A 144,179-nucleotide genomic window follows, 5' to 3' on the forward strand; every position below is an offset into this window, starting at 1 on the left:
ACTGATTTGATACTGAAGCCGAATAATGGAAGTAAACTGATTTGATACTGAAGCCGAATTATAAATTTCAGTAAAGAAAGGTATTAGTGAGTGACTTCGAATGAATAATTGAGTGAAATAAACAAATTTTAAGTATGACTTAAATTAGAATATGGTTATAGTTGACCGGATTTATGACTGCCGAATTTGTACAGCGAAAGGTTATCCAAATTATTTTTATTTGTTTAGTTTGAATCGTTTTGTTAGATTAGAGAATCTGAAAAGGGAGATGGGTAGATTAAGGTTAGATGTAGTTGGTATAAGTGAAGTACGTCGGCAGGAAAAACAAGATTTTTGGTCAGGCGACTACCGAGTTATCAACACGGAATCAAAGAGAGGCAATGCAGAAGTTGGTTTAATAATGAATAAGAAAATAGGGCAGCGGGTAAGCTACTACGACCAGCATAGTGAAAGAATTATTGTCGTCAAGATAGACATCAAACCAATGCCCACCACAATAGTGCAGGACTATATGCCTATTAGCTCAGCGAAGGATGAGGAAATCGAAAGAACATATGAAGATATAGAAGATTTAATACAATATATAAAACGTGACGAGAATTTAATTGTGATGGGAGACTGGAATGCAGTGGTAGGCCAAGGAAGAGAAGGTAATACAGTAGGAGAATTTGGATTGGGACAAAGGAACGAAAGAGGAAGTCGGCTGGTTGAATTCTGCACTGATCATTATTTAGTCCTTGCCAATACTTGGTTTAAACACCACAAACGACGGCTTTATACGTGGACGAGACCTGGAGATACTGGAAGGTATCAAATAGACTGCATTATGATTAGGCGGAGAATCAGAAACCAGGTGTTGGATTGCAAAACTTTTCCAGGAGCAGACGTGGACTCTGACCACAACTTGTTGGTCATGAAATACCATCTGAAGTTGAAGAAATTGAAGAAAGGAAAGAATGCAAAAAGATGGGATCTAGACAAGTTGAAAAAAAAAAAGAGTGTGAGTGATTGTTTCAAGGAACATGTTGCGAAAGTAATAAATGAAAAGGCTGAAGGAAACACAATAGGGGAAGAGTGAATTGTCATGAAAAATGAAGTTAGCAGGGCTGCTGAAGAAATATTCGGAAGGAAGAAAAGATCAACTAAGAATCAGTGGATAACTCAGGAGATATTAGATCCGATTGATGAACGACGAAAATACAAGAATGCTAGAAATGAAGTGGGCAGAAAAGAATACAGGCGATTAAAGAATGAAGTGAATAGAAAGTGCAAGGTAGCTAAGGAAGACTGACTGAAAGAGAAGTGCAAGGATGTCGAAGGTTGTATGGTCCTAGGAAGGATAGATGATTCATACAGGAAAATCAAGGAAACCTTTGGAGAAAGGAAATCTAGGTGTATGAATATTAAGAGCAAAGATGGAAAGCCACTTCTAGGGAAAGAAGACAAAGCAGAAAGATGGCAGAACATATCCAACAGTTGTATCAAGATGAAGATATAGATGATTTGGTTCTGGAACAGGAAGAGTGTGTTGGTGCTGGTGAAACTGGAGACCCAATTTTGAGGTCAGAGTTTACCGAGCTGTGAGCGACCTAAATAGGAAGACGGTACCAGTAACTGATGACATTCCCTCTGAATTACAGACTGCCTTAGGAGAAACCGGCATGGCATGGTTATTCCATTTAGTGTGTAAGATGTATGAGACAGGAGAAGTCCTATCCTATCTTCGGCAGAATGTTGTTATACCTATTCCCAAGAAAGCCGGTGCTGAAAGGTGTGAAAGCTATAGCACCATTAGTTTAGTATCTCATGCCTGCAAAATTTTAACACGTTATGTTTAGAGAAGAATGGAAAAATAAGTTGAAGCTGAGTTGGGAGAAGATCAGTTTGGCTTCAGAAGAAATGTATGAACACGTGAAGCAATCCTGTCTTTATGTCTGATCTTATAGGATCGAATCAAGAAGGACAAGCCCACGTACATGGCATTCGTAGATCTAGAAAAGGCATTCGATAGTGTTGATTGGACCAAGCTATTTAAGACCCTGAAGGTGATTTAGATCAGATACCGAGAAAGAAGAATGATCTACAATCTGTATAAAAATCATTCTGCAGTGTTAAGAAGCAGCAATCCAGAAAGGAGTGAGGCAAGGATGCAGTTTGTCCCCCTCGTTTTCAGTGTTTACATAGAGCAGGCAGTAAAGGGAATCAAAGAGGAATTTGGAAAGGGAATCACAATCCAAGGAGAGGAAATTAAAACCTTGAGATTTGCCGATGATATTGTTATTTTATCTGAGACTGCAGAAGATCTCGAGAAGCTGCTGAATGGTATGGACGAAGTCTTGGGTAAGGAGTACAAGATGTAAATAAATAAGTCCAAAACAAAAGTAATGGAGTTCCATCGAACGAAGGCTGGTAATGCAGGAAATATTAAATTAGATAATGTCGTTTTAAAGAAGTATATGAATATTTTTACTTGGGTAGTAAAATAACTAACGATGGCAGAAGTAAGGAGGACATATAATGCAGATTAGCACAAGCAAGGAAGAGCTTTCTTAAGAAAAGAAATTTGCTCTTTTCAAACATTGATATAGGAATTAGAAAGATGTTTTTGAAGACTTTCGTGTGGAGCGTGGCATTGTTTGGAAGTGAAACGTGGACGATAACTAGCTCAGAAAGAAAGAGAATAGAAGCTTTTGAAATGTGGTGTTACAGAAGAATGCTGAAGGTGAGATGGATAGATCGAATCACAAATGAAGAGATACTGAATCGAATTGGTGAGAGGAGATTGATTTGGCTAAATTTGACGAGAAGAAGAGATAGAATGATAGGACACATCTTAAGACACCCAGGACTTGTTCAGTTGGTTTTTGAAGGAAGTGTAGGTGGTAAGAACGGTAGGGGTAGACCAATGTATGAATATTACAAGCAGATTAGAGCAGATGTAGGATGCAGTAGTTACGTAGAAATGAAAATGTTAGCACAGCATAGGGTGGCATGGAGAGCTGCATCACACCAGTCCATTGAGTGATGACTCAAAGAACAACATTTTTTTACTTTGCAAAAGTTTTTTTTTCTTTATTTCAATAAATGTGTGATTTTACCAAAAGTTCTCATTCATATACTTTTATCTTCTCTCTTATCCTTCCTGCTCAATAAGTTAAGATTAGTTATATTATTCGAAGATATCTCTGGGTATTACCCGTTTAGCGACCCTGGGATTTATTTAGCCGGTGCCAAATTTCAAATATTGGAAGGGCAGAGGGTTGAATATCCTGTCGACGTGAAATTTCTAGCAAAAGTAAACAAAATATAAAACGAATGATACAGAAGATCTTGGGGAGGAGGAAGAGAAGACGGAGAAAATACATAACATCATCATGACATACATTAGCTACCTGAAGATGGAGAGGTTATTTAATTATTCCAGAAACAAATGCACTTGGACGAGGGGGCGCAACTTTTCATCACAGTGGGTAGAGGACAGCAGGGTGAGCAGAAAGCAGAAGGCACGTTAGTAAATCGACTAAATCATCATATGAGACTCTCATTAGCGGCAAGAGAAGATTAGTTTTAGAGAAGAATTTGCGAGTGCTACAAATACAAAAGCAAACCTTGAGGTCTAGGCGTAGCTTGCCTAACTCACACTCAGAGGCCTCGGGTTCGATTCCAGGCGAGGTAAGGGAATTTTACCCGAACCTAGTGGTTCGTTTGTGGTCTATTCATGCAGCATGATTACAATTGAGGACCTAACTGACGGTGATGTAGCTACTGCGGTCCAGAAAACTATGAAAGGATGAAGGCCGACTGGTCTCGTCGTACTGCCCATGAGTCAACTCGTAACCTGCAGGCCTTTGAGGTAAGCAGCGTTGCTTCGTCCGTCAGAACTGCAGTGCCATGGGGTCTGTGTTTTATAAATTGAGACAAAATTTGGGGAATTCAGAATTCAATTTGAACTGATTGTTCAGAGATAAGCGCTTTAGATCGAAAGGAACCACTGTGTCGTGTGCAGGAGTATTTTACAAAATTATTTCTAGGAGAGAGAAGAACGTGAAATACCTTAGGACAGACCACAATTTTAACATCGCGCATTATCGAGAATAATCAGCGCAGCTCCATGGATGATCAGTTTTAATTACTGTGTTGACTGGGTGAAAGTCCCGTTTGGGGTCATTATCAGTACCTCGGTGCTAATATAAGGAGAGATCTTCATTGTAATAACATAAATGGGATTGAAATAAAGGGTACAGATCTCTGCACATGGTTATGAAGGTATTTAGGAGTTGTAGTAAGGATGTAAAGGAGAGGGCATATGAGTTCTGGTAAGACCCCAACTCGAGTATGGTTCTAGCGTATGGGATCCTCGCCAATATTAGTGGATTCAATTGGAAAAATTCCAGCGAAAAGCAGCTCGATTTGTTCCAGGTGATTTTCGACAAAAGAGTAGCGTTACAAAAATATTGCAAAGATTGGGCTGGGAAGACTTCTCAGTAAGAAAGAAGACGAGCTGCTCGACTAAGTGGTATGTTCTGAGGTGACAGTGGATAGATGGCGTGGAATGACATAAGTAGACGAATAATTTTGAGTGGTGTCTTTAAGAGTAGGAGAGACCACAGTATGTACATAAGGTTGGAATTCAAGAGGAAAGATTGGGGCAAATATTAGTTTATAAGAAGAGCAGTTAGGGAGTGGAATAACCAAACGACATGTTCAATATATTTCCAATGCCTTTGCAATCATTTAAGGAAAGGCTACGAAAACAACAGATAGGTAATCAGCCACCTGGGCGACAGCCCTAATTTCAGATCAGTCGTGATTGATTGATTGATTGATTGATTGATTGATTGATTGATTGATTGATTGATTGATTGATTGATTGATTGATTGATTGATTGATTGATTAATTGATTGATTGATTGATTGATTGATTGATTGATTGATTGATTGATTGATTGATTGATTGATTGATTGATTGATTGATTGATTGATTCTTCTGGCTCAGTAGCATGGAGTGTTTGTGCCGTTTTCAGCTATAGATTTCATTCTAAGTAGACAACCATTCTCATAGACGTGCAGGTCACTGATGGGTGAAAAACAAAAACACGCCTGTCCGGAAGCGATACGCCTTCGTTATCAGTTATCATACATTATCCCAGCCCACCTTTTAATGGTGAATTTCGGAGATGGAACTAACGATATGTTTTACGTAATGACATTTAGCTCACTAATGTGAATTGTCTTTGCTATCTTATCAAAAATGACGGCTGCCATCAAAGTTATATTCAGCTGTGACATATTACCATCCTCGTAGTATAATTCAGAAAAGCTGGCTAGTACACTTTTCAGAAGCTAAGAGATGGCTTCAAACCTGTATTATTCTTTGGAGCCATTATTCGCCGCTTCGAAAATACTAGGAATGGCCCCATTCTCCTACAACCCCGCCAGGGGATTTCACTCAGATAGATACAGTACTGCTTACTCGGCTACATTATTGATATTGCTTCTGATTTTTTGTGGAGTTTCAATTTCCAATCCAGATTTCCTCACTGGTTACAATTTTACAGTGAATCAACGAGTGACAATGTTTGTTGTGATGTGCTTAACTTCAGTTTTGGCTTGTCTGTCGATACTTATGGGATTCACACTTAATCTCAAAAAGAACCTTAAGATTCTCAACGGTATACAAGAGATTGATAATATTCTACTGCGGAATCCCAGCGAAGTGAACAAGAAAACGCGAATTTCGTCATGCTGGCAAGTTAGCCTGTGTTTCATACTTGTAGCAGTACCACGCGCTCTTGATCTGTATATTTCTGTGATGTCTTCAGAAATCAATAGCTCCTTCCTAAGAATGATATGTTTTATGATGAATTACGTGAACATAATACAATATATCGACATTGTGAGAGTGCTGAAGCGTAGATTTTCTCTTGTTAATTCTGAATTATTGTGCATTATCAATACTTTAAGTTCTCCTCTGTTAGCAACAAATAACAACTTATCAACAATGTCAGACTGTTGCGTAGATTTCAATAACATCGATGGGAAAGTAAAATCTACTGAAAATGTTTTGAGGAGTGGAAGATTCTTCATGACACCCAATCTCAGCATTTCTGATATAAGATCCCTACATTACAAATTATGTGAAGTGTCAAGTCTGCTTTGTGAAACACATGGATTTAAAATACTGATGTTGTTTATGTACGTGTTTGTGGTTGTGGTTTTCGTTGTTTACGCCATACAGAGTTATGTTTTGCAAACTGAAGGTGCTATAAATCTGGTGGTCGTCTTCATGGCAGTAGACACATTTAGTAGATTAATTTTCCTGCTCATGCTTTGCACTTCCTGCCATCTTACCGCCGAGGAGGCTGCTCGGACTGCTAAGCTGATCTGCCGACCAGGGATGTCATCAGCGAACAGAGAGCTGGAAGAATTTTCCCGACAGATTCATCACACGAAGTTGCGGTTTTCCGTTGTTGGATTCTTTGAACTGAATCTAAAATTTTTCTTTGGTTTCCTCAGTGCTATTGCTACCTACACCATTATAATGGTTCAAAGTGTTTAAATTAACCAACGAAACCAATCTTTATTGCAATAAACTCGCTTTCATGTAGGCTGATGAAGGTGAAAATGCACAGGACGTTTAATTCCCTGAATATATATTGTAAATCATGGCTTTGCTTGCACTCACTATATTCGACGTGGATACACTTTCCGTCTAATTTTCCGTGGAACTGTTCTGGAGGTGTGACGTCCAAATCTTCATATTGTACCCTTGCAGCATTTTTTTCAAGGTCTGCCACTTATTTCACTGTTCGGTAAAAGTATTTTATTTTCTTTCATTGCTGACACTTTCTACCGATTTTGTAAAACTTGCTGTCAAATTAGGAACCAAAACTCACTTTTATTTCATGTATTGTCCGTACCTCTGCATTTTTGTTAAATCGCTAAACCATTTTCTTGAGTTTTCTTGCATGGTAAGATGAATTGGAAATCTATACAGACTGACCAACCATAGAAAACTGGGCTTGATTTCAATTTTCAGTGAACCGATAGACTGGTAACAATGGATTCACTATTGAATTGAAAGCATTTATATCTACAAAATAAGAGTTTTGTCTGTACATTGCTCAGGATTTAAAAAGGGTGGTATTTCTGTATCGGTTGTGTCCACAGTAACAAGGAAATGCACTTTATAATCACTAGAAAACGGATGAACAGAATTCAATGAAAATCGGTACGCAAAGTCGGGGAATAAGTCGCTACAATCTACGCCATAAATAATTTTATTCACGCTGAGGGAAATGGTAGTTTAGTGGAAGGCCTAAATTTATATTTCAAATACTTGTGTTATTAGCGGTCGTATCTTAATGAAAATCGATATAAAAGGCGGGAAATAAGTCGCTACAATCTAGGCTATAAACAATTTTATTCACTCTGATTGAAATGAAGGCCTAAAATTTGATTCTTAAATATTTATGTATTAGTGGTCCTGTCGATAAATACTACGTCACTAAAGTTATATAGTATTAAATTTCCGAACATTTATGTCTTATACATTTTACCGTAACAGCTATGATAACAGAGATATTCATGAATTTGGATTTTTGTTGCTAAAGTCCATATAAGCGCCGAGTCAAGAGAAAGTGGATGAACAGAATTTAATAAAAATCGACATGTATAGTCGGGGAATAAGGAACTACAGTCTACGCATTAAATAATTTTATAAGACACCATAATAGCACAGAGTCGAAAGAAAACTAAATATAATACAATATAGAAAACTCATAAAATTGATCAACAATTACATTACATTGACCATTGTTTGGGTTGATGTGCTTTGTGTATTCTGTTGCCAGTCATCTCCAATAGATGGGATTACTGTTGCGTACCGAGTATTTGTTTAATTTCCTTTACGTCGCACCGACACAGACAGGTCTTATAGGGACGATGGGATAAGAAAGGGCTGGGAGTGGGAAGGAAGCAGCAGTGGCCTTAATTAAGGTACAGCCCCTGCATTAGTCTGATGTTATTATGGGAATCCACGGAAATCAGTCTTCAGGACTACCGACAGTGGGGTTCGAACCCACCATTTCCCGGATGCAAGCTCACAGTTGCACGCCCTTAACCACACGGGCAACTCGCCCGGTCGTACCGAGTATAACAGCCTGCCTGAATATTGGCGAGAAGTAGCTGGGGAGTTGGATAACCTTCTTCTTTTGCATGCCATTCCTCTGGTTCACACATTTTCTGATACTACTGGTACGAAACACACTAGTTCATCATAGCATCCGAGCAATTCAATCCCTACTCTGAGGCACTGATTGGAATGAGCAGTGTGCACACTTACATAAAGTAATGGCAGAGGAGTGTTTAAGGCTATCTGCGGCCTGGTCATTCCAGCACTGGGACTTTGGGCTGTTAGATCGGCACCGTAGTACTGTCCGTTAAGGTGAGAAAGTGTGCGGTTTTTCATGTAATCGAGTATTTTATATGATTACATTGCTTTGATAGCTACATTCCTATTGACGTATTTGTAATGACCTATGTTGACTTCAGTTAGAAAACCACAAAGATGTTATTTCTGAGAATCCCGTAGAAAAGCACGGGTACATCAGCTAGTATTGTAATGAATTCCCGGTTATAGGGGCTAATGCAGGAGAAATAATGCACCCTTAAATTTCACTGAAAATATATGGTAAAACGTCGCTTCGTCTGCACATAAGTAGTAGAAACACATGCGTTCTGGTACCGCCACCTCCACACGCACTTGGACGAGGCCTGATCCGATAGGTGGTGTCACGGCGCGCTGCGGGCTGCTAGATAAGAGCGCTCTCTCAACTTCACATGACGTAAAGCTGGCAACGTGTCTACGCTTGACCTCACAGAGCTTGGATTCGATCTCAGGCCTAAGGGTGTTAACCATACTTACCTAATTTCGATGAGCAGGCTAACCACATAAGAGAGCACGCTTAAACTTACCTTACTTTACAGGCTGTAGATTTGAATAAGTAGAGTGTGTTGGAAAAGAAGGCACTTGTTTAAGGTACGTAGTATAGTAGGGGGTGTCCGTGTAATTTGGACCTGCGTGTAATTTGGACCGATAATATTTTGGGCATTTGCAAGTTTGGTCACCCCGTGTCTGAGACATGGTCCGCAAGACAACCGAGGGTAGCTTTCTACCTGGAAGTTGTTTTGCTGATGGACTTAAGGTTAAAACGGGAAGAAGGAAACAACCTTAATACTGAAATGCCAAGTAAGCTTACACGGTGACAGGTAAGTGTACTATGCAGTAGTTATTTCAGCCAAGAGGGTATTGAGGTATTACATATACCGATGAAATATCTAGGTAAGTTTCAACATAGATTCATTCTTCAATTATTTTAAAAACTTTGTGTATTATTTAGTTATTAAATCTTGGCATGTTGCGTAATTTGGACTGCTCGTGAGTGGGCAATTTGGACCGTTGAAACAATTGTAATAACTATGTTCCTTCGTAGTTTTACTGGTGTTTAGAAGAACTTGCTTTATAATTTGAGGCCGGCCCCGAGGTGTAGAGATAGCTTTTCTGCCTCTTAACGGGAAGACCCTGGTTCGATTCCTGACTAGGTCAGGGATCTTTACCTGGATCTGAGGGCTGGTTCAAGGTCCACTTAGCCTCCGAGCTTACAATTGAGGAGCTATCTGACGGCATTGTATGTGATAAGTATTATGATGACGATTGGATTCAGTGCAAGAGTTGCAAAAAGTGGGTTTTTGAAAACTGCGCCAAAATTCGGGATGAATTGTTTTACCATTATCCCACATGCCACATATGATAACCACAGTTCACAGTGTCGTATTTTATTGTTACACGATCAGCTGGTCAAAGTTACACGTTATCGGTCCAAATTACACGATAACCTTCTCCAGGTTACACGCTATAGGTCCATATTACACGATAAATATTTTAGAATAAATATTAATTTTAAATAAATACTAAAAATAATACTCATATTTATTCACACCAAATCATTTCATGCATTGCAGTAATTATTGCGTATAAAATTTGAGAAATGTTCATTAAGATAAACTGAGATATGGACGTTTCAATTTAAGTGGTCGAAATTGCACGGACTTTAACTACCACGTCTAACTAGGTCTGCAATGCATCAAGTCGGCCGTGGTAGTACTAACATTCAGACCATGGCCTCCCTCTTACCGTACACACTGTAGAAATGGCACGTAAATCCTCAGCTTCCTGTTTAGGTTATGTCTTATGGCTGACGATCATCTGAAATTATCACCCGTTGATGTTTTACTTAGTAACAGCGGCACGGTTTGTAAGTTTATGTAAATAGAAAGCACTAATACATTTCAATAGTAAATATATCAACAGAGTGTTATCAACATTTTTAAACACCTAATCCTGATCTATTAATTTTCACAAAGGGGACATTTCTCTACCCCGTTTTCATTAGGGTTTCATGTTAATAATTTGCTTTTAATAACTTCGCTAAACCGGAGCTGTTTGATCAACACTACACTGTCTTCCTGGATGATGAATCAATTGATGATTACGGACAGGTTCAAGAATCTAGGCTCTGCTATTATCACCGATGCCACAATCGACGACAATTTCAAGAACCGCATCCATTCGCTGGATAGAATGGCGATAACTGGCAAGTTTCTTGTGCGACAGACGAATGGTCGTCTGACCTAACTTCGAGTACGGCTCCAAATGCTGAGCAAGGCAGGAGAGACAATTAGCAAAGGCACGCAACAGAAGAGTTAATGCCGCTGTGGTCTGTCAGCGTTGTTCTGGCCAAGGAAGTGCTCAATGAGTATCTAAAATGGTATCATATATACCGGCGAGAAGCGCAAGGAGAAACAATTCTGTAGGTACAACAGCGTAACGGGGATCATTCACTGCATAAAGCTCTTCCCAAGGAGCGGTATGGGTCGACCATGAGGACGTCGAACAGGTGAATACATCTCGAGAATTAAAACTGTTCCTGTGACCAGGATACAGAAGCAGAAAATCAGAACAGCCAATGCGGAGACGTCCTCAAGCTGTGGGCACATATACAGCGAGTGAGGAGAAGCAAGTAAAATATGAATCTTTATATCATGCCATCTGAGAAGTAACACATTTTTTGCATTTAAAATAAATTACTCACTAAAGAAGCCACTGCTAACTCTTATAGATTATAAGTGGCTAAGGAATTCATTGAGTGATTTTGCGAGTACAAGACATATTAAATGGAGGTAAATACTGGGTCGTCGCTCTCTGCCACGATGTAACAGAATACTTCTTGTCATCTCGCTGAGAACAAACGATCTGTGGCCCAGAAGCTCTCCGCCGCACACACGGTTAACATATAACACTCTTAATCAATATTTTCCATCACGGTGATTTTGCATTTACTGAATGTTATTTTAATCGTGACTTTGATATCTCAATTCTTTGCTATTGTTGTTAATAGTCTGATTTGTTAGATAATGATTATTTTTCTCTGCATCTGATTGATATAACATAGTTTGCAGATGTTGGTTCAATTCGGTCAGAGCATAATAGACACAGGTATAGGTATAATCGATAGGTATAAATAGATAAATAAATATAGATACGTTTTCACATTTACTCTACAAGGAGGTGTTTCACACACATAAGGCTATATTCGTCACGCAATCGACCACCTATTTCATGATGTTCCCTTCTAGCCTTATTATCAAGAGTACAATAGCTAGCGCGACAAGAATAAATGATAAATTTGTACTAGTGTAACTAATTTCATGAAGCCCCATTAAATTGAGATTTGAACGTAGCACAACTAGAACAACTAAACAATTTTCTACTACACTTTAGTATAGTAATTTCAAAACACCGAGAAAAGTGTTTTGAGGCAACACAACTACACAATTCCTATGGACTTATGGTACCCCCATTCATTAGATTTTAAGACTGTGCTTTTTTAACTACTCAAAGAAATTGGCTTTTAATGACTGTGATTGTACTCTTTCCATCGACAGTGTAACAGATTAAACTAATTCGTCACTAGATTTTATGACAGTGAATTTATAAAAGTTCAAGACGAGTGTTTTAAATCAACAAAAACATAAACGGTTATTAGATTTTTATACGTAATTTTTGACAAACTCAAAGAAGTGGTTTTTAATTATTGTGTGCACTATTTTAATTGTTAATATAAACAACTGAAGATGATCCATGGATCGAAACTAGTATTGTAATTTAGATGTTAATAAATTAATTTTACAACATAAATAGTATTGATTAGATGGGAAAGTCAGAAAAACTCTGTAATTGTGAGTCAAAAACCTTCAGTACGCAAAAATGAAACTAATCACACATGATACGCATAAATAGCCGTGATAAGAAATTAGCACAACCTAGGCCTACATAGATTTATGATGCCTACAAATATGTATGAGAACAAGATATATGTAATGTGCCCTGACAGCAGTCCCTGTCACCATTTTTGAAAATTTTAATTCAGTATCTCAAGGTTGGGTTAAGCCGCGGCGAAGCAATGCAGTCGGAGATCCATGAAGGCTCCACTCAAGGGACGTGCAAGTCCGACGAGTTGGGACACAGGTTAATTAAGTGGACTGTTATCATCGTGGCTTTTAACGTGGAATGTAATCATCATTTCTGCCTAAATTACGTGAATATTCATCAATAGAGTATTAAGAGATCGAGGATATTGGCATATTCGACGAGATACATTGACCAACATTTAATCTTATCCTAAATTAATTAACTAACCTAATGTTCCTACGCTACTTTAAATGATAACTCCGTAAAATGTTTTTATTTTATGGAAGGATCTCCCGTTTAATGACTTAAAAATAACTTTAAATGCATCAACTACATTAAAAACAAATCATTGGCAACACAAATGAAAATAGGAAGGAAAATATTCTGTTAACTTGAAAAATAAACACCTAACTTCAGGCTCTTGTTACAAATAAATACAACATCGTCATTCGAAACTAAAAGAGACAAAGTGTCCCTCTGCTGAAGGCTTACATGGAAAGATCAGTTATCAATCTCGCATTTTTCAAAAATAAATCACTGGGAATTATAGAATCATCCATTTCAGAATGTTATTTCCTACCCGAATATCTCGTAATATTCCGTCGTTTCTCCTTTAAAAATCATCGCACTATATGTCAGTATCTGTCTATCTAGCAACTTGAAAATTACCGTTATTCTAACCATATAAAATCACCGTAAATGCAATAGAAATGTTTGAAAACACAGGATCGTAACATAATATGACATCCATCAAAATCATGCTTTACAAGACAGACTCGATCCTCCTGTACATTCATCGGTGACTGCACCTAGATAAAAAAAAAAAACATCAAGAGACATTGCAACGTCTACGATAACCTTGTCTAACTACGTTGATTCTGCGCCTCCGGATACCACTGCGATGTTGACCTGGAATACTACATTAGCACTAGGCGTCAACTCAAATGATCTACAAAATCCAACTAGCAAAGAAATGGTTTACTTACCATAGAAGATCATATTTCCTTTATGACATGACCTCAATATCTTTACGTTACCGATTATCTTGCGAAGATCCTAAACATCCCTTTAAAATCGTGCGCTCTGGTCAATCTTGTATTTAAATAGGATAAAATGTGATGACCATCTACTAGTGTTCGTGAGTGCAACATCCTACAACATTATTCTAAAAATACGGCCTCGTACCTAAATAAATTATTCATCACGACAATATCAAAATTCACGCATGACCAACATAGTTCCTACCGTCAATACCATCATCAGGACCTTCACATAACATCATCATAAAATTCGCAATCCTAATGACACATCTATAATCATCACATCTCTCTATTCACGTAAATACTTTCAAAGATCCTACCGCAACTAACACCTTATTACATCGCACAACTCGTCATGCACAGCGAATTCACAATACCAAAGAACAATCTATTCAGGCAATTACGTAAAATTACTAAATACGTTGCCGCATTAATTCCATATCACCACAATAGTATCACACTTCTATTATCAAACACTGTATTTCCACACAAGCACATAACGTTTTGAAGACCACAGAATCGCACGTCGCAAAATACCGATCTCCTCCGAGGTATTCTGAGCTACTGGTTAAAATTAACGTTCATTACCATAACACCATTACGGTACCAATAACATCCATGTCGAAGAAACTTTCGTAAAACCTTGCTAGCTAACATTAAGAAAATCTTACACAGCGATCGCATATTATCACATCATAGTCTGGCTCACCACACTAGACGTAACGATCATAAATATTACAACGCAATGTCCAACAAATAACGGTCGCTTTCAAGTTAAAATTGTTCATGTCAAAATTGACAACAAAATAAATACTTCTCTACAACTACAATAAGCAATTACGTGGCGGAATATGTATAAGACATTCAAGTACTCATCCTGGGTTGTTGCTCCACGACGGTGTCACCTTCCGAGTTCAGCTCTCACTCAATAACATTATCAAGTATTGTCCATCACATTTCAGATCAGATCCTTTGAGGTCCCTCTATTTTAGTTGTTCATGTTGATACGTGCACACATTGCATCTGAATAAGCATCTGATGACATTTCCATATTACCTGAAACTTAGAGATATCAATTAGAACAAGGTCATACACCTTAATACAATTTTAACAGTTCAAGCGATACACTTGCCTTTTCATTCAATAACAAGATATCTTGTTTTACAATATTGTATGTTTATAATATGCCAATATCTCTTTAGTAACTCCTTTCAATACAATCTTTTCCCTATGAATTCTTGCTTCTGATCTTTCTGAGATGCAGATTGAGAGTGTATCAACTTCTTCAGAGACAAAACAGATTCTACTACAACATAATAATTGGAGACGGTTTGCTTTTCAGAATTCTTCTCGGCTTCTAGCTCCCATATGTTTCTGACAATTGGAAACATTTGACACATAATGTAAGACGATCTCGTACAAATCAGCTGTACTAGTAAAGGAACTTATTTAATAATTGTCGCCTCGTATTTAGGTTAGTAATCGACAGTTTCCTTTCTTCATCTCGATCGTCGGATCGTGCGAGACTAGATGTACAAGGTATGGCCCTCTCATATAAATTTATTGTTTACATATTTCATGGCCCTCAGTAACATTCTGTCGCAGATATACTGCCGTTCATGCATTCCGGAAACTTTACTTGAAGAATGCGTATTATTCATATAATCCTGCCCTATGTTTCACAATATTAACTATCTACCAATATTTCCAAGATACCACGGGGTTCAGAGCTGATTATCAATCTGCTGATATCTTCAATTCGGCGATGCCGTTCACGTAATTAGACAAGTCAACTGCCCTCTAATTCATCTGGAGATGTGATAACCGGACATAAGATTTCATTGACATTATTTCTCGACATAAACTTCCAATGTGTTCACCAATCTCATCCTGACATACATTGGAAGGTTATAGTAAGTACCGTGGTAAATGTGTACATCATTCTCTTAACACCTCTCACTATTACAGATAGTTGTAAACTTGTGTATTAAAATGTCTTAATAATGTTAAAGAGAACATTGAAAATTTGAAAACCTCTTCTTTATAAGACAAATGGAGAGTAGTTGGTTCACTGTAGGTAAGTAGGGGTAGCATCTGTAAATGTACGTGGAGTTATCTAAAGGATATTGTGATTAAACTTAATTCCTTAACGTGTGTGATCACGTCAATTATCCAACATTCTGTTGGTATACATCATCAACCCTAATTCAATTGAATGAATTTAACTTTCAGATTCTCACTTTTAAACCCCCGGTGGGTTGGGTTGGTAGAATAACATCCCGGTACCCCCTGCCAGTCGTAAGTGGCGACTAAATGGGACCACAGGGGATCTCAACTTAGGAGCGTAGTTTGGCGACTACGGGTCTAAGAGCTGAGTCGTGGCATTACTTCCACTTGCTCGTGCCAGGATCCTCACTTTCATCTATCCAATCTGACCTCCCTTGGTCAACTCTTGTTCTTTTCTGACCTCAACGGTATTAGTTTCCCTAGGCCTAGGGAGCCTTTCACTTTAACGACCTTCGTGGTCCTTAGAAATACAAGATGAGGTTAGAATATATATTTGGAAAAACCGAGTAAAATCTATACAGCAAAAGAAATCCATTACCCAGCAGTGACAATAAACACCAATAATATTTTGTAGAACCAGAACGCATAATAAATCTCAAAATTAAAATTAAAGACAAGATTCTTAGGGCTGATAAAGGAAATACGACCTGTACCGGGCGGTACACCTCCACGCCGCTTATTTAAACTTTGTGCCAGTTGAAACTCCCCTACTGGAAGAAGTCTGAACTTTGTCTTATGTGTTAATTTTCAAGTTACGCTGAAGATGCCACTACTTGGAAATTTTGAAATTTCTGAACTGTGTTGTTTTCGATGTATTTTTGTTTTGCTTGTAATAAGAAGTGTGAACATTCTCTTCTACAGGACACTACTGAAGAACTACAACGGTGCACCCTAGTGCGAAGTGAAAGAACTGGTGTTTTTTTTTGAGAAAATTTAATTTCAAAAGTTCGTTCTTTGCTAAATTTCTTTCAGTCATTGTTTAAGTTGGCAATATTAACCCTTTCTTTCCCCTTGTTTTGAATTTAGCCAATCTCGAATTTCTCGAATTAATTTTCCACCAATAATATGTTTCTTCTTCGTATTGTGTAGGGGGTTTCTTGGTGAACCAATAAAATCCTTGTGGGAGGGTGTTCTCATTCCAAAAACGCCTCGAACCTTCCGCGAGAGTATATAAACTGCTGATTTTCGGGTCTCGGTGCCACTTCAGTACCATCTTTCAGTGTGTAAAGTACATAGCAGGGGGCGGGAAGCGCCTCTTTCTTCGGGGAGCAGTTCAACACCAAGGTAATGGCCTTTTAATAACTTCTTTTCTTGCTAGCTCAGCAGTTTAACTCTCGGGGCGGGTCCGAAGCGTTTCTACCATGTAACGTTCCCTAAAATGTAAAGACTCTTAGCCTCTATTCTCTTTCAAAACTACATATTGGGATAGAGAGTGCTTAACCCTCTCGATCTCCCACTCATATTGCATTGAGGTGAACTTATTTTCACAACCGTTTCTTCCCTTCTAATGTAACGTAAATTGTTTCCTTCTAAAAGTCACCTCTTTAGTATGGGATTAGCCAATGCATTAAAGGCCTAGTGCCAAGTAGGTTTTAAACAAATGTATTAGGAGTGCAGATCGCCTCCTCTCAATTGTTATTTTAGAGGTCAGGTAATTAACCTTTTGTCTCACTTAATAGACCTCAGTAGGTTGGGTATGTTACCCCTGTGTATATGTCCTTAGAGGACAACTTGAAGGTGGAGTTTGGTGTGGCCTTTGATAGGCTTAAAGTTGAGAGCGAGTGGCTCTTTTTCGAAAATTGAGTGTTGTATGCCTCGAGGAGGCTTTACTGTGTAATTTGGAGCAAGTGCTCCTGGGCTTGATTGGGGTCTTCTGCCCCTTTGTTGAATTCTGTATATCGTAAAGTTGGGCTAATTGCTCAGAATTGTGTGTCTGGCTCTCGGAGCCCAAATTCTGTAATTGTACATTCTCGATTAGTGGTTTTGCCACTCTGTACCTGCCATTATTGTTATTTCTTGTTTTTTTCTAAGAAAATATAACCTTGTTAAATTTTAAATTCACTTTAATTTCGTATCCTGAGACCTGTTCACGCCCCGCACCTTCTTTTACCTCTAACTACCACGGAAAACTCCGTAACAAGTGGTAGCAGAGCGTGGTTGAATGGGTCTCAATTTAGCCCCTTTTGATGGCTAAACATTGTTTTGATTCGAACTCTAAAAATTTTCTCAGTTGCTGGAATTTATAAATTTTCCTTTTTCAAAATTGTTTTGTCATCATGCCCGGCCCTCGCGATGTTCTCCATCTTAACTATTTGCGCAAGGAGGAGTTGATCTATGAATTGACTATTAGAAATGTGCAATCTGGAGGCACGGTAGCGGTAGACACAAACAAGCTTAGAGAGTCCCTTGATTTGCCCATTTCCATCCCCACTTTGGGAGAGAAAGAAATTGACGACTCTCTTTCCACGATCATCGAGAATATTACTGGGCTAGCATCTGTAGTTAGTTTTTTTGACGAAAATGATCCTTCTCCTAATAAAATTAAGCGTGTGCAAGCCAGGCTATTTCATTTTTCAAATAGAGTTAACGATCTGTTGTCTCTGAAGTTGAATGACGTTCAGAGGAAGGAAGCTAGTACGGTGCTTGAAAATATTTCTGAATTATCTAATAAGGTAACTCAATTGTTAACTGGGGAAGTTCCTCCCAAAATCGATCAACCCACCACGGTGAATGTAGGTAGTGAGGAAGACCCTCCTAAGGGAGAAGTCAATAGGATAACCGTTGGAGCTCAAACGATCTCTGCCCCATTGGACAACGAGTCTGAACGCCGTGCATCGTTGAATAATGTACGTTCTGAATTAACTTCTTTGCCACTGAAACCTTTACCTACAATGTCACCTGGGTTCAGCAGCTTGCCTCATCCATTGGCAATGTTGCTCAGAGGTATCTCGAAGTTTTCGGTTAACACTACCAGTGAAGTTATTTCTTTCTTAAGGTTTTTAGTTGAATTTCAGGATCATGCCCTTGTTTTTTCTCTTTCTCCATGTCAGATTTTGCAAATCATCTATCCCTATGCAATAGGTATTTACTCAGACAAAATAGTAAGAGCCATTGCCGAGCAATCATCTATTGAAGACTTCCACGCCCACTTGCTAGCTAACTTCATCCCGGCTAGGGCAAGGTCATCTCTGATTCAGAAGTACTATTATCGAGTACAGAGATTGGATGAAAATCTGGCTGATTTCATACAAGACATTAAGTTTTATACTAGGGTTTTTGCTCTTCATTTTCCTGAAGATCAGATTGTACAGGCTATCGTAGAAGGAATTTCACCATCCTATAGGTCATATTTGTGTTTCGCGGCGTGTCCGCAAACCTTCTCTGAACTTGAAGCATTGGCCGTCTCAGCGGAAGGAGTTAGATACGCCGATTCCTTGCGTGTCGCGAAAGAACCCCCTCCTTCGTTTAGTAATACTCGGCCTCCACCTCGCCGATCAGTCACACCTCGTAAATGTTACGCTTGCGGGTCGCCTGACCATCTTCGGAACAAGTGTCCATTGATCAAATCTATTAGGGCAAATAATGGAGCTGGCTCATCACAAGGCTGTTTTAAATGTGGGGCTTTCTCACATATCGCCAAGAATAGCCCAAATTCAAATACCACCCCCTCCTGCTCAACTTCTGGTGCAACTTCCACCAATGTCACTAATAATAAGTGACTAGCGGCTTCGGCTGAGTCGACTAATCCATCTTTCCGAGGCTCAGCCCCTGGTAAACAGATCGAAACTTCAGGGAACGTTCAATCTGCAAATCCATCTTTTGAATGCCCCAAAGAGTGTCTTAGGATTGCGGCGGATATCCACGCACCGGTCCCCTTTCTCAAAATTGAGTTAAATAATGAGCCTATAACAGCCCTATTAGATTCAGGCAGTGTTTGTTCTATTATTTCGGCTGAATGGTATGCTAAATTGAAATATGTTTGTAAACTTCCTGACTATTGTTCCTCTTCGATCCAATATGTTTCGGCTAATTCATCTCCCTTAGAAATTCTAGGTTCATTACAGGTCAAAATTCGTATTTTTAAATTTACATGGAAAATCAAACTGTTTGTGGCTAAGCACTTGTCTTGCCCCATCATACTGGGAGCGGACTTCATTTCTCACACTGGTCTTGTGCTCGATCTCCAGAGTAAGTCGTGCACATTCAAGTTTGCGTCCAATGGTAAAATTCCCTTGTTAAAGTGTAATTCTGTATCATGTTCATCTATTTCGCCTACCCAGGATGAGATGTTGTTAGACCTTAGACATCTACCTGAGGAGCAGGCTGATAGTATTCGTAAATTATGTCAGTCATTTCCAGAGGTGTTCTCTGATACTCTTGGTGTTACTGACCTTATTGAATACAAAATTGAGGTCACGGATTCGATTCCTGTCCGTTTTCCACCATATAGGCTATCTCCACCTAAAATGAAGGCATTGAAAGAAATCATCGATCAAATGTTGAAGGATGGTATTATTAGGTCCTCTAAGTCGGCGTATTCTTCGCCTATTTTTCTAGTCCCGAAACCCCAAGGAGGCTTCAGGCCTGTCATTGATTATAGGGCTCTCAATCGGAAGGTGGTGTTACAATCTGTGCCCCTCCCTGACCTTCATTCTTGTTTTTCATGGTTTCGTAAGGCCAAGTTCTTTACTATCTTGGACTTGAATCAGGCCTATAATCAAATTCCCCTTGCCGAAGAGTCTAAACACCTTACAGCGTTTGCCACGGACTGGAACTTATACGAATACAACCGCGTGCCTTTCGGGCTCCCCACGGGAGCAGCTGTACTCACTAGGCTGCTAGATAGGGTCTTCTCCGACATCAAATTTGAGTACTTATATCACTACTTGGATGATGTCGTCGTATTTTCAGAGACTTTTGAAGAACATCTAGATCATCTGCGAGAAGTCCTCGATCGCCTTCGTAAGGCTGGGTTAACTGTCAAGTTGTCCAAGGTTGCCTTTGCTAAGCCCTCTATGTTATTCCTAGGGCATATTGTGTCACCTGATGGTGTAGCAGTCGATCATTCTAGAACACAGGCCATCCGTGATTTTAAACCTCCCAAGGACATTAAAGGTATCGCCAGGTTCATTGGTATGTTGAATTTCTTCAGGAAGTTTATTCCTAACTTCGCTAATAGAGCGGCGCCCTTAAACCTTCTTCGTAGGAAAGGCATCACATTCGAGTGGGGACCTTCTCAACAAGCCGCTTTTGAAGATCTTTAATTAGCTCTCGGTAATGCTCCTGTCCTTGCTATGCCTGATTTCTCAAAGAAATTCATCGTCCAAACTGACGCGTCGTCGTCAGCAGTAGCTGCAGTCCTTCTTCAAGAGACTGAACTAGGGAGGCGACCCATCGCCTATGCATCTAGGACTCTATCGGCTCAAGAAGCAAAGTATTCCATATATGAGCTCGAAGGTTTGGCAGTCTTATTTGCCTTAGAAAAGTTCCGTCTCTATCTGGAACATGTCAAATTCGACCTGGAGACAGATAATCAAGCCTTAAGCTGGGTCTTAGGTAGGCCGCGTCGTACTGGTCGTATAGCCCGTTGGGCCATCCGAATCTCTGCCTTCCAATTCGATGTCAGGCATATCAGAGGTACCGAAAATGTTGTCGCTGATGGACTCAGCCGTATGTTTTCCAACGACGTTGAGAACCATGAACGGGTCGATAGTTCATCTCCTCCCGAGTCCATGCTATCTGATGTTAATGCCATCTTAACAGATGCTCCCATGCTCTTTAGGGATATCGAGAAATACCAACGTGAAGATCCGACGCTGGCTCCGATAATGGAAACCCTTTCTTCTAGGGAACATGTCGTCCCTTATGTTTTGAGGAATGGTGTTTTATGTTGCCCATCGAGGCATGATAAGATGATGAAAGTTGTCGTTCCAGCTGTTCTTGTACCTATGATCTTCAAGTATTATCATCAGACCCCATAAGGAGGGCATCTAGGCATCTTTAAAACTCGTGAGAAGATTCGTGAAATGTTCATCTGGAAGGGTATGGACGGTGAAATCCGTGAACTAGTAAAGGCTTGTAAATCCTGTTTGCTTAGTAAACCAACCATGTCCACCAAGGTAGGCCTTTTGTCTTCTCATCAAGCGTCGCGCCCCATGGAACGCCTGTATATTGATTATGTAGGACCCTTCCCCCAGTCGAAGGGAAATGCCAACAAGTTCATCTTTGTATGCGTAGATGGTTTTACAAGATTTTCCTGGTTATTTCCGACTAAGCTGGCTACCGCTCAGTCCACCATTACTTGTCTAAATTCTATCTTTGCTTCTTTTGGTCCGTGTCAATATATTGTATCTGATAATGCTAAGGCTTTCACATCTAATTTATTTCGTAAATTCTGCTTTGACCTATCCATATCTCATGTGACGACTTCTGCTTATTACCCTCAACCATCTCTGGCTGAACGGGTTAATCGTAATCTCAGGTCCGCGCTTATTGCCTATCATCATGAAGATCATTTTAGATGGGACACGTCCCTGCATTGGTTAGCTTTTGCTTTGAATTCGGCGGTTCATGAATCACATAAATTTATTAAAGATCTTTGGAAGAAGGCTAAAGCCAATCTTAAAGTGTCTCATGAAAAGGTTAGGGAAATATATGATCGTGGACGGAGACCCATCAATTTGAAGGTAGGTGACCAGGTGATGGTCAAGAACTTTGTTCCCGCGGGCAAGCTTGCCCCCAGATTTCATGGGCCGTGTATCATTCTCGATTTCCTTACGCCGGTTACGTTGTTATTAAGTAATCCAGCCACCGAGAGGATATTTAGGGTTCACCTGTCACAGGTGAAACCGGTGTAATTTCTGTGTTAACTTGCTTCATATTATTTTGAAAGAAATAGGAAGGTTATATATTTTCTTTTCTCTGAGAAGTTTCACTTTCAGGCCTTCTGCCCTTGCAATCTGTTTCCTTTAAGCGTAATTATTTTTTGTAAACCTCTCCCGATCAGTTGAACTGCCATCCTGTCCTTGCCACGGCCATTACCACGCTCCCGTCTCCTGCTCCCCACACACTGTGGCTTATAAAATGCCATGGATATCTGCACGCCGCTGGCCCCTCAACCTCTCCACAAAGCCTATGCCCTCAAAAATGATGATGGTCCAACAAAATTCTGCCGCCTAGCTTTAATGTTTCAGTGCCCCCGCAGCCGCGCGGCGCCGTGCCGCGCCTGGGATAGGGGAAGGGCCCCCTCTACTCCAGCGAGGACGACAGGTGCACGGCGAGCCGGAGCCCTCCTCCCGGCCAAGGCTGATGTGCGGCGCACAACCTGTAACTGGCCCGCGACCTGCATGTTCACCGCGGGCGCGGCGTGCTTCAACACCACTGCTCCCCTCATAGTGCGGGCGAGCGGTATCTCAGGGTACTTGAGGGGTCCGAGCGGCCGCCTTTGAACGCAAGCTGCAACGGCCGGTCTGGCCATCCAACTTAATCAACATCGAAATATTTAATCAACTACATGGACATTTACTATCAGCAATTACTACACTTGGGAATTCAACAGCAATATTTGGTGGACTTTGAAAATTTTTCTTCACTTTCAAGTATTAAAAGTTTTTCTTCTGAATTCAACTTCTACAAACACAAATACATTACTTCAGCAGTTACTACGAGAATTTTTGAAACTGGATCAAATCAAATTTTCACTATTTTGATAAATGCTTCGGCAATTAATCTCCATAGAAACATCATAACTTGGACCTTGTTTTCAAACAAAAGTTTATGTTCTTCCGTGTTACCCCCTTGGAGGAACTTTTGGGGGGGGGGAGGTCTGTACCGGGCGGTACACCTCCACGCCGCTTATTTAAACTTTGCGCCAGTTGAAACTCCCCTACTGGAAGAAGTCTGAACTTTGTCTTATGTGTTAATTTTCAAGTTACCCTGAAGATGCCAGTACTTGGAAATTTTGAAGTTTCTGAACTGCGTTGTTTTCGATGTATTTTTGTTTTGCTTGTAGTAAGAAGTGTGAACATTCTCTTCTAGAGCACCCTACTGAAGAACTACAACGGTGCACCCTAGTGCGAAGTGAAAGAACTGGTTTTTTTTTTTTTGAGAAAATTTAATTTCAAAAGTTCGTTCTTTGCTTAATTTCTTTCAGTCATTGTTTAAGTTGGCAATATTAACCCTTTCTTTCCCCTTGTTTTGAATTTAGCCAATCCCGAATTTCTCGAATTAATTTTCCACCAATAATATGTTTCTTCTTCGTATTGTGTAGGGGGTTTCTTGGTGAACCAATAAAATCCTTGTGGGAGGGTGTTCTCATTCCAAAAACGCCTCGAACTTTCCGCGAGAGTATATAAACTGCTGATTTTCGGGTCTCGGTGCCACTTCAGTACCATCTTTCAGTGTGTAAAGTACATAGCAGGGGGCGGGAAGCGCCTCTTTCTTCGGGGAGCAGTTCAACACCAAGATAATGGCCTTTTAATAACTTCTTTTCTTGCTAGCTCAGCAGTTTAACTCTCGGGGCGGGTCCGAAGCGTTTCTACCATGTAACTTTCCCTAAAATGTAAAGACTCTTAGCCTTTATTCTCTTTCAAAACTACATATTGGGATAGAGAGTGCTTAACCCTCTTGATCTCCCACTCATATTGCATTGAGGTGAACTTATTTTCACAACCGTTTCTTCCCTTCTAATGTAACGTAAATTGTTTCTTTCTAAAAGTCACCTCTTTAGTATGGGATTAGCCCTTGCATTAACGGCCTAGTGCCAAGTAGGTTTTAAACAAATGTATTAGGAGTGCAGATCGCCTCCTCTCAATTGTTATTTTAGAGGTCAGGTAATTAACCTTTTGTCTCACTTAATAGACCTCAGTAGCTTGGGTATGTTACCCCTGTGTATATGTCCTTAGAGGACAACTTGAAGGTGGAGTTTGGTGTGGCCTTTGATAGGCTTAAAGTTGAGAGCGAGTGGCTCTTTTTCGAAAATTGAGTGTTGTATGCCTCGAGGAGGCTTTACTGTGTAATTTGGAGCAAGTGCTCCTGGGCTTGATTGGGGTCTTCTGCCCCTTTGTTGAATTCTGTATATCGTAAAGTTGGGCTAATTGCTCAGAATTGTGTGTCTGGCTCTCGGAGCCCAAATCCTGTAATTGTACATTCTCGATTAGTGGTTTTGCCACTCTGTACCTGCCATTATTGTTATTTCTTGTTTTTTGCTAAGAAAATATAACCTTGTTAAATTTTAAATTCACTTTAATTTCGTAGCCTGAGACCTGTTCACCCCCCGCACCTTCTTTTACCTCTAACTACCACGAAAATCTCCGTAACACGACCGTAATAATGGAAAAAGCAGATTACATCTTAAAAACTGAAGATTTTTCAGTAGGGGCTCTTTATCGGTAATTTTTAAAAATCCGACCCAACAGAAACTACGTCTCTTAAAATCAACCCAAAAATTCGTCATTTTTATTCACAGAACATGAGAAGACAAGACTAACAATTATGAACCCTGGACTGCCAGTGGCGAAAGCTTTGCCCAACATCCATAAGACCGATGAAAGAATTACTGATGCAGTCTCCACTCTTAATAATTTAAATAATATTGATCAGCAGATTAAGTTCACTCTGGAATACGAATCAAATGGAAGCATACATTTTCTGGTTCTCACGTTAAACAGAGTTCCTTCTTCTATAGAATATAAAATCTACAGGAAGTCAACACAGACAGCTACTAGCATCATAAAAGATTCTTGCCATCCCAAAGCACATAAATGTGCTGCCTACAGCAGTATGGTAGACCGGGCATTCAGAATACCGTTAACTAAAAAAAGTAGATAAGAATTGAGCACAATTCTCTCCATAGCTAAGTATAACGGATATGATAATGCATTCATAGAGCGCATCATCAATAAACATAAATACGCTTGAAATTCAACATTAACTAGGGAAAAAAGCCTATTATTATTCAACCTTCACTTTCAATAAAGATGCTTACAGCATTACGAATATTCTGAGGAGACACAATACTAAAATCGCATACCGAACCGATAACAGAAATATGGAAATCATATATAATACCAGCTCAGTAAATAAAACTATCATCTATCTAAAGTTGGACGTCTACCGCTTCCAGTGTAATAACTGTCAGTCATCGTATATCAGTCAGACCGGGAGGAACTTCAAAATCAGATATATGGAGCATGTAAATGCTATAAAATACAATAGATATTCGTCAGTTGGCAGCATATTCATGATTCAAAGCATAGCTTCAGCAGGAGCATAAAGCACGGTTTAGAAGTTCTCATGAATGTAAACAAAGGCCTCGTTCTCGACGTCAAAGAAAGTTGCTTCATTCACTTGGATCAGTTCTTAAACTCCAATTCGAGCTTGAACGAAATCTCAGAAAAAACCAAAATCCACCTCGACGTTTTAAAAAGTCTTTAGGTGTGTTGATCTTCCAAATAGACGTTCAATATTCTGCGCGATACACAACACCCTGTCACGTTACAAACCCTACAACACGTTACAACTGTTCACAAGACCCGCCATAAACTCTGCCCCTCCTCCCGCCCCTTCCTTCCTCGCACTTCCCTCCCCCCCCCCCCCACTGCTCAGCAGCCTCACAACACTTCACATATTAGGTAGATAGTCCACACCTCCTTTTCACTGGTCAAACTTCTCAGCACGCTGTCCAAGGTGAGCCACGTATATTGTATTCACATACATCATTACCTTGTCCAAGACCATTAAACGTTAAAACTTATTCCTCTTTTGATTTGGTTCCTCTTTAGGCTTCATTAAATCTTCCCGATTGGACTGAGAAATTTCAGATCACCTGTATTACTCCCAAAGAGAAGAATGGAAGGACAAACAACCGTATTCAAACGATACCGTTTTATGTATATCCCAGTGCAAATTTAAACAAGCACAACAAGCCTTTCAAAGACCACGTGTTTTATGACATTACAAACGTATATTTCAACAAGTTCTATTACATGAGCAATGTGCCATCGATTAAGTTTCTGTTTTTACTTGGACGACATTTGAATAACAAGTGGTTCCAATGAATTGACAGATTATCACTAAAACATTTTAATTGCAACTGCAAAAATGACGCGTGATGATTTGGGTATTTGTATGTAAACAGATCAGCAAAATTAGTTCATTATATATTTGTTATGAGTGTATTACTTTCATTCTAACACACAGTAAAATGAAATCTGAAGAGTTTTGCACGTTCAGAGTGTAAATAATAGATCAAGAAAGGTTGATGGCACAGCTAAAGCATGGTTAAGTGGAAGAGAGGGCATCGAGCCTTAACTTCGCCACTGAAAAACGGCATAAATAAATAAATAAATAAATAAATAAATAAATAAATAAATAAATAAATAAATAAATAAATAAATAAATAAATATATAGACAAATAAATAAATAAAATTAAAACATTTCATTACTGTATTTATCTGGTGAAACTAGTGTATGATGATAGGGGTCCCTGTAGGTAACCACGGTATTTGCTCAATTTGTGTGATATGTGTGATTTAGGTTGATGATGACAATTAAAAATGTCAAAACCAGTACCACTATTGAATAAATGTTGTAGATAACATCTTATGCAACTTCTAATTTGTATTGAAAAGGTTTAACCTTACTAAAACTTATCTCTGTGATCTCAGTGCAATACGGAAACACAATGTAGTTTATATCTTTGAACAATGTAAATGTGACACATAATGTGCACGGCACTTACATCGTTTTTATGATGGCCATTTGGCTTGGTTTGTGTATTTCTTGATGTTGTTAACGTAGCGTGAATATATAAATGCCTTTATTTAAATCCATTTTCCTCTATTTCTCTTTCTTATTCACATGGTTATGTATCCGTTATCCTGTCCATATACCTATGGTATTTATTTCATTTATGATGTTAGTTTTGTTTGCATCGCTCATGTTTTATTACGAACGGTTACCACGCTCTCTTACCGCTGAGTCCGGCATAATTTGAGGACGCGAACGGTACAATATACGAATGTTTGTAATTTTTCGCTAAGATTTTAACATTCAAAGACCGATCATTACTGTCTACTGGCCATGGGTACGTATTGCAAGGCGCATGTACGCACGACCGTAGGTAATGTCTTTGAGGTTGAGCAGGGGTACTCCTGAAGCCTGTGGTAGTGTGATGGTGAGGGCCCACGAAAAATAAATGGTGGTTGGTACGCGTGGATTTTGGCGGGGTGGAAGGAGTACTCGTACCTTCATTGTAGGGCAGTTTTGTCGTCTGATATGTAAATAAAAAACAAGGCATCTCTGGTGTATGTGTTTGAAAGGCTGTACAGTTTGTACAGTTGAAGCTGTACCGTAAAATTACGGTAACAAGTTAAAGCAGCAAGCTAAAAAAAATCGTACGATTCAAATATGAATCACTATGCATTGTAGGGTTAATTAATTAATTAATTTCATTAGGTTATGCATACACCGCCTCTGCGGTGTATTGGTTAGTGTGATTAGCTGCCACCCCCGGAGGCCCGGGTTCGATTCCCGGCTCTGCCATGAAATTTGAAAAGTGGTACGAGGGCTGGAACGTGGTCCACTCAGCCTCGGGGAGGTCAAATGAGTAGAGGTGAGTTCTATTCCCACCTCAGCCATCCTGGAAGTTGTTTTCCGTGGTTTCCCACTTCTCCTCCAGGAAAATGCCGGGATGTCACCTAACTTAATGCCACGGACGCTTCCTTCCCTCTTCCTTGTCTATCTCTTCCAATCTTCCCATTCCCCACCAAGGCCCTCGTTCAGCATAGCAGGTGAGGCCACCTGCGCGAGGTACTAGTCATTCTCTCGAGTTGTATCCGCGATCCAATGAATCACGCTCCAGGATACTGCCCTTGAGGCGGTAGAGGTGCGATCCCTCGCTGAGGCCGAGGGAAAAGCCAACGCTAGAGGGTAAGGATATTAAGACGGAGAATAAGAGGTTATGCATGGGAAACAGATTTATTTTCACACGTGATAATTATAAGGGACATTCAAAAAGAAATAAGTCAGATGCTATAAAATGAAAACCTGTACCATTAATTCAAAAGTATTGCCCAGCTCGTCCCACTGCGACACAAGGCGGTGAATGGCCGTCTCTTAACGTACTGCTTGACGCTGTCGTCTGATGTAAGAAGTTTGTGTCCCAGAGCCTACTTTAGCTCCCATTCGATTTTTTGAGTGGCTGCGATCTTGCGTTCTTCTACTGGGAACTTTGTCGTTTTGACTTGGGTTCGAACTTATGACACCATTTCAATCTGTCCTTAATGATGGCGTCAGCAATTCCGACGGTCACTCCGACCTCTGTTGCGGCAACGGCAGCTACCGTATCTCGCCAGTCTTGCATAAAAGGGGCGTCCACCTACTGGACAATGGCATTGGTAATGTGGTATGGCGTTCCAGACGGTCCATCATCGCTCAAGGGCATGTGTCATTCCCTGAATCGCTTGCACCATGCCTTGACCCTTGCGACGGACAAGCAGTGCTCTCCGTACATTTCTGCCATTCTTCGATGATGTTTGTTTCCCCTCACTCCTTCTGCTGCCAGGAAACGCTCTGCAAAAATTTGCTCTTCGTTGGAAGTCTCCATTTCGCTGTTTTCAACTCGACGGGGTGCAGTGGACGACCAACCCGTGCGCGCACTCATTCTGTCGTCACGTGGTGTGCACCCATGTCCCTCCAGCGGCGAGTTTAGGATCTCAGCGCTCATATAGGGATCGCACCTTCTTGCGGAGCCAATTGCATTACGATCCTTACTAATACTAAAATATTTTCATTCCTCCCCTGAAGGGGGAGGCGGGCCTCCTAGACGATAACGCCGTCTCACAGGCCAGGACATATGTATCGGTGAAGGAGATGTATGGAGAAGGTGAGAGGGTTGGAGGCCGCGGCCTATACTAGGAACTGTCCAGACATTCGCATTAGTGCAGAAGAATGGAAAACCAGGGAAAACCATTCTCAGGACAGCCAATGGTGGGAACCAGCCCCCCTTCGTCTTCCACATACAGAGGCATAGAGCCACGGTAGAGCCGTGGTCACCCCTCCTCCGCTCTTGGCCGGTCGGAGTGCAGAGCTGTAGAATCACGATCCTTTCAGCGGTTTTCATTTTATAGCCTCAGGCTCATTTCTTTTGAATGGCCCTTCAAAATACTCCTTTGACCTGTAGTCATGGAAATAATGTAGTCCAACACAAAAGCTCGCTTAGAAATACACTATAAACAATGAACGACAAACGAACTGTACTATTGAACTGAATAAACATAATATACTGTATCGGGAACGCCGCTACGAGAGAAGTCCGAAGTATGTTTGTTGAACTTCGCGAGAGGTGGAAGGTAGGCAGCCCGCCGAACGCAGTGACGTACCCAGCGAGTGACGTGGCCGTCGTAAGCCAGCTATACGTGCCATATATGGTAATGTTTCAGCTTACCCTCAAAAGTACATTTTGCTCTACTTCATCACTATTTCGACACTGCCATCTTAACAACCATTACAATGGACGTCAAGATTTCAAGAAAATCCACCGAGTATTATAGGAGTTATAAGGGTAGATAATACCCGGGTTCTAGACACTTTCACGCGAACGGGTATAAAAGGAGGACCACCCGACCTACGAATTCAGTATCTGTCACTCCGCCGTCTCTGCGACACGGGTGACAGGAGGAGTATTGTGCGTGTCGAACTTCTAGTTGACAGTCTTCGAAATACAAGTATTGGAACTTCGATATTTTCTCTAAGTGTTGTGTCGGGACTTTATCATATTCTTGAAGTGCCTGGTTGGGACTTCGTTATTTTCTGTGAGCATCGTGTTGGAATTTCGTCATATTGACACATTGGAACTTTGTAATTTTGTGTGTGTCGCGATTGGACTTTGATATTTTCTTAAAGTGCTATATAGGAACTTTGTTATTTATTGAAGCGTCTCATTGGAACTTAGGGTAATTCCGGGAGAGTTGCCGCACTTTTTATGTCTTTTGTTATATCACGGTATATTTACTTTAAAAATTGTTGCAAATTCATCGAGCATAATTTGAAAACATGTACATTTGATCAGGGATGAACAAAATATTGGCAATTGAAAGTAAATGGGAGAAAGGAGTGAACAAAGAAATTGTTGCATCTGCGGCGTCTCTCCCTGGATCCCGGTATAGATGCCGACTTTGCTCGGGAGAGATGCCGCGAGTAAAATAATTAATGACAAAATCAAATTTAAGCCAATTTCTTCAACTTTAATATAACCGAACACTAGAACGTACTACAAGACAATTATATCCACATAATATAATCATTCAATGGAAAAAATCTATCTGATAATTTACAACATTCGTCGCCATAAGACCTATCTGTGTCGGTGCGACGTAAAGCCCCTAGCAAAAAAATCATATTTTAATTTCGATTTACTATAAATGTGCATATGCAATGGATTCTTCACTGTGTTATATAAAACCCTACGGCACTTAACACCCTTGAAATGGCTCTGGCCTGCACAGCGACCGCTGCTCAGCCCGAAGTCCAACTATCAGGGAGAGACGCCGCACCCTCCTGTTTTCATAGCTCAAGGCTATCATGGCCTAAAATTAGCTTACTCTCAACTACAGTTATGTTTCTGACGTCTACTGTACTAAAAACGTCTGATTTAAGCATTTGAAGCCAACTTAATATACAATAAATTAACACACGCAAAAACTTTGTCAAGAGGAAACATGTACTCGCCTCATGATATCGGCTATAATTGGCGTAATATACAAGCAAATTTCGTCACACTCGCAGACAGTAGTTCTTCCTTAGAAACTGAAAAACCACACATATTGCCATCTAGCTGTAACGATGGGAACCTTTAGCTACAGTGTATGCGGCATCTCTACCGGGGCGGCATCTGTCCCGGATTTACCTTAGTTATTTTTGCCAAGCGTCGCGGTAAGACTTTATTATTTTCTTAAGGTGACATACTGGAACATTGTCATCGGAACTTTATTTTCTTCGAGTGTTGTGTTGGGACTTTAATATTTTGACACATCGGAACTTTATTTTCTTCGAGTGTCGTGTTGGGACATTAATATTTTGACACATCGGAACTTGTTATTTCTACACATTGGAACTTTGTTATTTTTTGAAGTGCCACATAGGGACTTAGTTATTCGACGACGATTGACAGGACTTTGAATTTTCACGAGTGTTGTGCACCACATTGAACTTACGTTTCGAACTTATTCGAACTTGTATTTGTGAATCAATTTCTGGAACATTGAAATTTTCCGAGCGTGTAGGATGAACTTGTGCCCTACCAACATAAACATTCGTGTGAACGATATGACTTGTTGTCCCAAGTGCCTCATTGAACTTACGTCTTGTAACAACTTTGAAACTTAGGGGACGTTCAGCATTACGTTTAATTGTGAAATATGCAATACATTCCAAGTGCTGTACCGGGACTTGTGTATCGATTCTATCCTCATTAAAGACTGTGACAATTCAGAATACGCATGTCGCGTTACCAGAAAGCCTGGAACTTTCCGGTATTTTGAGTGAATCCATAATTTATGAAACCAGACTTTTTCTTTCAAATATAATTTTCTTTAATGCCTATTCACTTCGCCTATCGACGGAACAAGGCAGTTTCCGAGTGCTATTTATTCAGTTCATTGCCAATGTGTTTTAAATCTTCAGAACTATGCATTCAGAACTATAGTGACAGTAATCCTCTAGAACATTCTGACTTACAGTAAGCTTGCGTTATGAACTTGCATTTCTACCTGTACAAAGTCAAAATCATCTTGTTCTTCGAGTGATTATTCCAGAACGTTTTGATTTAATGTCCAGAGTGCAGTAACAATCACTGAAAGGTCATATCTGTTCAGATAGTGCCATGAATGTGGGGAGTGCCGTGCAGAAAACTCAAGTGTGCATTACGTCCCGAATCGAACCCTGGAACGTGTGCAAATCTTCGAGATATTCCAGAACGTCGAGACATTCCAGAACCTCGATACATTTCAGAACTCCTCATCCGAGCAGGTGTGGTCCCTGCCCAGGCGGTATCCAGCACCATCCCAGGACTCGGAGGTACCAACCAGCCACGACACTTCCATGCTGCTGTACGAAGGTGATATGAACTTGCTTTTGATGATCAATAAACTCAATTTATCAAAATAATCTCTAAAATTGATAACTATACCCCTCTCTGTACCAACTCCAATGATAAAGCCACTCCCTAGGATAAGATCCATGCTCGTTAATTTAATATCAAGCGCCTTAAAGATATGAACACTTTTTACGGGTACAATACTAACCCAGGTACATGCTGTGACTTTGGTTGCGTCTTGACTCCGCATATCGCCATCTTATCTTCACAGCACGAACTATTAGAAACAAGCTGCTCTCGCCTCTTACAGCGCTCATGCCGTTAGGTCAAGAAGTTGGGCTCTCTCATTGCTCACCTATGGCTTGTAGTTGGAGAATGGAAAACCAGGAAAAACCATTCTCAGGACATCCAGAGGTGGGAACCAGCCCCTCTCCATCTCCCAAATACAGAGACGTAGAGCCACGGTAGAGCCGTGGCCACCCCTCATATCTCACTATGATAGCTCATTGATGCCCGATCAGTGGATCGAGCAGTGGGGCCAGAGTCTGCTTCATTTCATTCTGCCTCGTATATCAATACAAAAACATAGTATAGGTGCGGTCACGACTTGTGCAAGTCACCATAGAGGTGAAAACAGTCACAGTGGGGAATTACTACTCACGTGAGAGTATTTTTCACTGAACAAACTCCACATTCTGCAGTCTCTAAATGAGCTAAAATATTGAACATAACGAATATATATTGCTGGTTGAGATCAGTAGTGACATAACTCAAAAATGACGATTTTGAGCTAAGTCGGTAACAATCCTCAAAACAAAGTCCTCTCTTTGATGCATAAGCCGCGGAAATTCACGTGGCCTTGCGACCCTACGGAGCGCTCAACGTCAGTATTCCAGAGAAGGGCATTCAACCCCCTCTTCGTGCATGAGAGACGCATGTCAGTGTGTGGCAATGTGTCGTCGTGTGAAGAGATGCGAGTTCACTTCAATTGTGACGGATGCGCAATAAGCCGAATTAACACTCTGGATTTAGAGACAGTTCTCTACTCAGACAACTGTGGGGGGCAGGGGAAGAATAAGTTTATAGTCTCTGCTTTCCTGTGCGTGGCAGACTATTAGAAAATCAAACGCATTACTATGAAGGTTTTTGAAGTTGGACGCGGTCAAAATGAAGGTGACTCTTGCTATTCCGTTGCAGAAATGAATGTTAAAAGACCCTTGAAATCTGGAGCCATATAAGTTATGTACCAGCCACTGTATGTTTAGTCCTCAGCCCGAAGGCTGGTTGGATCCTCAACAGTTCCGCCATCAGCTGTCATAGATGGCCTAGGCATCACTGAAGAGGTGTACTAGGGAAATGAGGAGTGAGGTAGTTTCCCGTTGCTTTCCTCACCGAGCCAGAAGTTGCTATTACAAATCAGTCTGCCAAGCCCACTGAAATGCATGCACCAACTGACCCTATGAGCAATATTTTCACACCATTCATAGCAGGGACTGGCTGCAGAAGGAATGGCATTACTAGCATTACTCATACCTCAGTCACTTTCATTTTGTCAAAGCTAGTGATAAAGCTGAGACAGATCAATGAAAGTAACAAAATTGCTCTAGCCCATACCAGAAGACATTGTGCACTGTAAACACTACGTCCTGCCAGCAAAGGCACACCAGCCACTATACAGCTATAATCAGTAGTACAAAGAAAAGTGGACGTGCGTTTGGAGTAAAAGAAATGGCAACTGAATTGAACAACTCTCAATTCAATGAAAATGCTGATCGAAAGAAATTTCGATTCAGTAGCATAGTAATGGTGAAAGTCACCAAGGACCATTCTGAACCACTAATTCTACAAAGGCTCTCACACTGAAGATGAATTTAAGTCGGTAATCATCCGCAGAAATAAAAGGAAAAATGCAAATCATATTGAAAGTTATGGATTAACTCCAGCTTATGCCGGACTTTTACCAATCCCTGAGAAGGAATTTGACGACTTACAGAGCCTCATTCGCAACAAATCTATACTGTCTACCCATGCTTCGTTTTCGCAAGCTTAGAATGCGAGTGAGATATAAAAAGCCTGACTCATCAATGTGGAGTGACTTGCATTCTCATTATAATTTTAATTTATTGTTTTTGTTTTGTTTGATGTGACTCCCTGTATATTTTGTACTTCCTGTGTGATACTTGCTTTCTGATTTTATTCAGTATTATTAATAATTTTGTCTTACTCTGCTTTAACAAATATCTGTTTGTGTTGCTCATTCATTGGTTGTATAATCCACTCAGTACACAGAGAAGTAGTGAGAAGGTTAATGAATGAGAATAGTACAAAATGCGTGTTCAGCACGGGGGAGAAAATTGCTTGAATATTGATAGGTGAAGCAATAGATGAAGAAGTGAAAAGCTGCGTTCATTTTACCAACATAGTGACAGATTTCTTATTGCAATAGGAGAGCCCTTTGTTGTCTTGTTTGGCACTTTGTCTAGATGTTGACAATATATGGGGCGGGGAAATAGACCTTGAAGAAGGAATATTGAAGAAGAGTGGAAGAGTTTGAGATACGAATATGCTAGGAGATAGATAATTGTTTGTTGTTTATAAAAAGGAAAGATGTGCCTGAAGTAGTGTGGGGAGAGGGGAAGACAGCTACAAGTCATAAGAAAAACAAAGAAGAATTGAATCGAACAGTGATTGAGACGAGAATCCCACTTAGCGGATGGCCTGGAAGGATTGGGGTGGTTAAGGAAGAGACGAAAAACAAAACCAACAAAAAATCCCATAGCGAAACAGCCTACCAAGCGATGGCTGCTCATTCCGAAGTCCTGCAGTTTACGAGGTGTCGAGTCGTCAGCACGACGAACCCTCTCGGCCGTTATTCTTGGCTTTCTAGAATGGCGTCGCTATCTCACCGTCAGACAGCTCCTCAATTGTAATCACGTAGACTGAGTAGACATTGAACCATCCCTCAGATACAGGTAAAAATCCCTCACGTGGCTGGGAATCGAACCTGGCGAGTCCGGGTAAGAGGCAGACACGCTACCCCTGCAGTACGGGGCCGGCATAAGTGACGAAGATGGACAAGGTAAAATATGTTAGACAATACCAAGACAGTCAACAGCTGTGTGAAAATGAACTATTCAACGGACGTACGTACACCGGTGAGACGGCGTTAATGTTTTTTTTTTTTTTTATCACAGTGGGTAGAGGACAGTGGGGCAAGCAGCAGGCCGGATTGCCTTCACGTAAGTCTTACAGTTCAAGATGAATTTTAGAGAATAATTTGTAAGAGCTACAAAACATCAATGCGAATTCAGATTGAAATGTATGTTGATCATTCATTCTGGAGCTAGCCATATTAGAGTGAAAGGACTGATAGACTGACCAACGGGCTGAATGAATGGTCATAGATTGTTTGCCCACCTATGTACCGAGCGGCAGACCCGGTCATAAATAACCAGCAGTTGCTAGCGTGGCCGTGTGTAATAGCAGTTTTAAAACTGAATAACAGGACCCAGAAGAGCGTGGAGGAGTACCACTAGAAGTTCCCTAATGCCAGAGCACTTTACTAATATCGAACATGTCGAACATATCCTTCAGCACCGTGGATAACTGGTTATCATGCTATCTCTTCATTCGCCGGCTCGCAGGTTCGATTTCCGGAAGGGATAAAATATTTTTACGTTGATTGCTCATTTCCTCTGACTCTGTGACTGGGCGATTGTGCAATTTTCAACATTAGAATATTTATCCTCGGATGTACCCCATTTCCACAGACACGCAAGTCACCTGTGGTCAACAATTTGAAAGAACTGTATCACGCCCATTGGGAAGCCACACGCCATTGTTTGTACATAATCACAGCCAACCTTCTAATGGTGAGGATTCGAGATATCAACTAACGATATATTTTACGTAATGACATTCGGATGACTATTGTCAAGATTTTTTGCTTTTTTATCGTAAGAGACGGCTGCAATCAAAATTACATTCAGTCGTGACATATTACATTCCAGGCAATATAATTCAGAAAAGGGAACTTAACGCTCCTTACTGTTAGCGGACTAGTTCATTTGAGAGAATCTACAAAATTTTTGCAAACGTCTATTACTCTTTGGAGCCATTAATCATCGTTTCCAAAATGCTAGGATTGGTTCCAGTCTCTCACAACCCAGCCAGAGGATTCCACTCAGATAGATACAGTATTGCTTACTCGGCTACATTAATGATATTGCTTCTGATATTTTGTGGAGTTCCAATTTTAAATCCAGATTTCCTCACTGTTTACAATTTATCAACGAGTGATACTTTTTGCTGTGATTATCTTAAGTCCGATTTTCGCTTGTTTATCCATACTTATGGGACTTACTCTGATCAGACAAGAGAACCCGAAGATTTTCAACAGCATCCAAGAGACTGACAATATTCTTCTGCGGAATCCTAGCAATGTATACAAGAAAACACTTATTTTATTAATGAGTTATATTTTTGGGCTTGTGCCGTGTAAATAATTGTAAACACACTCAACGTTTCAAAAGGAACCTTGCCTTTCTTCATCAGGAGACAAAAGAGAAAAGAAACGACGTATTGATGATTGCTAGGAGAAAGCAGCAAGGAAGCTTCAAATGGTGCCCAAAGATGTAAAGGGGACGCCATAGCCCAATGCTAGAGACAATGAATAGTAACAGCAAAGCATTGCTCTCTAATGCTACTGATTATAGGTAGCCATGATTCACTGAGGTTGTAACCTGTATCGCGGTTGAAATTATCTGAATAACAGGACACAGAAGAGCGTGGAGGAGTACCACTAGAAGTTCCCTAATGCCAGAGCACTTTGCTAATATCGAACATGTCGAACATATCGTTCAGCACCGTGGATAACTGGTTATCATGCTAGCTCTTCATTCGCCGGCTCACAGGTTCGATTTCCGGAAGGGATAAATAATTCTTAGGCGATATTGCTTTATGTGGGCAAGAACATCCACTTCTTGGAACAAGACATCATGACCAGGTGTTAAGGCATGATCAGCAACAGCTCATTTATCAGGTTGGTTGAGTCTGATACATCTGGTATGTTCTTTGATGCGAGTACACACCGTTCTCGAAGTCTGCCCAATATAAACCTTGCCACAAGTACAGGGAACTCTGTAGATTACAGGTTGTTGTAATTTAGGCAAACTATCCTTAGCTGGTCGCAGGAGTTGCCTAATCTTAATTGATGTTCCAAAAACAGTTCGTACATGGTACCTACGTAAGATTTTAGCAATACGATCCGTCGTGTTATGCATGTAAGGTAGGTAAGCAGTTCCTTTTACATCTTTTTTCTTAACAGACGTCCGATTATGTGCCGATTTCAGAACCCTTGAGATCAAAGCTCTGCTGTAACCGTTGCTCTCAAAGGTGGTTCTCAAGCTGTTAATTTCCTCTTGTAGATCTGACGCTTCACAAATCCTCCTGGCCCTGGAAGTCAGAGTTGTAAGGATACCATGTTTCTGGGCAGGGTGATGGTGAGAATCTGCGTGGAGATATCTATTGGTGTGTGTAGGCTTACGATACACGCTGTGTCTCTAGCATTGGGCTAAAATGGCGTCCCCTTTACATCTTTGGGCACCATTTGAAGCTTCCTTGTTGCTTTCTCCTAGCAACCATCAATACGTCGTTTCTTTTCTCTTTTGTCTCCTGATGAAGAAAGGCAAGGTTCCTTTTGAAACGTTGAGTGTGTTTGCAATTATTTACACGGCATAAGCCCAAAAATATAACTCATGAATAGTTACACGGGCCGTGAAAGTCTAAATGAAAATAAACACGTATTTTGTCTTACTTGTAAGTTAGTCTGTGTTTCATATTTGTAGCAGTGCTGCGCGCTCTTGACCTATATACTTCAGTAATGTATTCAGAAATCAGGAGTTGTTTCCTAAGAATGATAATTTTATGATCAATTACGTGAACATAGTACATTATATCCACACTGTAACACTGCTGAGGAAGAGATTTTATCTGGTTAATTCTGCATTATTGACCGTTATCAGTAGATCTCCTCCGTTAGTCACAAATAACAAATTATCAGCAGTTTCGGATTGTTGTGTATATTTCAATCCTATTGACGAGGGAAATGTTTCAAGAAATGGAAGATTGTTCAAGAAGCGCAATCACAGCGTTTACGATATAAGATCCATACATTACAAATTATGTGAAACAACTAGTTCGCTTTATGAAACACATGGATTTAGGACTCTGATGTCAGTCATGTGCCTGTTTGTGGTTATCATTTTCGTTGTTTACGCCGCACAAGGTTATGTTTTGCAAACTGAAGGTGCTTTACATCTGGTGTTCGTTTTCATGGCAGTAGACATATTTAGTGGATTAATTTTCCTGCTCATGCTTTGCACTTCCTATCATCCTACCACCGAGGAGGCTGCTCGGACTGCTAAGCTGATCTGCCGGCCAGGGACATCATCAGCGAACAGAGAGATGGAACAATTTTCTCGACAGATTCATCACACGAAGTTGCTGTTTTCCGTTGTTCGATTCTTTGAACTGAATCTAAAAATTTTCTTTGGATTCCTCAGTGCTATTGCTACCTGCACCATTATTATGATTCAAAGTGTTTAAATTAATCAATGACATCATGTTTTGTTGCAATAAACTCGCGTTCATGAAGGCTGATGAAGGGAAAATGCACAGGTCATCCAATTCGCTGAAAAGTTATCGAAACTCCTGCACACACTACGCCGGAGGTGATAACACTTTCCGTCTGTTTTTCGGTTTAACTGTTGTATAAGTGCGACATCCAACTCTTCATATGTAGCATTATGCTTTTATGTCTGCCACTAATTTCATTGTTCATAAGCTGCCTCTGTGGATCAGTGGTGGAGTGTTGGCCTTCGGATCCCAAGATAGCGGGTTAGAACCCGGCAGAGGTAGTCGGATTTTTGAAGGGCGGAAAAAATCCATTCGACACTCCATGTCGTACGATGTCGGCATGTTAAAGATCTCTGGTGATACATTTGGTGTTTACCTGACAAAATTAATTAAATCTCAGCCATAGACGCCCATGAGAGTTTCGGTTTCCTAGGTCTGCCATCTAGCGGGCCTAGAGTAAAACGGTACGTCGAAATTGACGAGCAGACAGCCAGATGGCGTCAAAATGAAATGTCTGCACACGGTAGCTGAGGCCATACGATTATTATTTATTATTATTCATTGTTTATAAAAATATGTAGCGTAATTTTCTATAACATGCTGCCAAATTAGCAACTGATTCTCACTTTGCATTTTTTCGTTTTTTCTCCAGTAAACTGCATTCTTTGTTAAATCGCTGAAGCCTTTTCCTTATGTTTTTCCTCCGTGGTATGATAAGTCGGGAAACCATAGACAAACCAACCATAGAAACATTGGCTTAATTTCATTTTTCACTGAAATGCTATACCAGTAACAATGAATTTGTTATACAGTTATTATTTTTTATCTGAATTGTATAGCAGAGTTTGTAGAAGTTGATTCCGTTTAGTAAACAGTAGGCCTATAGGAAATGTGCACCACAACTTAGGCCTGCATATTTTTTATATATCTCCATGTACATTTGGAAATAATATCTGAGTAAGTAACCTGGTATTTGAAAAAGTGTGCTATTTTATTTCTCTCCTGCAGAAATTGAGGAATGTTGTAAGAAATATCATACGCCTGTAAGTGCCTCACATCACTTTTCAATTTAAATTACACACTTACCGTTCGACTCCTAATTTTTAAAAATGGATTTGTCATTAAGCTATGCAGCACTTGTATCTTAAAATGTCCTAATAATTATCTTAAACTTAATCGTGAAAATTTGATACATTTTCGTTATAAGACAAATGGACAGTAGTCAATTTACTGTTTGGAAGTAGAGGTTGCATCACTAAATTTACATGCTATCGCCTAAAGGATGTTGGAATATCCCTAAATTCCTTAATCATCGTGCTCATGGTAACTTTCAAAGTTACAGTTCATATACAACATCATGTCTGCTTGAACTGAATCGATTATACTTCTAGACTTCCAATTTTAATGTTTGATTTTTAAAAATGTACTTACTTCAATATTCTCACGTAATCTCTAGTTTTATCTTCATAAATACAGTATTTTGGATTTTTTGTCCAGGAAAATTAATTACTGTTTCTCTTTCATGACTCCTGTGGTCACTCGTTTTCATAGCCATTACCTCCATGGCTAAATGGTCAACGTGCTGGCCTCTGGTGACAGGGGTCTCGGGTTCGATTACCGGCAGAGTCGGGAATTTTATCTTAATTGGTTATTTCTGCTGGCACGAAAACTAGGTGTATGTGTCGCCTTCATCATTTCATCCTCATCACGACGCGCAGATCGCCTACGGAAGTCAAATCAAAGGACGTGCATCTGGCGAGCCGCACTTATCCTTGGACACTTCATTTTTTATGGCCATTACTGTGGATAAATAAAAAGTGAATAATACATCAGAAGAAATGGGCCATGGTCGACTAAACCCGCCCCCAATCGAACTCTTTTATTAATCCAAACAAATACAATCAAATTAAAAAGTAAACATAAACAACAATGATTAAGGAGGGCAAATAATGTCACACTGTGCGTTCATAAACGGCCTTCATTGTTTCACTGTCCGAAAAGACCGATAGAGTCTCTGATATAACCGTTCGAGTACTGGAGCCTGGTGTTGATCATCGTTGTGGCAGCGTTTTTCCTACAGGAATGTCTCGTAAACGAAGTCCTGTGAGAGGTCAGAACTGTAGGGTGGGTGGTCAAAAGCCTCTCATCGTTTCTTCACGAACGCCTCATGCACGATCCTCACGACCCGTGGACTTGTGTTGCCCTGAATGACGATACCTCACAACACACAGGGTTACAGGCTCTTGATGGTTTGATCCTGTTTTGACAACCTTGGAATCATCACCATATTTTCTCACTTTCAGTACAGCCAAGTAACATGTGGCAACTATCAACACTTGCTTGACGATAATGGTTTATTGTGGCCTTTGTGGCGCTCATTTCTGCGCGCGCTGTGGAACGAGCAGTGGGGCTTGAGTTAGTTTCTATTGATTGTGTGTCGTATATCAACACGAAAGCTCAGTACAGATGAGATTATCATAGAGGCTAAGAGAGTTGTGAACATTATTAGTCACGTCGCTGCCGGGAAGAAACCTCCTATGTGTAAGACATAAAATTGTACAGGAGAGACCGAGCGAGTTGGCCTTGCGGTTAGAGGCGCGCAGCTGTGATCTTGCATTCGGACGACAGTGGGTTCGAACCCCGCTGTCAACAGCCCTGAAGATGGTTTTATCTAGTTTCCCATTTTCGCATCAGGCAAATTCTGGGGATGTGCCTTAATTAAGGACATAGCCGCTTTCCTATCCCCTCGTCAGTAAGACCTATCTGTGTCGGTGTGGCGTAAATTGTGAAATAAAGGAGTACAGGAGAGATAAAAGGTCTTTCATTTTTAAGAAATGTGGTTAAGGACCACGATTATGAACAATTCTTGCTTATCAGTACAAGTCAGCTCCTATTTAATATTTAAATATCTGCAGAGTGTTCTTATTCGCCACAAAATTAATATAATTTGGTTAAATGTTGCACAGAGTAGATTTCATGATTTTTTTTTTTTTTTTGCAAAATAAGGCATAGATTATTTGTTTCATTAGAATTTATTATTTTTATATTTTTATCAGATTAGTAGTTCCGATTACAATAATAGCATGACTAATGCTGCAGTAGATAAATGCATGATCTCACACTTATACATGCCCAAATACACACATACATACGCGCCTGCAGATTTGTACATGTAAACTCACACTATTACTCAGCATGTTACTTGCACACGTTTGCACAGAAATGGTGACCCGATATAAACAAAGTACCTCTTTGCTCAGCTCATTCCTTCAGGAAGACGGTCCTCTAAGGAAATGGGCACAGTGGCGGATTTATACTGTAGCAATACACACTGTGGCTTTAGCACTGCTCGTTCACTCCCTTCCCTCATTTTCAGTGCTGGAGTGAGGCAGTGTTGATTTTTTTAATGTTGTGATACCATTTCTTTGCATGCGTGTACAATATATTTAGCTTCTTTTATACTAGCAAGAATTAATGCAATAATCTGACAGGTAGGAGGTAGAATATTTTCAGGAATAACAGCTATAACGTTAAAGTGTCACATAGGATGTTTAGGTCAGATTGTGGAGCGCGGTCGGGGCTTTTCAGTAGTACCAACATCCAGTTCCCACCTATTGTTGCATATAAGAGGTTTCTTCCCTGCAGCGACGATTTGTCACTGACCAAACACCACTTCCTGCAATATGTAATTGAACAAAATTCTTAACATATTAATGAACAACATGACGAAATTGTCCTCGATACACATAGGGTTATCCAAAAGTGATCAGCCTTAAGTCTAGGGCCTGAATGTTTATGACCTAAAAATGTATTAAAATATGACAATAAATATGACTTAAAAGTATTTTTGTCACGTTTACAAAATCTTCAAAATCTTGCCACTGTTTAAACTAATATTATATTGAAAATGTACTTTGAAAATCTAGAACATTCAATAATAATAAACGAGTAATAATATACATTTTATTATTTTATTTTGAATTTATTTAATTACTCATTCCAGACGTAACTCTCGACTCTACACAGAATGAAATATATGATGGGTGATCAGAAAGAATTGCAGTAGCAAACTACATATATTTTAAAGTTTAGAAATAGGAGCGATCTTCTATTTTCAACGCAACTTTGTCTTATAACAGGAAGAAAACGCTCTACTTCGCAGGATATTATCGCGCCATATCCGAAATGCGTCAAATCATTAGAGTTCAATTGAGGCTTACTATTCTGTCGCTTTATAAGCATCATGTGTCTCTTTCTAAACAGCTTACCCTCCTAATTCACATAAATATATATTTCAAAGTACGAAATTATGACAGGACTTAGGAGATGTGAAAAATCCTTCTTTGAGACGACTGAAAGTAGGTATGCGAAAATGGAATAAAAAGATAAAAATATAAGAAAACATGAAAATTGACGATGAAGTATGACCACAATATGAAAAATTACCGGAAAATGACAAAAAGACAAAAAGGAGCCAAAATATGCCTTTGAAAATTGGATAATTTCAGTAACCGTAGATAAAAACATGCTTTTCCATAGAAATGATATAAACAATAAAATATGACGTGTTATATACATCCGGGCCATACTTATGTCTAATAATTATTAAGAACGTCGTAAGGCAACCATACGAACTGATATCTTCAGCTAATTATTCTTCAATCCCTTATCCATTGGTTATGACCTCGAAGCCATTGCGCGTCTACGGGTGACGTTGCATCACGAACGTTATGCAAATTGAATTTCTGGCCTGGCGGTTTCATGTTTGGCATTGGGAAGGATACGCCTCTGCTTTGCCCAGGTTTACTTGGGTGTCATTCTTTGTGCCTTTCAATGATTAGATTTCTGTTTCAGGTGTAGTCGGTGTGATTGTCAGTGCTCATAAATTCGGCACACGTTGTCAAATCAACGCCTTATCTGATCTTGAATTAATTCTTCGATCGTTTGTTGGTTTCTTACTGCAATCTGATGGTTCCGCCACGAAGCCAATCTCGCATTTGGAATACCACTAGTTTCTTCATGTCTGCTTTTAGCACTGTCCACGGTTCAGAACTATACAGAAGAATTCGAAGGACAGACGGGAATATTAGTTTTTATCTTGATAGTAAGTGTCTTCCACAAGCACATTCATCGTACAGTAGTGAGTTCAGTCGCAAGCTACTCTGAACTTCAGCAGCTGATACCACATTCTTCTCCTGCGCCAGTGAGCCCAGAAATTTAAATTTAATGCATTTTACAATTTTATTCCCTGAAAGGTAGACATCCACTAATGATCAATCGGTTGTCATGAATTTGGTGGTTAGTTCTATGTTGATGATTAGCCCATACAATTGGCTGTGTTGACTAAATCTTCCAGAATATCTGCAGCTTCTGCATCAACAGCCACAAGTACGGCGCTATCATCAGCGAATAATTATTAGATCAGTTGAGAAGTAATTTTCTCCAAATTACACTCCTGCCCCGTCATACAATGTAAAAGTGTTTTCAAATATGAACTCTTTCTTTTATGGATGTCGGCGCTATAAGTACATTAGTTGTGTATGTTTGGAATAACAAAGACAAGCATCTTATAAGGAGGCAGCTCCTGAAACATTTACCACGGACTGGCCCTTCCTTGCATGAGGTCTCGTTTGCAGCCTGGAAATCTTAGCCGTAAGCTAAGGTCAAAATAACGCAAATCCTGAAAGAATATTCAATTCTTGTAAGACCTCAAACATATTAGGGTGCCAAAAAAAAAAAAAAAAAAAAAAAAAAAAAAAAAAAAAAAAGAAGCAGATGTCCACTGGGCCCCCGAACTGGGCTCAACTGTTTAATTATTTTCAAATGGATATCATAATGCAATTTTGAATGTTTTTCACATATGAGCGTTTGCTACACCAGAAATCTGAGGAAATGAACTAGAGTTAATGGACTTCAAAATCAAGCGATGTTTCTACAAAAAGTGGAGATGATAGATAGGTTACACTAATCCAGTTCCTTATTGCATAATTTAATTATTGTTTACATTATGCTATAAAACATTCCAGTGTAATCATTTGTGCATATTTAAATTGCGAGAAAATATGATGAATTTTTTAACAGCATTTTTGCAATGATTTTTCAATAAATGTTTGTAACTATTATTCTTCCTTTCTTAATGCGTTTACCCTCCAGAGTTGGTTATTCCCTCCGAATCAAAGAAGAATACCACCTCTATCACCACAAGGGCAGTGTCTTGGAGCGTGAGATTTTGAGTCGGGGGATACAACTGGTAAGGATGACCAGTACCTCGCCCAGGCAGCCTCACCTGCTAAGCTGAACTGGAGCCTTGTGTAGTGATGTGAAAATTGGAAAGGATATACAAGGAATAAGGAAGGAAGCGTCCGTGGTCTTAAGTTAGGTACAATCCCGGCATTTGCCTGGAGAAGAAGTGGGAAACCACGGAAAACCACTTCGAGGATGGCTGAGGTGGGAATCGAGTCCCGCTCTACTCAGTTGACGCCCTGCGGCTGAGTTGACCCCGTTCCAGCCCTCCTACCACCATTAAAATTTCGTTGCAGAGCCGGGTATGGAACCCGAGCCTCCGGGGGTGGCAACTAATCACCACTACATCACAGAGACGGACAACTCTATTATAAATATTTAAATAAAGTTAAGGTCCTGTAAATTGATATTCTGGAAGAGTTTTTATGTAATACGAGTAAAATATGTCATACAACGTAAATCAAATCATAATTTGTGGGCCATCGTGACCGACTGCTACCACATTAAGACGCACCAGAGGCGTGACCGTTGCAGGGTTGAACGACTCGATAATTTATGGTCTCCGTTATAAGCAAAAACGATCACAATAAACTGTCATGACAGTCGACTCTTCCCTCGCAACAGGCACGAGAAGAATGCCAGTCTTCAGTTAGGCGTGCAGATCACTTAAATTCTTAAGTCCAATACAAATGAAAGCCCTAAATAAAGCAAGTCTGCCCAGATTTAATTAGGAGGCGAAGCTGTTCCTTTTTTGTAGAGATGCTGTCGGAGTCGCGACAGATGGGAAGGAGGCGGCGGGCGCCCTGATATAGACGCCTTGCTGTAATTTCCCAGAAGGCTGCGGTCGGATTGCGTCGGCCTTGCGAGGTTCCCACCCAGTCCTTATCGCCAGCCAGCTACGGTCCACAGCAGTGATGGATTATTGAGTGCCAATGATTCCAACTTACGAAAACGAATGAAAAAGGTGAAGCAACAACTGACGGTGGATATTGAGAGGAAGTATTTTCCATAACGGAAAGCTAAGACGTTTTGCTGCACGTTGTGGAAAATGTGACATATAATACGAGAAAATATGTCATATAGTACGAGCGACTCACGTAGAGTTACTGTTAACCTGGCACGTTGGAGGCCCGGGTTCTGTTGCCGGTACTGACTGAGATACAACAATGGCAATGGCTTATTTTGTGATTTGCAACAATTACGTATTGCCACGGCCGTATTTTTGAAAACACCGGTGTTACATTTGCTGGTATAATTATTAAACATTTTGTTTTTCTGTGGCATTGTACGTCTGCTTGTATATTATCAGGTAAGTACAATTGTGGAATGTTCGAATATTGCATTATTAATAAAGTAGTTGGTGTGAAATGACGAACGCAGTATTTTTTTAAATTACGGTCTTATTTCGTCCAATACTTACTTATAGAATTCGATTAGGATGTCTAAGAAGCAATAAAAATGGGCAAGAACTCCTCCAGAAAGGAAAGTAACATTACCTCCTATATAAAGATCATTTCCGTTCAAATGGAAGGAAATTTCGCTATCAACCTAACTTAACCTAACCTTGTCTTTTTAACACTTTGGTACAGTTTGCAGACTTCGCCTTTGTGTTCTTTTATTGAATTGCGGCATATGTACCTGTAATATATTTGATTGTGTGTATTATTACAGCGCAGTTTCTCTTCAGTCTCTCCAGACGGGAGCTGAATTAGAAGTATTGTAAAGAAATAAATAGATTTAAGCAATTTAATATATATTTACAGATATTTTAATAGGAGTTGAATCATGGCTGAGAAGTGATATTATTGATGCAGACATTTTTTCACGTAACTGGATGGTTTATCGTGGAGACGGGATAGGAACGCCAGGAGGAGAAGTATTCATTTTGGTGAATGAAGCATTTGGAAGCTAAGGATGAGAACCAAGAAATTCTAGATGAAAGGCTCATCTCTGAAGGTAATAGATACTTGGTGTTTTTGGAGTGTACCGACCCAGAAAGTGTGGTGCTGACGCTGATAACATAATCAGCTATGTGGGAAACGATACGGGATGGAACGTGATTGTAGCGGGTGATCTCAATGTAAATTGGGAAAGTGATTCGAAAGATAGGAAGTATGACTAACTAATGGTAAACAAGTTAATATGGGAAGGTCAGCTTAATCAGAAAGTGATAGAAACAAGTAGAAGGAAGAATATTCTGGACGCAGTGCTGGTAAAACAAGAAAAGCCATAGAGAGAAACAAAGTAATAATTGGTATAAGCGATTGTGAAGCTCTTTTTGTTGCAGTTAAAAATAAAACTAGGACTATTTGGCAGTTAATAAGAAGGATATTAGGGAGATTTTAAAAAGTAATTATGATAGGTAAATCAAAATGTCAACAGTCTGTGGAATGAGTTTAAAGCATGTTTTGAAGAATGTGATAAGTATATACTTTTAAAGATAATAAGGAATAGTAAAAACAGGTAAACAAAGAGACTTAGAAGGAGGTGCAGGTTGGAAAGAAACAGAGTTAGAAATGGTCACGTAAGTATGGAGAAACTGAAGGAACGTACTTGGAAATTGATTCTATTGAAGAAGTCAGCTAAGGATAAGCAAGCATAATTGTTGGAAGTCATACACATTTCAGTGGAAAATGGAAAGTTATGTACAGGTTTAAAGAAGAACACTTCAGGAATCGTTAATGAGCGAGGGGAGTGTATGTGTGAGGATTTACAGGAAGCAGAAGTATTCAGTGAGCAGTATACATATTGTTGGTTAATTGGTTACAAGGATAATGTCCAGGTTGCGGAGGTGATTAATTCTAACGATGTATTGAAATTTACATATGAAAACAAAGACATTTACAATAATATATAAACGTTGAAGACTAGAAAAGCAGCAGGAATTGATGAGGTTTCTGGGTATATAACAATGGCAATTGGTTGTTGGTTTGATAAAATGCAATTAGGGTTTAGGAGAGGTTATTTCAGTAAAGTTCGACTTATAGGATTCCGGCTAGGCATAGCAGATATTTAGATTCTGGAAATCTAATTCACTGTATCGTAGGGTGGATCATTGAAGATCATTGATGAAAATTAAATATATTTGACTAGACAAAAGAGTGGTTGAATGGGTGGCTAGATTTCTAGAAAATATAACTCTGAGAATTAGAGTAAGTGAAGCGTTATCTGATCCTGTAATCATAAAGGAGTGCCACAAGGCACTATTTTTTAATAAAATTATATGAGTAAAGAACTGGAATCGTATAAGGCGTTTTGCAGATGACGTTATACTGTATAGACTAATGAATAAGTTGCAAGCTTGTAACCGACTACAAAAGGAACTGGACATATTTGGGAGAAAAACAGCAGACAACGGGCATGATGGTAACCTGGATAAAAAGTCGTCAGGTTGTAAGTTTTATCAAGAGAAGAAGTCCCCTCCGTTGTAATTACTGTGCTAGTGGGGATCAATGTAAGAACTTAGGTGTTAATATAAGGATAGATCTTCATTAGGTTAATCACATTAACGAGGTCGTAAATGAAGGTTAGAGATCTTTTCACATGGCTATGAGGGTACTCTATGGGTTGTAGTAAGGATGTAAAGCAGAGGGCGTATATGTCTGGTCAGTTCAAAATTGAGGAGTGTCTGTTGAAAAGGCGCTATTTCCACTGCCCCCATCATGCCGGGCTCAGCTCGCCGGAGAGAGAGGGTCTCAGAGGTGGACCGTTCGCTATCGGCTGTGCAGAAATTTTTAAAGGTAAGGATAGATGAAGGACTAGCGACAAATGAAAGGAGACTAAAATAGGTTTATACGTTTATTAAAAACTGACACTCCTTCAAATAAAACAATTAAATTCACAAAATCTGGGTTTGATTCTTGGAAATATCTTCTCCTCGTGCTATCATTTGTGAGGGAACTTGATCAAATTAAAGTTCAACGACTTTTCGTGTCTGTAATAACAAATATAGGGATTATTAATTTACTGTAAAATGAATTGAAAATCAAAATAATATTTGATATCACTCTCCTATAATGGTAATCAATTTGTTTAAATTAAAATATTCCATCCGGATCTCGCTTTTATTTCACAAGAAAATGATCATTTTCCCTTCCTTATTTAAATTATTGAAAATTATTTAATTAAAGAAATTATGGTTAATAAGTCTTCCTTAGACTTTTCCTTCAACAATTACTTCATATTTATAATTATTAATTGACTAAACTTCTTGTAATGAATTTTTACTTGAACTCATATTCACCTAAGTTTTACTCGTTTTTATGCAGAAAGTGACTGTACAATAACTAATAATTCAATCTCGTGACATCAGTCCACGGACGTTGCCTTCTCTTATTCACTTTAACTTAGTGAATTAGGCCCTAATCTACCTTAAATTACAATAAAATCTTCCAAAGTTTCATAATTCATCCAATTACGGACACTCGAAATAATATAAATCGGTCAAACATTTGACGCGCACAGTGGAGAATATCATCACAAAATCATTCAAGAAATATTCATAAAACACAGAATATGATCAAATCACACATCACACATTCACACATAGGTACACGACAATATTATAATATTATTTACACGAACACTAACCATTATTATTAAATTTAGGATTTATTGCAAATTAGGGAAATCATTCTCTAGATGACAATATCACGTATATCCTAGGTATCGATTTAGAATGTGATAGAATTGAGGTTATCACTTGTGTGTAGAAATTAATTATACAACGATGTTCAAGGAATATTTTAAACAGAAATCATCCAAAATAAGCAAGTACATTAACTACAACACAGGTCAAAATATTAGAATACGCGCTTACGGTACATGAGTTGCGGCATTTATTTTTATTCACCTATAAGGTCGTGGCTCTCAATTAATCTGCACTGAAGCTCGAAGAAATCATGGCCAGTGACACATCTCTTCCCAAAAGGACTCTAATGGATGCATAAATTATCACTCAAAATATAATGTCCATCTGCAAGTCATAGCGCAGAAAATATACCTATAATTTGTCATTACTCCGTCCGGAGGATTGCCATATTCCAGGCTTACTTTACATAAAGTGAGCACACGATAATTCTTTCCAAGAATAAATTAACATTAAACTCATGACCTTATTAAATAATTTTAGCCCGTAATTAGGTTTAATTATTTTTACTCATCATTATTATTATATTTTTGACCGTGCATAATCTCACTCGCAGAGCTATCGTACGAAGTTATTCGGATGACACTAAATGAACTCAAACCCACAAACATGTCGTACAATCGTAGAATGAAATTTTACACTTAGAAAAACACTAGAGCACTGTCCTAATTTTCCTCAATTAATTTTCAAATTATTTCAAAATCATTCAAAATTAACGCGGGGTTCATTTATTTTTATCTCTCCTGCCTTCTAAATTCTTAGGACAGTTGAGGTCTCTCTCGATGACATACACTCATCTCTAACTAATAGAACAAATACACATTCATTCCAGAGCACAAACTACCTCCCACCAAAGAAAGAAGAATGGAAAGTCAAACTACTGCAAAACTAATAGAAATCTAAATGAATAAGGTAAGGCTACGTTTTACAAACATTTTACAGAGATAGGAAAAAAAATAAATTCTTAAAGAATACTCATGTGGCTGGTGTGAACTGGATTCTGGCTGATGACCTAGTACGTGGTCACATCACCTTCCATCGAACAAAGTCTTGCCCATGTCCGACGCCTTACATGATTAGTGACTCATGGAGGAGCTGAAGGTACACAGGAAACTGTAGTATTCATCACGGAACTGGATAGCCATCTTGAAGTGAGCTCGAACCAACGACCTTCCTTCTTCCAAGTTCTCGTAGAAAGCTGAAACTAACAAAAGTCTTAGCAATAGTCCAGGATACACACGCGATGTTTTATAATTTGGATGTGGACACTTATCTTATAACAATCCCAAACAAATCGTAGCTAATTTTTCCAAGTGTCTGAATTGCAGTTTATACAGTCCTCGATGCCTTCTTTAATGTAAAGTCTCCCAATGAAGCAAACGACGTCCAGTCTCTTCCGTAGCTGCAATTAGAGTAACACTCAAATACCGTGTTCAGAAGTAAGAACCCTCTATAAAATTTCCTCTGGAATTACCATTAATTCCCTGTCTTAAGACGTAGGTGTGCCTCTTAATTACATCTAATTGGTGGATCTGTTGCATTCCTGTGAAGGTTGACATTTTTATTGCCTGCTCCAGTTTCACGTCACTTGACTTTGCATTTATTGATCGATTGAGATCAGGCTGCTCGCCGGGTCACGTGGTACACACACATGTGTTTGAAGGCCACCTAACAGGAATTTCACCCTGCTTCCTCGTTCTCTTGGTAGGTCGGGAAAACTGGTTCGCATGTGGCTGGCTCGCACTAGCACGGAAATACAAAATCTCACCCTCCTGGCGATTAAATAATGTTCCAACTCGCTGATGAAATAAATCATTCTCCTTTACTAAATTATTACCACTTTTGAAGGGGACACCACCTTAAGAAAATGGTGGAAAAACACAAGGAAACGTACGATACAAGGCAGATGAACATACCCATGATCGGGTATTTTATTATTATTAACAAGTATCCCATTGGCGATCGCCACTTACAGTAGCATGATAATAAAAAAAGTTTTAACGTAATTATCCAACAACAACTACAACGACAAGAAAATCCATGGATAGAAAATATTACATGAAATACTACTAGCTTAAAATTCTAAATCCAGCATCATCATATACAATTTCAAACACAACTTAAGTATTTTCAGTGCTTAACACTACGACTTAAAATACTGTTACCTGCCAGCCCCGTGATAGCTCTTATCAGGACTTCCAGGAAGGTGCTAGTGACTCAGATGATCGCGGATCTCCCACACTTCTAGCCAACTCACGAATTTTCTGGATCACATCACCCGAATTATAAAAATTATAAAAAGGAAAGCTAGCCGCGGACAGTCGATGAGTGTTGGGCTCCGTCAGAGTTGGTGCTGGACTCGGGGTCAGTGTTGGACTCGGTGGTGAAGTCAGTGTGAGACTCAGTGTATTGGGGTTCGGTGACTGGGCTGTTGCTAGTGCCCCTATGAGGTCTGAGTGAGGAGTTGTTGTTGTGGTGTTGGAGAATCCAGTGAGTAGGTGGGCTGGAGATGACGGAACGGAAGACGTGTACTACCTTACAGTATTGGTGTTGGTGTATTTCTGTGAACTGAGGATCAACATGAGACAGCGAGGGGTACCCCTATCGTGAGTGGCAGGGAAAATGTATGTGTTAATGTTCGCTGTTGTGAGTATCGTCTTCAGTGGCGACTCCTGACTTGTAGTTTAGGATGTAATTTAAAAAAATTTCAAACACCAACGAAAACAGACCGTCATTACAAATACATTTTTTCATCAGAAAACAACAAACAACGCCAACCGAAATGTTTATTGAAGATCTCACATCCACTAATCCAATGGTCTGTTTAATAAATATTTCTGTTGAAATGACGGACTCACGACTTAAGTTGTGTAGTTACATTCAGAGTTGGACGTGGTTGTCTTTCATTTATAATTCTGCTCTTCTCTGTAAAATAAACTATACTAAATGGTTCTCCCAATAACCGTTCAGTTACACAATGGTTAGAATTCAACTCGGATTGCGCGGTAGAAACGCGTGATCCTGGCGCTCCTACATGCATGCCTGCTGAACTACTCTCTCGTCGGTGTGATGTCATTTTAAAATCGCATCATTCCCGCGTTTTCTTTGTTTGATATTTACACTACAAGCACACTTAAGTGAATCATTTATATTAAAACAGCACACATTTGTCATATATCATCATTTATAGCACAAGAAAAGAACCACTCACCAGCAAGAACTCTAGTATTTCACGAAATGACAAATAAATCCAGGCCAGACGCGATAACATGCAGGTTTCCACTTTGCACCGCCCTCTTCACGAATGTGGCTATTCGTTACGCATTCCAGCCCCACGGAAGAGATCAACAACGAACAAGTGTTCAGTTATCGTGCTGCCATCTCTGGAGTAGTTTGGTAATAAATAGTAACAGTGTCTAACCAGCCACGCTCGTTACATCCATATCTGAGTATCGATAAGCAGCGTTTGAATTTTATATATATATCTTTCGTCAAAAATGATAACTAAATATTTATTTTTCGTTGAAAATACAATCAATTGCATGTATGAGAAATTCGCCACTGATCATCCAGCTGTTACATTTTGTTGAGTTGTTTAGTTGTTCACTGCATGTGGCTCTGTGAATTACTAGACCGTCTGTGGAATCGAATCAATGAACAGTCATCGCGTGTCGAGTGGTCTATGGTCCTGTGTTCGGATCAAACGATATACACAAAGCTGTTGTATGAGTTGACTGGACTGGGGAAGTGAAAGTAAGGATTAACCGACGCCAGGTATAGCGACGGACCGGACCGCCTGCTGTGTCATATATATATATATATATATATATATATATATATATATATATGTGTGTGTGTGTGTGTGTGCATTTATTGGGTCATCCAGAAGTAAATTAGAATATTAAAAAAGAAGGAGTATTATTGTTAACAATACGATAGGTTGAGCTTACTATTAGCTTAACATTACAAGTCATAATGACGTTAAAATAAATACCCAACAACAATAAGAGTACAACATACAATTCCATGGAAAGGAAATATTACAAGAAATAATACTAGTTTAAGATTCTAAATCCAGCATCATCATATACAATTTCACACACAACTTAAGTATTTTCGGTGCTACGTGTAAATAATTACACCTTTAGCGTCTGGATTTCTCATGGCATTCGATAGTATTCATTGACTGCAATATTATTCATGTGGACGGAATACTAAATATATACATATATTGAAGTATTGAAATAGCAACTTTTAAACGCACACTCCTCAATTAGAAAATGCTTGCAGAGTATGAGACCCTCACTAGGATTATCTGATTCTAGAACAAGAAGAAGAAAGAAGCCCGACTCATTCTTGGTGATTTCCGACAAAAGATAAAAAAACTGGTTTGGGAAGACTTAGAAGAAAATAGATGAGCTGCTAGACTAAGCGGTATCTTCCGAGCTGTCATTCGAGAGATGATATGGATTGACATTAGTAGATGAAAACGTTTGAGTGGTGTTTTTAAAAGTAGGAAATATCGTACTATGAAGGCAAAGTTGGATTTCGAGGGAACAAATTGGGACTAACATTCGTTTACAGGAAATGGAGTTAGGGATTGGAATAATTTACCAAGGGAAATGTTTGAGAAATTTCCAAATTATTTGAAACTAACAAATGTACCAGTGCCTCGCCATGGTATTCTACATTGTACACGGATTTCCCCGTAAATTTCTGTAAAGGCAGTGAGTAAGATTATATTAAATCGCATGGCTCTTAGCGCTAGCCTAGAAAGAAAACAACAAAACAGGGAGGACGGAATACGTTGTTTCCGATATAAGTTAGGCATTGGGAAAGTTTTGAGGATAATGGCATACCACATTTCCTACTGCCAATCACAATCGAGTTCGGGAGTTTCTACTATAACGGCAGGCTAACATGGCAACTGCCATTCACAGTAGATTGGACAGTTTTTATTATAAAGACAGGCTCTTTCTCGTAATGCAAGTCGCAGTCGAGTTCAAAAGATTTGATTATAACCAGGAAATCCAGCGCTATCTAACGAATCAACAATCGAGACACGACAATAATTCATACGACCAAAGTTTTTGACCTCTACAACTAGAACGGCGAATGTACTATCTATTTTGTAATACGACTTACTGTTTAGCCACGAAGTATCCCGAATCAAAGATCTGCACCGTCATTAAAATTACGTCCACATTTCTATATTTTCCGGGGCCAAAAGTTATACATTTGCATAGCTTGGAATATTTCCTCAAATAAAAGAGTGTCCAGGTTTCGGGATTAGCACTCGCATATATACCGAGTAATTAAGAAAAAAAGTAATAAAGTTAACAAAGTTGAAATTAATAGAAAATGGAATTATAACTGAGGACAGCCGGATAGGACAAATATGTAAAAACCAAGTGGATGTATTGGAAAATCAAATGCCCCTCAATCAATTATGCCTGTATGAGTTATGGATATAAGAAAGCGGTAACGGAGGAGAAATTTAGGCGCAAGGATTCTTACAGTAGGTAAACAGATAAGAAGATGGCTAATGGTGCTCTTGGAGGTCGGTAATTTTCCTCCCACGATATTCCGCAAATATCCCGCAGAATGGCCGAATGACGTCTCTCTTGCTTTCTACCCAAGGAACAACCACGAATTTACAAGAATGATGACGAAAATGGCAATACGTTACTTCCCTGCTAGCAAGCAGTGAGGGACGTTGCCATGGTAACCTGTAGGTTCGTTGTCGGTCTGTCGGTCACTCAATGCAAAGCATGAGACCCGCAGAAAGTAGTAATTTTCTCCGTCATTTGAAGAGTAAGCTAAATTATGAACATAACAAAAGTGGTTCATAATGAAGAGACGTTTCACATACAGTCCATGGAGTTTACAGAAAATCAATAGTATAAGAGAACATGCAGGAAAACAGTTCTGGTTTTCCTATAAACTCCCCGTCCATTCAGAGATTTTTAAATGATATGCATATCAGAATCTTCCCCGGAATGAGCACACTCTAAATATGACGTTTGGTTGAGATCTATCCTGCCGTTTTTCCGTGATGGTGGAACGGACAGACAGACAGACAGACAGACAGACAGACAGACAGACAGACAGGTAGACAGACAGACAGACAAATCGACACGAAAAATAAAAACCACCGATTCGGTCTTGAGTTGACCTAAAACGGATAAATATCTGAAAAATTGGCAAAACAAACGAAATTACAGACAGCGAACCCCTTCAACTTTTTTTTCTATAGATTATATAAGAATATCCTGCGTTGAAAAGTTTTTGTCAGATGACTATCATAATTGCGATCTTGGGAATATTTATGCCGTACTCGTCCCTTTGTTTCCCTTTCTCTGAGATACAAGAGATGATATAAGGTGGGGTATGGACTTGTTCTGAATATATAATTTTTCTTCAAGTGTTAAACAAGTTCCAGAAGTGCGACCGTTGATGAAGTCATCTGAGATCCACGCTGGCAGAAAGGAAGCTTTGTGTAGCAGCCAGACATGACGGGAGGCGGCACTCAAGGGACAAGTAGCACGGAAGACGGAGACACTCCGTAAAATAAGCTGCACATTCTGGACAGAATCCATTGTAAACTGTCAAGAGGAGCTCCACCTTCAGGCTGATGTAAATCGAAAAGTCTTTATTATCTTCTACTCCAGATCCTTTATCTTCGTCCCTTGAAACGTAGGTATATACGATTTCCCCCCTCACTTGGCATGAAGTTTGCCCAGTATTTGTGACTCCCTAGATGAGCAATTTGTATTTCAGTTAACCTTGAAGTAGTAACAAGAAAGGATGATTACCATAGCAATAGACAGGAAGATGTGTTTGACATTACTGAACTGTTTGAATTCCAAGGCACAAAGACTCGCTTTCAACGCTATTCCAAGTTTAAGAGATACCGAATTATAGTTCATAATATCATAATAAAAGTCCGTATGAAGTTGGAACGAAGGAAAGCACACATTATGGTAGGTATTCAAAATTTTGCGTTTCCAATGGCAAAAATGATTAATGCATAGTCACTTGGAAACTTACCACTTAACACTGGTCAAACTGTGGTAGATGGTAACGCTAGGAACTGCAACGTAGAAAATTAATATTGTCACTTTTGTGAACCGTGGGTATGATAGACATAGTACCTGTTGGATTTTCATACGTGTGAAATAGAAAATTTGTGATTACTTTATTTTACACTGTGTGAAACTGACAAACTTTAGTCTGTCAGTCAGTCAGTCATTCATTCACTCCAGAGCCAGTAAGAAATAGTAACTAACCTAAACTGGTAGGACACCCCTACTCTTTCTCCAGCGATCATTGCAAGCACATTCCTGATGGTTTCCTTCCAATTCAATTTGTCTACGGGTGATTCCTCCAATTGTTATACGAAGGCTGAGATTCGAGTATTGGGAACGTAGTCCAGAAACTTGCAGGAGATCGGGCATGCGCAAATAGCGGTCAGTTGGCGCTGTTGTCGATGCCCTGTGCATTTGACGGGCATCCAGTTGGGAGTGTTGTTGCTGTATGGCGTTGAATTGGAGAGTGTTTGTTTCACCTCACTAAAGAATGTTTTCAAAAGGTGATTAGCGGTCATGGATTAAAATCGAGGTTGTACATGGCAAAAATGCATCAGAAAATTATCGAGGATTACATGAAGCCTGTGGCGAGAATGCATTACTGTATAGGACGGTTGAACAGTGAGTCAAGTCGTTTCGTGTGGGTCGGAATGAGGTCTTGGAATATCCTCCGTACTCACCAGACATGAGTCCTCGTGACTTTGGCCTGTTTCCGAGGCCGCTGATTTCCTGATTGGCATCTGCACACTGCACAGCAGGGCGCTCCGTCACTGTCATTAACAGAGAACACCTTGCCAACGGTCCCCAACGGCTTCGCGATATTTGACTTTTCGGGTGACTATATTGAAGGAATATTGTGTTCTATCAAGCTTGCCACTTACTTTATACAAATTCAATTACCTGGGTATAATCCTACATACTTCAGCACGATCATTCAGCTGTCATATGCGAGAGAGGTCAGCGAAAACCATCAGAGCCGTCTATAATATAAAGAATCTAAACAGCCCTCTCTCGCTACAGCTTTGACACTATTCCATACGTCCATCTCACCCATTGGGACCTATGCTATAGAAATAATATGGGATCACCTCACAATCAATGATCTAGAAAGAATAGTGTGGATCAAGTCGCGTTTCTTAAAATTTGCCCTATGAGTTGGAAAAATGTCTCCTACAAGATTAGTTTACGAGCTGAAAGAATCCTTCTACATAGAGGACTTTAGGATGAAATTATCATTGCCAGGTACAGGACCATCTACACACCTAGTAGAGTGTAGGCAAGCAAAAAGGAGGGAGATCGATCAAGTTTTTATGTTACTGACGCCATGATGGACAGAACTTGGACCAACGAGAATCAAGATCAAAGGCCTGTGATAACGAGACTCGCCAGTCATTGTCCCCACCGTAAGATGTCTTCAACCAGAACATTCCACAGCCCAAGTGACAAATGTGTATATGTACTATGTTATGAAAGCTGTACCAAGAATCATTTAACGATGTCCTACAATACAAAATTTTTAGTAAATACAGCAAGAATAATGCCCATTCGGGTGATCCTTTTTCTTTTGTGTTTCAATAAAGGATATTCTCAGGAGTTTTCTTCCATTCACGAGATGCGAAAACTGAAAAATTTGGTGGACGTGGTCATTCCGTAGGTCGTCAGTGCAAGAAAGGTGGAGTTTGTTCGTGCATTTCTGTCATGGTGGGAGGAGGGGTAATGGAATGAATTTCTTAGGTAGGTGGATTGTGAAGTTTTTAGTACTTCATGAAGTATGATTAGGGTGTGGTAAATACGTCGCATACTTAGATGGGGCCCAGATAAGTGTGTGATTGGTGGTGATACATGGTTAAAAATACCTCAGATAGCACATGTAGCGTGCACACGAGTCCTGCCCGTTGTAGTCTATTTTGTAGGATCAAATCCAAGACCCTGTACACAACTTTACTCACTGACACTACGAAACATAACTCAGTAAAGCTAAGAATTGTTCCATTTTTATTTCAATTAGTTTGTTTGTTTATTGTGTTTTAGTTTAGTTTTGTTTGTTTGTCAGATCGTTGATACACAACATTTTGCCTAATGACAAATCACATACTACAGGTGTTCAGACTTTATTTCATACCTGCAGATTCTTGGCCAAATCGGCCTAAGAAAATGAAAATTTGCGCATGCCTTTTACCTACACAATTCGGCAGATGAGAAATTTAATTTCCTACATTTTCTATATTACACTTATCTGCACACTTTATGCGAGAATCAGACTCATTTACTGCAGTTCTATTGTTACTATTTTCATGGTTGCTGTGCAAAAAATTAATATTGAGCCGAGAACTACTAAACTGATTTTAGACAATGTTAGGAAGTTGCCACCCATCTCTACACACTCTCCTTGCGGAACAAAGAATGATCAAAAAATCTAATAATAATAATAATAATAATAATAATAATAATAATAATAATAATAATAATAATAATAATAATAATAATAATAATAATAATAATAATAATAATAATGACTTTTACTGTTTTCGGGGAGGTGCTGAAATGTAGTCCCGCAGAAGTTTTCCTACATGCCAGTAAATCTACCGACACGAGGCTGACCTATTTGAGCACATTCAAGTACCAACAGACAGCTAGGATCGAACGTGCCAAGTTGGGTCAGAAGGCTAGCGCCCCAAACGTCTGAGCCAAAGCCCGGGGGTAAGTTATAAAAGGGCAAACACAAGGCAACAGAAAATGGCAAAACAATATCAGATTTACAAGAGTGAAAGTCACGTGTTAGATCATCTACGAACTTGTGGCCAAAACTTCAGTAAGAAATGAAGAAGTATGCCAAAAGTGACTCGCACACAATCAAATGTGGGCAAAATGAACGATGTGACAATATGTATAGGCATGTAAAATATCACTTGTATCAAACGACTATAAGTAGCTCAATAATTTGCCAATAAACAGTGTGGTCAAAGGAAGTTTCCCAGGTCAAATTGTTGTGTGAGGGCACATTTCCTTCCTCAATAAGCTGGGATTAGTGTAGCTCTCAAGGATCTAGAATAGCTATACCTTATGACTCTGAAGGGTTCGTTATCCATTATATCCACACATTTGTGTCTTCGTTAGTTTCAGTTTTTAATTTTCCTTTTCATGTTTTGTAATGATCTTTTAGATGTTTTAGTGATTCAGGTTCGGTAGCTTATAATTATTTTATAACTATTTTTTTCTGATGGAAATAAGTATCTGTTTTGTGTTCCGGGTTCGTGTGGTCTCTACTTGTTCCATTTATTTGTACTCTCACATGCGAAACGTTGTTCCATCCTGGCCACAGAGAAGGCGTTACCTTCTAGTTGGCCCACCCCTCCCCTTCGGGAGGGGAATGAAAACCTTCCCTAGGTCCTAGGGCCACGACAGTATTTAACTCTCATAATAACGATAAATATGGATACTTCAATGTATTTTACGTACTCTCCAGTGTTATGCAATTTATTTTACCTATTATATAATATAGTATTATTATTGTAAAACACAAAAAAGTCATCTCCGTACGGGCCATGAAGGCTCATAGAGTGGTGGAAGGTAAAGCCTTCCGCTATTCGTAACCTCGGCACGTGATGGGGTAGAGTAGTTAGCTCTACGCCCGGCCGCCTTTTGCCCCCAGGAATTAACCTGGTACTCATTTTTGGTGTAGGCTGAGTGAAACTCAGGGCCATATGCACCTCCGGAAGTGGAAATCTTATTTCTTAAATTTTACGACTTCCTGACGGGGACTCGAACCCACGTCCTTCCGGGCGAACCGAGCATGCCTTTACCGCCTCAGCCAGGCACCCCCCTTTGTACAATACGGAAATTCAATATCATTACTAAACTAATAAAAAAATAATTAAAATGAAACATATATCAGGTTCTAGTAAGGTGTTCCGCCAGCCTTCTTGTGTGTGAAAGGTAGGTAAATCCTAATTCGACAAATATTCAAATGCAATGATTTCAAACTCTAAATAGGCCTAATTTGTTTGAATGTACTCGAGTGTTATCAGTTTCCCTGGAAATAACGTTACGGTAATATTACGCTATCCTTCATAGCAGAGGACAATCCAGTTCACGTCTGACTACCTGTCTCAGAGCCTCACTAATTGAATTATAAATTGATTCGCTTTAGGTAATATCAACTTTAAAGGACCTAAGTTTCTTCTAAAGAAATAGAAATACTGCATTGAACATTTCATTGTGCATCTGATTTATTTATTTATTGCATGGGTTTTCGGATATATTCTATGAAACATAATTAATTCATTACTATATCATAAACAAACATCTAGTTCTTGGATGTATCTGATGGAATTCATTAGGAATTCCTTATACTCTGCTCCGTAAGCTCTGTTTCTGCAGTCTTCCCTAATATGTTGAATGGTCTGCCGTGGTGCGCCGCAGTCACATGTGGGTGAGGATTGCACTCTACCACTTGAAGAGTGAGTCTCCACATCTTCCATGCCCTGTTCCTTGCGAGGTAGATCAAAGCGAAAGGCAGTTTCAGAGATGCAAGGTAACAGCTAACATGTTTCCGGAGCATTTTGTAGCCACTCTCTTCTCCAGGAATCAATGACGTTAAATCTGGTGGAATTATTTCCAAGTGTGATAGGAGAAAGTCTTGAACAAAGTCTGTTGATTCTGAGGTCAGGAATATTAGAATTCAGTGGTAGTCCAGGGTTGGCTAAGATCTTATTGAATTCCCTTATAAATGTTTCTTTCTCTTCGAAGATTTGGGGTGGTATGTGACTTACGACAGGCAGCCAGATGCTGGGTGTAAATCGATTGCTGCTGAAATAATACGCACAGTCTTCTTCTTCTTCTTGTCGTTTGGGCCTATTGAGGACCACGGGGCTCGTTTCGACTCCTTGTATGGAAATTGTGTTTTTTCTTCGCCCAGAAAGCTTTCATCTTCTGTCCGACTCGTTGGCTGAATGGTCAGCGTCCTGGCCTTCGGTTCAGAGGGTCCCGGGTTCGATTCCCGGCCGGGTCGGGGATTTTAATCGCTTCTGATTAATTCTTCTGGCTCGGGGACTGGGTGTATATGTCCGTCCCAACACTCTCCTCATCATCTTCAGACAACATACTACACTACCAACCACCACAGAAACACGCAATAGTGCTTACATCCCTCCATAGAGGGTTGGCGTCAGGAAGGGCATCCGGCCGTAAAACAGGGCCAAATCCACATGTGCGACACAGTTCGCACCCGCGACCCCACAGGTGTGGGAAAAGCGGCAGGAAAATAAGAAGAAGAAGAAGAAGAAGAAAGCTTTCATCTTCTGGCTGTGTGCTTGTGTCCTTTCCTCGGTCCACTTCGGTCGGGTGGTGCCTGTACTGTCTGCTGGTGAGAGACTCTGGAAAGACACCTAGAAAGGTCAACTGCCGGAATAATACACGATCCTGTATGGTTTGTTCTGAAATCCCCAGCTGTTCTAAGTCGGACCTCAATGTGGCGATCCATTTATTTTTGGACGCTTTCCCTCTGCCTGTAGTGGTAAAGATCTTGCTGGTAAGTCTGTAAGTACTCATACGAGTAAAATGCCCATAAAAAGTCAATCGCCTCTTCCTCATGGATGTAACTATGTCTTCTTAATGGTCATTTAAAAAAAAATACGCGTAGTATTATTAAGTCGGGCGTCAATTTTGTTTACCTGGGCACTGTTTAACCATACTAGTGCACAATATTCCGCAGATTGTCGCAGATGATCCCCACGTGGCTCCACCAAGTTTTTGAATTATATTACTTCTTGTTCTCAGTTTAGCGGCAGTTTTCGTGACGTGTCTTCTAGAACTCTGCAATGTGTGTTCTTCACTCGCTCGTATTCGGTCGAAGGTCCTGAACTCGGGCGGGTTTCCCCCGAGCGGAGAGCGTTTGGAACTATGTTGATGAGTGAACTATGCTCCCGAGAAGTACAATCGCAGGAAACAACAGGCAATCAATTATGCTTTTATTAGAGAGCGATAAAATAATGCCATAACATTTAAGTTTGTCCCGATTTATCTTTTTATTACTCATAATTTATACTCTGTGCCATCTTCGTATTACTGACACTGAACCAATGAAAATTAAATAGATAAGTTTTATCTTGTAAATAACATTAAATATAGTGATCATTTTAAACAATACATTCGGATAAAATACACATGAATTAGAACTCTGAACAACGAAATAAAATAGTAAATTTTGCTCCTTCTGTTTATTTAATTCAATTTCTTATATTTTGGTTGCCATTGCAACTGTTGTGTTTTTATTCGTGTTTACTAGACAGAATGAAAATTAAATTATGTCTTGGGGTAAAAAAGTAATAAAGACACAGAATAAATGCACTCTCAAAAGCAATTTGACCGAACAAGTTGGCCCTGCGGTTAAGGTCGCGCAGCTGTGAGCTTGTAATCAGGAAATAGTGGGTTCGAACCCCACTGTCGGCATCCCTGAAGATGGCTTTCCGTGGCTTCGCTTTTCGATACCAGGCTAATGCTGGGGCTGTACCTTAATTAAGGCCACGGTCGCTTCTTTCCCACTCCTAGCTCTTTTCTCTCCCATCGTTGCTGTAAGTCCAATTTGTGACGATGCGACGTAAAACAAATTGCAAAAAAAGAAGATAATGATAAGGTTCAAGGGCCATCAAGATATATGATCCTCGATCGAACGTGAAACAGTTGTCGTGTAAGTTCAGGCTCTATTCCCAGTTCGATGACCTTGTATTTGATTTCCTTTCTGATATTTTCTCTAATTTGTTATCATGTCTGAGAAAACGGATGTCGCTAAGACCAGGCTTTTCACTGTCTATTTAGAATCAACCTAATGAACATCTTCGCACTTATTTCATCGGCCTTTGTTTGTGTTATGCGAGAATGTTTTAGAAGGGGGTAGAATATCATCTCCATTTACTCTTCCATGTCGTGCACCAATATTAACTAGTTCTTGGGACATGTCAGAAAAGCTATCACCCGACATGACACTAAAAGGACGTAAATAAGAAGTGCACATTTTGACACATTTCTGCGTAAGCAATTTTCAACAGCTTGTGGTTCAGTACTCTGTGTTCTGTCGACTCGTACTTCACAGACATTTTACAGACGTATGACCTCAATGGTAAGGTTTCTCAATTTATTCCCTCTCTAACGTGCGACCTCAAATGTGGCGTTGTAGTCTTACACATTCAGAATGAAGAATACTGTTTACAGGATTACCTGGTTACCAACATGATTAATTGCAATGGTAAACGTTTCCCACACATCACTTTTGAAGCCTACTGGCTTCCTTAAACTGCATTCGTGAGTTACAAGTTTATCCTTCATCACCTTTTTAGTTTTCCGTTGCATGTTGACTAAGCAACTATCGAGTGTAGTTTGCTCGTCACGAGCATCATTCGCTCCTAGCTCGCTGGCGGGCGAAAACGCCTCGCCCAGTCACGCCATCTAGCGGTGTACTAGCCAACAATTTGATCCCACGATCACGCCTGAACGAAACGCGACAATGCAGGGCTCTAGTGTGTGTATCTGATAATCTATGTTCATGCCTGATCTGCTGTGTAGATACCTGCCCTCTGTTGGAGATAGTATTGGGGAGTCCATACATTGCTGGAGCTGAAATTGGAAGCTATTAAGAACAACTTCTTGTACATCGCATTGAACATTTTTAATCAATCTCTCTCCATATTAATTACCTGTGACTGACTGATTATTAAAAAAACATTACCAGTATAAGTCCACTCTAAATACTATTGCTGTTCTCGAAGACCCCCGATCTTCCAGAATTTTGTCCCACAAGCGCTCTTCTACATGCCGGTAAATCTACCGATACGGAGATAGTGTGTATGAACACCATAGTGGCCCAGTTGTACGTTCTCTTTAAACAATTATCACCACCACCTTTACCAGTTAACTCACTACTAAAATAACTAAAACATGTTTCTGTGTCCGCAATGATCGTCATTTGGTGGGATTAGAGAGAAAAATAATTATATTTGTGAACAGGCACGTAATCGCAGCTCATTCGATATAAATACCTGGAACATGAAGGAATGAAAGTCGCACTTTCTTCATTTCTTGCTATGTACATGGATATTCGTGAAAATTGTAGTAAAAACGCTTGAAACCAAACGTTCGGAAATTTTATTTTACAGAGCCTATATTATGTTCAGACTTCAATGCAGATAATATTCTTCCCTTCTTAATCCGTTTACCCTCCAGAGGTAGTTCTTCACCCGGGTTCAGCGAGGGAACCCACCTCCACTGCTTCAAGGGTAATGTCCTTGAGCGTGGGACTTTGGAGCGGGGAGATACAATTGGAGAGGAGGACCAATACCTCGCCCAGGCGGCCTCACCTATTATGCTAAACAGGGGCCTTATGCGGGGATTAGAAGATGGGAAGGGGTAGACAACGAAAAGGGAAAGAAAGGGTCGTGGCAGTAAGTTAGGTACCATCCCAGTATTCGCCTGAAGGAGAAGTGGAAAACCACGCAAAACGACTTCGGGGATTGCCGGGATTGGAATACAACACCCCCTCTACTCGGGTTGGCCTCACAAGGCTAAGTCGACCCCGTTCCAGCTCTCGTACCACTCTTCAAATTTCATGGCAGAGCCTGGAATTGAACCCTAACCTGCGTGGATGGCAGCTAATCACACTAATCACTACACCAGAGATGCGCACTTCAACTAATATTAAAAAGAAAGAATTTACATTTCCTGTTATTCACTCTTAAAAGTATATAACCTGGTCCAGAAATCAGCAGTCCCTGAACTGAAATATCGAATTTGATAAATTATGTTCAGTTTCTTTCGTGAGATGTCATCATAAACAAACAAACAAACAAACAAACAAACAAACAAACAAACAAACAAACAAACAAACAGACAGACAAGCTAACAATAAACAGACAGAACCCACAGTTCTAGTCCTTCTGGTAAGCAACTCAATGTTGAAAACAAACTAGGAATATGAGCGTTGAATTTTAGGATAATATAATATAATATAATATAATATAATATAATATAATATAATATAATATAATATAATATAATATAATATAATATAATATAATATGAGAATATATTCTTTGTTATGCCTATTAGAAGAAAGTCCCATCTCGAACAGGATCAGAAAAGTGGATGGAATGACATGTCGTATGGCTTTTTTTAGTGCCGGGATATCCCGGGACGGGTTCGGCTAGCCAGGTGCAGGTCTTTCTATTTGACTCCCGTAGGCGACCTGCGCGTCGTGATGAGGATGAAATGATGATGAAGACAACACATACACCCAGCCCCCGTGCCAGTGGAATTAACCAATTAAGGTTAAAGTCCCCGAACCGGCCGGGAATCGAACCCGGGACCCTCTGAACCGAAGGCCAGTAAGAAAAGTGGATAATGATTAGGTGTTGACGAATTCTACTTATCAGCTTCTATATCCACTACTGGTGCAGTTTCTTATAAAAGCCTCTTCCGTTTCTTCATCTTCCGTTCATGTGATTCCAACTTCCGTTTTCGAACAGAAAAATAAAGTGAATGGCTCGATGTGTGCCGAAGTAGAGCTTGTAATTACCACCTGGAACCCGGATCATCAGTGAATCATATTGTTGGTGCATTTGTAATTATTTTTCGTTGTTTTCTCCACTTTTGCAAACGAAAAGGACGGTGTGCCGGCATGATTAGATGAGCAGTTTTTTTTCACTACAAGCGCTAGTGCGAGCTAATGATGATGACACGCGGGTTGAGTAATGATTGTTCATTGGGCATTAGCGCTCGTGGTGGAAGAAAAAAGGAAAACTGCTAATCTAATCGACCGAATATTGTTGATTATATAACCAATGCACTGTTTCATTTAAGCACCACTACTAGCGCTAAATTGAGTCAATGCAGAGTTTCGCTTGAGCCCTTATAATTACATTCGGTGTGCATATTTTGCAAAAAAATTAAAAAACGCCTAAGTGTATTCAACCAAGGAACATATTACAGAAAGAATTATGTAAATTCTGTAATTTGGCTAGGATTTGAAAAAAAAGGAAAACGAGTAAGGAAACAGGTGATTTTAGGCTGTTTGTCCGGAACAGCATTTAGGCGGAAGTGATTTTCGAAATTTGCTTTTAATATGCCCAAAATTGAAAGACTAACGTGCCCGGAAAGTTTCACATTGCTAGTCTTGGATAGCTCTATCAGTTTAAACAATTCGAAAGTATTCGGGAGATAGTAGGTTCGAACCCCACTGTCGGCAGCCCTGAAAATGGTTTTCCATGGTTTCCCATTTTCACACCAAGCAAATGCTGGGGCTGTACCTTAATTAAGTCCACGGCCGCTTTCTTCCAACTCCTATCCCTTTCCTGTCCCATTGTCGCCGTAAGAGCTATCTGTGTCGGTGCGATGTAAAACAACTAGCAAAAAAGTTATTCGAAAATCACTTCTCGCCTAAATGCAGTTCCGGGAAATGAGCCTAAATCGCTTGTTTCCTTCTTTATTCAAATCCTAAACAAATTAATTTATTTACATAATTATTTCTGTAATTAATTCTTTGTTTCAATACCCTCAGGAGTTTTTTGATTTTTTTTTGGAAAATGTCCACACCGAATGTAGCTATAAGGGCTTAAGTGAAACTTTTCACGACTCTCATTAACGCTCGTAGTGGTAGAAAAAGGGAAAAGGCTAATCTAATCGACAGGATAATGATGATTAAAGGAAAAGGATTGTAAATTATAAGAATAAATAAAGAACAAATTCTCGTACTTTATGACATTTCATTTATCCAAAATTCGTACCTCATATCTCTAGGATATTTTCAACATTCAGTTGCTTGCCTGAAAGGCTAGGATTCGGGATCATTTAGTTTGATAGAGCTATCCAATACTCACTTTTTGAAGCATTTTCGGGCCGTTTAGCCCTTCAACTTTCGGCAAAATTGAGGAAATTTTTTAATTTTACATTTTTCACAGTATGGGGACTCCTATTTTGTGTGCTAAGAAATATTTTCATCATTAAATTTAAAGTAAACTTATTTTTCACTATTGCACATCTAATTAGAGATATAAAATAAATTTGAGGCAAAAATATAATAATAATATTCGTATAGACAAATGTCAAGGAATTACAGAGATCAAGAGACCTGAATTTATATTTGTAAGTAGCATAGATTGCGGTGAGCAGGTTTGTGAACGGAGAAGCGAAGAAGAAAGAATGAGCGCAGTCTTGCGGTGCGGGGGCTGTTACTTCACACGCCCCAGCGTTAGCCTGCCAGCACGTACCGTATATAAGAACTTATTTTAAAACATGAAAAAATCATTACACTCTGTTTCACGTCTCTAGCCAGTTCCGTACTTGTTTCAATATTATCCTTTATGCAGATCTAAAGCGCTAATTCTCCGGAAATGGAGGCGTGGAGAGACGCGAGGCGGGCGGCAAGATTAATTTCTCAGTATAATTCTATTCCTGTTTCTCCCTCTCTGGCTCATGTGCGGATCATAAATTGTTCTTACTGGTAGTTTTCTTTTCTTCTCCACCATCTCGTTTCATGTATATAAGGAAGGGCGGCAAACGAGAAAGGCGATGCATCTTGCCGAGCGGGGACACTCATACGGCGGCGTCTTCGAGACGTGACTTAATTTCCCTCAATCCGTGACGAGACCAGACAACACCATGTGACAACTGTAAGGCGAGGTTATTTGCTCTTCGGTCGAAGGGGAGAGAGTCTGGAAATTGCCATGGAATAAGACACCTGAACACGACTCAGGAGGGGATGACCCCAGTCTGATCAAATCCAATAATAACTTGGATAAGGAATCATTACATACTTGAGCAAATATACCGCCATATCCGTGTGGTCTGAGCAGCTCATGAGAGGGTCATAGGCACAGTGCATCCTATTTATATTGATAACTGTTATGGTGTTCAATCTGCCGAAACTAACATTGAGTAGCCTACATAAATTTAAGTTACCTGAAAAAGAAATAATTTATTTAAATACGAGGACTGTTTTTTTTTCAAACTCCGAACGGCTATAAAAATGACATGTTGACTTAACAAAAGGATTTTATCACTAAAATTTTATTACTTTCATACTTATTTTGTCAGATAATCGCCAGAACGATTTAGGCATTTGTCGTACCGTGACACCAGCTTTCCGATGCCCTCTGCAAAGAAGTCCACTGAGGTGCGTCTCGACAGCCTACCGAAGTTCTTCGTTTGTCCGCCACAAAGAAAGGCTTAAGATTAGTGAACTTTCTACATCAATCCCTGACATTTCTAGGTCTTCTCTGTACACAATCGTGATTCAGCACTTAGGTTAACAGAATATTTGTTCACGTTGGGTCCCAACAATGTTGATTGACGATCAAAAACTCAGTGAATGGCATCAGCCGTAACGTCTCTCACACGGTACCGCAGTGGGGGGAAGAGTTTCTAAGTCTATCATTACTGGCGATGAAATTTGGTTCCTATATGACACTCCAGAATGCCAAGAACAGTCTAAGCAGTGGATGCATCCTTCTTCTCCAAACAAGCCTAAAAAGTGTAAACTGACCCTGAGCAAGAGGAAAACAATGACTACCGGTCTTTGAGACCATAAAGGTGCTTTGTTGGTGGACTTACTGAAACAGGAGGCTGTCCAGACGCATATTACCGCACTGGTGGCAGACTTTTTGTTTTTGCAGACGGCATTGAAATGTTGGTGTCACCATACGTCAGTGATAAAAACACTGTTGTGTCAATGTGTCTTTTTTCATAGCCCATCGGAGGTTTAAAATAGCAGCCCCCGTAGAATAAAATTTTTAGTTCTTGAAAGAAAAACTTAAGGAAGCACTATAGTCAAATTTCTAACTCCTGTATTTTCCGATGCATTTTTACCATTTTTTCTCAGGTACATATCCTTAGATACAATAATGTTGCCAACCTTCAATATTGTAATTATAACACTTTTTGAGTAGGGCTTCATTACTTTCATTTTATCATCATCGTTAAAAATGTTCCTGGCATCACAATTGTTTCTTTTTCATTCGGCAGCAAATTTTCCACAAATTTCCTGGATAGTTAAGCTAACAAATATCAGTGTCATAATTGTTTGACAATTTTATTGGCATGTAGAAATTTTTAAGGAATGTAATGTCTAAATTTATTTTTAAAAATATGTGTAAACTTAAAATTTCATAGGTCAAAAATAATTTTGAATCACCTTCCACCGTAAAATAGACATTTATGCCGCAACTATCTAACTACTACTGTGTAAAATTTCACCTACATTAGATAAAAATCACCATAAAGGATGCAGGATGAAAGAAAACATGAAGATTCTTCCAAGCCGTGAAAATGAGAATCCTCAATCTGTTTCCAGTCATTCGCCCGGGTCAGGAATGGAATGAATGAAGCTCCCATCTACCGACGAGGATAGGAATTGTATAGTATAGTATTTATTGAAGAACATTACAGGCCTTCGGTCCAAATACATTTTCCCGTTACAAAGAAAAAAGATAAAAAATTTGAACAAAATCTACAATGTGGACGCTCACGTGGGCAGATAACCGGGCCACAAGCAAGCGTCGCCCTTAAAACATAAAAATAAACTAAATCTGCTATGTGGACGCTCATATGGGCGGGAAACCTATCCACATGTGAGCGCAAACCTTATAACTACCTTACTGACCGACTGTGACGTCCCCCCTGGTGAGGGAAAGAAAGGAGCCGCCCCTCCCTGGAACGACACGTCTGACCCTCTACACCGTTCACAAAGCTGTATCCTCACCATTCCGTTTGATAACAGGCCACCCGCGCGCTGGAATCCAGCACCCCCAGGCGCCTCGTCTCCCTCTGTCCCTCTCGACCTTCATCTATTCACCTTTGTCAACAACCTTTGGGATATGCGCGCCCTATGCCTCCCTCTTGTGTCATTCCCTCCCTCCCCCTTCCCAAAATATAAGAATAAATACAAAGTCTACTATGTGGACGCTCACATGGGCGGAGACCAATCCTCATGTGAGCGCCACACCTATACAAAGTCTACTATGTGGACGCTCACATGGGCGGAGACCAATCCTCATGTGAGCGCCACACCTATACAAAGTCTACTATGTGGACGCTCACATGGGCGGAAACCAATCCTCACGTGAGCGCCACCCCTGTACAAAGTCTACTATGTGGACGCTCACATGAGCGGAGACCAATCCTCATGTGAGCGCCACCCCTATACAAGGTATACTTTGTGGACGCTCATATGGGCGGAGACCAATCCTCATGTGAGCGCCAACCCTATACAAAGTCTACTATGTGGACGCTCACATGGGCGGAAACCAATCCTCATGTGACCGCCACCCCTATACAAAGTCTACTATGTGGACGCTCACATGGGCGAAAAACAAACCTCATGTGAGCGCCACCCCTGTACAAAGTCTACTATGTGGACGCTCACAAGGGCGGAGACCAATCCTCATGTGAGAGCCACCCCTATACAAAGTCTACTATGTGGACGCTCACAAGGGTGGAAACCAATCCTCATGTGAGCGCCACCCCTGTACAAAGTCTACTATGTGGACGCTCACAAGGGCGGAAACCAATCCTCATGTGAGCGCCACCCCTATACAAAGTCTACTATGTGGACGCTCACAAGGGCGGAAACCAATCCTCATGTGAGCGCCATCCCTGTACAAAGTCTACTATGTGGACGCTCACAAGGGCGGAAACCAATCCTCATGTGAGCGCCACCCCTATACAAAGTCTACTATGTGGACGCTCACAAGGGCGGAAACCAATCCTCACGTGAGCGCCACCTATGACTAACTTATTCCAAACTTCTCTACTTTAATTCTTACATACACTTATATACTCATGATCTTCAGAACTGCCCTATATTATTCAGACCTCTTAAAATCAACATTTCATCCTCAGCGTAATACTGCTTTCCAGCTCCGCTTATTTAGGAATCTGTTAAACGCAGCAAGTATGCCTTCATTCTCGTTACCTAATCGCCGTATTCACCTACTAACTCAGCAATTCTTAATATTACTCATGCACTAACCTACCTCTAAAGTACATTCCAGATCACTTGTGAGTCAACAGTTGAGCCATGTTTTTTACTACTACTATTTCGATAATACATCAATGTCTTGCCATATCATTATAAACATGACCTGATTTTTTCACTTGCACCTTCCAAATTACAATATCTTACTACTTCCCTACCGATATTTACACTTCACACACCTTTCACATTCACCATGTAACAAAACCTACTAACTTGTTGTCATTAACTTAACTTTCATTCACACTTCACATACATTTGTAACCATACATTTCCTACTTAACCGCACTAATCAACTCTGCACGTAGAAATCCTTATCTCTAAAAATTCTACGTAACTCTCACACACACTCCAAAAATTCATTCTCACTTTACTCCCTTAACCCTTTAAACTTTCTTTCTATGAACTTCCTCTTTAGACTTGATTCCACAAACTCTCCTTACCGCACATGATTACTTGTTTAATACACCTCCGTTCTCCCATTCTTTGAATATCCATCCTACGATTTTTTGCTCATCCCCTATTTCTAATAATTCCCGATTATTGGTACTCAAACGTTTATTTCTTACCTTTTCCGTATTTTTATGATTACCTACTAAGTGTAGATCATTGCCTGATATCCTTCATGATACACATAATATCTTATCCTTACCTTTTGTCAATCCCTTATTCTTGTATAGCCCCATCAGCGACCATAGTAATCATCCTCTCTTTAACCTATCTACATTCCTAATATTCAACCCAGTCACTTCCATTACTTTATTAAAACACTAAGGCCCGGTTTCATCAACACATGTTAGTACTTAACAAGGTGTTAATTATTTTAACATACGATTTAAGAAAATTTGCGTTTCATCAACAACTTTTAACATTAACAAATGTTAAACTGCTTATTAAAGTTAACATCAGCCATTTCCAATGTTAAATGGCTAACATTAGCATTTAGCAACCTGTTCCATAACGGCTGCTGTGAATCTCGCTTTCGATGAGGAATTGCTCTATTTAGATCTTTTACAAAACAAACCTGATCGAAGAAGAGTTCAGCGACGTAATGACTTTTGAAAATTGCACGGATGCGGAATTTCTTCATAGATACGGGTTATCGAAAATAGTCGTTGCTAAGGTTGTTGACGAAATTCGAGTGAGGTTGGAATATCCTACGAAGAGAAACTTAACCTCTTTCTCCAATGTGGCAGGTACGGTACTGATAATATTACGATTTTTCGCTACTGGTTATTTTCACATAATGGTCGGAGACAATGCTGGAATTTCTAAAGCCACTGTTAGTAGAGTTGTTTGACGAGTGTCTGCAGCAATAGCATCCATGAGGAGGAGGCAAATAACATTACATTCCCTTCAGTAGAAGAGCGTCAGCAAATTATCCGCAAATTCTATGAAATAAGTCGTTTTCCTAGTGTTTGTTCTAGGTGCAATAGATTACACGCATGTAAGAATCCAATCACTTGGAGGCAATTGGGCCGAAATATATCGTAATCGTAAGGGATATTTCTCTGTTAATGTTCAGGTGATTAATGAGCCTAACCTCCAAATCAGGGATTTACTTGTTAGGTGGTCTGCTTCCGCACACGACAATACAATGTTTAATAACTCCCATATCGGAGCACAGTTTGAAGTTGGACAATTAACGAAGTGATTTTGTTAGGTGACAGTGGATACCCGCTAAAAAAGTATCTGTTAACCCCATTGAAACCATCGCGGACTTTCTCCCACGCCTCGTCCTTTTGTTTTATCGTCAAGCCATCCGTGCGCTTGCACTCAATAACTTATATACATTTACTAACTAATTCAATTAGCAACTCTTTTTCGAAGGAGGAAAAATTAGAACTACGATTTCGTTTCACTTCTCGCGCCATATTTTACAGCTGTACGCAAACAAAAGCGCATCGGAGCGCGCTGTAAAACAGCACGTTCGTACCACTGCCTCCTTGATTCGCACCAGTTCGCAATACTGGGAGAGTTAACAGTCGATTAGTTAACATTTGACAAGAAAAGTTTGATGAAACGCAAGAAACCTAGCAAGATGTTAAAATTTTAACTCCGTATTAACCTCTTGAGTCCAGAAGTGTACATATGTACACCTTCAATTTTTATTTTATTTCGACACATTGAGGTTAGATTTTTATGTTTGTGCCGTGTGCCACACGTATGTTTACCTTATTAGTTCCAAATAAAACCACTAGGAGCCCTATATACCGGTTCAGCTGTGAGCCAGACCACATGGAATTTTACATTTGGCCAAGATGGCTGCTAGAGAGCACAGCAAGAGAAGTAAGTACCGGTAAGAATTATATTTGACGGCATATAAATGAAATAACTATTGGAATACATTCAGTTATATTTAATAATTGAAAACACATAGTATTTAATGTGTTGAAGTTAATATTTTGGTATGTTTTTATCCGGTAAAAATGAGGTGTACATTTGTGCACCTCAGGTCCCAACAACAATATTCTCCCTCTTTGAGGTTATGATGTTTTGCTATGTTTTCTGCATCATTAACCAGTGTTTTACATTTACAGGCATCCTTACTACAGATGCATTAGTAGATTTACTGAATAACAGTGATGTCGGACTGTCGGACACAGATGTTGAGTTATTTGAGACAGCAATTATAGAAAACTCATCGACAGACTCTGAATCAGAAAATGAAGATAATGTACATTTAACAGCTGCTACTACACCACTGCAAGTAAACACCCGTTTGATGAAGTAGAAAACTACAAGGTATGTTCAAAATATTCTATAATTTTATATTGAAGAAACTCTTCCCATTATGTAAAGCATGCACATGTACTTGTACATACAAAATGAGTGTAGGCCTAATTTACATTTCATAAATGGATGTTAATTCACACTAATTTGGAATGCTTTTCAGAATGGAGAGAAGGGGGCCTGAATTTGAAGAGGAACTGGAGGTCGATGAAAATGGTCCTAAAGGAGTACAAGAGGCCTTTCATGAATATCTGCCAACTGCTTTTTGGGAATTGTTGGCTGAGCAAACAAACCTGTATTCAGTGCAAAAACGTGACTTGCGCTCTGTTCAGACCACAGCTGTAGAATTACTACAGTTTACAGGGATTCAGATTTTGATGGGTACTCTCAAGCTACCACAGGGAAAACTATACTGGAGCAGGGAATTAAAAGTGCCTTTAATTTCAGAATGTATGCCTCGAGATAGGTATTTTGAACTCAGGAATTACCTGCATTTCACAGACAACCTAGCTGAGCATGACCTGTCTGATAAACTGTGGAAAATTGGGCCAATGATAAATATTGTTAGGGATAAGTGTCTGACGTTGCCAAGGCCTGCACATCTGTCGATTGATGAACAGATGATACCCTTTTCAGGAAGGTGTAGTTTTCGCCAGTTCGTCCCCTCAAAACCTAACCCACTTGGACTTAAAAATTTTGTCTTGGCAGCTAGAGATGGATTAGTATTAGACTTTTGTATATATCAGGGGAGAGGACTGTTTGTGAAAATGACATGAAACAGCTTGGTTTGGGTGGCAGCATTGTGAAACTGTTAAGTGTGACAGTGCCAAAGGATGGACATCGTGTCATTTACACTGACCGTTTCTTTACCAGTATGAAGTGTGCAGAGTTCTTGATGAGTAATGGCATTCATCAAACAGGAACTGTCTTGAAAAACAGAATTGGGCCTGTGGTTAGTAAGCTGAAAGGTGACAAACAGTTGCAAAGAGGGGAGTGGGATGAGAAAGTTAGGGAAGATGGAAAAGTTTGTGTTCTGAAATGGAAAGACAACAAATGTGTTACATTTTTGTCAACTTGTGTTGGAAGTGAGCCACAGGCCACATGCATGCGTTGGTCCAAACAGGAAAAAAAGAAAATTGAGGTACCACAGCCAGCAGTAACAAGGAGTTATAATCCAAACATGGGGGGAACTGACCTCTGCGACAGACTGTTGGCATACTATAGATGTACTGTACGACCAAAAAGATGGACAGTACGAGTCTTCAACCATTTTGTAGACCTTGTCCTTGTCAACGGCTGGTTAATGTACAGAAGGGCCTGCTGGAAATCAGATATCCCTAAGAGAAAACAAATGAGTCTCTTACAATACCGTCTCCATGCAGCTAATGCCCTGATTAGATCTGAAACAATTTCACAGTCAGTCAGACACTCACCGAGAGGACTGCACACTGTTGGATGATGCACAAAGGGAACAGGAAGAACAAGAACCAGCCTCTAAATACCGTAAAGTGATATCACAGCCTATTCCGGAAGTCAGATTTGATATGTACGGACATTTTCCCAAGTATTCAAATGACAGCTTTCCATCCAAGTGTAGGTTCCCAGGATGCAAGTCCAAATCAAGAATCATGTGTGTAAAATGCAATATGTACTTGTGTGTCCTCAAGAACAACTGTTTCATTAAATACCATGTTAAGTATTGATTGAGCATGTAATTACAATGTAATATGTACAGTGTGCTTGCATTTTTCAAGTATTTTTAGAGTTATAGGTTGGTTTTGACACTGACGTCATGGTTATTGAGGAACATCTTGCTTATTATTACATAAAGTTCTCATGTCAAATTTATACCTTCTATTTTTAGTTTAAGGCATTTATGTAATTTTGTGATTTAATCTGGGTGTAAATGTACCATACTTTTCAACATTAATAAGATATATGTATAATTTTGTTAAATATATTTATGTAATAAAAACCTGAGGTGTACATATGTACACCATCAATTTTGGACACCCTATCAGTAGAATATTTTTTCTGGAATTTTTCTCAACATCTCTGATTCCCTATTATCCACTCTAGTAAATATCACTGTCAAAATCCAAATTTTTGTCTCCTGGGACTGAAGAGGTTAACTAGCTACTTGTTAGTGTATATTTAAAATGTGTTGATGAAACCGGACCTAAGCGACCCTCTGTTCCTTCATTCTTCTAATAATTTCTGCCTTTGTATATCTCTAATCCTCCTCGAAAGCACCCCTGACCCCTAACATCGTTTGTTTTCCAAACCTGTTCCAACATGTACCCCAATCCCACCCTCTCCAACTATAGTTTAATATTTTCTAGCCAGCACTCCTTATACAGGTTTTTCTTTTGTCGTTTGTACGCAGCCTGGAGCAAGATCCCTCCTTCCCCTCTTTTCAACCCCATCTAATATTTGATTACTCTTTTCACACACTCAACCTCTATTTCTTCTCCGCACATAAACCTCACCCCAGCATTCGCTGTGCACTGGGGAAGCCCCATCACTGCCTTACAAAATTTACTAATATTCATCTAAGTATACTTTCTTTTCCTCCAGCCCCCATACTTCAGCCCCATACATTATGCTACGACTAACGACTAACGTTCTTACGACTAACGTCAAGGTTTTATAGCTAATTTGAACATTAACATTTTGACTGAGGCTAAGGCTGCTATCCCCTTACTCCTGGCTCTTCCGATTTGATCCTCCCACGTCCCTTTTCCGTTTAAAATCCCTCCTAGATATTCTAACTTATTTACTTGTTCCAATCTCTCTCCCTGTACCATCAAAATCATTTCTTTTTTCTACCTCTATGTTACTGCGTTACTAACACATTACAGTAGATTTGTTCCCGTTAATTTTCAAGACCCATTCCTTTGCATATTCTGACATTGCATTTAAACTTTGCTTCATCCCCCTGCAGTTAATGTCAACAAAATCACATCGTCTGCAATAATCACTCCCGGTATCTCCAACCCATGAAGCACCGGTACCGCCTGTTTATTCCCGCCGTGTCCATCTAAAATATCATTGATAAATAAAATAAACAATTCGGGGGATTATTCACATCCTTGTTTTAAACCCACCTTAGACTATGAGGGCCTACTCAACCTGTTTTCCTCCAGTTTAACACAACCCCTGACCTCATATATCGCCTCCACGGCACGTATCATCTTCCCCGAAACCCCCAACCTACACAATTTTTCTACTAACGCCCTTCTATTTATCTTATAAAAAGCCTTTTCAAAATAATTTGCCACCACAAAGACTTTGCCCCTTCCCATACTAGTGGATGGTTGCCTAGCTGTACTTCCTCTTAAAACAATAATCACCACCACCACTCTTCCCATATTCATGTACTGAACCATTCTGTTCATAGTCAAATAATGATGATATGCTGATAATTATGGTGTGCAGATGAGACCACAAGGAAAGGACATTAGATTGTACTTTATTGTGCAATAGTACCTAGCATTGCGCGCTTTTCAAGAGAGTTTAGCGTCAGACGCCAAATGAAGTTCCCAGCATGAACATTAAAATTTATTAACCCAAGCTTGTAGCGTGGGATGCGTGCAACTTCATGAGAAACCGCGGGGAAGCTTAACTTGGAGGGAAACAAACTTATTCCATATCTCCGCCTACAAGATGAATATATAAATTTGGATAGGATAGTCGGAATGAGCATATTTTTCTGCAAATTTTGATATGTCACACGACTATAATGTTAATCTCAACGAATTAATGAATAATTATCTCAAGTACCGTGAGAGAAGTTTCATATCCGCGCGCACGCTTTTGAAGGCCCACACACGTTGATCCCGCGAGCGTGGGTCTTGCGCATTCATATATACAGCCTGCAAGAACGCTGGTCTCAGTCATTGTGTGTATCGCTGACGAGGAAGTGTCTGTCGCACGGCAACTCTACGAGGAGAAGACACCCATTGTCTCCACGCAACGCAGTTAGAGACTGTATTTGTCCTAGTGACGTTTTCTCTGACATCACGTGTGTACCTGATACTGCGAAGTCATCACGCTGAGGCAATAGTTTCAAGTGGAACAACGGAACATCCTTTGCGGCAGCGAGGCACGAGCGTGGACCGCCAGCAGCGTGTTTCCATCCTGTCGACGCACCATCCACAACGAGAAGACGGCGATCTACTCACCAGAACGAGTTTCAGCTGAACGTCGAAATCAGCATATCACCAGTCCCGATCCCCCACCTGCTGTCTCCCGTCCACAACGTTAGCATGATGAGCTAAATAATCAAGTCCGCAAGGGGAACTGCTCAGATGATAGATGCAGGTCAGACCAACCCTTTTGTTCTTAGCATGCAGCAGAGAGGCTAATGGCAGGATCTTAATAATGAAAATAAGGCCTTCCGCCAATATGTAAATAGGAGAGTTCACCGAGGGCACGTGTACATAGATTTATGCCCCAGGACTCACGCGTGTAAGATGGATAATGTTTGCATGCTATTGTTTCAAATTTTATTTTCGTTGATGTCATAACTTGTACATAATATTTTCAATCTATGGGAATAAGGGTCGTACAATTTCATCTACCCAAGACTTACACAGTCTCAGATTTATAGCCAGAACTAGATGTTTGGGGACTAGCTAGATGCATGAAGCATGCGTAGAAGTTAATGTTTATTGAGAGACGAGAACAGTATAAGGTCTTCCATATGTCTTTAATGCACTTGGAATCAGGTACGAGATTGAGCTGGTCTTGAATGTACGCAGAAATATGTACGAAATGAGAAACATGTTGATAAGCCCAGAATCAAGGGATAAAGCCCATGATAGCCGGAGAACTGCAGGCATAAGCTGCTATGTGATAGTTATATGCGCTGGTAAAATGCACAAAGGAAGATCAGAATAAATACTCCAGTTGAATTTGAGTTATGAGCAGATTAGAGTGCAGAGTTTCGCACTGCATTGAATGAGTAAATATGTGGTAATTACATGGGAATTATATGATTATGAGGGCACAGTAATTTATAGTATTAATGGGCTGGAATTGGAGGTACGAGTGTTAACCAAGTGTTTTTTACTAGCTGTCAGCTGGTTGTAATTTATGGCTGTCTCATCATGACCGCTCATTTCGTACAAGGTCCCTAGTCGTGTCAAAAAGAAAAGCATTACGTTCTGATGTCACTGCAAGGAAAGTCTACAAGTTTGCGGGAACAATACTGTCTCTGTCAAAAGGAAAGAAGGGAGCGTTGACCTCATTCTTACCGCTGGTTGGAAGATAAAATTTAGACACGACTGGGTGTTTCATTAATATGTGTATGTCGTGATTACGATGTGTCTGCATAGTGTAAATAATATATTTTTATCGCATTATGAGCAGGGTTGTTGCTGGACTTTCTGTAGCCTTGAGTTCGATTCCCATACGGTAGATTTGTATTGCACGTTTAGTTTTAAGAGCGTGTGCTAACGCTAAGTTCTGTGGCATAAATTCACTAAGGAAATATTTTATGTTGTTTGTGGATACGATTTAGATATTCAGAAACTCATCATTTGATTTTATTTCTTTAGAAGTAGCCTTACCCTGTTTGCTGCGACGTCAAATTTGTACGATGCTAGGGGTCTCCTACACCATGCTACAACCGCAAATGGAGACTCATTCTTACTAAATTCATTAATAAATGAAAGCATTGTCACTTGTGTAAATTTGGCAGATTAATTTTTATACCAGATATTTAACTATCATTTGTAAATGACCATGTTATATTAGCGAATTCGCAGCTCACATATCTTTTTCTTATTTGGCTTAAATAAGTTTATACCCTGAACGTACTATTCCTCTTCATTTCTTTTGTTAATCTGACCCATATCCATCCATTTTCCCTGTTACTGATTGAGCTACGCCGAGCTGAAGAAGATGATATTCGAGTCAGGTAAGCTATGTTCCAAAGGGCACTTGCCATTTGGTGAGTGTATTGTCCAATATAATGAACTTGGTCGGATCTCAGCATTTGCTTGATAACGACCAGGGCATTATAGGGCACAGTATTCCTCTAAAATCGTCTTCACTAACATTATATAGTCTACCGTTAGTAGCATGGGCAAGGCAGGTTCAGAAACATAGCGTCAGCAATTTTTCTGCTGAGCCAGCACCTGAGGTCATTGACCCCTGTCGAGGTCATTGACCCCATGACGCCATAACGACGTGACCGTGACGTCACGACCACGTGCTGTTGTTTGTAAACAAAGCCACGTGCTATGTTTGTAAAAAACCCACGTGTTTGGCCTCTTGCTTTGTCAGCTGTCATATTGACGGACCCTAACCTCACTTTTTCGGACAAGTGCACATCGTTTACCTCTCTGCTGCCATCTTGACAATGCCTAACCTCATTGTTGCCACCTTAAGCACGTGGAGGGCGCGGAATTTGAAATCCACGTGCTTTTGACAGCTCTCAAGATGACCGTTCCTAACCACGTGGGCGCGAAATTTTAACAAGTGAATGTGGCTAACCTCATTGCTTTACGGCAAGTTGCCCTTCCCGACTTGGAATTTACATAAGAGAGCACGCGTAACCTCACAGTTGCTACCTTGTGTGGGTCTAACCTCAGTTTTACGGGCAGGTGCCCTCCTCGATGTGGACAGTCGCCATCTTGGAGGGGCCTAACCTCAGTTTTACGGCTACATGTCCTTCCCGACGTGGGGAGTCGCCATCTTGGAAGGGCCTAACCTCAGTTTTACGGGCAGATGGCCTTCTCGACGTGGGCAGTCGCAATCTTGGAGGGTTCTAACTTCAGTGTTATGGCTAGGTACCCTTCCCGACGTGGAGAGTCGCCATAATGGTGGGGCCTAACCTCAGTTTAACAGGCAAATGCACTTCCTGACGTGAACATTCGCTATCTTGGGGCCTGACCTCCTCCCTCCTCAACAGGCTGCCCGTCCCGACGTCAATTCCACAAGATGGCAGCTATACACGAGCGCTTATAGAGAAATTTGGCCCAGAGGCTACTGGGCAAGAAAGCGGCTATACATAGGCTCTTATGGAGAAAGTTGGTCTACGGGAGACATACGATTTGAGGAGATGGCCTAGAGGCGATTGCGCAGGATGGCGGCTATCTGCCTACTTAAGTACGTGGAGCGCGGAATTTAAAATCCATGGGCTTTTAACAGCTTCCATCTTGACAGGTCATAACCACGTGGACAGAGGTCAGCTCAATCCCTCCTCCTCCTCCTCACATTTAGGGAGGTCAGCTTATTCCCCTCCTCCTCCTCCTTCTCACAGTTACGGAGGTCAGCCACGATGCTCATCCTCCTCCACCTCCTCTTGACAGTTTTACGGAGAGATGCCTTTCTGCGCTAGATGGCCCTCCTCCCCCTCTACTATCTACACCATCGCTAAGGCTTCATATCTCCATCCGACTAGTAACTTCCCCTCCTGAACAAGATAAAACATGTTACAGAGGACTGGATATGATGTGTGTTTAGAACATAGTCTGTTGTTATCTTACAGTAAAGATTGGAATAGTCAGCATATATTCCTATTGTGTTCTAAACAGAAAGAACTTACCTTGAGAGGAGGAGGGCGCGCGAGGAGAAATTCATACGCAGGCAGATGAAGATTGCATTTATTGCATTGAATAAAACTACCTCTCTCTTCTTATTATCACGAATATAACAACTCTTTTATGGTGCAAACAGAATAAAGAATCATGATTCGAACTCTGATCTCCCTCTGTTTAGCATTAGAATAATACATGCATCACATGGATTTCGAACCCTGTTCACTTAGTTTATCGTCATAATAAAAATATCTAATACGTGGAATCTCACTGGATTAGTCCAAGAATAAAAATACCTCACTCCTCATTTTGCATGCTGTCTACACAGTTACCGTAAAAGAATTACACACATGGAATAGAACACTGAAACTCTCTGATGTGTGAGATAACAACAGTCCATAACAAACGCACTATTTCATTAAGGATATACGCACGCAACACTATCGTAAAACTGAGCACATACATACACACACAACACACACACAAACACACACAAAAATACTTTGAGGTAGGCACTTACACACACATCACTACGCGCAAACACACACACATTTTTGATTACGTGAGATACTTCTATCGAATAACATTGTGAGGTTAGCATAAGGCTTTATGTCCCCATCCGCCAAACAAATAACTATGAACAGCGGAGAGGATTTTTTACACACACATAGAATAATATATACTTACGCTAAATAGGTTGAACGGTGATGATGATGATGATACTATCCTCTAACGCAAGTCAATAAATAAAAATTTGATTTTCTGCTATCGTCTTAGTAAATACCTAGCAAATGCTGCCACCGTATCTTCTGTCAGTCGCAATATAACACAACAGCCTATACTTATCATCTTCTAACGAATATTGTTACAAGACAATCCCTGTTCTGAGTGGAAATCGAACACGTGAATACTATCTTACTTAGCCGTGCAACCACAACCCTGATATTATTGACAGGAGGGCAACTCCAAGTTTTAAAGGTAAGCGCGAAGTCACACATGCTGAAGCGTATGCGACCTCTGGATGGATGATACTGCAGTATTGCCTCAGCTTTGTTTTGAAGGATATCGAATTATTATTATTATTATTATTATTATTATTATTATTATTATTATTATTATTATTATTATTATACCAGGTAGGTGGTTAATTTCATGAAGAATATGGTGGGTTAATTCGAACGGAAAAGATTAAGATCAATAATAAATTTATCAATCAAGGTTCTGGTGGAATCATCTTCGTTTTTAATGAGGTTGTCTTAGTCCCTGAGCGCTCAGCGATCGGCACGCGCAGCCTCCGGAGGGAAGAAGTGCTACCGCAATTAGCATCGTCGCTGAAGGAGCATGAAACATGCAAGACGTCTTGCTGTTCCCGGGGGAGCCAATGTTGCGGTGTCTGGAACAGGTAGTGTCTCAGACGTAAACTGTGCAGAACTATCAACTTCACAAACGTGATTCAGTGAAAAGTAAATTCCTTGACTGGCACTCCAAGACAAACTACAACCTATCAGACCTTAACAGAGAATTCAATATGGCGGAAATATTGAGCCACTGTCTGCTGTGAGACGCAGCTGGGAATTAATTCCTAATAATATAACTAACGCCGATAACGGTCATAATGTTCGTAAAGAAGAAGAAGAATTAGCCCGTTAACTGGGGAGCGCTCTAGTGGGGACGAATATTCGTAAATTGAAAAAAAAATCAAATAAACCCAAGAAACGCTCCAAAATTTGAAATACTTGATAAATGATACTACATAAATATCCTAATTCATATATATGAATTGTTTTTTCAGCTATTTATCAATATTGGCGGGGTTTTAACTTTTGTAGAAAGGACGTCCTTAGTCTCGTACTAGCTTCTGAATATTACAAATATAAAATTCTTCTCGGAATATCTCAATTTCCATATTAATGTTTGGAAAAATATAAAACGTATGCACTAAAAATACACTTAATCATAAACTATTCTACAAATTTCTAAAATAAATACAGCAGTTGAGATAAAATTCATTTTATGCATTGTTTGCAGTCTCAGTAATAATTTGAGCGTAAATGCATGAAATTGTAGCCTGGTTCTAATCGTCTTCTCATGATAATTCCTTATTTATCAATTATCACAATAGATTTACACATCGGGTCTGATTTCATTAATTGTATTATTTACACTATTTACACACTCCGCACCTCACGCACCGTTTTTTACACTTCTTATATGCGGCAGCACGGAAACACGGAGCTGCAGAGAGAGTGACATCGCAGTCGCTGTACCTGTACTATAGACGGGTTCACGTCTCTCGCTTTTCGCCAGAAACACCACGCACCTTTTCACGCCGTGCTGTCTTTTTCCCGATGGTGGACTCACATCAGAAAAATGCCTACCGCTGAGCAGCAGGAAGTGGTCTAAGTGAAAGGACATGCATAGCTTCAGAGGGGGGTGATCCGAGTACTTCTCGAGGATTTTATCAATGAGGTGAACACTGGACTGCAGGTGATTGAATATTCCTCCACGTTGTAGGAAGTCCAGCGGTCCAGAACTTGCCGGAAAATTTTCTGGTAATATTATTTCTTTCCTTTCCTTACTGTGGAGTACGTAATGACATAAAATCTTCGCTACCGGTCCCCTGCTACTGTGACAGTCTTGCGCTGCGACTCGCAGTTTGCTGTACCAGAAAGTGTAGAAAATCTTCGCTACCGGTCCACTGCTACTGTGACCGTCTTGCAATGCGACCCGCAGTTTGCTGTATCGGAAATTGTGGATACTCTTCGCTACCGGTACACTGCTACTGTGATAGTCTTGTGCTGCGACTCGCAGTTTGCTGTACCAGGATGTGTGGACCATGTTCACTAACGGTCCACTGCTACTGTGACAGTCTTGTGCTGCGATACGCAGGTTGATATACCGGTAAGGTGTTAATCATTTCATGTGAAGGAAATTAATGCGCGGTAATACACATCAACGCTAATACTTTTGTACACATTTATTATTATTATTATTATTATTATTATTATTATTATTATTATTATTATTATTATTATTATTATTATTATTATTATTATTATAAGCTGGTTTACGTTAGACCAACACAAAAAGGTTTTATGGTTTCGATGGGCTAGGAGAAAAAAGGAAGCAGTCGTGGCCTTAATTAGTGTACAGCCCCCAGAATTTTCTTAGTGTGAAAATTCGAAACCACGAAAACAACGGAAAACAATCTTCAGGGCTGCCGATAGTTGGGTTAGAACACACTATTTCCAGAATGCAAGCTAACAGCTGGGCGCCCGTAACCGCGCGGCCAAATTGCTCGGTATTATTATGATTATTATTATTATTATTATTATTATTATTATTATTATTATTATTATTATTATTATTATTATTATTATTATTATTATTATTATTATTATTATTATTATTGGTTGTATAACTTAACACATAATCTGGTGAATGTGATCAATGAACACTTTAAATTCACAACAATGAATATTATTTAAAACGTCAGATGGTTGAAAATTATTATCGCACGTATTTTTTTTCTATTTGCTTTACGTCGCACCGATACCGATAGGTCTTATGGCGACGATGGGACAGGAAAGGCATAGGAGTGGGAAGGAAGAGGCTGTGGCCTTAATTAAGGTACGGCCCCAGCATTTGCCTAGTCTAAAATGGGAAACCATGGAAAAGCATCTTCGGGGCTGCCGCCAGTGGTGTTCGAAAACACTATCTCCCAGATGCAAGCTCACAGCTGCGCGATCCTAACCAGTTCGCTGTGAGACGTGCAAGCGTAAACATCGAACGCGCTGTTCTGTTGTGTACTGTGAGGTAGAGTGTTTCGAGTGGTATTAGTACAAAGTGCAAGACAATGGCAAGCTTAAATATTAGGAAGAATACAGTAAAATGTGCATTTCCTGATAAACTAAACAAACCCGGACCGGCAGAAATTCATGAGTGGATTGAAACAGTTTTAAAATTAAATGTTGACCAAGTGGAAGCAATACAATTGGACAATTTGGAAACAGCAGTGTACATAAAATTAACCAGCAAACTTCTGATGGAGCGCATTCTCACTTCAACAGCAGGAAAATCTCAGGTAAAGAAATTCAATGGTTCACTTTCGGAGGTAATTATCACATGTGCTGATGTGGACACGAAACTAGTACGGATAATGAATCTTCCTATTGAAATGGCCAATGAACGCGTGGCAACTTATTTCAGTAAATATGGGAAAGTTAGGGACATACTGAACCATTCGGTTCATTGGGACAATTGTATGAATTTGAGTATTGGATATTGGAATCACACAAGGCCACCCACGAAGCCAATGTCTTACAGTATATGTCATAAAGGGGTCCAGAAGAAGCGTTCTTATGTGAAGTGAGCGCGAGCGTCATTATGAGAAATCTCCAGAAACGCATTAAAAGGAGTTATGTCCCAAGCCAAGCCTCTTGATGAAGATTGGGGACGCTTCCCAGATCCCGGCAAAACTTATATTACGAGGGAAGAAAGAATTAAATTAATATCTTTGGTTACGGAAGAGTTGCATTGGATTTGAGACAAGTATTGCAACCTGTATAATTTCTGCTTTATTTTGATATGCATTAGGGCTGCATTCATTAATGCATTAGCTAATTAGAGCTCATGATATAATTAATGCGGGAAAACTTCCCGGGCGCGCTAAATTGCACGCGACCAAGCGGCTTGATGACGCGAGACGGGATTATAAATTAAGGCAGCCTGGCATATCAGGCTCATTCGTGGACAGGAAGACTGCTTGAACGAGTCGTCATACTGCGTGTCGGTACTGAGAACATCGCTTTGTCTTCGAGCAGCACAGACGAACAGTACTGCTATTTCTGCAAGAAAGTAAGTAAGCAACTTGAATATTCAGATGAATTTAAGATTTTACCTGTGAGAATATGCTATGGGGAGATGAGGTACTGCTTATAAGAGACTAATGAACTAGTAGCTTCATATTTCTATGAGGTCAAGTTATTACGGACGAAAGGCTAGAATTAATATTGGCTCAGGTTAGGAATTCTGAAACTATGTGTTGTCCGTGTGATAGGGTGAAAGAACAGTGACTGAGAGGAGTGAAGAAACTATTGTGTACCAGGTTAAAACTCTGAACGAGACTTGGTTAATGTGACGTGTGAGACACGATAGTAGTGGAGACAGGCATCGAGTTTGGACTGTCTGTAATATATGAATTTATTTTCAGTTATACCAGCATCAAGTCAGAACGAGTGTTTGACAGCATCATTGCAAAGAAGCCACAACCAGGAGCTGAAGCCAACACGACAACGGGCATCGATCCAGGAACGTTGGGAGCACCTGATCCGCACAACGTCGAAGGGGACACCTTCCAACTACAGAGGGAGCTGTACGAAGACGCAACACAAGAAAGAATGTCTCCAAGTGGTCAACAGTATCTGATGCCAGCCCCGCAGTCTATCATGTGGTGGTAGATTCAGTGGTCCACAGGGATGGCCGCTCCGTCATGTCCGAGATAAATAAGGTCAGAGCTTTCCAATTCTGTTTCAAGCATGTCATTTAAATTTAGATAGGAATATGGGGGCCGTCAGTCAACAGATTTGTGGTAGTAGGAAAATTTTCCATGTAATTTAGAGCTAGGCCTCAAACTCGAACCCCGTACTTTAAGGTAGATGTTATTTGTAGAGTCCTTGTTAGCGTGTTCATATTTCATTTTGATTGTGTTATTTTGACGTACGTGTGTTTATAAGGGTCTGATCGAACTCCTGTGGTCATAGGAGATTAGTCTACAGATAGGTATGTTTATGAGATCACATTTAGGCATTTGTTTCTGCAGACGTAGATGTGTATAGTTGTGACCGAGACGCGACCCGTAATTCACCCAGATCCACTAATAGAGCGAGCGAGTCCGAAGATTTAAGAGATATGAGCCCTTGATAGGCAGAATTAAGATTTGCGATTGATATGAGAGAGCCCAGCACATTTGAGAGTTTATTGAATATATTTGGAGATGTTTAGTATGGCAATGTGACTATTGCTTAATGATTAGTGTTTTTGTAGCACCAGGATTGAGCCCATGGGAGGCATAAGTAAGATTTGCGAGACTGCTGGAGTTATTAATACGAGGGCAGATAGCCCAGGTATACTTAAAAGAGGGCTGTGGCAGCAGAGTACGTGAGATGTTTCTTTGAAAGGCAAGACTTTAGCCTGTCGCCTGTTTGAGCTCATAAATTAGGGGACTGCCGCAAGTGGAGTGGTGAGGGTGGAGGTCATTGAGCTTGACGTCACAGGCTTGTGAGTTGGTCGTCTGCAGTGTGTCAAGTATGCCGGGAAGGGGAAGAAACGACCTTCATGTTTTGAAAGCAGGAAGAGATTTTTTTTATGTCCTATTTGTTGTACGTAAGATTTTAACACTGGCCCGTTTGTCACTTACATGCGTGTATATGTTGATTGTGTCCTTTTTATTTTGTGTGCATTGGTATCTTTGACGCCTTACTCTTCATGGGACTAGGGTTCGTGACCGAGTCAGGTCATTGTACATTTCGTGGTGACTTTTGTTTGCACCGGGGTTCGACGGCGTGAGGCATTGTAAATTTTTTTGGAATAACTGTTTATGAGTAGTTATGCGGATATCCTTCTTTCTATACTGCGTTACTTACACTATTGTAACATGCTTGTTGCAGTACAGCGGTTTCGTGAAGGCAATGAACTGGTTGTCATCGGCTCAGCGTCATTTGACTCTATCAAATTGAAAAGCTCTTTAATTTGTAAATAATTCAATTTTGTATAATAAATCCCTATTTGTTAAACTTTGAATGCAGCGATGTTTTTCTGTTAGTTTTTTTATCTCATTTGATTTAGCGAATTCTTACCTGAGTAGGCACATGTCCTAGTGTTTTATCTTTATGTTGCCCCGTTATACCCATGTTATCCCTGAGAAGAGTGCTTTCCCGACTGAATGAAGAGGACTGTGTTCAGGTAAGACTATGTGCACCAGCTCACGTCTGTGAGAGTTGTTTCACTACTGTACTCTGGGTTCGAGACCGGCTTTCGCCTGGACGGAACTTTAAAGTGCAGTAGGGCACAATACGTAATGAAAAATGGTCTTCTTCATACACATTTAATGTATTTAGTGGCATTAGAGCTATGCGTATCGAATTACAAAGTGCTATCCCGACAATAGTGATAATCGACGGATATCAAGCTCAGGTACTTTATGAAGGACAACCAAAAACATGCTATTATTGTCGTGGTAGTGACCATCTCCGACAAGATTGCCCGGTACGGCGAGGAGCAACTTCGACACGTGAAACAGGTAGTAGGCTTATGAGTCAAGTAGTTGCAGGGCACTCCACTGCCCCATCTCTCGCGAGCGACACAGTTGTAAACACAGGCAGGAGCGACAAGCTGGACTCACGACAGGTTATCGGTCTTGAGTCACAACAAGACCAGACCAGCCGGGGACATAAACAAGATACACTACACGAAGTTCAAGTTACCACAACGGAAGCAGAGATACATTCCCTTCCAAATAACCTTCTAAAACATGGACAAGGCAACTCAGTCGATGTGCACGGACCAGAAACAGACACACAACCAGCTCATGTCGGAACTGTAGGACTGGAACAATCTACGGATCACATTCAAGTTGAAGAACACTCACCCCACCATAACACAAATGTCCCTGAACTTACGCCAGGAAACGAAGTTATTAATTCTGACCTCGTAAATACAGACTTTGACGTAACCAGTTTGTTGGCAGACAAGTTAAATAGTTCTAGTTACCCCAACACTAGCAGTCCTCCGAAGGAAGATATGGAACTAGATACTGATGATAGTAACACCACCGAAAATTTGACAGGTCATAGTGAGACTCCTAAACAGCTGTGGTCAGATGACCTTGAACCCTCGCCTCATTCACTGCTTAACGACATTAGTGAAGTTCACTCAAGTCAGATTGTTCCGCCAGAGAAACACGTTGAAAAGCTAAAAACTACCCCGACCACCAAAGATGGCGTCCATAAGTCAGTACAACCTTATATCAGCTCAAAGGATCCTCGAAGACAAGGAGGGAGGATAGGTGAGAGACGGTAGTTTGGCAATGTCTGTCAGATCCAAGGGCTCGACAGTTCAGTTTGGTATCCAGATGAATGTTACATTCCTCATGCTATTGACGTACACTATAATGACCTTAAACATTAACTGTATCCAGATAGACAGCAAGCAACAGCTTCTTAAGAAATTAATTCGTGACCAAGATGTTGATATAGCATTGTTACAGGAGGTTGCTACAGATGATTTACTTCATATATTTGGGTATGAAAGAATAGTAAATATCAACGAGACCAAAAGAGGTACAGCTATATATATAAAAGATACAATTCCCCATACAGCTCCCGTTTTTCTTCCCAGTTCTCGTGGTATCAGTTTCAAAATAGAAGGACTTCTAATTGTAAATATTTATGCACCTTCTGGTTCTCAGGCGAGAGCTGAACGAAATGAATTCTATACAAGTGATATCATACATCTAATTAAAAATCATAGAGATCGCATGGTTATTGGCGGGGATTTTAATGCAGTTATCAATGCTAGAGATCAGAGCGGGAGTTTTCAGAATTGTATAGCCTTGTCAACTCTAGTGAAAGGGCTCAAACTGATAGACACCTGGGAATTACAAGCATCATCCGACCCCGGCTATACATATTTTTGCGCGAAAGGAGCATCGAGATTAGACCGAATATATGTCAGTCAAAGTCTGCAAGAGCATGTTGGGAATGCGGATGTGTGCCCCGTCGAATTTTCGGACCATGCAGCATATATATGTAAATTAAAGCAATCAGAGCTGGGAGTAGCTCGGGGAAGGGATGTATGGAAACTAAATGCAAATATTCTCAACAGTGAAGAACTGCAGGAACAGTTTTCTGTGCAGTGGCAACTATGGAGAAAACATCATTCACGTTATACAACGAGACTTGAGTGGTGGTTATCCTATGCAAAGCCCAATGTAATCAAATTCCTGAAACGGTTTAGTGCTCAGTATACTCGACAGCTCAATCAAAAATCCGAATTCTTTTACATGTGTTTACGTCAGCTTTATAGGGAAGATCCCAGGAACCCATCAACATATCTTCGTATCAAGAAAACAAGAGCACTTCTCCTCAAACTACACAGAGAAATGATTGAAGGACTTAAAATACGAGCACGAGATCATCGGAATACTACCGATGAAATGTCATCATTGTACCATCTCATTCGTGAGAGTAAACGAGGCAAACAAAAATATATTTCGAAACTGGCATCGTCAAGTGGTGAGTCTTCTGGGGATGTCAATAGCATTAAGAACACAATTGAGCATTTCTTTACACAATTATATGAACAAACGAATGATGTTCTTCTTGACAGCAACAGCGCCTTTTTTGATTCTGTTCGAGGAAGACTGACACATGTGCAACAAGACTATCTTATTGAAGAATTGCGGGAGGAAGACATTTATGAAGCCATACAGCGCAGTCTGCCTAACAAATACCCTCGATTAGATGGCCTTGGACGAGAATTCTACCTGACATTTTGGCCAGTTATCAAGGAAGACCTTACGCTAGCTTTAAATGATGTGTTATATTCAAGACCAAATATAAGTCGCCTAAAAGAGGGATTGATTGTACTGGTACCAAAAAAGCCTAATCCTAAGAGTATAGATGATTACAGACCAATTACTCTGCCGAATTTCGATTACAAGTTACTCACCCGATGTCTTAAACAGCGACTGACCTTCCTTATGTCCGATGCTTTAGGGGCACACCAATCGTCCGGAGCTCCCGGTAGGAGCATTATACACTCAGTATGTGCAATAAGAGACATTATCAGTGATTGTAGGGTCAGAAGACAGTGTAAACAACTAATATCTTTAGATTTCGATCACGCGTTTGACAGAGTGAATCATACCTATTTAATTGCTGTTCTACGTGCAATGGGACTAGACAACCGCTTTATTGGTATCCTACAACATGTTCTTCAGGGAGGTTCTACGAAGGTCCAATTTAATGGTTTTTTTACTAAGGCAATTAACATAAAAACAGGAGTACAACAAGGATGTCCGTTATCTATGTTATTATTTGTGCTATCTCTTGAACCACTATTGAGTAATTTAGCATGTTTACGCGACCGAGATAAGATGGAAATCCTTGCCTTTGCTGATGATGTCACTATCATTGCGGACCGCAGAACAAACGCACAAGATCTCCAAAAAACTATCAGTGACTACTGCAATATAACTGGTGCACAGCTGAACGTTAATAAATCGTGTTTGTTAAAACTAGGTGCAAGACATATACGTGATAAACCTTTGTTAAACTGGGCAACAGTTCAGAACGAGGTAAAAATCTTAGGCCTTAGTTGTTTTACAGTCTTCACCAAATGATCCAGCGTAACTGGGGCAAAACAGTGAATATGATACGCGGACTGTTACAGCGAGAAAAATACAGGAATTTATCATTACTGCAAAGAATTCAGTACATCAACACATACATAATCAGTAAACTGGGTTACATGGGTCAAATCCTACCTCTGCCTCGGGTATCCGGTATTAAGATAATGTCTGCTGTAGGATGGTACATATGGCAAGGTTCAATCCTAAGGGTGAATCGTGATACTTTAACTCTGTCAAGATCTACTGGTGGATTAGGACTGAAGAATATCCAGAACCATGTGACAGCCTTATTCCTCAATCGACACATAAAATTCCTTATTGGTGAAGGTCATCCGTATTCTCAAAATTTTCTCCAACAGTAGTGCAGTTTACAGCAGTTGCCTAACCCTCCCCCTTTCCATGATGTAGATAAATTCGCCCCTCATGCGCGATATTTGAAATATGAAATGAGCTATCTACCACAAACTTTTATGAATAACGTGACCTCGAGAAGCATCTATATGTTTCTGCAGCGTAGCCAATATGTAGCTCCCAGGATTCAGCAGTCTATTTTGGTATGCAACTGGAATCGCATCTGGAGGAATATTACGCATCGGGTTCTTCCTCTTGAACTTCAAGCAAAGTGGTATATAGTTGTTCATGATATTGTGCCGACAAATAGTAAACTGTATAATATTCGTATGGCAGAAAGTTCACTATGTACCGTGTGTCGCAGAGGAGAAGACACTCTTCTCCACCGTCTGCATGATTGTGCCCGTGTTACGCAAGCTTGGCGATATGTGACGTACATCATCAAACGGACTGCTCGATCCCAACATTTTGAAGTACCATCGGAATGGCTTGTCCACCCCACCTTTGGGACAACTTCAGCTCATTTTACATCTGTGCTCGTGTTAGTGCTTGCAGTGTACGTGCATACAGTATTAAAAACTCTTGGAACTTGAAACTCTCGACACAATAGTTTGTGTCCAGATATTCAAGATGGTATTGGTCAAGTTTTATCGTCACTAAAAGCTAAATATGTGGGGGAATATAGTCCGTTATTGTACTCAATCATGGAAGACTTCTATACTGAAAACAACATGAATAATTAAGCACCTTATTTATTTTTAATGTCTTTTGTAATTCTCCGAAACTTGTGCTACTGTTTCAGCTCGGTAAAGCCAAAAATAGTGTGTTGCTATTTTATTTTATTATTTGTATTTATTTTCATCCTAACGCTTACATAATTATGCTTTCTAACAAACTTCAATAGTGCCAAGTTATCAAAGCAAAAAGAGACCTTTTACTTTTCTTTTACTCTCTATATTTCTACTAAGACATTGTTTGTTAAATTTGTACTGTCATCTATGTCATTATTGGTGTTGTATTCTGTATGTGTACCAACTGCGCCGAAGGATTAGGCACAAGAACTATTCCTTTTTTTACCCAAGACCAGGTCGTTAATGGTCATCAATTAATGTCATAGCAATGTAAGAATGTTCCAGAACTGACAAGTGGTAGTGGAAGTGGAACGGACTTACTGTAGACCAGGAGACATGTAAACCTACCAACTGTAAAACTTGTAAGCATGTATTTGTATCAATAAAAAGTTGTATATAAAAAAAATACCGCACGGCCAACTCGCCCGGTATCGGCGATCTCTTAACAATATTATAAGTCATTCACATGTCAGAATATTATGAAAGAATTTTCAGAGTTGGGAAGTAATTGAGTAGGCCTACGTAGCCCGGGGATGCACGATTTTCTCTCTTCTTCGATGATATCATGATCACATGTGTCTTATCAGATTCGATAATGGCGCACTCGTGATAGGTTGAAGTTGAAAAACTCATACATTTGTTTATTATCTTCCGTATATAAATACACAATAATGCTCTCTGCCTTAAGTTCCAATAACAAATTTTACGGTTTTCGAGGAACGCCTAGATGCCGGAATTTAATCCCGCAGGAGTTCCTTTACGTGCCAGTAAATCTGCCGACACATGGCTGACGTATTTGAGCCACTTTCAAATACCACCGGACTGAGCCAGTTTCGAACCTACCAAGTTGGGGTGAGAAGGCCAACGCCTCTACCATCTGAGCCACTCAGCCTGCAAAACTAAAATAGTTATTGTACCGTGTAACTACTATTTACAAGCCCGCGGTGTAGGGCTAACGTGCCTGCCTGTTAACCGGAAACCCGGGTTCGATTCCCCGCCAGGTCAGGGATTTTTACCTGCATCTGAGGACTGGTTCGAGGTCCACTCAGTCTACAGGATTACAATTGAGGAGCTATCTGACGGTGAGATAGTGGCCCCGGTCTAGAAAGCCAAGAATAACGGCCGAGAGGATCCGTCGTGCTGACCACACGACACCTCGTAAACTGCAAGCCTTCGAGCTGAGCAGCGGTCGCTTTGTAGGCCATGGCCCTTCGGAGCTGTTGCACCGTGGGATTTGGGGATTTGATAACTGTTTACACGGTATGACATGGTAAAACAGTTTACTACTAACTTCGTACTTACATAAAAATTATACAGAGTTAATTGAAGTCCTTTGTTGAAGCACCTGAGATTTTTGAGTAACGCACAAATTAAGAAATTGACCGTGACATCTGTTGGAATTTTGTGTTTTGTCTCACACTGAGAGAATTCTACTTGATGCGAGCTTACTTGTATATATATATTTAATATATCTAATAAGGCGAGAACAAGTAATGAAATAAGTAATGAGAGATTTTTTAGAAGCAAACTTGTTAAGAAGTCAGATTTCTCCCCGGAAATGCGTGGATGTTTCTTCTCAGCTGCGGGGTTGTCATGCTCCAGCCATAAATTGCAGCCTTACGCTCTGGTTCTGGAAGCCCGAAAGAAAGAGAGGAAGTCAAGTTTGACTTTAACAAAGAGTGTGAGAGAAGGGGGAAGTGTATTTCTGCTTCTGCACTGCAGCCCGGAAACAATATCAATCGTTATCTGCTCCCCCGGACTCGGGGCGCACTCGCCTGTGGTTACTGCTGCTTCCCATAGTATTTATTAACTAATTAATGAAAGTTCCAATCTAAACGTTTGGAGCTAAAACAAATTTCATATCTCAAATTGTATACCTCGTTCACTCCTTTAAGCCTGACACAGAGGGAAAGTAATACAGACATCTCGCTTCGATGGATATGAAAACAAAACAACTACTAATAAAGAAGTCCGGAAGGGTTGCAGGTTTCCCCTGAATTTTAGTATTTATGCAGAGTGTCCTTGGGAAAGGTTCTAGTATTTGCAGAGGAACCGGCACACACCAAACGAAGGAAAAAAGTTCCTATATACATTGGTCGCAAACTCAGTTTCTTCCGGGTTATGGTCCACTACTATTACCATTAATGTTAGACTCGTTGGCTGAATGATCAGCGTAGTGGCCTTCGGTACAGAGGGTCCCGGGTTCGATTCCCGGCCAGGTCGGGGATTTTAACCTTCATTGGTTAATTCCATTGGCCCGGGGGCTGGGTGTTTGTGCTATCCCCAACATCCCTGCAACTCACACACCACACATAACACTATCTTCCACCACAATAACACGCAGTTACCTACACATGGCATATGCCGCCCACCCTCATCGGAGGGTCTGCCTTACAAGGGCTGCACTCGGCTAGAAATAACCACACGAAATTAAAATTAACCATTAATGATCATCATGTCTTTGATCTACTCTTCGCAACATGTGCTCGATGTGACCGACATCCACTGTATTGCAGCTTTCCACCCTACGTCGCATAGAATCATGCATTCGTTGGAACACCCTGGCTGTTTCTGGATTGCATCACGGGCAGTGAACACGCGTTCTCGTATTGTATCCACGCCATTTATGGGCACCGCATACACCAAGATATTCACAGGTCCTCAAAGCCAAAGATGTAATGGGTTAAGGTTAGGCAAACGGGCAGGCCAAGGTATTGGCCCTCTGAAATCAGTCCATCGCAAAGGAAAAACCCGCGTTACGTGTCGCCTAACCCAAAGATGAAGATTGGCCGGTGCCCCATCATGATAAGATATAACACAGCACGCTATAGTTCATTCCACGTTAAGAAAACAGCACTACTCTTATGGAAATACAAGAAGCAAACACACCCCCTCTTAGACAAACATAATTCCTCACCATTAAGGAATATGATATGTATTTGAATTTGTGTTATGAAAGAAAGAAAAAATAATGAGCCATTTCTTGCTCGTGAGTAACTGAAACAATTACTAAAGCTTTTCTATTTCATAAATACATTTGCAGGGGGAAGCACAATGGAGGTAAGAGCCATCGCTTTGTTGCCTTGTTTTATTCTTCTTCTCTGTCGCTCTGGTACATGTAAGGCGTAATCCGTTACTCTGCGAATCGCTGGCAGCTTATCACTGTTGTACAGAAGTTGTCTATATGTTTGTGTTGCCTATGTTTTAGTCTTTATATCAGTGCATACTTGTCTTGTGTTTTGAATGAGTGTTATGTAATTAATTAGCCAACGTAGACATTTCTTTCTTTAATACAGTGATTTATTAACTTTATGTATGGGTCTGAGGACGAAACAAAAGTAAACTGTGCTTAATTTGCAACTTATATTCTTCCATTCTTTTGCATTCAACCCTCCATCATTGATCATTGATGTCAGTGGTAACGGACCACAACTCCAAATATATTTGTTTTAGATAAATGTTTATAGGACCACTCTTCCTTCATTTCTTGCGTGCTATCTCCTTTGAAAATATTGCTACCTTTTTCAAGGACACTCTGTATAGAACAGGCGTTAAATGAAATCAAAGATAAATTTGAAAAGGATTTCAGGGGGAGGAAATCAGAACTCGGAGATTTTCCAATAATGCTGTCATTTTATTAGAGTCTAAAGAAGATCTGGAGAGACCGCAATGAATTACGTTGGGAAACAACGGACTGTATGCAAAGATATGGTCATTTGATTATTTGCAGTTTTCCACTAATTTTCATGGCTTCGACCCTGTGTGGCAGAGTTTCGTAATATAATACATGATATTTGTTTATGGGTTCACTAGTTTTTCTCCTGTCTCTTGGCGCAGGCCAGAACTAAATGATGCTTCCATCGACTTCTAAGTTTCAATTATGTTTGTGACAGTATGACGGATGCTATCTATAGAGTAAGTCAAGATGCATGAGCACTTTCCTACCTACTGAGGATCCATATAACCTTTGGTGGTGCTATTTGAGGATCCACACAGTCTCCGGGCTGAGGACTTAAGAGACCACTATTGCGGACACAACATCCATATAGAGGACAAATGTAGACCTACATCGCTAAAAAATGTTTAGAATATCAAGGATGCAATGCAATAAAAAAGATACAGTTTTTTGTTTATTGTATCACAGAGACGCACATCCTGGAAATGTTAGGCGAACTCAAATATTTACTTTATTATTTAATATACTTACCTTCCACGGTTGGTTTTTCTCTCGGACTCAATGGGGTATCCAACCACTACTGCCTCAAGGATAGAGTCCTAGAGCGTGAGATATTTGGTCGGAAGGATATAACTGGGGTCGAGGGCCAGTACCTCCCCAGGCGGCCTAATCTGCTATGCTGAACAGGGATCTTGTGGGGGAATAGGAAGATTGGAAGCGACAGACAAGGAACGGGGGAGGAAGTCACCTTGGCCTTAGCACCGTGGTATTTTCCTGACAGAGAAGTCGGAAAACTATGGAAAACTTCGAGGATAGCTGAAAAGGGAATCGAACACCCCTGTACTCAGTTGACCTTCCGAGGCTGAGTGAATCCCGTTCCAGCCCTCGTACCACTTTTCAAATCTCGTGGCAGAGCCGGGAATCGAAGCCGGGTGTGCGGGGGTAGCAGCTAATCATACTAACCACTAAACTGCAGAGGCGAACATGAACTCGACTACTTTTCGTTCAATACTGAACCGGGAACGCCGCTACGAGAGAAGTCCGAAGTATGTTCATTGAACTTCGCGTGAGGTGGAGGTATGCAACCTGCCGAACTCAATGACGTACGCAGCGAGTGACGTGACATACTTGAGCACGCTATACGTGACCATATATGGTAATGTCCTAGCTTACCCGCAAAAGTCTATTTTGCGCTAAACTATCGCTATTTCGACACTACCATCATTAAAACCATTACTATGGACGCAATCTGTCAAGATTTCAGGGAAATTCACCGAATACTTTAGGAGATATAAGGGTAGATAATACCCGGGTTCTAGACACATCCACGCGAATGGGTATAAAAGGAGGACCACCCGACCTACGAATTCAGTATCTGTCGCTCCACCGTCTCTGCGACACGGGTGATGGGAGGAGCATTGTGTGTGCCGAACTTATAGTTGAAAAGTCTTCGAAATCCAAGTGTTGGAACTTCGTTATTTTCTCAAGGTGTCGTGCTGGGACATGACCATATTCTTCGAGTGTCACATTGGACTTTGTTATTTTCTTAAAGTGACATAGGAACTTTGTCATATTCTTCGAGTGTCACACTGGACTTTGTTATTTTCTTGAAGTGACATAGGAACTTTGCCATATTCTTCGAGTGTCACATTGGACTTTGTTATTTTCTTGAAGTGAGGTAGGAACTATGCCATATTCTTCGAGTGTCACATTGGACTTTGTTATTTCCTTAAAGTGACATAGGAACTTTGTCATATTCTTCGAGTGTCACATTGGACTTTGTTATTTTCTTAAAGTGCCACGTAGGGACTTGTCATTTTTTTGAAGTGCCGCGTTGGGACTTGGTTATCCGACGATGATTGAAAGAACTTAGAATTTTCATGAGTGTTGTGTACCACGTTGGAACTTGTTTCGAACTTAATCGAACTTGTATTTTCGTGAACATAGAAATTTTCCGAACGTGTAGGTTGAACTTGTGTCCTACCAACATAAACTTTCGTGTTAACGATATGACTTTTTTTTTTCAAGTGCCCCTCGAATTTACGTTCTGTGAAGAATTTTGAAACTTAGGGATGTTCAAACATTACGTTTAATTGTAAAAATATTCAATACTTTCCAAGTGCTGCATCGGTACTTGTGTTTAGATTCTCATCCTCATTAAAGACTGTGATCACTCAGAATACGCATGTCACGTTCCCAGAAAGCATAGAACTTTCCAGCATTTTGAGTGAATCCATAATTTATGAAATTAGACTTTTTTCAAATATCGTTATTCGCTTTGCCTATTGACGGAACAGTTTCAGAGTGTTATTTCATTTATTCAGTTCATTGCCAATGTGCCAATGTGATCTAAATCTTCAGAAACTATGCGTTAAGAACTGTGGTAACTGTAATCCTACAGAACGTTCTGATTTACTGTAAGCTTTTCAAAATCATCCTGTTCTCAGAGTGATTATTGCAGGACGTTTTCGATTCAATGTTAAGAGTGTAGTAACAATCATTGAAAGGTTGTATCTGTTTAAGCAGTGCCATGAACGTGTGGAGTGCCGTGCAGAAAACTCACATATGAATCACATCTCAAATCGAACTCTGAACGTATGCATCCATAACTTCGAGACATTCCAGAACTTCAAGAAAGTCCAGAACTTCGAGAAATTCTAGTTCTCATCCAAGCAGGCGAGGTCCCCGCCCAGGCCGTATCCGGCGCCATCTCAGGACTCGGAGTTGCTAACCAGCCACACCACTTCCATGCTGCTGTACGAAGGTGATATCAACTTGCTTTCAATAATCAATAAATTCAGATAATTAAAAAATCTTTAAGATTGATAACTATACCCCTCTCTGTACCAACTCCAATGATAAAGCCACTCCCTAGATAGAATCCATGCTCATTAATTTAATATCAAGCGCCTCAAGGATATTAACACTTTTCCGGGTACAATACCTAACATAAATTAGTAGTAATAGTTAAAATATTACAACTTCAAGTAATTTTAGTGAAGGTTGCTCCTTCCTCATTCTGCTTTAGTATACTGCGTTGCCTCCTCTGGCACTGTTCCGGTCTCTGATTCGCTGTGGCATGATTGTGATCAGTACATTGCCATCCTCTTGAGGAAGAACTTCGCATTCCATCTGGACAACTCTAATGAGCTCTGGGAGTGTCTGTGGACGTCGTGGCTGATCAAAAACAGCCGTTTACAACCTGCCCCATGCATGGTCAATGCAGTTTATTTCCGGAGAGTTTGTTGGCAAATTCATCTGATTGACACCTGCTTCTGTGGCAAAGTTCCTCACTGATGCACTTCCATGAGGGCGAGCGTTGTCGTCGATGAAAATGAATTCAGCAACATATTCATCCCTAAAGGGTTGTACAAATGCTCATTTAACGTCGCTCCAATTTGTATCACAATGTGTATGACCGCCATGTGTAATCCTAGTCCAAAACGTTACAATGCATGCACCTCTTCAACATGCTGGTACTTTTCACCATGTCCTTAAGTTTTCACACCACTTGTCATCATGTATCTGGGCTAAGTGATATCCATACAGCATCTTTAAACATGAAATTACGCCATACATCCTGTCCCAATTAAGATGTTCTATGGCCCACCTTCGCCTCTCAAAAACGATAAAGATTCTCTAGTCAGGGCCTCTCAGGGTGCACGCGCCAGTACACTGCACGAAGCACGGTGCAAGAGGCGACTTCACTAGGTTGACCAGAGTGCAATCCCCGCTCCTCTTCCCCTACACCTGTCTCACCCGTTCGGCCTGTCTCCACCTTCCTCACCTTCCCCGCTGTTTCTCCCATCACTGCGAGATGTTTACGAGAGGTGAGCGGAGACACTCAGTTTTATGGGACAACATTTCTTAATATTAAAAAGATTAATAAAACACAAGATTTTGGTCAAATTTGAGTTTTGTGAAGAGTGCTAGTTTTAATAAATGTTTAAAACCTTATTTAGTGTTTATTTTTATTGTCGCTGGTCCTTAAGCTATCCCTGCCCTTAAATTTTTTCGCATAGCCAAAAAACGAACAGTCTGCTACTGAGACTCTCGTTCTCCGGCTGAGTAGCCAGGTAAGAAGGGGGCAATAGGAAGGAGAGAACCTATCACCTTTCCGGATATATAGCCAAATTTGACGCCACTGGAATTCTTTCTGTGAGGCTATTTGAACACTGGTTCATCATAGCATTCCAGCTATCAATCATTACTCAGAAGGACTGACTGGAATGAGCAGTGTGCACATTTCACGGAAAGACATAGGATTTTTCGCGGCTGCTTGCGGCCTGGTAATTCTAAAACTGGAACTTTGGACTGTTAGATCGTCACCGTAGTACTGCACCCTTCACCCGATGATCTCTACATCCTGGGTTGTGAAATAAAAATACTCACCGTTGATGACCGCCTTCCTCAGGGGTGGTGACGTTCACTGGACTGTCAGGGTGCTCTCGCAATATGGATATAAGGTTACTAGGCTAAACTGTACTATTGAAATAACTAAACGATTGGCTCAGACTGAGGTTCAACATATACATAATTTATTATAAAAGAGAAAAAAGTAGTGTTTAACATTTTTATGAAATAAATACAAAAATATTAATTAAATCAAGTGTGTGTGATGTGACCAGTGTAAGTGACAGGGAAACCAACCGCAAACATAAACAAAGGCGAGTGATTCCACACCAGATGAATTTAAAGTAGGATAACGATAGCTAAAATGACTTATTTTATTAATTAAATACACTCAAAAGTAATTAATCAAATGCCAATATTCTCAAAATAATCACGTCATTTACAAATGAATGACGCACACCAATCGCCCCTGTAACTTTAACTCAATGGTTACTCATTCATCTGAATCTTGCCAGAAAACTCCTAATGAAATTGTTCACTTAAAAACCATATTATTCTTTGCCAGTTCCTAAGTATTAATAGAGTTACATATATTCTATAACTCAGAACATTCAATAATTCCTGGGATTAAATAATACGCTTTACTAACCTCATCTAAAATAAAGCTAGATCAATCTTTACATTTATTTACTGATCTCTAATGGCTGAATGTCTCCATCTGACATTTCAAAGTTACTGAGAACAAAACTGTCAATAAATGGCTATCTTAACTTTACAAATTTAATGTTGACATCACTGTGTAAAATCATAAGATAGGAAATCAATTACCTCAAGTTAAATTTCAGTATCTAATCAACTAAACAGCTATTGCATTTGAAACATGTCTACCTGACAAGTGTTGATCATATTCGGTCTCTCAGTGACCCAAACTTAACGTACCTAGACATGACAAAATATCTCTCACATATTCACTATTTCTGAATGACCTCTATTTACTTCAACACATAATCAAAAAAGAAAGATTATCATAAGGTACGCTGTTCAGTGATGTCTAAATGATTATGCTTGCCATTTAATATCCATTCAAAAAGTGACTCTGAGATGTTTAGTTTTTTGGACGCGAGCTCTCATTACTCTAACCTTAAATCAAACACAGCTAAAATTATTCCACCTTAATCACAGAAAAGCTATCTACAACTCACATTACAGTCAGTCACCACCTATGCTAAATAAACATCCAATAAAGAACATACACTAGAAATAAAGAACAAGAATATGCAAATATTCTACACTAATTTATATACGCGCCGATTCACGCATCTAGTCGAAACCAAGACAAGATTTAAGTGGCCAGTAATTTACTTAATTCTTCACCGCGTGTTGATTTCAATGTTTATATTTCGAGGTCGGCCACCTTGCAATTCCGGGAATTCTGCTAGACTGAATGAACTGTCTGTAAATTACACATTCCTTTTCTGGTAGCTACCTGACTTGACCAAACAACAATAGATAGCAAGTTTCTCCTTCGGTGTTTTGTTGGTCGTCCGCCGTCCTAGTATTGAAACTGTCTTATAGTTCCACAAGAGTCCTTGCAACATGAAATGCTGTCGCATTTGTGAATGTTAAAGTTTGTGTGATAAAGCATGATATTGACACCCTGTTACAATGTTTGTAATGTTTATTGTCCCACTGGAATTCCTATTCTGATTAAATACCTCCTTTCCTTTGAGAACTGTGCCCTAATAGGCTTACGTTACTTGTCAGCCTGAAAGCTTGAAAGTTATGTTTCCATCACTGTCTAGGAGTTATCGCAGCAAATTCGAAATTAATGTTCCCATCACAGTTCATGTTATATCACAGCCATATTTAAAGTTTATAAGTAACTTACTCAACTGTCGAAAAGATTTTGAGTTGGCGAATTGCAATACATTGATACAACACACTCTGCGTACTGAAGCAACCCTGAGACTCTTGAACAACACTGAGGCTCTGCGAGAAAATGCGGTAGGCGGGACTATTTTATAATTTATGGGCCACCACGGGGCTACGCTTCCTGCCCTCAGGGGTTTTACGTACAGGTACTTGTATCCGTCCGCATTCGCGCGTGGCTTTCTTCAGCAGAAATATTTTTTCTCACACATGCCGTGCACCTAATTTTACAGGTATTTCTGCAGACACAATATTACTGCGAACACTCTGATGGATGTTACATTAACCAACGATCGTAGAGTTATTAATTGACTGGTAAGCGTCCGTGGCACTATTTTCTCTTGACGATGCACTGTAGTTGGGCGTAAACTGACAACACGTGATTCAGAGCGCGGGATCTGATTTTCACCGATGCACTTTCTCAATTAAACTTATTATACAAGTACAGTAATTAATTACAAAAATATCATGGAAAATCCGCTATTTCCTCTTGCTGTCGGGATCACCCTGCTTCTGCTTTTAACTTGTCCAGATATCCAAGATTGACTGAATTATTTCAGATGCTGGTTCTAAATGTGTATTTATAAGCGTTCCCATTGGCTGAATATTTCTTGAGGGCATGTGACGTACTTCTGGATGCGCTCAACCACTAGTTGTCAAGGGGAGTTTGGTAACATTTATCCTTGTTCCCCACTCTACTTTGTCTCTCTCTATTCCTGACTCTTTGTTAGTGCGAGGGTGCAGTTTTATGACCACGGCCATCCTGGTTCCCGTAAGAAAGTGACAAGAGAAGTATGCAGTCGTCGGTGTCCTCAGTTTATTAGAGGGCTGTTAGCAAGTTCAATTACTTTGCCGTATCCCAGAACGTGCCTTAAGACTAGAGGATTCGATCCCGGGATCCCGAAAACCGAGATCCTGGGATCCCGACCGCTTTTCAATCCCGTAGATTTCGAGATTACGTTTTCGGGATCCCGGGATCTTCGGGATTGACATCATTTTTAAAAACTTGTAAAATAGACTGCGTGAAGCGAAAGTCTCAGTGCGTTATTTATGCGTCTTTTCGGTGTGTAAATGCCTGTTCTCGTTTAGCGCATGAGTTCACCCCTATGTGCGTGAAAGTCTGACCACAATGCGTGCATTAGTACATTACCTCTCCCGTGTGAGTGAGATGAGTGAATGCCTTCTTGAAATTTAGCGTCAAGAAGGCTCTTATAGCTTTGATTAATCCAGTGCAGTTGGAAGAGTCCGATTTCGACCTCATCGATGAAATCATCAAAGTCTTGGCTCCAGTCAAATAACTGTAGAAACACTCTGTCGCACTGATGCGAATTCATGCACAGCTGGTGCTGCCCTTTTCTTTTTCAACAGTTAAATGACAATAGCTCCGAGTTGGTTTCCAAATTCAAGACACATTTACAAAAGCGCATGAAAGATCGTCGAAGAAATGAGTTGAATGGCGTATTATGCTACCTACAAAATTCTCAATGTGACAATGTGGCGTTGGCGTTCGATGATGAAATAAAGCGTACATTTTCAAGTCTGAGCAATGTCCTGATAAAAAACACATTGTTTCTTTAATTGAGAGATTAAATGGTAAAAAAAGACGAAGAGGAAGAACAAAATATGCAAGTCGAGCCTACAAATACAGAATAAAGTGATTTGACGCTCAAAGAAAAACTTCAGCTGGAAATAGAAAACAGCATGAAAATTATGTCTCCTGAAGCATTAAATGAAAATGAATTTTCCAGAATTGTTAAGAAAGAAATGACCCTATACGAGTCTTCAAATTCTACTCGGGGATATAACCTAGAGCAGGCTTATAAGTATTTACTAACGATTCCTCCAACTTCCATCGAACCTGAACGCGCTTTCACATCACCTGCATATATGTGCAACAAATTGAGAAGCAGGTTTGGTGATGAGACACTCGACGCGTTGTTATTTCTCAGATCATATTTTCACAATTCAAACTAGAATGTTGCTATTAAATTAGTTTTCTTTATATTTACGAGAAATGTGAAATGTAACTGGTTAATGCTATTTTTAAATACTTTTTGCTAAGAAACTTTCCGCCTACGTATTTTGTTGTTACATGAAAGTCGTCTATTTAGTCTATGTTCAGAGAGATTGTTGTTAATTTCCAAAGTTTATTTGCATAGTTTGTTACATAAGGGTTTTTCTAAACTTTATGTAAGTTTAAAGAGATCTCACTGATTCTTGGAAAAGAATAATTTTAACATAGAGACTGAGTGATTTTAAATCTGGTTAGTCTGACTCCAAGTCTGATTAGTTAGAGTGATTAGATTAGCTAGGTGCATACCGTAAAATATGTTTATTTTGTTTTGAATTTCGATTTGCTGATTAAACAGCTGATTTCTGTGAGAATATCTTATTTTTTATTTGTAACTTTCAATCCCTGGATAATCCCGGGGTCCCGGGACTAACCAAGTGTAATCCCGAAATCCAGGAATTAGAAATAAGGGCCAGGATCGTATTCCCTACTTAAGACTCATGTTGGAGCTCAATTTTTCGATCCCCATAATTATATTGTACCTCACATGCCACCTGAGTGAAAACTACGCAGTACTAACTATCATATGTACCAAATGCTGGATAAAAATAATTCTGTATTTTACATTAATTCGGGATATGGGAGCAGTACTGTTCGTTAAAAGTGAGAAAATGTGAGGTTTTTCATTTCATCGAGTATTTTATATGATAACAATGGATTTAATCGCTACATTCCTATTGACGTCATTTTAATATTGACTTCAGTTTGGAAAACCACAAAGACAGTCTTTGTGAGAATTCCGTTGGGAAGCACGGATACATCAGTTAGTGTATAGTCACGATTAATAAACTCTATTCAAAAAAATGGACACCATTCCCAGGCCATATATTAAGTTCCTGAAATACTACAACATATCAATGTATATTTTTGAAACTGAAGAGCAAATTTGGAGGGAGGTCTAAATCACTATTTTAAATATTTTATAGTGTAGGTGTTAAATCAATGTATATTTCAGTTCCAATTAATTGGTATAAAATATTGCCAAGCAAGAATGCATTTTTGCATGCAAAAGTGGCAAGATTTCCTTGTGGCAATCAACAAACGAATTTGACAAGTCAGCATCTAGGTCTATCAACGAAATATACACGTACTTCGAGCGAGGAAAGAACATCAAACTGCTGTCATAACGAACAGTGTCATTATATTTTAATTTTTAGTGATACATAGAACGACTGGTACACAATGACAGGTCAATGTGGAAACAGAAAGCAACCGACAAAGGAGACAATGACAAACATGAAATCACAATGAGATGACAATTTCCACGTCTACATACGACACGCATGAATCTCGGTTCTTTTTAGCTCTCAGAGACCCTCCTTATAAAACTGTATAATTGTATTCACTGTTCTTTGTTATGAAAACATGTATGTATCCTCCCAGATCCTTTTGTTTCACCTATTTCTATTTCAAACGATTTTCAACTATTGGAATGATCAAAGTTACAATATATTTATATATTAAGCATGTATTTGAATGTTTAAATTAACCAAGTGATATGGAATCTTCCGCCTGTTTTGAATGTAGCCAATCAAGAATTTCTGTAATTAATTTTCCACCAATAAGGTGTTTCTTCATCGCCTTGTCTTTGCTGTTATCCAATAAAACTTTGTGGGTGGGTCGTAATCATTCATGAAAGGTCTCGAATTTTCCGCGATGGTATAAAAACTGCTCATTTTCTTGTCTCCGTGCCACTCTTATAACATCTTTCTTAGTGTGTGAATATGTAGCAGGGGGCGGGAAGCGCCTCGTTCTTCAGGCAGCAGTTCTTCAACAAGGCAATGGCCTTTTAACATCTGTATTTCTTGCTAGATCAGCAGTTTAACTCTCGGGGAAGGTTCGAAACGTTTAACATGTAACCCATCTCTTTAAAATGTAAATCCCTTTTCACTCTATGTAAAAACTACAATTTCTTGAACTGTAATTCGGGGATAGAGAGTGCTTTACCCTCTCGAGCTCCCCTTCAGTTTGAAATTGAGGTGACTACGTTTTCATAACCGTTTCTACGCTTCCTTAATGTGTTAAAGTTTTCTCATACGAGTTACCTCCCTAGCTTGGGATTAGCCCCTGTGTTATCGGCCTAGCGCCACATAGGTTTTAACAAGCTTTAGTGTAGGAGTGCAAGTACTCGCCTCCATTCATCTTTGTGTTTGGGCCATTTAATTAACCTTTAATTTGCTATTCAGCCCTCGTAGGTTGGGTACTAGATACCCCTGTGTCTTTATAATTGTGCCTTGAGAAGCAGTTTAGAGGAAAGTTTGTTGTTGCCTTTAACAGGCGTGAGAAATTGAGAGCAGGTTAGCTCTTTCTGATGTGATAGATGTGCCTCTAGGAGGCCCAATATGTGTGTTTGGAGCTAACGCTCGCGGTAATGAAGGGTTTTTCTGTCCTTTGGTAATTTGTGGTTGTGAGCTGAGAGCTCAGACTTTGGGGCTCGTAGCTCAGAATTTGTAAAGTTGCATTGTACCTGATGTTTCTTTGCTATTTCACCTAGTGAGAATAGTTAACCGTTGTTATCTGTTAAAAATATAACCTTTATTTAAATTTTAAATTCATCTTTTAAGACTTGTAGTTAGACCCATTCCACCCCGCACCTTCTTTCACCTCTGCCTTCCACGGATAACTCCGTAATAATAATAATAATAATAATAATAATAATAATAATAATAATAATAATAATAATAATAATGAAAATAAATGTTAACATTACGTTGAGATAGCTTATAAATGCATGTCAATAAATTATTTATATGATGTTCTAATATTAGACGGTTATGTCGAATCGAAAATCAGTACAATTATCAGTCGATTATCGTCAAGAAAAATTAGTACATACAAATAAACACAAAACCAAATTCACGGTTTCCAACTTCCCGAGAAAATTATCTCTACACAGTCCTATAATGTTGGAAGAGAATGATATAGATGGTTGTCTGTAGTAGTTACGGCGCTGTCTACTCTTCGTGAAAGAGAACAGCCTTGCCGTGTCCACGATAAATACAAGCCACGTCCATCGTCCTGAGATACGATTTCGTTGTTCTCCTCTTCCTTTTGGCGTCTATCGTTTCTTTTCTCTTATAACTTCACCGTGTACGTGCCTTTGTAGAGTGCATTGTCTATTTTAACCTCGTCCAGTTCCTCTCTGGCTGCGTAGGCGCTGCCTCAGATGATACCACTTGAGACCATCACGTCGCCGACCCACATCCAATCCCTGCCAAGAATATGTGACATTATCTTAGGACTTTCCGGAACTGCATTCGGTTCGGCTCTCCTGACTCAAATAAACGATGAGATAACTCCCCACACACTCTGCATTTCAATGGCATTGTCTCTTAACTCATGTATTAGCACCCAATTCCATCGATTGAAGAGAGTGTGAGTGTTCAAAACCGCTACTCAGGCCGTTAAAGTGACAAATATAACGGGGAAGGAATGGCAAATAACATTCAGGCTAGATTTAAGGAATATCTGCGACATTGAGTGTATAATGTGTGATTTTCTTCTTTGAAGGAAAAGGGAAAAGAATGAATATTTGTTTGACTGAATCTCTAATGACGTAGGTGGAATAATAACGTTATTTACTTTACTTTCCACTAACTACTGTAATTTTATGCTTTTCCTAGACACTGAGGTGCCGGAATTTGGTCCCTCGGAAGTTCTTTTACGTGCCAGTAAATCTACCGACAATAGGATGACGTATTTGAGCGCCTTCAAATACCACCCGACTGAGCCAGGACCGAACCTGCCAAATTGGGGGAAGAAGGTCAGCGCCTTAACCGTCCGAGCCACTCAGCCAGACCGGCGGCTAGGTGAGTTAAAAGTAGAGAGCCTAACTCAATAACTCCATAACGCGGGATTGATTCCGGTAAAAGCTTTTAACTACTGAAGGGCGAGTAACATATATTTGTTGACATAAGAATGACCTCTGAGGACGAACTTAAGATCCACCCGACATAATTAACTATACTGCCTCAAAAGTGTATTCAACATCATTCTATTGTACTTTGGGCACTACGTAGCAAATAATCGCAAGGTTTAATCTGATACATAGTCAATCTAAATGACACGATTGCTTTATAACCGACAGATAATGTCATATGGTTAATTTGTCGATTTATTTATTTATTTATTTATTTATTTATTTATTTATTTATTTATTTATTTATTTATTTATTTATTTATTTATTTATTTATTTATTTTATTTATTTATTTATTCATCATTTTTGACCTTCAGGCGCTGGCTTTCGGACCGCAACTTGGCAGGTTCGATCCTGGCTGAGTCCGGTGGTATTTGAAGGAGCTCAAATGTGTCAGCCTCGTGTCGGTAGATTGACTGGCACGTAAATGAACTCCTGCGGGACTAAATTCTGGCACCTGTTCGTCTCCGAAAACCGTCAAAGTTGTTAGTGGGACATAGAAACAATCATTATGTTTTATTATTAGTATTCATTTTTGAATACTTCATTCATTAATTAATTTCATTACTAGTAGTTCCCGCGGGATCCACCCGTAATGTTTCATGTTGTTCATTATTGTTCCCACGGATCTACTTACAAAATTTCGACGTAGTTGAATAATGTATTTGGATGGGCCGCGACGCGCTATTGGTGGGAGGTAAGGGAATGGAGGAGCGGAATAGAACTGGCCACCTTACCGTACGTAAACTCCGGAGGTTCAGGCCTGCCTTCGGGCAGAATACACCCTTACCTTAAATAATGCACATGAATATTTGTGGTAATAAAAATCAATATTATGTCACGTATTAAAATGGAAAAGTATGGGATATACGATTCAAGCGAATACAGAAATCCAACCTACGACTAATACGAAAGCTGTATAGGTTGGAATAAACGGACTTACGGAAATACGTCGGAAAGCAATGACGCAATACTCATTCCAGACAATAAATTGCTATGCTGTATCATGGAGCAAAATCCCCCAACTATAAGCAATCACTGGGTAAAGTAAGGATTTATTTTACGTCACATCGACAGGGATAGGTCTTAGGCGACGGTGAGACAGTACAGGGCTAGGAGTGGGAAGTAAGCCGCCGTTGCATTAGTCAAGGTAGAGCCCCAAAATATGCCTGGTGTGAAAATGGGAAACAGCGGAAGATAACCTTCAAGGCTGCTGACAGTGGGGTTCGAACCCAGTATCTCCTGAATGCAAGCTTAAATTTTGCGCGACCCTATCCGCACGCATACTTGCCTGGTGAAGTTATTTTTCCAGAGAATAAATCGCTATATTGTGTCACATTTATTTCTTGCTATTTTCAGTTCCATGCTATTAGTTTTTCAAGTCTATCAGTTAAGAGTTTATGTATCAACAATTTTATATCAACACATAAAACCTTGTTCTCGTATACCGCATATTATGTCCTGTTCTATTCATTTATTCCTATCACTACGACCGGTGGAAGTGCCTCACGAGCCTTGGTATAAATTTTGATACTGATCAGTGGAGGAGTGTAGATTTGCAACGAACAAACACACTTACTTTTAAATCAAAAAGTAAGTTCCCAGAAAGAAACCACAATTTAATTTCGACTGCAAATGTTTATTCCGTGCGGTTAAGGACGCGTGGCTGTGAGCTTTTCTTCCGGGGTTTTTCTGAAATCCATGGACTTCCTTCGTGGTATGTCGTACAGACTGTCTATCTTGAAGATCTGATATTCATGTCGTCCTCAGTTTTTGGCAGCCAAGTGGTACGGATCTTCTCGTTCTGCCCGAAGATGAACAGGTGATTGGTCAGTCTTTTGGAAGGCTACTCTCCTTTTCTTATCACAATCATTGGGCCCTTCTATGTATTCTTAGAGCTCGGAATTGTGCCGTCTACGGAATTCTTCATCTTTCTTGCAGCACCTAAGATGTTCCTGAGAATTCTCCTCTCTCTCTGACTTGCAGTTTCTTCATCAGACCTCTTCGGTTCACTGAAAGACACTCCTTGGCATACAGAGCTAGTTTATTATTTATTGTCAGTTCCTGTTCATTTAATTTTTGTAAAAATTCCATGAGGTTGTTGTAAACACCAATAGTCCCAACACCCCACCCCCTTCCCAACCCCTGGTTACGCCCCTGACTCTACAACATAATTGTTTTGGTAAATTTACTTTCACTTTAATAGAAAATCAATTTTACATAAATTCTAAATCACAGGGGTATAATTATCCGTTTAAAATCTCATATGAGAGCACCAGGTGAATTGACAAAACTATCCTTTTATGACAATGTTTGTGTTAAATTATAACTGAAGATTGTGTAATGTTTCCTAACTAAATCTTAATTTCCTTTCTTTTCCTTTCCAAGTCCTTCACCCTAGTGTTCACCACGTGGCCTCCAGTTCTCACAGCAAGTTTCACTTTGCAGTAAATGATTCTCTCCCCTCATTCCCCCTTAATCGTACAACAATTCCGTTTGCCGAATGAAAAATGGTCTTGTGATCACATGTGAGTGGAGAATAATTTCCAAGATATTTTGAGAGTAGAAAGAGTAACCTTGTAAACTTTTAATATTCGTTGACAGCTGAGAATTGATCTCAGAATTAATTTATTTCTGAGTTTCGCAACTGTTTATTATGTTGGCAACAACTAAAAAGAGGTGATTTACGATTTAGTGAAATTTATGGATGTTGGAATAAAAACAGACACTAAAATTAAAACAGATTATGAAAGCTGGAGACACGGCGCAATGGCAGGCTGCTGTACAGGCATGCGGATAAAATATGAGAAGTGCGCCTTGCAACGTCTGAGCTACCACGTACAGTAGTGAGGAGTTAATGGAACAAAATTTGTATTGTGAAAAGTCTTTGATTTGTTGAAGAGAGTATTGACAACTGAGGTAATAAGGACACCCTAAGCTGCGGACTTATGACACGCGAACACGACTTTTGTGGCACGCCATATAACATACCAACATATTTTAATGTTTTTAAAATGTATTAAATAGGTCGAAAATCTAGAAACATATTTTAATATTATGCTTTAATGTCTGTCCAACCATTGTCCCGTTTCCCTACAGTGTCGGGTGTGAGGTGAGATGAATCTGTCGGAGCGGGTTTTCTTTAATGACCGGATGCCCTTCCTGACGTCAACCACATCAGAGAAGTTAATGAGATGAAATGAATGTCGTGATATATGATAGTAGGATGGGAGAGGGTGAAACCCGGTGCCGGCACATGGCCTACTCCTGTCGAATAGTACCAAGGGGTCTGTTCAAAGCTTAACGTCCCCATCCGACGGACGAATCCCCAACAACAGCGTCATATGCCCTCACTCCATACGAGAAATGCAGAGAGGATTGGAATTTAACCCAGGCTTTTGGCACGCAATCTAGTGATTAGAAATTGTATACCACCACCTTCCGTTCCCTGCCGGCCATTCTAAAGGTGAAATTATTTTTGACCAACTGGACTCGAACCGGCTAACCTCGGTGTCAGACCTTTTAGACTTCAACGCCTTAACGATTATGGTCACCAGGAAGGCAACATTATGCTTTAATGTGGCAATTAATTCTATGGACATAATTTTTACAAAGTTTATTAGGTTAAATCAAAAATATATTTTATTTTTAAAATTTACCAGTTTTTAAAAAGTAATGTTCACTGAAGTTTGCAAAGTATTTATTATTATTATTATTATTATTATTATTATTATTATTATTATTATTATTATTATTATTATTATTATTATTATTATTATTGCATACTAATGTACATAGATGAAGTTAAAAGGAAAATTCGCACTTATTGCTTACAGTTGTGCGTATAGTTACTCTTTGCTATAGTCCACTATCGATCTTTCTCGTTTAGAACACATGGCTATATGGTATTTGTCGCAGTGGTTATTACACAGTGCACATACGCAGTCATTGTTTGGTTCATAAAACTTCTTGTTCTTACAAATTTTATGGTGAAAACCATGAATTGCCAATCTTGTTATTACATTCCTAAGTTCTTGATTTTCTTTTACCCATCTCGATCATTGCATCTGTGCCATAGAAGTCCAGAGGAATTTCTGCGCGCTCCTTCTCTCTTTTCTGGATCACTTTTGTCGCTTGCTCAGTAGATGGCAGGGATGGTTTGTAACGTAAGTCCTCGAAGTAGAAGGTTTCTCTTGCCAATTCGTAACAAGCCTGGAAGGTGTTGTTCTTGCCACTCCGAGTGCTCTTTTCAGATATCGGGCTTTTACTTTCTCCATTGAGTTTAGGTCTGAAAAAGACAGGTTTTCCATATCAATTCTAATCCGTAGGTCAGCACTGGCGATATTTTGGCATTAAATAAGATCTTTGCCGTCTAGAGGGATAGACTGGTTATGTTCTTTATGTCATAAATTCCTCTTATAGCAGCTGTTACTCTTTCCTTTATGTGTATCCTGAGTGGACTGCGTGTTGTTTGTAGGGTGATTCCTAGATATTTATAGTATTTTACTGCCTTCAGTTCTTCCCCTCCCAAAGTCATTTTATCCTCTGTTGCTAATCTTCCATCTTTCCGGAACACCATGTATTTTGTTTTGTTACTATTTATACTGAAGTCATTTTCTTCTGCCCACTTATGCAAGTCGTTCAGTGCTTCTTGCAATTCAAGTCTGTTTGAGGAACCTATGACCATGTCGTCTGCATACATACTGTATATAGAGATAACGAATTCGATTTTTCTAAGATCTTCACGATACCTGTGGTGGCGATGTTGAATAGGATAGGGCTGATGGGATCCCCCTGTAGTACCCCATTTGTCTGCAGGATCTCTCTTGAAGTCGTTATTCCGTCCTTTATTTGTATTCTGTTATAGGTCAGTATATTTCTTATGGGTGTTGTAACTATATTTCCTCCGTTTGTCATGGATTCCATTTTTGCTACGAGTTTTGTCCTATTCAACAAATCAAAGGCTTTTGTGTAGTCGATGAAGACGGTTCTGAATTTGCCTTTTGTATGTCTCAACGTTTGGTCGATGTCATTAAGAAGATTATATGTGGCCTGTAAGATGGACCTTCCTTCTCTAAAGCCAAATTGTTGGTCTGTAATCAATGGATCCATTGTGTCCGTGAGGCGTTTGTTGAGTAACTTTGTGTAGACTTTAAATATGTTATTTTCAAGTGCTATACCACGGTAAGAATTCGGATTATTTGTATCCCCTGATCCCTTGTATAGGACTTTGATTGTTGACTTTCGCCAGCTATCTGGAATTTCTCCTGAGCTGAAGTATTTATTGAATAACTCTGTCCATATTTCAACTAACACTCCTGTTGATTCCTTTAACGTCTCATTATAAACCCTGTCTGGTCCTGCTGCCTTTTTGTTTTTTGTTTTTCTGATTATTGCTTCAACCTCTTCTGTTATAATTTGGGAGGTCCTTCATTCTTCATTGGGTGTCCTATTATCATATGATTTGTTTGTCTGTCCTTTATTTAAAATTCGAGAGAAGTGTCATTCCCAACTTTCCATTTGGATTTCATCTGGTGTTCTGGTGACCTTTCTTCTGAGTGCTCTGTAGGGGTCCATGCGTGCTTCACCTGCTTCTCTTAGTGCTTCTCTTTCTATAAATTGTGATTTCTTGCTTTTCAAGAGCATCTTGTATTCCTTTCTCTTCGTAGCACATTCCTCTAGATCATCTTTTACATTTTTGAGTCTTGCTTTGTGTAGGGCATCTAACGTTTCTCTTCGGTGTTGGTAGCACTCAGTGTCAAACCATGGTTTCGATTTCCTTATTATGGCTGGTACCGTTGCTGCAATTATAGCATCTTGAATGGTAGTCATGGTGAGATTGATATCATTGTCTCTTACGTGTCGCTTCGCGTTTTCTATAGCTTGTGTGTTGTTTTGTAGTACTTCTAAGTTTATTTTTTTTTTGTTGTTTTATGTGAGTCTGGAAGTGACTTTTCATCTATGTTTCTTACTAGTAGAAATCTGGTATGTATGGGGATATGTTTAGTGAGCGGTGTGTTCAGGTTATTCCATTTCCATTTTTGGTTTTTAACTATGATCTTCTTTCCTCTATAAAAAGCTAAGTCTATTGTGCTTGTTCCATTGTACGATGTATAGGTTATATCTTCGGCCTTATTGATGAGTTTAAAACCTTCTTCCTGTAGAATATTCAGTATAGTTGTTGTTTTGTTATTTGGATTGTCAATTCTGCAGTTGAAATCTCCTGCAATAATTTCGTTTTCTTCTGTTCTCATTGTGATATAGCCCCTAATACCTGCTCCGCTGTGTCTTCTATTGATGTGCCGTATGTAATGTACATCCCCACTACTGTAAAGTCCATGGATTTTACGATTGTCATGTTTTCTTCCTTTACTATCTCTTTAATTTTTCCTATGGTGTGTTTGAACGTAAGGGATGCACCTCCCTCCGGTCTGCCTAAATCTTTTGGTTTAGCATAAGAGTGTCCTGTGTAGTATCCTGTGATGCCAAAAGGCTCGTCAGAAACCTTTCTGTAGCTATTATTACATCTTGTCCTATCAAAATATCATCTGGTGCTGTATTAAAAATACTCTTTATCCCTTCCACATTCCAAAGCAGTATGTCCAATGTCTTGCCTGTCGTCTTCTGAAATTCTCTCGGTGTCTCGTCTTTATTGTTTACGAAATCGGTAAGTGCGGTAGGTTACTCCATTTGGCAAGAATTCTGGGTCAAGGACTATTTCCCGTTCTTGTACACGTATGCTATTTTAAGCGCTTTGTTTGATCCTCGTATGGGTAATTTTTCGCATTCAATTACTTTAGTGATACTGTTATTTGTGAGGTGTTCTTTCAGATCTTCTTCTGTGATGTCATCCTTCAGTCTCCCCACGTATACCCAAGCTTTCCTGGGTTCTGCTCTTAGTTTTCCTTTTTATTTGCCTCCAGTGCCTTGTCGGGGAAGTCTTTTTGGTGATTACTGTAGTATTGTCTTGTATCTCTTCGAGGAGAGGATAACCTGAGTTGGGCTGTTGTTGTCGGGTTTCCGAAGCATTTTCTCTGTTGTTGTTAGTATTTTTATGTTTTGTCCATTCTTCCTCCTTGTAGGTAATAGTAGATTATCTTTGCTTTAATCCCTCTGGGTCCTGTACTGATTTATTCAAGACTTTTCCTAGTACTGAAGCTAATATTTCTGCTTGTTGAATTTGTGTTTCCAAGATAAGTGTCATTTTTTCATGAACTCTTCATTCACTACTTCTAGTTACTTTTTGATGTCGTCACATGTTTCTTTGTTTTCGAGTGTGGCTTGCCTGGCTTCATTGTTCTCTTGTAGAGCAGAACTGAGCCCGTAGTTTTTAGACGATGCCTACACGACCCGCACATCCACATGAGGGATCCATTATTTGATGACAGTGCCTTGAATTCCGTTACATTGACTGACGTGCATTTTCTGTGAAACCAGAGATTACATACTCCGTCGCAGCCGATAGCACTATCTTCATTTGAGAATGCTATGTCGCATTTTGCACATTTCTTTACTATGTGATTGTCTCCCATTGTCTGCTTGATCTTTACAAACTCAAGAGGGCTGTGTCTTTGGAGGCTAACCCGATATAAGGAGCGCACTCTGTTCACGTCACAAATTAAGATGGCTTCCCTTTCAAAACTGAACTGCGTGATGTTGATATTCAACTAATATTTACTATACCACACTTTTATTCTTGTGAATAACACTTCCTCGAATTAAAATTCACTCTGGGAATTGGACTGGACACTAATAGCTTCACCGAAACACTACAGCACTGAGTGTATAAGGTTCCAACACGCACCAATTGACTTATTAAAGAGCATCATTTTTTTTTTTTTGCAAAATAAAATCGTGAAACTGTAGCAGATTTTAGAAGGCAGTGAAAGGCAACAGACAAAATAAATACCAGAACAAAGGAGAAACTCGACATCGCGAATTGATTAACATGATGTGTTTTTGCTTGTAAAATCTTATTGTTGTACATGCAGCAGAGTAAATAAATGCATTAAATACTGATTAGTGACTAAGAGTTATAAGCAGTAACATTGGCGACCTCCGACGTGATAACAATAACGGCAAGTTTTCGAAGTTTAGTGAAGTGAAACATAAAGAAGTCACCAATTAAACAACAACACACTGTTACGTGAGTAAAAGTTTTCAGTCGCATATTTTTCATCGTCCTGTGATGAATATCCACCTTAGGCCGTAGACTGTGTTGTAAATTGTGTATTCAGAAACATATACAATAGGTACTAACCCCGAAATTGCAACCCAGGAAAACAAAGATATTCCAACTGTAGGATGCGATGCTAACAAGGTTAGCATAAAAATTCCTCAGTTTTGGTCTGAGAAGCCCGAAATTTGGTTTTTCGAAGTAGAAGCCCATTTCAACATTAATAGAATCACATCCGAAGAAACCAAATTTAATTACATAATTGCCCAATTCCAACCAAAATATATCAAGAATATTTGGGATATAATAGCAGGACCAGGAACTGCTATATATACGACCGCCAATTCACTACTCCTGGATATATTTAAAGAGTGTGAAGATGTAAAAATTAAAAGATTGTTTACTGGTGTAGAGTTAGGAGATTACAAACCTAGTCAGCTTCTTCGAAAAATCCAGTCGTTAGCTGGAAAGGATGTGACTGATAAGGTTATTAGAACCCTTTGGTTAGATAAGCTTCCAGATTCGATAAAAAATATCCTAGTCGTGAGCGAAGAGTGCCTGGAACGTGTCGCAGTGATGGCTGATAAGATGTTGGAGATGAACCCCCACAATGACGTATTCAAGATTGATACCCAAGACCCAAAAGGTACTATTATTAATTAGTTACTAGGATTGCTCATTTGGAACAACAAATCGCTACGGTGTCCATAGGACAACATAGCAGTCGAAACCGTAGTCCTCACCGGCGAAGCTCCAGTCGTAACCGCAGCCGAAGTAGAAGAAGATACGACCCAAAAGAAATGAAAAAGCAAATAAATGCAATGTAAATTTTAATCTTATACCAGTTATACAGTATCATTTGAAGTAATTCCACATACTATATATCAGTTGACTATATTTGTAAGTAGTACAGGAGATATTATAAGTAGAATTTTGTAAACAATATAAATTTATTAAGGATGAGCTGTGTGTTTAATAGAAAAAATTGTTAGCGTAAATTATATAATATTGTATTATAGGAAAATTTTCTTCTTTTGTTACTTTAATATTTAGTGCTTGACAATAATGTATTTTAGTGTACCATTTGCCACCGAGGTAGAGACCTCATTTGCAAATAAAGAGATTTTGATTTTGATTTGAAAAGGCAAGTACCGGTACTGCTGTTATCACTTCCGATTTGGTCAACAGTGCATTCCAGAGAAATGTAAACAGCCTTGCTCACGAAGTCGTCGGAAAACTCCAACGGGCAGTAGAATTAGCGGCTAGTTCACCTTCCGAGAACCAAGATAGAAGCGGCAAACGCCGGTTATTCGTAACAGATAATTAAACAGGTCTGCGGTTTCTTGTTGACAGTGGGTCAGATATGTCAATAATTCCACCACGGAACTGTGATCGAATCGATGATTCGTTTAAACTTTATGCTGCCAGTGGGACTGTAATTCCAACGTATGGTATCAAAACCCTAACTTTGGATTTAGGTTTACGCAAATAATTTCAGTGGCCATTTGTAATTGCTAAGGTCAACAAGGGTATTATTAGGAGCGGATTTTTTAAACGAATTTCATTTATGTGTCGATATTCGTAACAAACAATTAACGGATGGCGTAACCAAACTTAAAAGCAAGGGTGAGGTTATGTCCATTTCGGAAAATGAAGCTATAAGTACAATGAATAAAAGTATGCAATTTGCCGACTTGTTCATGTCGTATCCTGAAATAACATCGCCAAATTTGGTACTAGAAAAGATTCCACATAATATTAAACATTATATCAATACCCAAGGACCTCCAGTTTATTCTAGAGCAAGACCGTTAGCACCTCATCGGTTACAGCAAGCGATACAAGAATTTCAATTTATGCTGGACCATGGAATCATCAGGCCATCACAGTCAGAATGGGCTAGTCCTCTTCACTTGGTAAACAAGAAGGATGGATCTCTTCGTCCATGTGGAGACTATAGGAGACTGAATGAACGAACAGTTCCCGATAGGTATCCTATTCCGAGGCTTGAAGACTTTCATCACATCTTGGATGGTGCAACCATTTTTTCCAAAATTGATTTCTTCAGGGCGTATTTTCAGATCCCAATCGCAGAAGAAAACAAGCACAAAACTGCCACTATCACACCATTCGGACTTTCTGAATTTAATGTCATGAGTTTTGGACTTAGGAATGCCCCATCGGCATTCAGGCGATTCATCCATGGTGTGTTGAGTGGGTTAAATTTCGTATTCCCATACCTGGATGATATATTAATTGCCTCCAAATCAGTTGCAGAACACAAGCATCACCTACAGCTAGTTTTAGAACGGTTGTCGAAACATGGCCTCCGTATCAACATGACTAAATCTGTAATAGCTGCAAAAGCACTTGAATTTCTGGGGTACCTGATTACACCAAATGGTTCGAGACCACTTCCTGAGAAGGTACAAGCAATCAAGGATTATAAGTTACCTGAGACCGTGCACATTCCTCGGTTTGATCAACTTTTATCATAGTTATTTGCCAAATGCAGCAGAAACTCAAGCTATTCTACACGAATATTTGAAAGGAGCTACGAAGAACGACAACAAAAGAATTGACTGGACCGACGAAGCCATGAATCAGTTTGAGAAAAGTAAACAAGACCTGATTAATGCTACATTTCTGACATTTCCCCTTCCAGATCTGCCTATAGCCCTTTTCACAGATGTTTCTGATCAGGCTGTTGGAGCAGCATTACAGCAGTATGAAGACGCTGGTTGGAAACCCATAGCTTTCTACTCCAAAAAGCTTAGCAGTGCGCAGAAGATTTACAGTGCGTATGATAAAGAATTGCTAGCAATATACCTGGCCGTCAAACAATTCAGGCACCTCATTGAAGGTAGAGAACTTACCAGTTTTACGGAACACAAACCAATCACCTACGCATTCCAACAAAAGAATGAGAAGGCATCCATCGGCAACTAAGGCACCTGCAGTACATCTCGCAGTTCACGACTGACATACGTCATGTCAGTGGCAGAGATAATGTGGTAGCCTATACTCTGTCATGACTTGATGAAATTTCAGTAATTGATTATGAATTCATAGCAAAGCATCAAAAATGATGAAGATCTGAAGCAGTATTAACAAGACAATACATCACTGAAATTCAAACAGTGACAGTTAGGTTGTCAGTACATGTTGTGGTGTGATGTCTCTAATAATAACATTCGCCCTTTTGTTCCAAAGTTACTTCGCACAAAAGTTTCAAACAGATTCACGATATGGCACATCCTGGCGTGAAAGCAACTGTCAAAAACGTTGTTGCCAAGTTTATATGGCCAGGAATAAGAAATGATGTGCGTGAATGGGCTCAATCTTGCATTAGATGTCAACAAAACAAAGTGACAAGGCACACTAAGTCTCCAGGTGGAAATTTCGAGCAACCAGATGGTAGACTCAAAGTATTTCATGTAGATATAATTGGACCCTTGCCACTATCAGAGGGAAACATTTACTGCCTTAATTGCATTCATTGATTCAGCAGTTGGATGGAAATCATTTCAATGGGCAATATCGCCGCCCAGTCAGTAGCAAGTTCTTTCTACAACAATTGGATAAGTAGATTTGGAGTTACAGAAGTAATTGTTACGGACCAAGGGAAACAATTTGAATCAGAGTGATTTAGAAACTTAGCAAAGCTCTGCGGAGCGAAGGTGCAACATACCACTTCTTACCACGCCCAGGCAAATAGAAAAATAGAACGGCTACATCGTACTCTCAAAGCAGCAATCAAAGCGCACAAGAACCCCAGATGGACTCAGAGCCTACTGACAGTTCTACTTGGTCTACGAGCAGCCATTCGAGTAGACTACAACTACTCACTTGCATAAATGATGTATGAAACCACGATCAGACTTCCTGGAGTGTTTTTGAACACTCAGTGCAGTTACTGTGCAATCCAGATACCTTTGTGATCCAACTCTGGGATCACATAAAGCATCTTAAGCCCGCTAAACCTAGAACAGTGACGTCCAGATCTACATTTATTCACAAAGACCTCTCTTGTAGTTCACATGTGTTCTTGAGGACAGACAAAGTTAAAAACTCACTCGAGCCACCTTATGAAGGACCGTTCCGAGTGGTAAAGAGGCAGGGCAAATATTTCACCGTAAGTATCAAGGGCAAAGATGTTAACGTTTCCACTGATAGACTCAAACCTGCTTATATACTAGCGAATGAAGAAACAGAACCAGATACAGTGAGAAATCTAACCTACCTCCTATAACACCCCTTGTTTCCAAAAAACACCATGCCAACCAGAAACAGGAAAATATCTTCCAGAACAGTGAACGAGTCAAGACTACATGTAGTGGTAGATTGATTAGATTTCCTACCAGATATCGGGACAGAATTCAGTTGATGACTTCTTAGGTTAGGTTAGCCTTTACCATGTATAGTTCATAAAAGTTTCCATCCTCTGTTAACGTAACTAACTTAGGGTCGTATTCATGGACGAGACTTTGACTTTGACTTACGTAAGTTCACTTGGTTGAGTTTCGTGGAAGTCTGTTTCATAGACGCAACTTTTACAAAGTAGACTCTGGCGTAAGTAGACTTTGGTAAGTTACGATGTGAAGAATTAGATATGAGTAGGCAATGAAAACAATGGAAGAGCAGTGCAGCGTCTGGCGTCACACAAGGTTGTTTTCTTAATAAAGCAGTAGAAGAAGAAGAAGAAAGTCAGCTGTTTCCTGCGTCATAGATTGCATTGGACTCTAAAATCAATACAGTTAAATTTCTATTTCTCTACGATGGATGGAAATAAAAAATTGCCAGCCTTCAACAACAACGAAAGGGGTGTGTTATTAGAACTAGTGAAAGAGAAGAAAGATGTAGAAAACAAAAAGACAGACAGTGTTAATATGAGGGAAGAATTAAAAGCGTTGGAGGATATTAGTGTAAAATTTTGTAGTGTAGCTAACACAAGCAAGAGAATTGGAGAGCAGTTAAAAAAGTGTTGGAACAATATTAAATTTAGATCTAGGCAACGCAAAATGGAGCAAAGAAAGGAAAGTATTGCAACTGGTGGAGGCCCTAGTGCAAAAGGTGACAAGGATGAAAGTTTCCTGGCAATGGTGGAAAGTGTAGTAGCTCACCTTAATCTGAGGATTCCGAGTGAGTTTGACAGTGATGGATTTATGGGTGAAGAGGAGACGGAAGAGGAGGTGTTGTATGAAGAAGTCGCTGAAGTACTGGAAACATCCGGAGCTGAGAGTGGGCCTACATTACTGGCAGAATCATCAGCTGAAAAGGAAGCCACAGAAATAAGAAAGAGTACAGGTATGTCCAAATGTGTGAATAGACCACGAACTGAGGCAGTGTCATATCTGCAAGCCACGAGGGAACTTGATATAGAGCAGATAAAAGAGCTCCACAAACTCAAGATTCAGCAGGAGAAGGAGTTCCATGCAGCGAGAATGAAATACCAAGAGGAGGTACATAAGTTGACTAATATGCAGATGAATGAACTCCATCAATTTAAAAAAACTAAATACAACTAATAATGTATATATATATTAACCTAACCTGAAATAACTGACATTAATGAACACATTATTATTATTATATAAATGGGTACAACTATTATAGATTAGAATTTAGGGCATTAATAAAGCAATTTTATGAAGCAAATGATATTACACAATTGTGGTAATGCATTTATGAAAGGGTAATGTTGTTATTTTAGATGCCACAGAACACTTTTAGTTAAAATATCGTTCTATGATGCGTCTTCTGGCTACAGCTCCCAACATTTGGGGTGTAGGTCGGTCATGATGTTCACCAAGATCATTCCCTTCAACAGGTTCTTCCAGGAGACCACGATCTGCAGCAATGTTATGAAGCACAACGGTAGCCACAATGACCGGAGGTATGTTGTTTAATTTCAATGTAAACTTTCTTGATAAACACTGAAATATTTTCTTCCAGCTTCCGAATGTTCTCTCTACTACGTTTCTAGCAAGAATGTGAGAAGCATTGTATGCTTCTTCAGCTGGTGTTTGAGGATTAATAAGGGGTGTCATCAAGAATGGCCTGCAAGCATAACTGCTATCTCCAACGAGTAATCCACGTCGCTGTCCCGTTTCAAATTGTAAACAAATCCTGCTGTTGTTGAAAATTCTATTATCATGTGTAGAACCCGGCCAACCCGTCACGAAATCAATAAACTTCATCTCGTAGCTGACTATGCCCTGTCAATTGAAACTAAAAATTCCTTTCCTATTACGGAAAACCTCAGCATGGTTGCCACCTAGACTTATTATTGGTACATGGGTGCAATCAATAGCTCCTACCACTCCAGGGAATCTGGATCTTTCATACACACGACGCACATTATTTCGACATTCAGCTTCATTTGGGAACGAAACAAACTGTGATCTCTTTCGGGCAGTCAGGATCGATATTCTTCTGATTATTCTACACACTGAGGGCTGGCTTACTCCTCATAAATAAGCGGAGTCATTTTGGAAGTTACTTGAAAACCGTGGAAGTGTGAAAGGCTATTGTAATTACCATTAGAAAGCATTAATCTGTACTAATCATCCCTTAACCTAACTAGATAACACAATGAGTAGAGAGTGCAAAAACTTTGCACTGCAGTAACAACAATTTTACTCTTACCTGTAGCATAATATCTTAACGAAATTAGCAACTGTATTATTGGAGGTATGGGTGATCCTCGATTATTATAATTCTGTAATTCGTCTTCAAACATCGTTAACACATCTAATACTGTACGTTTGCCGAATCTATATCGTTTTCTGAACTCATTTTCTGTATAAAATTCAACTGGGTTCTGTACATCTCTCATAATACGCCGAGGATTAGGCACAACGTACTAAATAATTTCCTGGATCTCTTCAACTTCGTCTACAAAATTAACTACAACAGCAATATCTGCCATTTTATTATTTTTCTGATCTCAGAGTCTACTTAAGTACGGAACATCGGCGACTTGGAAGTAAGTCGCCATTTAAGTTTACTTACCTCCAAGTAGCGATTATGAAATGGAAATGGCGACTTACCGCCTTCGAAATCTAAGACTAAGTCAAAGTCTCGTTCATGAATACGACCCTTAGTGGCAGGAGATTGATGTAATAGATTTTAGAAGGCAGTGAAAGACAACAGACAAAAGAAATACCAGGGGAAAAAAAGAAAGGAGGAACCCGATTTCGCGAATTGATTAAGATGATGTGTTTTTGCTTGTAAAATCTTACTGTTGTACATACAGCAGAGCCAATATATGCATTAAATACTGATTAGTGACCAAGAGTTATAAGCGGTAACAAAACAATCAGTCAAGCCGACTCTACGGTGTAGTGGTTAGTGCGATTAGCTGCCACCCCCGGAAGCCCGGGTGCGATTCCCGGTTCTGCCACGAAATTTAAAAAGTGGTATGAGGGCTGGAACGGAGTCCACTCAGCCTCGGGAGCTCAAATGAGTAAAAGTGGGTTCGATTCCCATCTCAGCCATCCTGAAAATGGTTTTCCATGGTTTCCCACTTCTCCTCCAGGAAATGCAGGGATGGTACCTACTGTAACTTAAGGCCATGGCCTATCCCTTCCAAACTTCCCATCCCCCCACATGGGCCCTATTCAACATAGCAGGTGAGGCCTCCTGGGCTAGGTGCTGGTGATCCTCCCCAGTGGTATCGCCGACCAAAAGTCTCACGCTCCAGGACATTGTCCGTTAGGCGGTAGAGGTGGTTTCCCATTTTTACACCAGGCAAATGCTGGCGCTGTACCTTACTTAAGGCCACGGCCGCTTACTTCCCATTCTTAGGCCTTTCCTGTCCCATTGTCGCCAAAAGACCTTAAGTCTAAAAGGTGTCGGTGCGACGTAATGCAAATGGCTTTCTTTGTAGCCCTAGTCCTCTACTACCCCCTCTGTCGGAGTTTGTAGAAACTTGCGTGTAATATACAAATAAGAGAAATGTTTTTATTAAGTGCATTCACCTATACATCAGAGTTCTAAAGTTAAACCGTTGCCTAAGTTGGACCAACTTCATATTTCGCTGTGTGTTAGTAACATGGTTAGCGTGATTAGCTGCCACCTCCGGAGTCCCGGGTTCGATTCCCGGCTCTGCCACGAAATTTGAAAAGTGGTACGTGGGCTGGAACGGGGTCCACTCAGCCTCGGGAGGTCAACTGAGTAGAGGTGGGTTCGATTCCCACCTCAACCATCCTGGAAGTGGTTTTCCGTGGTTTCCCACTTCTCCTCCAGGCGAATGCCGGGATGGTACCTAACTTAAAGCCACGGCCGCTTCCTTCCCTCTTCCTTGCCTATCCCTTCCAATCTTCCCATCCCTCCACAAGGCCCCTGTTCAGCATAGCAGGTGAGGCCGCCTGGGCGAGGTACTGGTCATACTCCCCAGTTGTATCCCCCGACCAAGAGTCTGAAGCTCCAGGACACTGCCCTTGAGGCGGTAGAGGTGGGATCCCTCGCTAAGTCCGAGGGAAAAACCGAACCTGGAGGGTAAACAGATGATGATGATGTTAGTAACTTGAACCTTCAAGTTTGCCCTACTGGTAAGAAATTTTCTCAGGGACGTGTGACCCAGCGGCCAGTCGGCTGTAGTCTGTGAATCAGAAATAATTACAGTTATTGTGCTCTCTTCGTTTCTGTTATAAATGTTGTGCCACGCATCACAAGCCGCTGTACATAGAACGATAAGTATAACAATTAGCTACATTAAATTTTAACGACCTTTCCTTAGTTAATAACTGGACATCATAAAAATAGCGGTTAATGTCATTTATTTATTTATTTATTTATGTCGAAGTAAGGGTTCGTAGCCCTCTCTTACACTTAACAACATTATGCAGTTTCATACTGAATACATTGTACATGTCCAAGTTTAATATAATAATAATAATAATAATAATAATAATAATAATAATAATAATAATAATAATAATAATAATGTTATTTGTTTTACGTCCAACTAACTACTTTTTCAGGTCTTCGGAGACGCCGAGGTGCCGGAATTTAGTCCCGCAGGAGTTCTTTTACGTGCCAGTAAATCTACCGACACGGGGCTGTCGTATTTGAGCACCTTCAAAAACAACCGGACTGAGCCAGGATCGAACCTGCCAAGTTGGGGGTAGAAGGCCAGCGCCTTAACCGTTTGAGCCACTCAGCCCGGCCAAGTTTAATATAGACCTACTGTGTATGATGTAACTTGATATAGACTAAAACATAAAGATCTACACCTTAAGTCTAAAATGAGCAATGTAAATTAAATTTTAACTAATCTACGTGAAGTTAATATAATATAACAGTAATTGATGAAAACCTACTCAAGACATTCACACATAATTACATAATACAGCCTACGTATCCAAGAAGATATCTTTAGACTGACATTTGAAGGTAATTAATGAGGAACAATTTCTAATACCCTGGGTTAAAACATTCCATATTCTAGCACCCGACACAAGGAGAGAATTACTGGTGGCAGATGTATAGTGTGGAGGTACTGCAATTATTGACCCAGAACGCGTGTCACGGTCATGAAAGGAAGATAGAAAACGGAAATTACTGGAGAGATATTAAGGCATTGTCTACTTTGTATGTTCGTGTAGCATCATATTTTCTTACATGGCGTCCTGTTGCCAAAGTTGGATCACTGCATATTTCGTAATTTAGACCGGTCGATTTTAGGAAGCCATTATAAAAATTCATACTTTATTGCACTTTGGAAATGAGTAATAGTTAGGAGTTATTTTTTCAGGTTTCCAAGACGGCAAAGAGGGAAATGGACGGGAAATGGACAGAAGATGAGTTGAAGGTCGCCGTGCCAGCATATAGAAACGGTGTCTATGTACTCAACGAGTTTGCCCATGTATATGGCGTCGGGAAAACGACAGTGATGGTTGGCCTAATTCAAACTGGGTTTGTGTTTTGTGTAAGGAGACAAAGGAATATGATTTGATTCAATGCATGGACTGTAGATTATGGTTTCACAACACGGTGTGCCAGTGTGAAGCCGAGCGTAAAGAAATGTTTCTGTTCAGTCTGCAAATTGACTTGGACTGATGACCTCGATGTTAGGCCCCCTTAAACAACAAGCATCATCATCATCATCATCATCAAGCAAATTGACTTTATGATAACTTGTCATTCTTAATCTCAGCCTGTAGACAGGATTAGTAGATTTCAGTCTGCCTTTTTCTTTATCCTTTGTTTGTCTACTCACAGTTTTACCATGTGGTCCAACTTAAGCAAGTGAAGGTCGGAATTAAGCAACCGGTTTCCTACTTCTAAATTTAAAAATTATGTGCCTTTGAAGTCATAATTATTCAAAATGTAATAACACGAAAGTGTGCAATATGTAGATTATTGTACATGATTTTACTTCAGTGAAATGCATAATAACGCAGGGTAAAAACATTAAAAGGTGGTCCGATATAGGCAACCTTCCCCTATTTATCGACATGTTTCTTCAGGATGAATGTTTGTTTTCTTATGAGAGAAAGTTGACAGAAATAGTACTTTACCTTACAAGGGCCGAAAGTCTTGTTTTGCATATGAGTTGAGATGCTGAGAAATAAAGACGTGGAACATTTTCACCCTTAATATTTTATTTGATCCTGTGTTTAATTTCTCTATTTTTCTTTCTCTTTAATCTGTATACCCACCAGGGTTGGTTCTTCCTCGGACTCAGCGAGGGATCTCACCTCTACCGCCTCAAGGGCAGTGTCCTGGAGCGTGAGACTTAGGGTCTGGGGATACAACTGAGGGGGAGGACAAATACCTCGCCCAGGCAGCCTCACCTGCTATGCTAAACAGGGACCTTATGGGGGAGGAGTGGATTGGGAGATGTAGAAAAGAAAGAGGGAAGAAACCGTCCTTGGCCTTAAGTTATATACCATCCCGGGATTTGTCTGGAGGAGATGTGGGAAACCACGGAAAAGCACTCCGAGGATGATTGAAGTTGACTTCTCAAAGCTGAGTAGACCCCGTTATATCACTCTTATCACTTTTCAAATTTCGTGGCAGAGCTGGAAATCGATCCCAGGCCTTCGGGTGTGGCAGCTAATCACACTAACCACCACACCACAGAGGCTGTCTTCTATATTCAAATGATTTTAATCCTCGAAATTCAAACCGTCACCTTCAGGATACAGGGCACACTATGCGGTCTCAGATGATCCGGGCAAAAAAAAAAAAACATGATGAAATTTTACGATTTTACTCCTCTTGCCTATCGAGAGCACAACTTCAAAATACTTTTTCCTATTCAATATTGGTTTTTGATAACTAATTCACTTGCAAAGTTGGTTATATAATTACCCTGTTGCACTATAAAACCGTATTCTCAAAAAAAGATTTTCAAATTACTTTTCTCACAGACGAATATCATTACCAAATAGTATATCGTTGTTTATAGGCTCCTCAATATGTGCATATATTTTTTTCCTTTATTTTTGTATCTTGAACGGAATCTATTATTAAGCTGCTTGTGACTACTTTTACCATAGACTACTTTCCGAGAAACCTGTTTTTCATCAACTGTGGACACCTATAAATGTTACATATTCACCGTCACTATCACCTCCTAACCATCTTCAAAATCACCCAACTCACTGTACACTGTGGTTTCATGTTCTACTTCATTATTCATTATTTGGTAAATTTCATGTTTCGAAAGGCCACGGCTTGAACACGCCAGCTCTGCTTTACGTTCAAATAATTTGTCGTTGTACTTCGAAAAGGTATTCAATTAAGAAAAGCAAAGCAAAGCAAGGTCATCTCCGTACAGACCATGAAGGCCCTTGGAGGAGTGGAAAGTAAAGGCTTCCACTATCCGTAACCACGGCACTCGATGGGGTTGAGTGGTTAACTCTACGCTCGGCCGCCTTTGCTCCCAGGAATTAACCTGGTACTCATTTCTGATGTAGGCTGAGTGAACCTCAGGGCCATGTAAAGCAAAGCAAAGCAAAGTCACCTCCGTACAAGCGATGAAGGCCCTTGGAGGAGTGGAAGGTAAAGGCTTCCACCAATGTTAACCTTGGCACGTGATGGTGTAGAGTGATTAGCTCTACGCCCGGCCGCCTTTGCCCCCAGGAATTAACCTGGTACTCATTTTTGGTGTAGGCTGAGTGAATCTCAGGGCCATGTGCACCTCCGAAAGTGGAAATCTCGTAACTTTAATTTTACAACTTCCTGACGGGGATTCGAACCCACGTCCTTCCACGCAAACCGAGTACGCCTTTACCGCCTCAGCCAGGCAGCCCCTTATTTATTCAATTAAACATGGTATTCATGAGATAAGTAAAGAAAAAGTCTGATAAAAAATTATTGTTCAGCAAAACCACACATCAGGGTCAAATGTGACCCAAAGGCACAAATAACTCATAATGTATGAATCAGATATTGCAGAAACAGCATATCTACGTCATAAAAACTAAGTTTATTAGGAGACACAAAAATATTGTATAATTACCGGTAAACTGGCAATTTTATTGGATTTCTCAGGTAAAAGCTTAATACACATATGCTTCCTTATCAAATGTATCAATCCAATTAACTGTTACTGAATTAAATCAATATACTTTTAGTTAACATGTGCTTTTTCTGAGTACAATCAAAACATTAGTATAATAATATTCACTCGTGGTATTTGTAATAATTTATAAGTATACATTTACCCACTGCAACACAGAATTCTAGCACATTCAGAAACATTCTCTCCACAATCTCGTGTACAATACTGTAGGCCACTATTATTATGACATGGTCTGAATATGCTTGTGAGGAAGGTAGTGAGATATTTTCCTTCGTACAGAAACAGTTCTACTCAGTTTTAATCATTCCTCATCAACTATCACTAATTTTGTTTCCAATTCTGTCATCGATTTTCGCTAAAAATGTACACAAAACTCTTCAAATGTATTTGCCATATTCTTATGATTCTATTTTTTTTGCTAGTTGCTTTACGTCGCACCGACACAGATAGGTCTTATGGCGACGATGGGACAGGGAAGGGCTAGGAGTGGGAAGGAAGCGGCCGTGGCCTTTATTAAGGTACAGCCCCAGCATTTGCCTGGTGTGAAAATGGGAAACCACGGAAAACCATTTTCAGGGCTGCCGACAGTGGGGTTCGAACCTACTATCTCCCGAATACTGGATACTGTCTGCACTTAAGCGACTGCAGCTATCGAGCTCGGTCTTATGATTTTTTAGCATGTTGAATCCGAATATGATAATAATAATAATGTTATTGGCTTTACGTCTCACTATCTACTTTCACGGTTTTCGGAGACGCCGAGGTACCAGAATTTAGTCCCGCAGGAGTTCTTGAACGTGCCAGTAAATATACCGACAAGAGACTGTCGTATTTGAGCACCTTCAATTACCACCGGACTGATCCAGAATCGAACCTGCCAAGTAACATGACAATAAAAGTCTGTATCATCCGTTATTTTTTTAAAATTTGTAAACAAAATCTTATGGAAATTAAATCTGTAGCAAATTCGAAGGTATTGTATAAATTACGAAATAGTTAAAAATGGGTTTAAATTAGGATGGCAATAGTTGCACTGGTTTGTAGTTTACGTGGATAAATCGCAGCCTTCTTGATTCTTATATTTTTCTTTTTGTCAAGAACCTCGAGGATCCAGAAAATATTCTGTTGCCACCTTTACTCATCAAAATAGGCCTAATGAAACCGTTCTTGAAAGATTTACCCAAAGACGGTCAATGTTTCAAGTGTCCCTGCGAGAACTTTCCTCATTCATCAGAAGCAACATTGAAAGAAGGTGTGTTTGGTGGGCCTGATATCCGAAAAATTATGTTCGATTCCAACTTTGAATCAAAAATGAAAGTTAATGAGAGGGAGGCTTGGGTATAATTCAAGCAGCTTGTTACCAAGATTTTGGTCAGCTGAGAAAGACCCACATATTTCTATTCTAGCCTACATGCTGGGTAAGTTCCCAATGTTAGGATGTTTGATGAGCCTAAAGATTCACTATTTGAACAGCCACCTTGATATTTTCCCAGGTAATTTTGGGGGATGTGTATGAGAAGCAAGGTGAGCATTTCCATCAAGATATCGAAGTGATAGAAAGAAGGTATCAGGGCTGCTAGAATACCAGTATGATGAGAGAATACTCCAGGTCACTTCACCGGTAACTTCATCAATAGACTCACAAGAGAAAAACTATACAAGAAGCATTAAGGAGAAAGTATAAAAAAGTGGACACATGAGCCTGTGTAATAGAGATATCCTCATATTTAGATTTAAAATAAAAAGCTTTGTAGATTTGTGCCAATGGCCGTAGCCGAGTTGAAACACCGGATCCCGTGAGATCTCCGAAGTTAAGCAACATTGGGCGTGGTCAGAAGTTGGAAGGGTTGCCACGCACTGTTGGTAGAGGGTAAGGGAATGGAGGAGCGGAAAGGAACTGGCCACCCTACCGCACGTAAACTCCGGCTCAGGAACACCTCTGCGGAGGTTCGGACCTGCCTTCGGGCAGAATAACCCTTACCTTACCGTAGATGTTGTGACATCAATTTTCATTCCTATAGTGTGCTCGGCTAATTTCCTGGTTTGTAACGAAGTCACATTGTGACGAAACTGTGGGTGATAGAAATCAATTGAGATGAGACCTGGAAAGTCTTCCCCCAAAGATTGACGGAAGAAAACTCCGTGATATTATGAGATATTGATCCTTTCAGTCGTGGTGCCAGTTACTACATAGAGGAGAGGGAGTAGTGTTATATTCAGACTAACCGTAAGCAAATTCATGGATGACTCATAAATCACCTCTGTACTCTTTTGAATACATAAACGAAATGAAGATGTCATGCAACCTCACCGCAGTCAGATCGGTTCCCGGAAGATCATTCAGGACAACCCGTTGTTGCAAAAATGGTTGCACTGAGACCGAAACTCTAGGACATGTGCTGGGATTCTGCCGGAGCACTGAACCATCGCCACTAACGTGTAAGAACGTCGATTGCGCAGTCCATGAGACAGCGTGGTTGGGAGGTACACGAGAAGGGTCGCTGCATCTCAACCGATGACCCTAATCACAGGGCTAACATCGTAGCCATCAACAGGAAGGACAGTAAAGAAATGGTCTTAGACCCCATTATTCGCTTTCAAAGAGAATCATATCAGGCTCGGAGTGTGGACCTAGAAAACCATGCTATTTATGTTTCGCGCTTGCCTTACCTTTCAATAAAATACCTATCGATCGATGGATTGTCAGAGGCCTGCTATTCGGAGCAAGCAGACATCGACCCTACTACATACTTTGAAAGTTCAAATCTGCGAAATAGTAAAAATAGTACCCACTACAGATACTGAGGGACTCTCTACAAATAACTCATTCCCCACTCGTTGGTTGAATGGTCACCGTACTGCCCCAGGTTCGATTCCTGGCAGGGTCCGGGATTTTAACCTTCATTGGTTAATTCCATTGGCTCGGGGACTGGGTGTTTGAGCTGTCCCAACATCCCTGCAACTCAAACACCACACATAACACCATCCTCCATCACCCAGTTCCCTACACATGGCAGATGCCGCCCACGCTCATAGGAGGTTCTGCCTTACAAGGGCTGCACTCGGCTAGAAATAGCCACACGAAATTATTATCTATACCTAAGAATATGATTAAAATTTCTCCTCCACTACCCCTGAAACAAAGAAAACAACAGCATTAACAATTACATTTCCACTTTCTGATTTTAAACTCCACTGAAATAGTACTGACTACTTGCGCAGCTTTTAGTGATAGATGGACACCTTAGTGCTGAATCGGTAGACCTCGACAACCTTCGAGATTCGTATTGCCAACCTTTGGACACAAACTATGAATCGATTATGCATCGCCGTGAGACATCTGGCGTACTCTTTACGTACTAGTACTGTTGTTGTTTACACAGCAAAGTCAAACTATAGAATTCATGCTAGGAACAAGATTCGCATCGAGAAATGTTATATAAGGTTATATACTGTGTGTGTGTGTGTGTGTGACATAGTTGTTATCTTAATATAATAAAGGTTTAGAAAATTCATATCGATTGATCATACTGTCGATTCAATTCAGATTTCATTTCCATTCAGTTGGCAGTATCCCGGATCCTGGCTAGCTCCTTCCTTACTCCTCACCCCCGTAAAAAGCACTATCACTAGAAGTTACGCGAGTAGTAATCTTGGCTGTATTCCTGATCTGAATGATCACCCTTATTGGAGTTCGGACGATTTATTTCTTTAATAAGTCTCTCTAACAACAAATCCATAAGAATCACCTAATAACGTTAATTTTTTTTAGAAAATGTACTTTTGTTGGCTTGTGTCACTTATCGCTCGCACCATTTCGTTAACTATGTATTATATAGCATTGTGCCGTCCCCATGGTGTACGGGTAGCGTGTCTGCCTTTTACCCGGAGGCCCCGGGTTCGTTCCTGGCCAGGGCTGTCCGGGATTCATATTGAGGAGCTATCTGACTGCGAGATGGCGGCCCCGGTATAGAAAGCCAAGAACAACGGCCGAGAGGATCCGTCGTGCTGACCACACGACACCTCGTAATCTGCAGGCCTTCGGGCTGAGCAGCGGTCGCTTGATAGGCCATGGACCTTCGGGGCTGTTGTGCCATGGGGGGGATATAGTATTGAGATTGATCATGTGTTTATTAGAAAAGGGTAAAAATCTGTACATACGGTGAGATTTCGTCGTTGCCGGGACAAAACGTCCTACGTGAAATATTTTAGCTTAGAACTTTGGCCGGTAAGGTTCTGTCATCTAAGGTGCAATATTGTGTGACAATTGTCAAGGCATTCTCGACCTTCATAATATATGTGCTGCGGGTCAGTATATCTCCAAAAATATTAACACATAGGAGGTTTCGTCCCGGCAAGGACGATTTGTTGAATAACGTAGGGATATAATTAAGGTACAGCCCAAGAATTTACCAAGTATGACCATGGGAAATCACGGAAAGCCATTTCAAGGCTACCAACGGTGGTATTGTAACCCACCATCCCGTATGCAAGCTCACAGACATGAAAATAAATAATGTTATACATTTTATTAACAATATTTCGCCATTCCTTTTTATTAGGAGTGCGTGTGTTCCAGAGTCACACTGAATACAAAGCACGCCGTAAGATATTCGTGAGATACGACAGCTTTCATTCCAATGAAAGTGATAACTGCGCTAACTCAACCGATATAGTCACTACAGTCAATATTCTTGAGACAAATCCCTTCCTTGGAGAGTGACGGAGATGTGCTGCTTTATTTCGAACTTCAGCTGAGATACGAACGTACTTGAGAACCACGGTGTTGACATTCTGCCAGCAGAGAGAAGGCTAAACAAACAGCAGATCGATATTTTTATTATCGGTTTGAATCTCATGTGGGCCACATCAGCCGTAACTAATGCCTGGCTGGATGAAGGTTTCGCTGGCTCACGTGGATGAGGGGAAAGAGGAGAGCAGGGGGTTAGTAAACAAACAGGGCGTGGCAGAGTTACTGCTATCTTTCTTGTACAGGGGAGGAGACTCGTTTCATTTGTTCCCACCACTACAATATTAGAACATACACAAAATTAAATTTAGGAAGTATGTAAAAGGAAGAACCTGTGGAAGGTGATTTTACCATCTTAATGAGAATAAATTCCTGAGTCAGAATTAGTGGGCGATTGATTTGTATCGTAATGTATTGTGATTGGGGGTTCGATCCTTGCGAGGACGATCGTGCCTATAATTTTCTCTCTTTTGTTACAGACTTAATTATTGGTACTATTCTGAGCCCCTTTTCTCCATTTCGTCGAGGAGTCTTTTATTGGCATTTAGGGATAGGGTTTCGGATGCATACACAACTAATGGCTCCAGAACCGTTTCATAGTGACGTAGATTAGTATTTTGGGAAAGGCATTCTTTGTTGTAGATGGTGCGTGACGTTTTATTATTATTATTATTATGATTATTATTATTATTATTGTTGTTGTTGTTGTTGTTATTACTTCCGAGTCCAGAGGTTGGACGAGAATTTGACCGATTTTATTCAAGACTTAAAATTCTATACGCGGGTATTCGCTCTCCATCTTCCCGAACATCAAATTGTGCAAACAATTGTCGAAGGAATTTCTCCATCTTATAGGTCGAACTTGTGTTTTGCTTCTCGACCTCAAACTTTCGCTGAACTTGAAGCTATGACAGTGTCAGCTGAGGGAGTGAGGTACGCTGACACCTTACGAGTCGCTAGGGTGCCACTTCCGTCATCTAACAGTTCTCGGCCACCTCCTCGCCGAACCTTCCCCACACGCAAGTGTTATGCATGTGGATCGACAGAACACCTTAGGAATAAGTGTTCTTTAGTAAAACCTAGTGGAACTAGGAAGGGAGCAGGCCCTTCCCAAGGTTGATTTAAGTGCGGGTCGTTTTCCCATCTACCCAAAAATTGCACTTCGCTTAACAGTACACCTTCCTGTTCAACTTCTGATGCTGCCTCAACCAACTTACGTGATAAGAAGTGACAAGCGTCATCGGTTGAGTCACCATGTTCAACTTACCGAAGCTCAGCCCCCGTTAAATCAGACATTGAACTATTCGAGGAAGATACCCTCTTTAATTTATCATTTGAGAGCCCGAGGGAATACCTTAGAATCGCTTCTGAGACCCCAGGAATTGTGCAATATCTTAAAATTGAGGTAAATAACGAACCCATTATGGTGCTATTAGATCCAGGGAGCGTCACCTCTATTATTTCCGAGGAGTGGTGTTCTAAGTTGAAAGCCTGTTGTAAATTTCCTGACTATTGTTTGTCTTCTATTACATGCGTTTCGGCAAATTCTTTACCTTTAGAAATTTCAGGATTAATTTTTGCTAAAGTTCCTATTTCAAAATTTACATAGAAAATATACATGGAAAATTACGTTGTTTGTGGCTAAACAGTTGTCTTGCTCAGTAATATTGGGAGCTGATTTCATGTCTGTATTCTGGTCTCGTGTTCGACTTTCAGAACAAGTCGTGCACATTCAAATTTGATAGTAACGTTAATATTCCTGTGTTGAAATGTAATTCTGTGTCATTTTCATCTATTTCGCCTACCCAGAGTGAGAGTTCGTTAGAACTTAGGGATCTACCTGAGGACCAGGCTGAAAGTATTCGATGGTTGTGTCAGTTTCTTCCTGACGTATTTTCATAAACCCTTGGTGTCATTGACCTGATTGAGTATTAGATTGAGGTAACGGATTCAATTCATGTATTATTTCCTCCGTATAGGCTATCTCCACCTAAAAAGGAAGACCCTTAAAGAAATCATAGTTCAAATGTTAAAGGACGGTAATATTCGCCCTTCAAAGTCGGCGTATTCATCGCCCATTTTCCTTGTACACAAAACCCACGGTGTTTTCAGACCTGTCATTGATTAAAGGACTTTAAACCGTAAGGTCGTGCTACAATCAGTGCTCCTTCCAGATCTTCATTCATGTTTTTCATGGTTCCGTAAGGCTAAGTTCTTTACCATCTTAGATCTCAACCAAGCGCATAATCAGATTCCTTTGGCGGAAGAATCAAAACATCTGACGGCTTTCGCCAATGATTGGAATTTGTATGAATACAACCGCGTGCTTTTCGGTCTCCATACGATGGCGACTGTCCTTACTAGACTGCTGGATAGGGTCTTCTCCGACATCAAATTTGAATATCCTTATCATTATCTTGACGATGTCGTGGTGTTTTCTGAGACCTTTGAAGAACACTTAGATAATCTTAAGGAAGTTCTCAATCGCCTTCGTAAGGCTGAGTTGACAGTTATCTAAGGCAGTTTTTGCTAAGCATTCTATGTAATTCTTAGGGCATATTGTGTCGCCCGATGGTGTTTCTATCGACCATTCCAGAACACAGGCTATTCGTGATTTCAAGCCGCCTAAGTACTTCAAAGGAATCGCTAGGCTCATAGGCATGGTGAATTTCTTCAGGAAAATCTTTCCTAACTTCGCTAATCGGGCGGCGCCCCTAAACCTTCTTCGCAGGAAAGGTGTCAAATTCGAATGGGTGCCATCGCAGCAAGCTGCTTTCGAAGATCTGAAGTCAGCTTTTTGTAATGCCCCAGTATTAGCCATGTACGATTTCTCTAAGAAATTCATAGTCCATATTCCGAAAATTCTGTTTTGATTTGTCGATATCCCTTGTAACTACTTCAGCGTATTTTCCCCAACAATCACTGGCTGAGCGTGTCAATCGAAATCTTCCATCTGCTTTGATAGATTTTCATCACGATGATCACTCTCTACATTGGCTATCATTTGCTCTAAATTCGGCTGTTCACGAGCCCCCAAGTTTACTCTTGCCTCTCTCATGGCACGCCGTTGTCTAATCTTTGGTGCATCAATGAGATATTGCCAGAGGAAATAGATCCCTGCAATATCAGGGAATGTGGAAGAAGGCTAAAAGTAACCTTAAGGCGTCTCATGGAAAAGTTAAATAGAGGTTTTATCGTGGACGGAGGCCCACCAATTTAAAGACTGGCGATCAGATCATGGTTAAGAATTTTGTACCGGCAGGCAAGCTTGCCCCCTGATTTCTTGGACCGTGTATTATTTTGGATTTCTTAACCCCGGTCACACTTTTAGTGAGCAACCCAGCCACTGAGAGGATATTTCGAGTTCATCTATCTCAAATTAAACCCATATGAAATGTCTTGTTTTGCAGTACAGGCCACTATGTTGTGGAAGTGAGATAGTAGTTACATTTCTTCCCTTAACAGCTTAGAATCTTAAAATTTATAATGTGAATTGCAAATTGAAAAGTGAAGGCCTTCTGCACCGCTGGTAGTCATCTATGGTATTACCTTGTTGATATATCATGCTATAAAAGCTTTCCCATCTAAAGAAAAATTTATTTTCCTCCGTTGCCCGGCTGCTATTACCTTTCCCCCGCCTCCTAAACCGAGCCTGCATTCCATGCACTCATCCTCGCTGCCGCCCGCCTCATCTAAACCTGCAATTTAAACATAAACAAAACTGGGTCTTTCCATAAAAACACCACTGACGACCAGTAAATTACTGTTTCAGTGCCTTTTTTGTAATCTGCGGCCGAGTTACAGCATCTGGCGAGTGATTGCAGGCGTGGGGTAAGGGCCCACCCCGCTCTGGGCCAGTCTCCTTCGTGACGGCGTACTTGAGCACCATCCTTACCGGCAAGGGCTGAGGTTCGGTAACACTACCACCTACTTCATCTTGGAGCAGTGTCTATGGCGACAATCACCATGGCTACCCTACTCAAGGTAGCGGGAGAGGTGTATCTGAAGGTAGTTGGGGTGTCCGGGGGCCGTACCCTGGTATCGACAGTGGTGGCCGCTCTTCCCGTCAAAACTGAACTGTACATCCCGGACTTCTACGGCTTCAGGAAGACTTGACTTCTTGTTTATGACATAATTACTTACAAATGAACTTTCATCAAGACATTTTCTGTCTGCAAATCTCAACTTCAAATTTTTCTAAAAAACAAAATTTTAAACTGTCACCTGAGGAAGGGCTTTGGGGCGGGGGGAGGTCTGTACTGGAGGTAAACCCGCCCCGTGCATTCAAATTAAGCGCCTTGGATTTTGCCGTCTCATATTTGAAGTTTGCAACAACTAATACAAGGAGTTTGGACATTTCTCAACAGATGTCTCGACTATAAATTTATGTTGTGCCCCTGGTGTGAAGATGATAAAATTCTAAAGTAATTTTGTATTTAAAGGTTGTCTAAACTGGAATGTATCGGTTTTTTCGTTGATGTTCGAATGTTATCAATACTTATATCTCTTCCCACCAACTTAAGTTGTTGGCCAATTAAAAATTGTGTATATATATTTTTCTGCCTATCAAAACCTTTGGGTATTTATTTGATTATTCAGTGAGAATTGGGGGTGTGTCGGGCCTTAGATCAGAGTTTTCTGGAACTTTCTCCTCAGTTATAGAAGCTGGCACATTTTTGGACCAGGTTGTCTTTATGATCGCTCCAGTCTGCAGAGTGTGTGTTAGTAAGGAAGCCGAGGGCGCCTCGTCCATTTTCAGGAGGTCCACCAGCTCAAGGTAATGGCAGATTCAGTACAACTATGTGATAGTCTTTGAAAACTACATCGAGGGGAAGGTTTCCAGTCTTTAGTAATGTAACTTTTCTCTTTTCAAACGTGAATTTCAACCTTTTAAATGTAAATTTCTATCAAACCGAAAGAACTTAACCGAAATCAGGAAATAGGGAGTGAGGTACCCTCTCGTATTACCTCTCAACTTGATTTTGAGGTAACTATGATTTTGTAACCTTACCTGTCTTGTATGTTCTGTAACTTAAATTATTTTACTCCATCTAGTCACTTCAGTGGTATAGGCTTAGCCTCTGTAACCTCGGATCATAAGCCCAAATAGGGTTTTATGAATTTGATGTAAAGTTTAAGGAGTACAAGTATTCACCTCCTCACCATTTTGGTTTTCGGGCCAGTAACTGTAACCTTTTGTTTTTACCAAAGGCCTCGTAAAATCCGTTCTTATTACCCCTATTTAACTTCATTTATGTCATGTTAAGGATGTTGAGCAGTTAAGACAGTGACTACTATTTGATTTTTTAAATGTAGGTTGTGCCTTTGATAACCCTAGGTAGTGTAAATTTTCGGAAATAGATTCCTAAGTGTAAAGATATAGAGGAAAGACGTTCTTCTTATTAATGTAAAGTTTGAATGATGCCTTTGGAAGCCTGTAATGGTATAATGTTTGGAGGGTAGTCTCCTAGATAATTTTGTGGAGCAAAGGTGCTCTTGGAATATTGCATATTTTTGGGACTCTGTCTCCTACTGATGTAAAAGGAATTGGGAGATCTGTCTCCTGGGCTATTGGTTGAAAGGGAGCAGTTGTGCTCATGCAAAGTCTGTACATTGTGAGCTTCAAGCTCATGTTGTAAATAGTTGTTGTTTTTATTCTAATTCTGTCACTTTGTGATTGCGAAGAGCAGCAGACGATCCAACATCTATGTCAGTGTGTTTGATGTCCTTCAATGTGCACTATGAAAGACTTGATTGCAGCCTCCCCCAACGCTACTGACGTCGCCCAGTACTGGGCAAGCATCATCTAGCTCTCGAATATTGTTGCTTTATCTGTGATTGTACAATAGACCTGTATATTTGTATAGTAGGAATGTAGATATCACGGTTTTTTAATATCTGTAAGTAAAGTTGATACTTCTGACACGAATAAAGAAAGAACCCAAGTTTACGAGCAAGCTTCGTTCCTGGTTTATTGTTATTTGCGCAACAAAGTGTAAATATTTGAGATTTGAAAAGAAAAAAAGGAAAGGTCAAGGAAGGAAATAGAACTGCCAATTATGTTTAAAATCAATCTTTCGATTTTTGTATACCCACCCATTAATCTCTGTAAACCACGGTATCCCCGCAACTATTATTATTATTATTATTATTATTATTATTATTATTATTATTATTATTATTATTATTATTATTATTGTTATTTCTTTGTTAATATGTTTGCCCTCCAAGGTTGGTTTCTCCCCCGGTCTCAGCGGGGAATCCCACCTCTACCACCTGAAGGGTAGTGTCCTGGATCGTGGGACTTATGGATCGTAGGTATACAACTGGGTAGGAGGGCCAGTACCACTTCCAGGGAGCCTCACCTGCTATGCTGAACAGTGGGGGTGGGATCATTGGAAGGGATAGACAAGGAAGAGGGAAGGAAGCGGCCGTGGCCTTAAGTTAGGTACCATCCCGGTATTTACCTGGAGGAAAAGTGGGGAAACACGGAAAACCACTTCCAGGATAGCTGAGGTCGGAATCGAATCCACCTCTACTCAGCTGACCTCCCGAGACTGAATAGACCCCGTTCCAACACTTTTACCACTCTTCAAATTTCGTGGCAGAGCCGGGAATCGAACTCGGGCCTGCGCGGGTGGCAGCTAATCACACTAACCACTACACCACAGAGGCGGACATTTTTAAAAAAATTATTTACTTATTTAGGACTATCATCCAGGTGGCAAATTCTCTATCAGTAACCAAGAGAGTTGGCCGTGCGTTTAGGAGAGCACAGCCGGTTGTTTGCATCCGCGTTCCGAATCCACTATTTATTTATTTATTTATTTATTTATTTATTTATTTATTTATTTATTTATTTATTTATTTATTTATTTATTTATTTATTTGACTTAAGCATTGGCAAAATTAGGGCTCGTGATCCTCTCTTACACTCACTACGTAAATTACTACGTAAAAGAAAGGGAAAAATCATAATGAAAATGTTATACACAGACTGAAAAAAAATATGCATTGCATAAACAGAACACAATAAATAATAAAGTAAGAGAAATACAAGTATGGCCTTAAGCAGTGACCTATATACATGAGTTGAAAGTTAAATATTAAAAAATAATAACCTAAAATTAATTATGAGAAAAAGCAGTGTCAGCTGTACAGAAAAATGACAATGTTACTTAGCCTACCTACCACAATCACGCAACCCATCATACTTCACCAATCACACGAGGCAATCCACGTGTAATTTCTACATTCAGTTTTAAAATTTGATGTTGGGTCGTACAGAGACTTACTATTACTAGAACCCCTACATTGTGGTTACCAAGTCTTTAAGGTGCACAGAATCTTTTACTGCACTAAGTTTTGCCTTTGTGCCCTTAAGTCGGTTCCTATCAAACATTTCTTGTAAGAGCTTAGCGAGGTAAGGGAAAAATAAATAGAACAAGGGGTCTATTAACAATTCATGCAATCCTCTAAAGCTCCACAGAAACGGTGAGGAATGCAGAGTGAGCGAGATATATTTTCAGCGACACGACATTGACTTGGAACTTAGATTCTCTAACTATGGAGCGCAACCCTGAGCTGGTGAGCAGACGGGTTGACTAGGGCGGAGCATTCTACTTTACAGAAAAATACTAACACTGGTGCAAAATGCATTATTTTAGAAACTTATAAAGTTTCAATTACATGCACTCGAGAAAATACTTGCTGCAATACTTGAATCTTAAATATCTACATACCCGTATTATGGAGAGAGAGATAAAATAAATTGTTGAATAATGGTTGCAACTATTACTAGTAATTTCTAAAGGAACTGAGCTGGGAAAGGGAGGATAGCTGTATTTACTATCTGAAATCTTCTCTGTTAAAGCAATATCATGATGGTTGAGCCTCGTTGTTCTACAAGTCTGAACTTTCCCGTTCCAGCGAATTTTTCATCTGTGATTGTCACAAACTTATTGCAGGTGGTACTTGTTGTAGGGTGTATGATCAGTGATGAACTTTGAAAAACATATCCACTATGTATGACGTTACTTTCCTTTCTCTTAGTGTTCTCTTGGACGTCGTACCGACACAGGTAGTGGTTATGGTGACGAAGAGATAGGAATGGCATAGAGGTGGGTAGGAAGCGGCCGTGGCTTTAATTAAGGTACAGCCATTTTCCCGATGAAAAATGGGAAACCACGAAAAATCATCTTCAAGGTTACCGATTGCGGGGTTCGAACCCACTGCCTCCCGAATCCAAGCTGACAGGTATGTGATCCTAATCGCGCAGCTATTAGCTCAGTATGTACGACTTCGGCAAACGTTGTCATGTCGCAAGTTGTACTCAGCACGGGCTAGTGTGGAACATTCCAGTTATGATTTGCTCTATCCATCCTCTGTCCACGCCATATATTCTGCAGAGTTCATTTCACAGATCGCGGCCTCTAACTATGTACGTTCGGTAGTTCCTCTTGGCCACCACTTAGTGTAGTATGACCATTGACAATCCTTCTTTTTCGCA

At 40.0% G+C, this 144,179-nt stretch overlaps 1 pseudogene; it reads left to right on the forward strand.

Moving 5' to 3' along the window:
• Positions 1-75,298: 75,298 nt before the first annotated feature.
• LOC137501558 (piggyBac transposable element-derived protein 3-like) lies at positions 75,299-76,056 on the forward strand (annotated as a pseudogene).
• Positions 76,057-144,179: the final 68,123 nt, after the last annotated feature.

Source organism: Anabrus simplex, chromosome 7 (genome assembly GCF_040414725.1).
Source record: "Anabrus simplex isolate iqAnaSimp1 chromosome 7, ASM4041472v1, whole genome shotgun sequence".
NCBI classification, from domain to species: domain Eukaryota; kingdom Metazoa; phylum Arthropoda; class Insecta; order Orthoptera; family Tettigoniidae; genus Anabrus; species Anabrus simplex.